Source organism: Macaca nemestrina, chromosome 10 (assembly GCF_043159975.1).
Source record: "Macaca nemestrina isolate mMacNem1 chromosome 10, mMacNem.hap1, whole genome shotgun sequence".
NCBI classification, from domain to species: domain Eukaryota; kingdom Metazoa; phylum Chordata; class Mammalia; order Primates; family Cercopithecidae; genus Macaca; species Macaca nemestrina.
Genome location: NC_092134.1, coordinates 87,027,023 through 87,171,201, shown reverse-complemented (window position 1 = coordinate 87,171,201; position 144,179 = coordinate 87,027,023). Strand labels below are relative to the sequence as shown.

At 38.9% G+C, this 144,179-nt stretch overlaps 2 long non-coding RNA genes across 2 annotated transcripts; both read left to right on the top strand.

The window, feature by feature from the left end:
- Positions 1-57,700: 57,700 nt before the first annotated feature.
- LOC139356787 (uncharacterized) lies at positions 57,701-72,846 on the top strand. Its single transcript, XR_011609215.1, has 3 exons — positions 57,701-58,274; positions 68,709-68,818; positions 69,611-72,846. It is a non-coding gene; the product is annotated as an uncharacterized lncRNA (long non-coding RNA).
- Positions 72,847-89,574: 16,728 nt separating this feature from the next.
- LOC139356788 (uncharacterized) lies at positions 89,575-138,334 on the top strand. Its single transcript, XR_011609216.1, has 3 exons — positions 89,575-90,455; positions 93,012-93,135; positions 137,734-138,334. It is a non-coding gene; the product is annotated as an uncharacterized lncRNA (long non-coding RNA).
- The last annotated feature ends 5,845 nt before the right edge of the window (positions 138,335-144,179 follow it).

Below are 144,179 nucleotides of genomic sequence, written 5' to 3'. Positions count from 1 at the left end.
AGCAACTTCAGCAAAGTCTCAGGATACAAAATCAATGTGCAAAAATCACAAGCATTCCTATATACCACTAACAGACAAACAGAGAGCCAAATCATGAGTGAACTGCCATTCACAAGTGCTACAAAGAGAATAAAATATCTAGGAATCCAACTTACAAGGGATGTGAAGGACCTCTTCAAGGAGCATTACAAACTGCTGCTCAATTAAATAAAAGAGGATACAAACAAATGGAAGAACATTCCATGCTCATGGATAGGGAGAATCAATATCACTAAAATGACCATACTGCCCAAGGTAATTTATAGATTCAATGCCATTCCCATTAAGCTACCAATGACTTCCTTCACAGAATTGGAAAAAATTACTTTTAGGTTCACATGGAACCAAAAAAGAGCTCACATTGCCAAGACAATCCTAAGCCAAAAGAACAAAGCTGGAGGCATCACACTACCTGACTTCAAACTATACTACAAGGCTACAGTAACCAAAACAGCATGGTACTGGTACCAAAACAGAGATACAGACCAATGGAACAGAACAGAGGCCTCAGAAATAACACCACACATCTACAACCATCTGATCTTTGACAAACCTGACAAAAACAAGAAATGGGGAAAGTATTCCCTATTTAATAAATGGTGCTGGGAAAACTGACTAGCCATATGTAGAAAGCTGAAACTGGATCCCTTCCTTACACCTTATATATTCAAGATGGATTAAAACTTAAATGTTAGACCTAAAACCATAAAAACTCTAGAGGAAAACCTAGGGAATACCCTTCAGGACATACGCATGGGCAAGAACTACATGACTAAAACACCAAAAGCAATGGCAACAAAAGCCAAAATAGACAAATGGGATCTAATTAAACTAAAGAGTTTCTGTGCAGTGAAAGAAACTACCATCAGAGTGAACAGGCAACCTACAGAATGGGAGAAAATTTTTGCAATCTATCTGACAAAAGGCTCATTTCCAGGCTCTACAAAGAACTTAAACAAATTTATAAGAAAAAAATCAAACAACCCCATCAAAAAGTGGGCAAAGGATATGAACAGACACTTCTCAAGAACACATTTATGCAGCCAACAGACACATGAAAAAATGCTCATCATCACTGGCCATCAGAGAAATGCAAATCAAAACCACAATGAAATACCATCTCACACCAGTTAGAATGGCTATCATTAAAAAGTCAGGAAACAACAGGTGCTGGAGAGGATGTGGAGAAATAGGAACACTTTTTCACTGTTGGTGGGACTGTAAACTAGTTCAACCATTGTGGAAGACAGTGTGGCGACTCCTCAAGGATCTAGAACTAGAAATACCATTTCACCCAGCAATCCCATTTCTGGGTGCATACCCAAAGGATTATAAATCATGCTGCTATAAAGGCATATGCACACATATGTTTATTGTGGCACTATTCACAATAGCAGAGACTTGGAACCAACCCAAATGTCCATCAATGATAGACTGGATTAAGAAAATGTGGCACATATACACAATGGAATACTATGCAGCCATAAAAAAGGATGAGTTCATATCCTTTTTAGGGACATGGATGAAGCTGGAAACCATCATTCTGAGCACACTGTCACAAAGACAGAAAACCAAACACCGCATGTTCTCACTCATAAGTGGGAATTGAACAATGAGAGCACTTGGACACAGGGTAGGGAACATCACACACCAGGGCCTGTCGTGGGGTGGGGGTGGGGGGAGGGATAGCATTAGGAGATATACCTAATGTCAATGACGGGTTAATGGGTGCAACACACCAACATGGCACATGTATACATATGTAACAAACCTGTACGTTGTGCACATGTACCCTAGAACTTAAAGTATAATAAAAAATAAAAAAAAAAAAGAAAGAAAATGCAGTGAGCCATGAGCATACCATTGCTCTGCAGCCTGGGCAACAGAGCAAGACCCTGTCTCTATTTTTTTTTTTAAAGGAAGAAAGTTAAAAAAAAAAAAAAAAAAGAGGGTGTGATCAAGTGTGCCAGGTACTGCTGACAAGGTGAGGGAGAGGAGGCCTGAGAACTGACTATTGGATGTAGCAACAGGGAGGTCATTGATGACTTTGACAAGAACTATTTTGATGAAGTAATGAGGACGAAAGCTATTTGGAATGAATTCCAGAAGGAATGGGAGTAGTTGGACTGGAGGCAGAATAGAGACTACACTTTAGAGGAGTTTTACTCTAAAAGGGAAGAGAAATAGGGTGGTATCTGGAGGAGGATGTGGAGCCAGGAGAATTTTAAAAAATCTTTTGGCTGGGCGCGGTGGCTCAAGCCTGTAATCCCAGCACTTTGGGAGGCCGAGATGGGCAGATCACGAAGTCAGGAGATGGAGATCATCCTGGCTAACATGGTGAAACCCCGTCTCTACTAAAAATACAAAAAACTAGGTGGGCGTGGTGGCGGCGCCTGTAGTCCCAGCTACTCGGGAGACTGAGGCAGGAGAATGGCGTGAACCCGGGAGGCGGAGCTTGCGGTGAGCCGAGATCGCGCCACTGCACTCCAGCCTGGGCGACAGAGCAAGACTCCGTCTCAAAAAGAAAAAAAAAAAAAAAAAAAAAAAGAACAACAACAAAACTTTGAAGCGGAAGAAATTATGACGGCACATTCGTATGCTGGGAACGATCCAGTAGAGAGTAACAACTTGATGATACAAGAGCAGGTGGACAATTGCTGGAGCAATGTCTTTAAGTAGGTAAGAAGGATGGGCTCCAGTGCATAAGGGGCAGGATGGGTCTTAGCTAGGAGCCTGAGCTATTCAATCATGGCTACAGGAGGAGACACGCTGGGTGTTTGGACATAGAGACATATACGTGGGTTGGAGGACAGATGCCCACTCTGGCTCATCAGTCCTCTTGCCGGCAGTTAGTACATTTGACAGATGAAAGTGTGGTCCGTGGTTCTTGTGCCATGTGCACCAGTGTGCTGCATGAAAGGCCAGCCCTCTCATTCTCCCCTCATGGGTACACACAGACATGGGCTCTTTCCAGGCCTTTCTTCTTGTCCTCACCACTTTCTTTTGGTAACATAGCATTACATTTATGTCCATTCTGCAGTTTAAGAAATCTTGAGCTGAGACAGGCATAGCCATTGACATAAGGTCACACACTGATAAGTGTTAGATCAGAGAAATGAATAGACATTTTGACTGTTTCTGGGTTCTTTCACATCGTTATCAGGTGTAGCCAAGGAAACAGGGAAGTTTTTCTTCTGAAGAGTCTGAGATTTGATGCCCATTCAGGTGCACAGGGGCGCCTTTACCAGATGGAGAGGAGCTCCAGGTAAGTACAATGTGCAGATGGCCTTTGCCCCATTTGCTGAGAAGAGGCTTGGAGCATTGGGGAGCTTCTCTCCTCATCATAGCCTTTCAGGGACTGCACTCTGACCACATTTTCCTGTCTGCCCGTCCTCCTCCATCAAAGTGGAGTCAGCACTCCAGTTTTCCCTTTTGCTCCTTATATTTGGGGAGAAGCAGGGTTTATGTGCACATTCAGTTGGCCCAATCAGAGACTTTTTGAACCTGGAAAAAGCCATTGTAGGACTTCTGGTCGAATCCTCTCCTTATCTACTCCACCTTCTTCATTTGCCTATGTTGGCATCTCAGGCACTATCTACTATCTACTTCTAGTACTTTCTACCCTCAAAACAGGAAAATATACACACACATGCGTAGGAGCGTACACACACACACACACACACACACACTCTCAGAGCTGCTTTGTTCCCTTTTGGAAGGAGCTGTAAGAAAAATTGTGAGGGTTTAGCCTGAAAACTCTCCCTGCTGTTCCCAGGGCTGTCATTGCAATCATTATTTGGACCACTGGAGGCGGGGCTTTGGCATGCATCTGGCAGTCACTGTAAAATGCATTCCCCTCAAAATCTGTTACTTTGTATTAGGCAAGCTGTACACTCCAAGTAGTAGGTGTTTTCTGTTACACATACATAGCGTATTAAGTCTCAGTAGATGATTGTCATGCTATGGCTAACCAGTCTGAACTCTTAATTATAATGAGGCATTATTAAAAAGGTTCAGAGGTATAGATGGATGAAAAGGGTGTTTCACGTATAACAATAGGAATCACTTAAATAATATATTTAGATGAATCTTAAACTTGCCTTACAAACAGAAGTTAAGGTTAAAAAGAATTTAGAAAAAATAAAGTTTTAGAGTGTTTGAGAATGTGTATATAAAATGTTTTCAAAGCCATAATATGGATGCTCTTATGGCTCAGAAGCATGCCTACTAGAACACATCTCAGAATGAGAGATGTTTAATTCTATCGCCTCCCAGAAAGTTTTGCAGGGTTTCTCACTTGAATTTGCTTCCCTTTGCAACCTCTTGTCCTGAAGGCCCCCTTCCTACCTGGAAATACTGAGGCATGGGTGTGATGAGAATTAATCATTTTGAAGAGAATGAGATGATGACTTTATTAACATTTCCATATATGCTGATTGTGTGTGTGGCGGGGTGGGGGCTGGGGTGGAGGCTTAAGGCAAAAGCTAGAATTAGTCATATGAATTATGGGCTTGTTTGGAGACTGGGCCGCTCATGCTCCCAATCAGTGCCAGTAAATCCTGCAGACGGCTTCAACACCACTACTCTGTTTCTATCCCACTCATATAAAATTCCATGCCAAGGTACAAACCACAATCCTCCCTTTCTTGGTTTTTCATGCAAAAACTATTTTAGAATAAATTTAAATGTCAAACCTTGAAGAACTTTGAATAGTGGAGGCTTCAGCTCATTTAGTTCACAGCATAGCTAAAAAATTTTTAAAAAATTAGGATGAAAGTATTAACATTTTAGAGGCCTATATTTTTCACTGAATTTCAGTTCCAGAGGAAGACAAAATTGCTATGTTGGAAGACAGGATAAAAGAAGAAATACTGAGAAAAGCATGAATGTCAACAGCAGCACTTTCATGCTCAGGAGAAGCCCAGAGGCCCCGTGTGTGAATAACATCGCAATGGCTGCTTTATGCAGTATGTAAATAAACACAGTCCCCACACCGTTTAAAATATTCAACACTGACCTACACAGGCCTAGACATAAAATGCCAGTCCAGACAGACGTTTGTGAATATACACACATAACACATTGCAGGAAGAACTTGGTGCCTTTTTCCAAATATTTTGTTATGTACACATTTCAGATTAGAAACACTTTTAGTGTTCACAGTCTGAGCAATGGAAAACATTTTTAATCAGTCCTAGACAGCAGGAAAACTTCCTGCAGGAGTTCTACAAGATTTATTCTTCATTTAACAGATGTTTATTTGAAATTGAAGGCAGGAAGCTATATGGTATGTCTCTAGCTTCAAAGAGCTTAAAATGTGGCAGAGACCTTTAGGGGAGTTTGGTCATCAAGGAATTAAAGATAACTTTCATACAGCTATGTGAGAAAAGTACAAAATCATAAAAAACAAAGAAGAGGCCACAGTTATGATTCCAAAATGACAAACTAAAAAAGAACATCCAGGCAAGAACCAAGAACCAACAATACCATGCATTAATTATTCGAGTGTTTCCTATGTTACAGAATGTGTTCCAATGAACTTTGAGAATCTAATGCAAGTTATGGGCCCAGAATATCCATATATCCTCAAACATTTGCCCAAAATGTCAGAGATTTTATGTCCTTGACAATGTCTGAGTCCTTGGGCGTTGTATTTTAAATCTTTTATAGTTACATTTGCCATAGTTAATGTGTTATAACTATTTATACTCCTGTCTCCTCCATTAGAGTACAAGCACTTCTAGCACAGGAGTACATTATGTTGTATATTTTATCCACACCCCTTTCTGTTTTGCATTGTGCCTGATGTGTAGAAGGTAGTAAAAATGCTGACCACCCACTTGCCTACCTACCTCAGTGTTCAGGTGTTAGGTGAATGCAGCATCTTCCAAATATTAGTCATTTGAGTAACACCCTCACAATTTTTGCAGTAGTTGCTTACCACCTGTATTATTTTACAAGATTATGGTTTTTGGTGATAGACAGCATTAAATACTATAAAATTTCAGAGTTGAGTATGTTATTTTCATTCCATTTCCTTTTAGCTTAACTCACACCAAGGAGGCAGTCCTAATTTAGTTTTGGTGTATCTTTAATATCTCTCTGACATTTGGGGATCTTCCTTTGGAAGGAACACAGAGACTTTTGAAGGCAGGATTATCTGGCTAGAAGTGAATAACATTACTTTGTTTCTTCTTTCATTGTGGTTAGTTTTATGGAAAGTGATAGTAATTTTCTATTTATAGAAGTGAGAAAAATTTTTTTAACAGACTTAAGTTTTAAAAAAAGAGTTTTAAAGAAAAGCATCACATCAGCTATCTATTGCTGTGTGGACTACTTCCAAAACATACTGGTTTAAAAAACAATGACTTATTTGGATTCTATGAGTTGGCTGGGCTCTGCTAGGCAATTCTTCTCTCCATGAGGTCTGCTGGGGTCCTGTGGCTTGAGAGTTTGGTTGAGGCTGGAAGGACCAAAATAGCTTTATTCATTGCTATGGTCTGAATGTTGGTGTCCTCTCAAAATTCAAAGGTTGGAACTCAAGACTCAATGTGAGAGGTGAGACCTTTAGGAGGCTCTGCCCTCATGAATGGAATTAGTGCCCTTATAAGAGAGGCTTGAGGGAGCCTGTTTGCCCCTTCTGCTATGTGAAGATGCAGCAGGAAGGCTCCATTTAGGAAGCAGAGCAAGCCCTCACCAGACACTAAATCTGCTGGTGCCATGATCTTGAACTTCCCTGCCTTCAGAACTGTGAACAGTGATGAGAGACCACATGGAGCTTTTTAACATCATGGCTGGATCTAAAGACAGTAAAAAAGAAAAGTACAAAGTCTCTTAAGGTCCAGATCTAGAAGTCGCAATGTGTTACTCCTGCTACATTTTATTGGTCAAATCAAGTGACAAGACAAGTCCGGATTCAAGGGGAGGAGAAATAGACTCCACACCTTTTTGGGGGTTTAATGACACATATGTTCAGAAATGGAAATAATCTTTGGTAAAGATTTTACAAACAATCTACACAAATTGTTAAGTACATAGTAGGATAGGTTGAGCAGATATGGCAAAAATTGTGAGGGTGATATTCAAATGACTATTTGGAAGATGCTCTCTTAACATAACATCTAAATATTGCAGTAGACAGTAATTTGATGATTTTTAGTACCTTATACATACTAAGCACAGCAATATAAACAAAGGAGTTTTATGAAAAAGATAACATGATATAAACTTGTCCTAGAACTTCTTACATTCTAGTGAAGAAGACAGATACATAAATAAATATAACACAGTTACCATGATGCATGTTTCAGTAAAGGGTTTGAAATATAGAGTGCTGTCATTTTATGTAAAAGTCTGAGTGCAAATGGATTTTCTTGGGCCCATGATTTGTAGCAGGTCTCAAAATTTTTAACTGTGAAACCCTAAAAGGACCTAAAAACACTGAAGAGACACGATGGTGTGAAGCACAGAGATCAAAGCTACTAACAGTAGTGGTAAGGAAAAGGTTTCACAGAAGTGGTAACATTTAAAGATAGGAAAGAGGGAGGATGGAGGAGGAAGAATTGGCATGAGTTGGATGCCAGTTAGATGTGGGGAGATGAGATGGATGTAGAGGAAGGAGAAGAATTAGGAATGTGGGGGAATTGAAGAAAGGGAAAGGGGAGCAGGCAATTAAAGGATGACAATTTTCTAGCTGGGGAAAGTGGTAGATGGTAGAAAATATAGGAGGAAGAATGGGTTTTCTAAGTACGCTTTCCAGAATTCAGTTTTGTCCAAGTTGTGATTGAGATGCCCATGTGATAAACCAATAGACAATTGGGCATGCAGGTCTGAAACTTGCCTATCTTGTGCCAGGCACCTTTATAGGAATTGCATATAGAGCCGTGAATATCCTAAAGATATTCACATTCTAGTGAAAGTGAATACAAAATACAAATGTTATCAGAATTCTTAGATTCTAATGTGGTTGGCAGGGAGTGGGGAGGGGGGGCAGAGACAATTAGTGTGTAAAAAAGTCAATATAAATTTTACCCACTGTTAAATACTAAGAATAAAGTAAATTTAATTAATGGGATAGAGAGGTCTGGGGAAGCTACTTTATCTAGAGTAGTATGGAAATTGAAGGCAGCTTTTTGAACTACAACTTAAAGCTGGGAAGGAGGCTGAGCCTCTTTAGTTTGATAAGGTAGGACAATTGTACCAGCAAGAGATTAACCATTGTGATTTAAGCTGGTGTCCCTCAGATACCACATCATTGTGAGGAACTCTTCCCCCAGCACCTCTACCCACAGACATCTTAATCTTCCCCGTCTAGCAACAGAACCATGTGGAGCAGATAATGAGTATAAATAAAAATCCATTCGTGTGTCCAGGACACCAGAGGAATGGAAACTTCAGGGAGAGAGGAACTATGAGAGTTAGGAAGAGAATGTAAAGAAGAAAATGGCAGGGGGAAGTCACTCACTGACCACTGGTGGGATGGACATACATATGGGGCTCCCAAAAGTCTGAGATTGAGCCCCACTCCCACAGTTAGTATCGAGGAATGAGTTAGTCTAGAGATGACACTCCCAACTCCTCACCACACTTTGGATGTTGTACAAGATGGATTACATCACTGTCTGAGATGAGTTACCTCACTTGAACTTGAGTGAAGAGACTTGAGTAAACTTAGATTGTACAATATTCTGGGTTTGGGGTATACTGACTTGAGGTAGTGATGGGACACCATCTTCCCTCCCCACCCACTTGCACATGGCTGGACCCTCCAGTGGGGAAGATAGAGTGAGAAGAGAGTTGTCTCTGGACCAATATACCACCAGGAAGACTTTGTCTCCTGACATCTCCACTTCACCCATACTAAGGTAAAGGTATTCAATATTTAAATAAGTAGTTTATTATAATATTCTGATTTTCCAGTTATTTATGAACATACCTGCCCCCACCCCATGAGGAATGTGCACAGTGTTAAGTAAATCATTCTATTTCAGTGATTCTGACCACATCTACCTTGACTGGTACCACGATGTCTCTCTAGATTTAAAGTGAACAAGGATAAATTAGTTCATGATATGTATTGAAATTATAGAATCTCATAAAATAAAACCTTCAGTGATTGGAACATATCATTTTAGAGCTTGTAAAGGTGTCAAATGTTGGGCAAAAAATAATTTAAATGATTGGATCTATTATCCTTTTTTTTTTTTTAACCTTAGGTAGAATATTAGTTCAACACCACAGCCTTTGAGTATTACTGGATATTGTGACCACAAGTGAGCGATGTGGTAGCTTACTTGTCACAGCTCTACACCTCTTTCTGAGAGAAGAGGTTTGGGTTTGGGAATATTTTAGACCATTATTTTTCTGCCATTTCCTGTTGTCGCCAGGATTCAATCTGTAACTGGGGTGTTATTCAAAATACATATGTTATCAGAGAGGAATTAATTCCTCAAACACAGGCACTCTATAGGACTCTAAAATGCTAAAAAGTACATATTAGAGAAAAGTTGGAGAAAATTCAGGATTGGTGGTATGGTGCTGCTGTTTTCCTTTAGCCCATTATTTGTGACCTTGACTATTTCAATTATGATGTAAATCCATGGAATCAAATCACTGACATGTTTATGATTCGTAGTCACATTTGATAGTTATTTATACTATAGAGGTGGCAAGGACACTTTCCACACACAGTGTGCCTCCTGTCAAGAGAAAATGAAAACCTTCCGGTAAAGTCTCAGAGCACTGGCAGGAGGCTTTGTGAAGTCCAATGGGGCTTTTAAAATGGGAATCTGAACCATCCATTCCAAACTTAGTGGAGTGAAAAGATAAGGGAAAGGTAGTAGTGTTGGCATCCCTTGTGTTGGTGAGCTACTACTACCAGCAGTAATAACAATACACCTGGTGGTTAGCAATTACCTGGTGTTTCGTGTATTCCAGGGACTGTTCTAACACATTCCACACATTAACCAATTCAATTCTTGCAACAACAATTGATGTCATTAGTGCCTTCTTTTTACAGGTGAGGAAACTGAGGCCCAAGAGGTCACACATCTACTAAGTGGAGAAGCTGGGATAGGAATGAGTCCTGACAGGTGAATAATGCTGATTATAAAAGTGAGAAAGATAGGATTTTTCTGTAAGTGAGAAAAATCACTTGACAGAAAGTTGCTCCCCTGCTGAAGCCAATGTTAGCTCTGAGGAGGACAGATGCCAACCTCCTAGCCCCAGGCCTCACAGCTGCCGGGACTGGGCCCCCAAATCTGAGAGGCGGCTCCTGACTAGGATAGAGGCTGCAGGGGCCGCTCCTGAGACTCCACTCATCTCCAGCCTCACACATCCCAGAATCAGAAAATGTTTGAGCTGGAAGGATGCCTAGGGATACACTGAACTCCCTATGTTGCAGAAAGGGCCCCAAAGCAGCACATAACTTTACAGGGATTATTTTTATTCCTTTGGTTCTGGGAAAGGAGACTTTTTCAGGGGGAGTTGCAATGAATTGAGCAAGAATCTGGAGCTCCCATTTTATTTGTACCTCTTGTCCTTGACCGACAGGAATCACAAGGATAAAAGTTAAGATAAAAGGAAAGAGATACTACCAAGCTTTATGGAGAAACATGTGAACAGGAAGGAGACTTTCAGGCAGGATTTATTTATAGTTCTGTGGGGACTGTATGGATCTGTGTTTATGGGTATGGAGCATCAGGAGCTGTGAAGTTTCAATTTCTTTAATGTTCTTAGTTGGTGCCCAGGAGGATTCATTATTTTAGTTTTCATAATGATGCAATTAGGAAAAGTCAGAAACATCAGAATATCTCATTTGCTCCCAGAAATTCTTGTTGCCACCTCTTCATGAGTGTGACTGTCCTGGGCATTCCTTGATGTTCCACATTTTGGACGTGGGAGCATGACTATGCCCTGGACCCTTGGTGTGGACTGGGGCTCCACTCGGGCATGTTGGAGAGAAGGCAGCTTCCATTGCTGCTGTGTTTCATCTCAGCCCTGTTATTACTGTGCCCAGGAAATCGTTCCCTTTGCCACTTCCTAATTATGCCTCTGGATACTTTATGGTAAGGGTGACATTTTTCTCTTGACAGGCAGTATTATAGTATAGAACTGTGCTTGTCACTCTTTACTGCTTTTAATAACCACAAAATCTCTTACAAGATGTCTGGAGCTTCGTAAACATATGTTTATGGTACCATTTTATCTGTCCTGAAATGGTCAAGGTCATAGATAATGTGCCAGAGGAAGGAAGACAGTGAACACACTATTATAAATAGACGTGTAGCTTGAAAATGACCCTTTCAGACATGGGGACATTAGTTGGCAATAAGAAAGGAAGTGATGAAATGTAATAACAATTTTATTTTATTTAGGAAAGTCTCCAGGGGTATGCCAAATGCTTCCTATTGTGTTTAATCTGATTGGCATTTTGGCATGTTAGAGGTTTAAACATGTATTGTAGTTATTTCATTACAATGAAAAGTGAATTAAAAGATAAGAATGAAGCAGAAACGCAGTTTGAATAGTCAAAAATTAGCATATGATACATAATTTTATCTTAAGAAATCTAAGTGACACATGTAAGAACAGTGTACCTTTCATTTGTCATTCTGAATTTTTAGAAACGTAGGCATGGGGGATCATTTTAGGTAGTACTGAATCCCATTTCTTTTTCTCTTTCTCTCATTCATGCTCAACAGAAACATTTTAATAATGAAAGATCTAAAAGGTATATTAGCTTTGTTATTTGGTGCTCAAAAATGTTCCCATGACATTGGTTTACACTTGCCAGTATATGGGTGGATGGTTTGTGCTTATTAGATATTAGAACTGCTAGTATCTGGGGAGAGAGAAAAGCAACAAAAACAGTATCACGCTCAACAACAGCAACATCAAAAGCGATGACAATAGCATTAGTTGGTGTGTCCATACATGTTAATGTTAACCCTTTCAATACCTTGTTTAGGCAGTATTATTATAGTAGTAGAAAGGGTCAAGAGTTAAGGCATTGAGGTTAAACCTTGGGAAAATTAACGCCTCTCGGAATTTCAATTTCTTCCTTTGTAAAGGAGGACTACAATTGCAGTAGTAATAATCATGAATACTGCCCATTACATAAATAATGCATATAAAGCGCTTTGCACAGTGCCTGTTTTGTGATTACTAGCTGTTACCATCATCATCCTCATCCCCATTTTTCAGATGAAGAAGCTCGGTGCAGCGATTAACAAAGCTCTGAAATGAAAAGCAGGAGTTGAGCAAGGAGTTTACCTGACTCCTAAACTCTTGCTGTTGTTGAAATCCCACCACCTTATTGCATTAGGGAATATTGCTTTGTGAGAAAGGAGGGTGTGGGAGTGAGGTTTAGCTTTCAGGCCAGGAAGCTAATTCTAATTTTAGGAAGAGGTGACAAGGATGTGAGGAAAAGCAATTACTTATAGTCAGGCCACAAGGGCCTCGGATTTTGCCTCTGATTGGCACTTGTCTCCTTTTGCATTCCTGCCTTCTCCCACTGGTGATGTCCTTTCCATGCATCATGATTTCCCAATGCTAGGAAAATGTTTAATTGGGTAATTACCCAGGTTCAGTTCTCTGAACTTGCTTAATTCCCTGGATAACAAAAAGAAGGAAAGAGGGGTAACTTACCAGTCAGATATCTACCCCCTTTCTTTATGTTATATAGACCTGGATGCTTAGCTTGTTTGTGCAACCCTAGTCAATTTGCACAGCTTCATTTGTACCATTTTTTTGGAAGAGGCAAAATAAGTTCTGTTCTCAAAATAGAGTCACCACAGGTGGAAACATAACACTTATAAGTAGTTCCTCTGGTTTTCTATCTATTCAGTTACTTTTGTGCTAAAGAGTGGGCATTTGAGTTAACTATAACTTATTGTATATTTCAAAATCAGATCGGAATTGAAATGTTCCTAACACAAAGAAATATTAAATGCTTGAACTGATGAATATACCAATTACCCTGATTTGATCATTATGCATTGTAAGTTATCAAAACTTTATGTGTGCCCCATAAATATGTACAATTATTATGTATCTATAAAAATTAAATAAAAACATACTGAGCCAAAAAATAAAGAATAAGCATTTGTACTGTACAACTCCCCACCCTGTGCAAAAACTTGAAAGGAGACATGCTCTTTGAGCTTGAGGATTCCTTTGCATGACATCCAGTGAAACTTAATTTACACTTTTGTCTTTCTAAGTGTTCTTAGAAAAAAATATCTCTGTAGTATAATTTCCTGGTAGGGATTAGTGAAACCGTCTCCTCATTGGCATTTAGTTGCTTTTCCCTCTGTGTTCTTATCTCTTGCATTAGATTTAGTTGTTTGCATGCTTGTTTCCCCCCTTAGGAGTGTAGACTTCTTGCAGACAAGGATGAAGGCTTCCTCCTCTTCGCTTTCACTGTATCTAGTACAGAGCACGACTCAGTAAATATCAGAGCACTTAGATAAGTTGATTATACTGACTTGGATTAAACCTTTTTTGCTGCCATTACCTGATGAATGAAAAGGAGAAGGGAACAGAAATAACTTTACCAATTCCGGTATCTTTGGCAGTCATTGACACAAGCATAGGGTGTGGAAGGGGTGGAAAGGGAGAAAAAAGGGCAAAAGAGCAGAAAAATACAGAAAGAAACTGAAGATTAAAAAAAGGGTGGGCTAGCATAGGGAACATATTTTACATCACCAATTATTTTTGGTACAACCCATCTTGAGCCAGTATGCCCCGCTATTACCCCAGCCACAGGTGTCTTCATTTTTTTTTTTTTTTTGCTTAACCAAGATAATGAATTTCAGTGGACTCTCAAATCAGAAAGAAATGGGACTGAAACATTTAGGCAGTGAAAAGTGTCACTATTTTTCCTTCCTGTAACCAGGTCAAGAGTTCGGGTAGGAACATGGAGCCTGAGCTAGTAAATTTGAATATCTGATCTTCCAGGCTGGGACCAATGAATAGTGGTTACTGGGAAAGGAATTGCAGGAGGTAGGATCAATTATGTAATGAGGGATAATTATGCAACAGGCCATACATTAGTTTGGGAGAGTTGACACATTTTATCCAGAGCAAGACTGGGTAGACATACTACTGTATAGGTAAATGTAAATTACCCGGTTGACTTCAGTGGGTAGAGTTCTTGTCTGAGCACTGCTGTGAAAGAAATGATTTTCCATTTTTGGTTCTCATAAACCTTTCTTACTTCTTTCATTCTCCTCTGATGTCTTCCTGGATTAACAGAAAGCAAGAAAGAGAACAGGATAAAGTGAATACTCGGTCTTTAAAAGAATAAGCAATTTTCTATAGGCAGGCAACAAAAGTGTTAAACTTTGTTGTTAAGCATCATCACACTTATAAAACAAATAATAATTCCATAATATCATCTAATACAGAATCCAGATTTGGATTTCTCTTATTGTTTCAAATATATCTTTTATAGTTTTTTTCCCTCCCCAATTCATGATTTGACCAATATTCTTTTATCCTAGAAAGAAAGAAGTCCTCAGACTTTTGCCATTCATGATGCTTTTAGCAATACTTTTATTTAAGTTCAACTCAGTTTCTAAATTATCCTCACTTTAATAAAGAGTCTGCACTGGGGTGCTTAAGCTTTACCGTAAATGGAGTAACTTTGTATCATAGAGTTTACAGAATTTAAGTGTCAATTGGATGAGTTCCATGTATTTCCATTCTAGAGACATCTCCAAAGAGAAAAGAAGGTACATGAAAGGAAAGAGGAAAACATAATGAGCAATAATGACTCAAGTTAAGGGGAAACATTTTAAAAAAGTGAAACACTAATGGCAATTGATAGATTTGATTTTTATTTTAGTGGAAAGTCCCTGAGCTGCTTCTTAATCTCAAAGAATAGTACAATTCATTCGGATTGTCTTGCATACACAGTGATGGTCCACTCTGGTCTACTGCCAGCATTTTGGTGCCAACTTCATTCCTGGATGGTGGAGATGATGAGCAATGCGGCATTCCACTCCTGTTCCCAGTGTGGTCCATCTGTGGCACTTTCTGTCATTCAATTTCCAATTTGCTTTAAATAGTTTTATTTACTCTAAATGAGGATGGTGCTGAGTTGCCAGTGACAGGCTCTTCACCTCCATCATCACAGAAAATGTTGTCAGTGTAGAATTAGAGAATAAAAAAACTAACAGGTAGAAGTCAGATAAGGCCAGTGGCGTGCACAAATGGCAGTGTGAAATAAATTTTTTTTTTTTTTTTTTTTTTTTTTTTGAGACGGAGCCTCGCTCTGTCGCCCAGGCTGGAGTGCAGTGGCCGGATCTCAGCTCACTGCAAGCTCCGCCTCCCGGGTTTACGCCATTCTCCTGCCTCAGCCTCCCGAGTAGCTGGGACTACAGGCGCCCGCCATCTCGCCCGGCTAGTTTTTTTGTATTTTTAGTAGAGACGGGGTTTCACCATGTTAGCCAGGATGGTCTCGATCTCCTGACCTTGTGATCCGCCCGTCTCGGCCTCCCAAAGTGCTGGGATTACAGGCTTGAGCCACCGCGCCCGGCCTGGCAGTGTGAAAATTTTAACTTTATTAACTTTGAGTGTGTTTTGTATTTCCAGACTTTTGCTAATGTGGTACAAAGCTACTTATAAGCAAGGCTCATTTTCTCGATACTCAAGGAAGAAGCAGCTCTAGTATTTTATTTTAGTGATTTAGTTTCAGCATTTTAAAAATCCTTCCATATTATCTGTTACCCAGTTCGCTAAAGAATAGCACAATAGGTACTAAAGTTCAGTGAACTGGTCCAAAGTTTCAGTTCACCTCATGTTTATTGACTCTTCTTATTGTGTTCTGACACTGGGGTTATAAAGACGACAAAAGTGTAGTTCCTGACCTCCCTCACCAAGCTCATAGTTTAACCAAGAGAGACAGACAAAAAAAGAGACAGTCCAAGTTGAGACATTGTTTATGCTTCATAATAATTTTGGAAGAAACAAATCAAGTGCTAGATTTCCTGAATAGTACAATCCATTTTGGCAAGAAAGAAGGAGATGGAAAGCCAGAAGAATAAGTGGAAGAGGGGAAAATTTGGTGGTGGGTGCTGTGTTAGAATTATAGGAGAGTGAAGTTTTATAGGAGAGTGAAGTATTTTAACAGTTTTTTTTTTTTGCCTTCAACTTTGTGTATAGAAAAATTTCAGGTTTACAGAAAAGTTAGAAAAATAGTACAGCAGGTACCCATATGCCCTTTATGTAGCTTCAACAGTTGTTAACCTTTAGTCACATTCATTTGCACTATCCCTGGGTATACTATTTTGAACCATAAAAATAAGTTGCAGACATCATGACTTTTCACCCCTCAGTTGTTTAACAGGCATCATAACACCTATAAAACAAAAAATAATTCCATAATATCATCTAATACAGAATCCAGATTTGGATTTCTCTTATTGTTTCAAATATATATTTTATAGGTTTTTTTCCCTCCCCAATTCATGATTTGACCAATATTCTTACATTGTATTTAGTTGTTGTGTCTCTTAGTCTTTTTGGATTTATGTTTTTAGTTTCCTTTGTTTTATGACATGGAATTTTTGGAGTCTAAGCTGTTTATATTGAAGAATGCCCCGTATGTTTGATTCATCAGATTATATCTTCATGAATAGATTCAGGTTAAACATTTTTGGCAAGAATCCCACAGATAAATGTTGTAGCACAACAGCTGTAAATTTAATGTTTATGGACTTCATGGTTATATGTGTGTATATCTACATGTCTTCTACTGGGGAAAAGGTCGTAATTCTTACCAAATTTCCAAAGATTCTATAAGACCCACAAAGGTTAAGAATTACAGATGGAGTAAGTTGTTATTAGTGGGAGGTAAGTAGGTATTTAGTCTACACTTATATCTTAAATCATTAGATTTTATGTATTTTTAAACATGGTATTTTTACTGGTAGGTTTTTTAAAAAAAGTAATTCATATACATGATAAAATTCAAATCATACAAAAATATTAGAGTGTAAAATGTCCTCTGACTCCAGTTCTCCAGATTCCTTGTCGCTCTTGGCAAAAATAACCTGTATTTCCAGTTTCTTGAGTGCACCTCTAGAAAAATCTGTGTATAGGTGAGTATATTTGTGGATACGTGTTCTTTTATTTATTTTACACAAATAAGAGAATTTTACAGTGGAGATGTTCTGTAGGTGAATTGACTTACATTATTGTAATGCATGTATGTGATAAAACAAAATTAGTAAAAAATAAACCAAACCAAAGCAGGAAAGAATCAGTGCTGGTGATCTACATGACATTCTACTTGATGACTAAGCAGGAGACTTTACACCAGCGTGTTGCTCCTTTAGCTGGACTCACTCTTAGCATGCACAGCCCTGAGCCTGGGGTGAGGCTAGCTTTTTAAAAAAAAATTTAATTTAATTTAATTTAATTTAATTGTGGTAAAAACATTTTTTAAATCTTTCCTTTTTTTTTTTTTTTTTTTTTTTTAGAGACAAGGTCTTGCTACATTGCCCACACTGGACTCAAACACCTGGGCTCAAGCTCTCCTTTTGCCTCAACCTCCTGAGTAGCTGGGACTATAGGCATGTGCCATTGTGCCTGTAGATCTCACATTTAATGTGAGATTTACCCTCTTAACAGATTTTTAAGTATACAATACAATATAGGCACAGTGTTGTACAGCAGATTTCTAGAATCATTTATCTTATATAACTGAAGGTTTATACCTATTGAGTAGCAACTCCCAATTTCCCCCTTCCCCCAGCCCCTGGAAACCCTTCCGCTCTCTGTTTCCATGAGTTTGACTGGATACTTCATATAAGTGGAATTATACAGTATTTGGCCTTCTGTGTCTGGGTTAATTCACTTAGGATAATGTCCTCCTGGTTCATCCATGTTGTTGCAAATGGTTAGATTTCCTTCCTTTTTAGGGCTGGATAAAGGCTAACTTTTAAAGACTGTATTTATCACAAACATGGTCCCTGTGGGAGCCAGCTTCATCTGGTGTGCAACTGAAGAACCAGAAGAGCCTTTTAGTGCCAAAGGAAACACTAGCTCTGTACAACATTTACCGAGGGAGTGTTCATAATGCCTGCAAACTGGCATTATCATGGGGGATCTTTGAGGGACATTAGGACTATATTAAATTTCAGCCTTACACACTGACTCGAGAGCCCTGGGTAAGGTGCATTCCATGGCTCCTTGTTCAGCTCCATGCTTTTTGAAAATTAACAAGATATCTTGGTTCTTCCACATCAGCACACAGAGATCTACTTTATTTTTTAAAATAACTACATGGTATTCCATTGCATAAATGTACCAGGATTTGTTCAGAATCTGTCCTCCATTGATGGATATTTAGGGTTTTTTTTTTTTTTTTTGTTTTTTGTTTTTTGTTTTTTTTTTAGAGTTTTGCTACTATAATTATAATGCTACAATGAATGATGTGACTTTTTATAATACATTTTGGGGATCTTGCATGACCAAGTGATCACAGGAGAGCAATTAGAATACTTTTGCTATGTTTACTTAAAAATATAAAATGTATTTCCTTTTTTGGTTACTTTTGAATTGAAACTGTTTTGGTTCTGATTCCTATAATTTCAGCTTTTCAAAATTGAGTTTAAAAAATAATACTAATTAATTACTTTTTAAAAAACCCCATATATTAGCATAGTGTCTAAATCCATTCAATGGCATTAGGACTCCAAAAGACAATTTATCAAATGTCTCTACTATTTATTATTTATTCAGCAAGTATTTCTTGAGTGCATGCCTCTATGTGCCAGGGATTGTATTAAGGATTTTAGTAGATTTTATATTTTCTAGTTGAATTAAAATTGTACTGAAATTTAAGACTAAAAACTATTTGCTAGTTGCTCATTTATTCCATTTAGAATTGCTCATTTATTTCATTAAGTTAACGAGGTATTTGTATATCAGTGAGGTGGAGAGGAGGGGAAAGGTAATATATTTGTATTAAAAATTGCACTTAATGTATTTCCTACATAGCAGTTATAAAAGGTAGGGTTTCTTTTTTCTCTTCTCCCTCCTTCCCTCACTCTCTTTGTTCCTTCTCTTTCTGTCTCTCCAATTTTAATAATTGGTATTATCAGTCCTTCTTTATTCCTCTTCTTATTTTTCCCTAGATGCTTTTCCCTGGCTCTTATTGCTTATTTAGCTTTACATAGGAACTTTAAAATCAACTTGTCTAATTTGAAAATCCTACTAATAATTTTGGGGGTGTGATTCACAATATAGTATTTATAAATTAGCTCTGAAAGCATCAACCTTTTTTTTTTTTTTTTTTTTTGTGGTGGAGTCTTGCTCTGTTACCCAGACTGGAGTGCAGTGACTCCATCTAGACTCCTTGCAAACTCTGCTTCCCAGGTTCAAGCAATTCTCCTGCCTCAGCCTCCCAAGTAGCTGGGACCACCACTCCTGGCTAATTTTTGTGTTTTTAGTAGAGACTGGGTTTCACCATGTTGGCCAGGCTGGTCTTGGACTCCTGACCTTAAGGGATCTGCCCGCCTTGGCCTTCCAAAGTGCTGGGATTACAGGCATTAGCCACCACACCTGGCCTAGAATTGACACTTTAAGATGCCGTGTCTTTAAAATGAAAAACGTAATATTGCTTTCGATTTGCTTCAGTATTTTTAAAAATTATCATTAAGTTTGTCTCTTGGAATATTTATCTTTTTGCCCTCTTTGTGAATAGAATGGGACCTTTTATTTTGTCTTCTGGTTGTGGTTCAAATGTAAGAATACTATTGATTTTTCCATATTATATTTCTTTTCCAGGCCCCATACTGGATTCTTTCACTATTTGTAATAGCTTTTCAGCTGACTCTCTTGAGTTTTCCAGCTAAGAAATCATTTTATCTGCACATATCTCTAAACAATATTAAATAATGGTGATGCTAAGTTGTATGGCTAGGTTAACTTTTTTTTCTTTAGAAAGAGTTTCACTCTTGTTGCCCAGGCTGGAGTGCAATGACGTGATCTCAGCTCACTGCAACCTCCGCCTCCCGGGTTCGAGCGATTCTCCTGCCTCAGCCTCCCGAGTGGCTGGAATTATAGGTGCCCACCACCACAGCTGGCTAATTTTTAGTAGACAGATTTCACCATGTTGGCCAGGCTGGTCCTGACCTCAGGTGATCCACCTGCCTTGGCCTCCCAAAGTGCTGGGATTACAGGCATAAGCCACCGCACCTGGCTGGCTAGGTTAACTTCTTTATGTGCACATTCTCTAACAAAGTCTCCCTGGCTAATTGCTTGACCGAAAACAGATATAAACTGTTAAACATAAACACAACCAAACATGTCACTACAACAAAACAGAACAAAACAAAACATGCAAACAAAAAAAAAACCCTGTTCTCCAAAGGCTTTGAGAAATATGGGATTATGTAAAGCAACCAAATCTGTAACTTATTAGCATTTCTGAGAGAGAAGATAAGGTAAGCAACTTGGAAAACATGTTTGAGGATATAATTGAGGAAAATTTCCCCAATCTCGCTAGAGAGATCAACACGCAGATACAAGAAATCCATAGAACCCCTCCAAGATACTATATAAGATGACCATCCCCAACACACATAGTTATAAGACTACGCAGCATCACAGAAAAGAAAAAAGAAAAATCTAGGCAGCTAGACAAAAGGGTCATATTACCTATAAAGAGAAATCCATCAGACTAACAGTGGACCTCTCAGCAGAAACTTTACAAATCAGAAGGGATTACGGGCCCATTTTTAGCATTCTTGAAGAAAATAAATGCCAGCTAAGAATTTCATATCCCACCAAACTAAGCTTCACAAATGAAGGAGAAATAAAGTCTTTCCCTGACCTTCAATTGCTAAGGGAATTCATCACCACCAGACTGGCCCTACGAGAGATCCTTAAAGGAATTCTAAACAAGGAAACGAAAGAACGATACTTGCTATTACAAAACCAGATGCAAGCACATAACTCATGCATCCTATAAAGCAACTACACAATTGTGATTACAGAGCAACTAGTTGACACCAATATGACAGGAACAAAACCTCACCTATCAATATTAACCTTGAACATAAATGGCGTAAATCCTCCATTTAAAAGATATAGAGTGGCAAATTGGATAAAAAAAAAAAAGACCCATCTTTCTAGTGTTTTTAAGAGATTCATTTGACATATAATGGCGCCCATAGGCTCAAAGTAAAGGAATGGAGAAAGATCTGTCACACAAATGGAAAGAAAAGAGCAACTATTCTTGTATCAGATAGAATAGACTTTAAGCCAACAAGAGTAAAGAAGGACAAAGGAGGACATTACATAACGATAAAGGCTTGAATTCAACAAGAAGGCTTAAGTACTCTAAATAAATAGGCACCCAACATTAGAGCACCCAGATTTATAAAACAGTTACTTCCGGACCTAAGAAAAGACTTTGACAGCCATGTAATAATAGTGGTGGACTTCAACACCCCACTGACAGCATTAGACACATCATTGGGACAGAAAACTAACAAATTCTGGACTTAAATTCAACACTTGACCAGTTGGACCTGATACACATCTACAGAACACTCTACTCAACAACCACAGAATGCATTCTTCTAATCTGCGCACAGAACATACTCTAAGATTAACCACATGCTTGGTCATAAAGCAAGTCTCAATAAATTTTAAAAAAGTGTGAAAATCAAGCCAAGTATCTTCTTAGACCACAGTGGAATAAAAATAGAAATCAATACCAAGAGGAACACTCAAAACTACAGAAATACATGGAAATTAAATAACTTACTCCTGAATGACCTCAATGAAGTTAAGGCAGAAATAAAAAAATTCTTTGAGACAATAAAAATAGAGACACAACCTACCAAAACCTCTGGCATATGGCAAAAGCAGTGGTAAGAGGAAAGTTTATAACACTAAATGACTACATCAAGGAGATAGAAAGATCCCAGTTAACAACCTAAACTTGCACCTAAAGGAATTAGAAAAACAAGAACTAATCTCAAAGCTTAGCAGAAGAAAAGAAATAACTAAAACTAAAACAGAACTAAACAAAATTGAAACCCATGAAAAAATACAAAGGATCAATGAAATGAAAAATTGGTTTTTTGAAAGGATAAACAAGATTGATAGACTGCTAACTAGTCTCAAAAGAGAGAGAAGATCCAAATAAGCACAATTAGAAATGAGAAAGGTGACATCACCACTGAATCCACAGAAATACAAAAGATCCTCGGAGACTACTATGAACATCTCTATGCACATAAACTAGAAAATCTAGAGGAAATGGAGAAATTCCTGGAAACATACAACCTCCCAAGATGGAACCAAGAAGAAATAGAAATCCTAAACAGACCAATAACGAGGAATGAAATTGAATAAATAATAAAAAACCTACCATGCAAAAAAGCCCTGGACCAGATGGATTCACAGTTGAATTCTACCAGAAGTACAAAGAAGAGCTGGTTCCAATTCTTCTGAAACTATTCCAAAAAATCAAGGAGTAGAGGCTTCTCCATAACTTATTCTATAAACTCATTATCATCCTGATACCAAAATCTGGCAAAGACATGACAAAAAAGAAAACTACAGGCCAATATCCTTGGTGAACATAGATGCAAAATCCTCAATAAAATGCTAGCAGACCAAATCCAGCAGCATATCAAAAAGTGAATTCCCTGCAATCAGGTGGGCTTTATTCTGGGGATGTATGGATGGTTCAACACATGCAGAATTAAAAACACATAAACAATTAAAAACCAAAACCATATGATCATCTCAATAGATGCAGAAAAAGCATTTGATAAAATACAACAACATCTCTTTATGGTAAAAGCCCTCAACAATCTAGGCATTGAAGGAACATACCTCAAAATAATGAGTCATCTATGACAGACTCACAGCCAACATCATACTCAATGGGAAGATGGAAGCATTCCCCCTTAGGAACTGGAATAAAACAAGGATGTCCACTCTCACCATTCTTACTCAACATAGTACTGGAAGTCCTAGCCAGAGTAATCAGACTAGACAAAGAAATAAAGGTATCCAAATAGGAAAAAAAAATAAGTCAAATTATCTTTCTTTGCTGACGATAAGATTCTATACCTAGAAAACCCTAAAGATTCTCCCAAAAGACTCCTAGACCAGATAAACAACCTCAGCAAAGTCTCAGGATACAAAATCAATGTACACATATCAGTAGCATTTCCATACCCAATTACATTCAGCTGAGAACCAAATTAAAAATGCAATACCATTTACAGTAGCCACACACACAAAAAATAAAATATGCAGGAATACATCCAACCAAGGAGGTTAAAGATCTCTATAAGGAGAACTGCAAAACACTACTGAAAGAAATCATAGATGACACAAACAAATGGAAAAACATTCTATGCTTATGGATCAGAAGAATCAGTATCGTTGAAATGTTTATACTGCCCAAACAAATCTATAGATTCAATGGTATTCCTGTCAAATTGTGAGTCAATGTTTACAGAATTAGAAATAACTATTCTAAAATTCATATGGAACCAAAAAAGAGCCCAAATAATCAAGACAGTTCTAAGCAAAAAGAATAAAGCTGGAGGAATCACATTAGCTGACTTCAAACTATACTACAAGGATGCAGTAACCTAAACAGCATGGTATTGGTACAAAAACAGACACGTAGACCAATGAATAGAATAGAGACCCAGAAATAAAGCTGCACACCTACAACTAACTAATATTTGACAAAGTCAGCAAAAACAATGTGGAAAGGACACTCTATTCAATAAATGGCTAGCTATACACAGAAGAATGAAACTGGACACCTACCTCTCACCATATACAAAAATTAACTCAAGATGAGTTGAAGTCTTAAATATAAGACCTCAAATTAGAAAAATCCTAGAAGAAAAACTAGAAAATCCTTTTCTAGACATTGATCGAAGCAAAGAATTTTTGACTAAGTTCTTGAAAGCTAACGTGACAAAACCAAAAATGGACAATTAGGTCCTAATTAAACTAAAGAGCTTTTGCACAGCAAAAGAAACTATCAACAGAATAAACAGACGACCCACAAAATGGGAGTAAATGTTTGCAAACTATGCATCTGACAAAGGACTAATATCCACAATCTATAAGTAACTTAAACAAATCAACAAGAAAAAACAAATAGCCCCATTCAAAAGTAGGCAAAGGACATGAACTGACGCTCCTCAAAAGACATACAAGTGGCCAACAAATAAAAAAATGTTCAGTACCACTAATCATAAGAGAGACACAGGCCAGGTGCAGTGGCCCACGCCTGTAATCCCAGCACTTTCGGAGGCCGAGGCAGATCATCTGACGTCAGGAGTTTGAGATCAGCCTGGCCAACATGGCAAAACCCTGTCTCTACTAAATATATAAAAATTAGCCGAGTGTGGTGTGGTGGTGCACACCTGTGGTCCAAGCTTCTCGGGAGGCTAAGGTAGGAGAATCGCTTGAACCTGGGGGTTGGAGATTGCAGTGAGCTGAGATTGTGCCATTGCACTCCAGCCTGCATTACAGACAGAGCAAGACTCTGTCTCAAAAAAAAAAAAAAAAAAAAAAAAAAAGTATACCATAATGAGATACTATCCCACACCAGTCAGATTGGCTATTATCAGAAATTCAGAAAACAACAGATACTGGCAAGACTGAAGAGAAAAGAGAATGTTTATACACTGTTGGTGGTGGGAATGCAAATGAATTCACCCCCTGTGGAAAGCAGTTCGAAGATTTCTTAAAGGACTAATAATAGAACTACTATTCAACCCAGCAATCCCATTACTGGGTATATACCCAAAGGAAAACAAATCGTTCTACCAAAAAGACACCTGCACTCCTATGCTTATCACGGCACTATTCCCAATAGCAAAGACATGGAATCAACCTAGGTGCCCATCAGCGGTGGACTGGACTAAAAAAATGTGGTAAATATCCACCGGGTTTACAGTGCAGCCACAGAGAAGAATGTATTCATGCCCTTTGCAGTAAGGTGGATGCATCTGGAGGCCATTATCCTAAGTAAATTAATGCAGAAACAGAAAACCAAATACCACATGTTCTTATAAGTGGGAGCTAAACACTGGGTACACACAGACACAAAGATGGGAAAAATAGACACTGGGGATTCCAAAAGGAGGGAAAGAGGGAGGGGGCAAGGGCTGAAACCTATCGAGTACTATGTTCACTACTTGGTTTGTGGGATCATTAGAAGCTCAAACTTTAGCATCAGGTATTATACCCATGTAACAAAACTGCACATATACCTCCTGAATTTAAAAATTAAAAGTAAATAAATAAATAAATGAAAGAATTGGGCATAACCTTCAAAAAAATCCAGAATGTGGGGCACTACTCTGGTCTCTTCAGGTCAGTGGGATGGGAAAAAGAGCAGGTGATGGAGCACAGGGGGAGCCATATTAAGATAAACAAAACTTGAGAGATGTAAACATGAAAACAATGTGTAATTCTGTATTGGATCCTGTTGAGAGAACAAATTTGAGGCACAATTGGGGTTCTGAATAAGGACTGGGTATTAGAAATATTATTATATTATAGGACTCCCTAAATTTTTAGGAGTGATAATGGTATTGTGGCTATGTAAGAAAACTCCCTAATTTTTAAAAGATGCATGCCAAGAGGTTTAGGAGGGAGGCATGCTGTTATCTATAATTTACTTTGAAATGGTTCAGTAAACAAATGAAAAATAGAAGGATGAATGGATGGTTTGATGAACAAATGGAGTAAATGTGGCAAAATATTAAGAAACTGTTCTCATATGCAATTGCTTATGAATCAGACTTAGTTTAGTAAAAACTAAACAGCAAGATAAAACAAATTGAATACTGAGGTTATTTTTAGATTTGTTATTACTATCACGAATAATCTTCAATTTCAAATTTATGTTCCTTAAAACATTGTTACTATTGATTAATCTTCTAATAAATATGTTACGAAGTTGAACTGATTAAATATTCTAATAAAATATTTATTTTGCTGTCTGTTTCTTATGTTGTAGATCCACATAAGGTATTCTTTGAAAACCCAGTTTAGTCAACAAGAAAAATGGAAAACAGATTAGGTCTTCTTGCCTCTTACATTGCAGACGTAGAACTCGTCATTGTAAACCCAGTGTCAGTAGATCAATGACCCAAAAGTCCCTGTTCTTTGTGCTGGAAAATATCTGCAGAGAGGGAATCTTAGATTTCTGTAAGTGAAATTCTGAACAATACTAATTGTTTGCTTACCTGCAATGTATGGGTTGTTAAGATAAAACAGGGTGGGAACCTGATCTCCCCAGGCGTATCTTTCATGTGAATGTGAAGGAAATGATTCATTGACAACCCCAAAGGCCTTGCTGGGAAAACACAGCTCAGTATTGCATCATCAAGCATTTGAAAACAAAGTGTCAGGAAACAGTTTAGAAATCAGTCTCTATCACTTTCTTTTATTAACTATTTGTTTGTATTAATAAGAGTAACCACCACTTGTGTTTTGTAGTTTATTAAGTGTATTTGTGATAACTTTTGGGAGTGGTAAGGTAGGTCTCATTACTCATTTTTCAGGTGAGGAAAATGAGGCTCACAGATTTTCAGTGACTTGCCCAGGATTACACAGGCTGAAAGTGGAAGAGCCATGTATTACTACATCTGGGTCTACCTAGGAAATGGGAGGACATCAATTGTGTAATTTAATCTCATAGAAACTCGGTTTTCTGAGTTGTAAGGAGGGCATAATGCTTATTTTACAGTATTGTTATAAAAATAATGGAAAATTATATAAAGAAGACATGTAGGCCAGTATTTTCATATACATGGAGTTTGATATACATATTTAGTCCATTTCCTTTTTTTTTTTTTTTGAGATGGAGCCTCACTCTGTTGCCCAGGCTGGAGTGCAATGGCGAAATCTCAGTGCACTGCAACCTCCACGTCCCAGGTTCAAGCAATTTTCCTGCCTCAGCCTCCTGAGTAGCTGGGATTACAGGTGCCCACCACCACGCCCGGCTAATTTTTGTATTTTTGGTAGAGATGGGGTTTCGCCATATTGGCCAGTCTGGTCTCGAACTCCTGACCTCAGGTGATCCACCTGCTTTGGCCTCCCAAAGTGCTGGGATTACAGGCGTGAGCCACTGCGCCCGGCCTTTTTTTTTTTTTTTTTTTTTTTGAGACAGGGTCTTACTCTGTTGCTGAGGCTGGAGTGCAGTGGTGTGATCTCGGCTCACAGCAGCCTTGACCTCCTGAGCATAAGTGATGCTCCCACCTCAGCCTCCCAAGTAAATGGCACTACAGGCACATGCCACCACACCCAGCTAAATGAGGCACCTGGCTTCATTTACTTTTTAGTGCCATGTTTATAGTCCTGTAGCTGTAACCTTAATCTGTACCTTAAATTTTCCACTGTCTAATTCCTTCTATACCATATTTGTAAGTTACAGTATTGCTATATTGAATCTTCGGTGTAGTACTTTTCCAGGATACTAACTGACAGCAAGCTTCTCTTGCTATTTTAGTTACTAATTCCTTCCCTCACTTTTGGGCACAAGGCCAAGAGTATTTTGTGGAGATTAAGATGAACCTACAATTTATTGAATCATAACATTAAATAGAGTTAGAGTGAAGTTATAATACATTTGCAAGGTGACATGCCTAAAAGGGCAGTAAGCAGCGGACGTAAGCAAAGTCATAGAAATCCATTCATCTGCCAACACATTTATGTAAGAAATTACACTACTGGTCAGGAATTTCCTGCTGTATGCCATTTTTTTTTCCTATGGAACTTTTCAATAGCTTGTAATGAGCTGTTATGCCTCCTCTTCAGGCTTGGCTGTTATCAGTGCCACTCAGATATCCCTTCCTATTCAGTGTGGAGTGCTTTGTGACACTTATGAATGGGTGCACCTATTTTTTAACTACTAGAATGTTGATTTATATCATAGAAGACTCATCGTTTCTGCTTCTCTACACATACGCCTGTTTTAAGAATTTACTGGTTTCAAACATGTATTAATTATTTGAACTTGCAGGAAAAGAATGCCATAAAATTGAAAGCTACATGTGAGTTTTATAAGAGATAATTTTGTACTAAAATAATATGCAAAGGTAATAATTGGGGAAATTTTCCAGGCAGATGGGGAAAGAGATTCGAGTGTTTCTAATTATGTAGATAATGCTGAGTGAAAGGAAGAGCACTGTAGAAGGAATACTTGATGTGTGGCAGAAAACCAGAGTTTGAGTCTAGGCTCCGCCGTCTGCTAGGTGAGCATAGGCAAGAAACCTAGGGCTTCAGTGTCATGTTCTTCATATGTAGAAATGGCCACTGAATCATATGTCTTAACCTCTGTTTTATTTTATTAGGAAAAATGTAACACCCGAGGAAATTTTAGTTTGCAGACGTGGTGTAAAACTTTACTTATGCAGCCTTATTTCAGTACGCTTGCGTATGCAAGTTAAGTATTTAGCACTTCAATGTTTGCACAGATAATTGGCAAATAGAAAGTAATATAAAATAAATAAGTAGATTTAATGTTTTCTGATTTTCAATGGAGAAATATGGTTATATATATTTTTAAATTAGATTCAGCAGTAACAGATTCAATGAATTACATAGCCTCCTAAACATAAATAAGCTTTATCCTTCTCTTCCTTTTTGTTTCAATTTTATATCAACAAACTGCCAGGGATGAGAACAAAATTAATATTTCCTGAGAATGACTTTTGTATCAGTTACATACAACTGATGTAAATTGTATCCTATCAGATATTTTGATTCACCTAACTTAAAACTTCTGATATATTATATGGGCCTGAAGATTTAAAAAAAGTTTCTGACTTTCTTTCAGACCTTAAAAATGGATTTAGTTTCCAGAAATGCAAGTGTGGTAAATACAGAGATTACAATGCAATACTTCATTGTGCTAACGGATAAAAGGAGAAAATCAGCTAGAGATATGTACCTTTGGAAAGGAAAGGACAAAATTATCACTCTCAGTAGGTGATACAATTGTCTATTTAGTAAAACTAGAAAATCAATTGTAATACTTTTAGAAACAATAAAAAATTTAGTAAAAAGACAAGTTAAAAGTTAAAATATATGAAACTCAATAGCTTTCTTATATACCAAACATTACCATTAATAAAATGTAAGGGAAAAAGAAATTTATTCTCACTAGAACATACACTGCATGAGGACAGAAACCATTTTTGTTCACAGCTGCATCCCCAGCTCCTAGAACAGGGTCTGACACATGGTAGACACCATAAACATTTGTTATGTAAATGAATTCATGGTAACAAAATATCACAAAATTATTAAGAATATTCTTAATATGAAATTCATAGGATCTTTAATCCTATATTTCATGGAAAACTGGTATGTGAATTGAGTTGGTGAATTCTCACAAAGAAGGATAGTGGTTATACGTAGAATGTTTTTCTCCACCAGACATTGATTCATTCAACAAATATATTTGGGGATCTACTCTGTGCTTAGTGGTGTTCTAGGCACTGTTCTAGGCACCAGATAGACAAAAAGACAAAAATCTCTGTTCTCATGGAACTTATTATCTCATTTGGAGATATAAATAATATGCAAATAAATAAGTAAAATAGATAGGATGTCAGATGGTGCAAAATGTTAAGGAGGAGAATAAAGCAAAGAAGAGGCTGCAGAGTTCCAGGGTTCAGACAGGGGATGGAAGTGGACAGAAGTGGCAACTGTGAATAGGGTGAATAGGTGAATAGATCAGGCAAGATCTCACAGACAAGGTGGTATTTGAGTAAAGACCTGGAGAAGGTGAGTCATGTGGCTATCGATATTAAAAGCTACAGTAATTAAAACAGTGTGGTCTTAACTTCAAAGACACACAGAAAAATAGAACAAAATATTGAGTTCAGAAATTGGCTCAAATATATGTGACGATTTAGCATGTGATGAAGTGGCCAAGAAAATGGACCATTTTTAAAGAGTGCTGGAACAACTTGCTAGTCATTTTGGGGGAAAAAGGTAAGTTGGGATCTCACCATATCCAGACAAAAATTTCAAATGGATAAAAAGTTTTCATGTTAAACCACGCACATTAAACAGCTGAAGAATATTTCAGTATATATTTTTATACAGCCTTTGACTAGAGAAGTCCTCTTAAAGCCTAATAAAGCCAGAAAATGAACAGAATGGTCCACAGATTAGACCACATAAAAGTTTGAGGTGGCAAAAATAAAACAAAATAAATAAAAAAATAAAATCACCACCCATAAAAGTTAAAAAAAATACATCTTACAGAAATACTGTATTTCCTTATTCTAGTCCCCACTCTCTTTCAGAAAATGAACAGAATGGTCCACAGATTTGACCATATAAAAGTTTGAGGTGGCAAAAATAAAACGAATTAAAAAATTAAAATCACCACCCATAAAAGTTAAATTAAAAAAATACATATCACAGAAATACTGTATTTCCTTATTCTAGTCCCTGCCCTCCTTCTGACGTTAGTGTATACATTTAATGTGGTAATGTCTCTTTCTCCTTGCTCTTAGGAACTATTAAATTGATATGATATATTCTAATAAACTGCCTGTTAGAGAGCAGACTAAGGTATATAGAGAGATTTAAAAAGCAACATTTTTTTTTTGCATACTCAATAGCAAAAGTAAAAAGAGTATGAACACAGTTCACAAGGAAAGAAATGCAAATAACTAACAAAAGGGAAAAGATGTTAAACCTTTTGAGTAAAAAGGAAAGGTCAGCTGAAATTGCATTGAGGTGCAACGTTTTACCCATTGGATTGGTAAGCCCTAAGAGGATTGTTATGAGAGGCAATGGGAACATACAGCATTCTCTTTTTCTGCTAATGGGAGTGTGAACTTGTACAACCTTTCATTAAAACTAAATATATTGGTGCCTTTTAAATTTCCTTGGATTATTTTCCCTAAAAGGATGTAATTGAACAAGTGTTCAAAGATAAGAATGTATGTACAAAATTGTTTATCTCAGCATTGTTTGCAATAGTAAATAACTGGAAATGATCTTGATGTCTATTAATAGAGAAATGGTTAAATAAGCTACAGTGGAATGCTATGCAATGTGGAATGCTATGGAATGCTATGCAGTTATTATTTATTTATATGGGAAGATGCCCACAATAAATTGTTTATTAAAAGGCAGACTACTACAGCCATTTTGGAAGACAGTTTGACACTTTCTTATCAAACTAAGCATCCTCTTATCATTATGATCCAGCAATTGTACTCCTAGGTATTTACTCAAACTTAACTCCACACAAAAACCTGCGCATAAATGTTTGCAGTAGCTTTATTCATAATTGTCAAAAATTGGAAGCAACCAAGATGTCTTCAAGTAAATGAGGATAAAACAAACTGGTATATCCAGACAATGGAATATTATTCAGTTATAAAAATAAATGAGCTATCAAGCCATGAAAAAACACTGAAGAATCCTTCATGCATCTTGCTAGGTGAAAAAATAGCATTTGGCAGTCTAAAAAGCTACATACTCTATGACTCCAAGTATATGACATTCTGGGAGGAGCAAAACCATGGAGATAGTAAAAAGATCTGTGGTTGCCAGGGATTGGAGGGAAGTCAGGGAGGGATAGATAAGTGGAGTGTAGAGAATTTTTAGGGTGATGAAACTATTCTGCATGATGCTGTAATGGTGGATACCTGACATCATACATTTGGTAAAACCCATAGACAAATGAATCTTAATATACATTTTAGGTAGTAATGTATCAGTATTAGTTTATCAATTGTAGTAAACGTACCACACCAAAGCAAGTTGTTAATAATAGGGAAAATTGGTGTGAACAGAATGGGAATATATAGGAACTCTCTATACCTTCTGGTTAATGTCTCTGTAGTCCTAAAACTGGTCTAAGAAATAAAGTCTGTCAAAAACAGTGCACATATGATCCTCTTTTTATTTTGTGTGTGTGTGTGTGTGTGTGTGTGTGTGTGTGTAGCAGGATGTGTAGAAATAAGTTTGGAAGGATAGCATCAAAATGTTAACAGTGGTATCTTCCAGGGGTGAGATTGTGAGTGATTTTCACTTTTTAATTTATGTCTTTTTATACTGTCTACAATGTTTTATATTCTTATGATCAGAAATAATACAATTTCATTTCAAAAGCAAAAACATAAGACAACAGCACCAACTAAAAAAGAGAAAACCAACAAGAATAAAAATAAAGTAAAATGAAAAATAACCCATAATTATACCATCTAAAGATAACTACTATTAACATTTTGGTATATATTTCAGGCTATTTACAATAAATTATGTGATATGTGAAATGTATATGTATATGTAGATAGATACAATGAAATGTATATGTAGATAGATACACACATTAAATACAATTTTGCAACACAATCATAGTTTATACATGTTCCACGGTGAGCAGGTCTATGCAGACCTATCCCAAAGGCTTAAAAGTTATCCAACTGAAAGTTGACTTATACATTTTTCGTTTACAAAATACAAGGCTCCTAAGTTGTCTAACTTAAGTTGTCTAACTCTAAGTTGTCTAACTGTGATCACTAGTGGCTGCCAGTATTATGCAAATATTTTTGGAAAAACAAATATGTTTAATATGTCTCTTCAAGGTAAAAATGACATTTTAATAGTGAATGCGAAAGTAACTGCTTTTCTAACTTAATTTGCTGTTTTGAAAATGGGTGTGGTAGCAGCCTCTGAGGTTGCCCCAACTGATCCCCTCTTCCTGGCATCCATGTCCTTGTGTAATCCCCTCCCCTTGAATATGGCCTGGACCTAGTGACTCTAACAAACGTTTGAATGTGACACAGGACTTCAGTTCGTTTCAGCATTTCAAACAAAACAACTTTGTATTCATATAATGTTTCATAAAATTCTTTCTTATGCATAATTCCATTCAAGCATCCTAACCTCTTGAAATAAAGAAGATATACAATATTTATTTCCATTTTAATAGTGAGAAAATTAAAGACTCAGAGAGATATTAAATGATTTGTTCAAGGCCTGTCTGACCAGAGGGCTTGTACCAGAATTCAAATCCTGCTCCGCTGACTTTAATTCTCAGTCTCCTTCACTCTAAAGGACCATTCTACTCTTCAGTCTTTAGAATCTCCAGAGTGGAGTTAAAAAGTGGCTGGCTGGGTTTTTGCGGTCTCAGATTCTGGTACCTGTGTCACTGTAGCACAATATTCTAGTCTATATAGAATGATTCCTCAACTGATGTTTGTTGCTAATATGGAAATTTCATTCATAGCAAATTGTGGTGTTGTTAAATATTATCATTACTTTACTTATTCACATAATTCTATGTGAGATTAAGATTTTGGTAACCATCTGGCTATTTTGATCAAGGCAGGTACCTGGTAATTGATGTGTTAAGGCATTTTTCTCCCTGAGTTATTGGATGATGAAATCATAGAAAATTAAACCTAGTAGCAAACATTAGATGTGCATATTTGAAGACAGATTTTTTTATAGCTTTACTATGAGTTTTTTTTCTGTCAAATATTATTTATGAGGAATGTTGGGGTAACTGGAGAGGAAAAATGTCATAGAAAACAGTTTTCTTTGGATGATCTAAGAGGTTCATGTTATATATAATGTACCTCTTATCAGAAAGTTATTAGTGATATCATTTCTTTTCTGGTAAAGCAAAGCAAATCTTCATTTTTACATATTTGATATCTCTGAGTTACTTACTGATGTCAGAGAGGGCATCCTTGATGTATGTTTATTCATATATTTTCAAAAAACAGTACACAAAATTTTCCATTACTGAAGAAATAACTCCACAAAAACCAAAGGGTTGAGAATATTCCTTTAAAAAGATATTTTATTGACTGCTGTGCATTGGGGATTAACCAAACCTATAATTAGAGATTAATCTGGAGAAGGGGGAGAGAGGAATAGAACATGAATGGGACAGAGGCAGAGGAGGGAATGCGTGGGAATTAGGGCATTAGTGTTGCTGAAAGGGTGTGAATATGACTCCTTCAGGCTTTCTGAGTTTGCCAGGCTCTGTGCTAAGTACTCTGCATATATATCTTCTTCTTAATCTCTGTAACAGACCTGTGAGGTGGTAGACATTATTATCCACAGTTTTCAAATGAGGAAACTGGATCAGAGAGGTTTCAGCAAATGACCCGAGATCACACAGCCAGTAAATAGCAGTCAGGAGTTGAACTCACAGATGTTTGCACTTCACGTCTGTGTGCTTTACCGTATTGCATACGTCTATCTACAGAGCGCTGATTTTACAGACATTTCCCCCAACTTGGCTATTGGTTAACTGTCCAGATTTGTTTCAACATAAGTAACACATGCTCCATTTTATTTTTATTCAAAGATAAGTGTATATAAAGAAATGTAGATCCTTTTATGGTTTGCCGAAGTTTATTTTGTACTTAGTTCTTGTGCATCAGAAATACTTTATTAGTTGAAAATAGACCCATTAATTACTGTGTGGAATGTGAAAAAATGCATTCTTTGTAAATTTCTAGTTTTTCCTTTGGACTATGGTAATTTGCAATTGTCCCTATAGTCCTATGCTTTTGGCAGTAGCCACAGATTTCAAGTGTTAAACATAAATGAAATACAGTATATGATTTTCTGTGTTGTATGGGAGGAAAAAAGTCAATCTGCAGGACAGATCCAAGTGATGTGAGACTCCAGCTGAAGGCTCAGGTCCCTCTAGGGAAAGTCACAGCAGAAAATGGCACTCTGCTGCTCTCAGTTTACTTGGCAGTGCCTGGCAAAGAGCACAGGAAAAACACCAGAGCAGCAATGAGCAGTTTTTCAGCTGCCAGAGAAAAAGTTTCACAAACTGGAAATTTTACAAAGGTACACTAACGTCTGATTGTCTGATACTCATTTATTCATCAAATATTTGTTGCATAGTAGATGCTGAAAATACAATGCTGAATTAGTCATTGTTCCTGCTTTCAAGGAACACACAGACCAGACGGGAAGACAGTATACCAATTTCAGTAAAGGGCGTCAAGGTCCATCATCACAGGGCCTTATGTGAGCACCTAGGAGAGGTGCCTGGTTTCACCGGAAGTGTTGGGAAATGTTCCAGGAGAGGGAATATCTATTCTAAGCCAGACTGGCTATATAATCTGAGGAGTCCAGTGCAAAATGAAAATGTGGATCATTTGTTCAAAAACTATGAAGAATTTCAAGATGGTGACACCTGAGCATTAGATAAAGCACAAACACTTCTAATTGAATTTCCTTCTACTTAGACTGTAATACCCACAATGGTAAAATTGTAAACCATTGTTTAACAAAATGAACCCACTCTGGGCATTTATGCCATTTGTGTCCTTTGAAGTATTATTACTATGTAGCAAAAATCTAAGGGTCTACAATAATGTATTCAAATCACCCTGGTGTGGCCATGACAATTTTGGAAGAACTATATTAGAATGAGTCATGAATGTTTAATATTTAGTAAATGTTTTACATTTCCCCCAGAAAAGGACAGTTTCTGGGAACTTCAGGGAATATTTAAATACTTTCTCCAGCAGCCTGTTGCCTCTGAAAGAAATAATTTACGGAAACGATAAAAAGCAAGTGTTAGTATGTTTGTTGGAAAAGAAAACAGAAACCCTACCTGTTGATTACAAAAGCAGAGAACATGGTATCCATGGAATATTGTATTACCGTATTTTTCACAACTACTCACTGTACCCTTTAAGAGTTGTATAATGCCTGCTGGTAGCAAGGTGGCCATACAATTTATAGTAATTCCCTGAGGAAGGACTCTATCTAGCCTTCCCAAGTGGCCATGTGACTTACTTTGGCCAATGGAGTGAAAGGATGTGATGTAAGCCATGTCTGAGTGGAAGTTCCAGGCAAATACTCTAAGGGCCATGGCAGTTGGCACTCTGTTTTCCCCCTGCCACAAGTTCAACATGTTCCCCAGAGGAGTTCCTTCTTCAAGCCTGGATCCTGAATGAAAAAGCCACGTGGCGCATAGTCATGGCCAACACATGAAATGTGAATGTGAAGTAAATCTTGGTTGTTAAAAAGCCACTGAGAATTTTGGGGGCTATTAATGACCAAAACTGGGTGAAAGCTGGCTAACACAGTGCTTTTATTTATAATAGGGCAATGATTCACAAATACAGTATTTGCCTAAAGGACATTCAGTTATCTCACTCTTCTGGGGAATGACACTGCTCTAATAATGATGATTATATAGGTTTTTCCAGAGGCAGATACACTGGGAATTTTGTTAATGGTAATCTGATCTGCTGGGAAATCAAACTGAGTCCTCCAGGCATGAGTTGGGTCTAAATGGCTAAAGCCCTGTCCTCACTTCCCCACCTGGTCCAGCTGCTTGCTGCCTACTTGATCTTGGACAAATTGCTAAGCCTCAATTTCCCAATTTGTAAACTTAGAATAGGACTATTTACTTCATAAATTTGTTAGGACAGGGTCACTTTCTATTTCTTCTACATCAATGCCTGTTTCCCAAACTCAGTTTCTACCCCTCTGATTAAATTAGCTCTTGTTTGACTTTGTCTATCATTTTTAATATAAAAGAAATAAGACATTTGTAGATTAATATTGAGCTTCTCTTTGTTTCTCCCCAAGTATCTATTCTTTCTTCAGTGACAACAACTACCTCATAAAGGGTATACACTTTATTTTGATATCAACATATAGATGATTAAATATGTAAGTTACTATATTTGCATATACTGTATTGGATATATATGTGTATACATACATAAGTTAAAATATGCATAAAACGATGTTCTGCACATAGAAAAAATTTAGTATAAAAGAATTCGTGAGATGTTCTTTTCTTAAAAGGATTATGGTAGGGGGAAGTGGGTTCACTTCTCCCTATGAAGCTGTTAATTCTTTTATGTCACTTGGCAAAACTTGCTTTCTTTCTCATTCTTGTCTTTCTTTCTTTTCTTTCTTTCTTTCTTTCTTTCTTTCTTTCTTTCTTTCTTTCTTTCTTTCTTTCTTTCTTTCTTTCTTTCTTTCTCTTTCTTTCTTCTCTTTTCTTTCTCCTTCCTTCCTTTCTTCTCTTTTTTCTTTCCTTTCTCTCTCTCTCTCTTTCTTTCTTTCTCTTTCTTTCTTTCTTTCTTTCTTTCTTTCTTTCTTTCTTTCTTTCTTTCTTTCTTTCTTTCTTTCTTTCTTTCTTTCTGTCTCTCTCTCTCTCTCTTTCTTTCTTTTTTTTGAAGCAGGGTCTAGCTCTGTCATTCAGGCTGAAGTACAGTGGTGTGATCTTGGCTCACTGCAACTTCCACTTCCCAGGCTCAAGTGATCCTCCTGCCTCAACCTCCCAAGTAGCTGGGACTACAGGCATGTGCCACCAAGCCCAGCTAATTTTTGTATTTTTTGTAGAGACAGGGTTTTACCATGTTACCCAGGCTGGTCTTGAACTCCTGAGCTTAAGCAATATGCCAAGTGTGGAGATTATAGGCATGAGCCACCGTGCCTGGCCTGGCAAATTTTTCTAATTGTCACTATCAGTCAAGTCCTGTCCTATGAACTGAAAATAAAGAGTGGAACTGGATAGAAAAAGGCCTGTTATCTTTTAGCTTACCTTCTAGTAGGAGGAAGCAAACAATAAACAATTAAGCAAATAAGTAGACCCAATAAAAGGTCAAAAAACATGAAGTAAGAGTCCTTGGGAGAGCTCTCTACTGGATGGATAAGAATAATGTGTTAATGTATAGTTGTTTCAAGGAAGGGTAGTAACATTTATTGAGCACCTGCTAAGTTTCAGCTAGTTTATCTGTACTGTTTCATTTAATTATCGTGATAACCCTGAGAGTAGGTCCATTTTGTAGGTCAAAAACTGGACATTCACAACTAGAAAGTCAACTAACTTCCCCACAATTAGCTAGCTGGCAAATTCAAGAGTGGACCTCTAATTCTTACCTCCTACTTCTTCCTCAAGCCCAGTAATCTCTTTTAAGTAGGAAAAACATGTCTCTTTCTGTTTACCCTCACCTTTATCCTCAGTTATGCATTTTTAGATTATAAATGATATTTTCTTAGAATAAAGTTAAATTTCAGCTTTCCCTGCATTTACAGGAAATATTCTTAAAAAACAGAGTACTGGACTTAAATTCTGGAGAACTACCTTCAAACTGCTGTCCTGCTACTCAATACCCATGTGGTTTCTGGCAAGTCATTCAACTTCTATGAGCCTGTTTACTCATCTAACAGGAGAGAGTGCCAGGTATAAGGTTTTATGATCCCTAGTTTTGAACTAGTGGAGTCTGGCTTCACAAATTTTACTATACTTTGCACACGAATATTGCACACTGACATAGAGTTTCTCTCTGGTGATGTGTAGAAGGGTTTATATAACTCAGGTCACTTCCTCAGCACAGTGACTCAGAGCCCCTGGAGTATGAAAGACTGAATCCCTAAGTCTGACTCATGAGCAGTAAGGTCTCCTTTTCCTCTGCATTTTACCTCAGTGTTTTTTTTTTTTTTTTTTTTTTTTTTTTTTCAGGCTGGAAGAGTTCGCCTCTGGCATGCCTCTGCTCTTGAGGGTAAAATGGGCTCAGAGTGACTTTTAAGGCTGCTCAACAAAGGCAGGAACACCAGAGAATTATCATTTTCTTTTTCTTCAGCTGACTGGATAAGTGTAGCTATAATAGAGTATGGTTCAGGAGGGCAAAACCACTTTGGAAGAAACCTTGAAAGTGATTCAATTTCAAGTCACAAGATCAATTATGTGACGTTCTAGAACTACTGATACTGAGTTTTACAGCAGATCCATGGCACAGGTTCAGAAGGTGATTCAGGATGTCTCCTTTCTTGGACGTTAAAGCTCATTACCTGAAAATTACTCAGCCTTGGCCCTTAGGGAAATTTTAAGTGCCCAGCCCAAACAGCATAATCCTATTTAAAATACCAAGATCGCATAATAATGAACAACATCAAAAGAAAACACTTGTCTGGGTCAGATCTCATCAATTAGACAATTTCCAGCAGAGAACACATCTCTAGATAACTACATGTCTGTCATGTAAGAGATAGATGGACTTCTAGCTGTGTGCTTACAGTAAATTATCTCAAGAAAACTAGGCAGCAGGTAGAAATAGAGCAATGCAATCCCACTTTTTTAATGCTCCTGCCTACAGTCTTTGATGGAATGATCTTCATTTGATGACCATTTCTATTCTTGCCTGCAATTTGGGAATGTTAAATCCTACCTCATAGGAGTGTGTACGGGTAGCATGAACTAAGGTAGATAAAGGCTTCATGTGGTGTTTGGCATGGCGTAGGCGTAGATTGGACGTCAGTTTTCTGCTCATGCTTTGCTCATCACATACCTATCCGGTATCTGTACGTGCTAAGTTCTGAGCCTTACAAACCATAGGGAGAGATGTGCAAACTTGCCCTCAATGAGCATATTGTTTAAACAAGGAAGATGAAATGCATAGATAGACAACTAGAGGTGGAGTCTGAGGGAGCCCAAGAAATAAGCACGCTTTTCCTGGCCCAGTTGGTGACAAGGAGATTGAGAGAGGGTCCCAGAGGTCAGTAGATTCTGGAGAATGTGGCATGGATGTGTTAGTTCAGGGGACTTGCCAGTCCTTCAGTCAGGCAGTAAGAGGACATCCCCAGTTACCAGCCATTGGCAACCTAAAGAACTGCAGTCTTCCTGGGGTAGGGGGACAGAATGGGTGCAGCAGGCTGGTATGTAGAGGGCAGGGAGAGGTGCTGAGCAATCGCACTAGGAGGGAGAGGGGAGTATTGCTATTGTGGAACCTTCTCCACATGGATGCATGAGACAGCAGAAAGGGAGAAGGAAAAACCCCTAATAAATTTAGCTTGCAATTTAAATTGAAGGGCTAAGAATAACTGACATTAATACTCATGCCTCATTACTGGTTGATTTATTTGGTTCTCAAACCATGGCTCTATGTCAGAATCACTTGTGGAGATTTAAAAAATTACAAATACCTGGCTCCACCTGTTGGGGATTCTAAATCAGAGGATTTGGGAAGAGGTTTAGATATCTACATTTTAAAATCCCACTACAGGTCATTCTGATGGGCATCCAGGGTTTTGACCCACAACATTAATTAAGCAATGATGGACTTGGTTAATCTTTAAAAATGCAATAGTCTTTACAAAGGACCAGTGCTAATTGCATTACGCTTCTGTGTAAAAAAAGATAAGAGAAGATCAAGGGAGTAGACAGATAAAAAGGTAAGTCCTGTGTCTTCTGTCTTAGGTTTTCATAGAAATAACCAGAAGATATATATTTTTTTGCTTATCTTTTTTCTGTAGTTAGTATGATCAAAGCTAACATTTCAAAAGCCGATCTTCCCTGGAAACATGAATAGGAACATAATACATTCAGTTGCAGTTTTACCTAACTTTTAGTGAGGGCCTACTGTGTGCTAAAACTATGCTTGGCAATTTCCTGTGTCTTCCCAGGTGAGGAAGTCAGGCCGTAAATGTAGTAGGATTAATGACGGCATTCTGAGCTAGTGAGAATGTTTAGGAACCATGACTTAAGAAACGTTTATCTGCGTATGATTCTCACTGCTGATAAAGACACGGTGATGCTGCAGCATGTATGTATTGTGGAGACACTGAAATTTAATACAACTTTTTGAATAAAAATTTGATAATGTATCCGAAGAACCAGATCTATATAAATGTTCTTAACATTGCACCCATTATTTCCATTTCTGAGAATTATCTTAAGGAGATACTTTTTTAAAGAAACATGTTTCAGGTTAGAGGAGTATAATTATAATATCTTTTAAATGTAGCTATATCTGGAAATTACATAAATTTTAATCATTAAGGAAATGATAGGTGAATTATTGCATAATGACTTTTAGACACTTAAATCTGGTCATTATAAAGTCTTTGGAAGAACAGGTAAAAGGCTTAAGACAAAAAGCCAAAAGAAAAAATATGTACCAGGATAGTAATTAAAAGGTATTCATTAATGTTGGAAGGAAGTGTGAAGATGGGATGTAGTTTGTGTGTGGTAGTAGAATTCTGAGCGTGTTTTCCTTTTTGGGTGTGGTGAATGGACGTTGTCCGGTCTCCCCAGCATCCCTTCCCACCCTATATGCAGCTAAGAGGAAAGGAAACCTTTCACCTCTGGCCAGTGAGCTGGGATGCTGTTTGCCTGCAGTCATTGGCAGCCTTGCCTCCCTGTTTTTTTCCACTGCCGAAGGGAGGAAACTTGCCTCTAGTAAGAGACAAAAAACTAAAAATCTAGAGAGAGGCTGGAGTCAGAGGGATGAACAGATATATGGAGAAAGGGGTACAGAGATGGACGGGCTCACCTGAATTAAGTTGGCGAGACAGTCTTCTAAATTTGGCACTTATGTGACCCCACACAATTTCTTTCTTATACTAGTTAATCTTGTTCTAGTCTGCTGACAATCAAAAGAATTCAGACAATAGAATTGGTTTAATTTTTAAAAGTTTTTATTCTGTGTTAGAGTCTGCCAAGGTTGTTGTTTGTTTTTAAATGAACCTTCTTTACTTTCTGAAGTACTAGAACATTTTGTACTTGTGTATAAATACTGAATTTATGAATCATTTCCGATTATTTTACTGATAGAATGTTGGTCTCCTCTCAGGTCTTCTTCTCAGGTTTTCCTGCAACATAGTCACATTAACTGTTTTTCCACATCCTGATTCTGACAATAGTCATCCTGAGAATGCTTTTGGAAAGGATGGTCTGAAACTACAATGCGGATTCAAATCTGTATAAGGCAGAAATGTATGGGGAATTCTGAAATCAATCAACAGACAGTAATTGTGCACCTACTATGTGCCAGGTACCGGGGCTACAATGAAAATAAAAGTAGACAGAACTCCTGTCCTTAACATGCTTATCTCTGTGTGTGCTGTGTGCATTCACTGGAGGTCCAGGGAGGCTTAATCTGGGAGTATATTTAGCACTTAATGTTTATTTAATACCTCTGCAAAAGGTCAACAGGATAACAAGCAACATTTATGGACCTTTAATAAGATAAGGTCTGTGCCGTATCTTATTTTCCCCATTTTACCAGATGAGGAAATGGAGATGCAATGAGGATATTTAATGTGTCCAAGATTACAGAGTTAACAGGTGCCAAAGGTGGATTTAACCTGACACAGTCTGGCTCCTTACCATAGAATAATGCTGCTTACACGGTTGAAAGAAATCTGCTCAGAAATGCTGAAATTAATTTTTAAATTTTTTTGGAAAAATATTTATTAAGTTAAATGTTGGTGGTGAGATATACAGGTATCTGAGTAGAATAAAATGATAGGAGATTCCCTTTCCAACTTGCTATACTTTGAACCACAGGAAAAAAGTTCTGAAAAAATTAGTTCATCCATTTATTCATGTATTCAACAGCATTTTCAGCATACCACCTGCTACTAAGCAAATTATGTAGAAAGCCCTCGGTTTGTTAAGAGTAAATGGAACAGAAACAAATCCTTAGCCGGGCGCGGTGGCTCACGCCTGTAATCCCAGCACTTTGGAAGTCCGAGGCGGGCGGATCACAAGGTCAGGAGATCGAGACCACGGTGAAACCCCGTCTCTACTAAAAATACAAAAAATTAGCCGGGCGCGGTTGTGGGCGCCTGTAGTCCCAGCTACTCGGGAGGCTGAGGCAGGAGAATGGCGTGAACCCGGGAGGCGGAGCTTGCAGTGAGCCAAGATCGCGCCACTGCACTCCAGCCTGGGCGACAGAGCGAGACTCCGTCTCAAAAAAAAAAAAAAAAAAAAAAAAAAAAGAAACAAATCCTTAAAATATAGCATAGGATGGTAAGTTCTGTAATAAAAGGGTTAAAAGGGAACTTTGAGAGCATTAAGAGGTGAAAGGAGGAGAAAGAGGGAGGAAATGTCATGAATTGTTTGACAAGTAAGCGAGGCATTGAAATATGAGGCGGAATTCTTCCATGGACTTGGGGGTGAGTATAGGAGTGGTGGTGTAGAAAGGGACTTGTGCGGCAGGATCGACTTCTAAGCTCAGTCAACGGTGTCCTGAGAATTGCAAGTGGCTCTAAGAGCCTGACTAAAAAGATAGGTTGTACAAACTGAGCGAAAGCATTTGGAATTGTCTTTGAGGTCAGGGCTACATAAACTCTTTTAATTGCGTACACCTACCAGTAAAAATAACTTGAGCATATACTCTTCAAATATGTGTTTATTTGGATATATTTATTTATATATATGGACTATCAGATTAGTTTCTTATATCCCTTCAGAAATACACACAGATGTCATTAAATAGGAAATATTTAAAGATACATGTTAGTTTTTGCGCCTATAAAATTTTCTTAAACATTAGAAAGACCAATGTGTATGAAAATGCAGATACGTTTTTGAAAATTTTGATTTAACACTTTGTGATGGGGTAATTTAAAGGACTGGTTCTAAGTTCAGTTTATTTCGATTTCTAGTTTTAGTTAAATCAAGACACTTCATAAAGAAATACAGTTCTGATTGAAGGAGTATTTATTGGCAGGACTAACTAAGTCATAATGCAGTTTTTGCAGTTTTTTTTCAGTCTTAAACACTGTACTTAGGTTTTTCTTGAAATGTAATCAATAACTTTTTGTTTTTCCTGATATCATTTAGTCATTCTTGTAAACTCTTTGGAAGGTGTTGCATTTTAGTATTTTTAGTAGTTGGTTGAAATTCATACTCTTCATCTGGATTATTTAGACACAGGCTAGAAAATTCTGTTTCTACAGAGCCCTTAGAAATAATACCACACATCTACAACCATCTGATCTTGACAAACCTGACAAAAACAAGAAATGGGGAAAGGATTCCCTATTTAATAAATGGTACTGGGAAAACTAGTTAGCCATATGTAGAAAGCTGAAATTGGATCCCTTCCTAACACCTTATATGAAAATTAATTCCAGATGGATTAAAGACTTAAATATTAGACCTAAAACCATAAAAACCCTAGAAGAAAACCTAGGCAATACCATTCAGAACCTAGGCATGGGCAAAGACTTCATGTCCAAAACACCAAAAACAATGCCAACGAAAGCCAAAATAGACAAATGGGAACTAATTAAACTAAAGAGCTTCTGCACAGCAAAAGAAACTACCTTCAGAGTGAACAGGCAGCCTACAGAATGGGAGAAAATTTTTGCAATCTACTCATCTGACAAAGTGCTAATATCCAGAATCTACATAGAACTTAAACAAATTTACCAAAAAAAATCAAACAACCCCACCAAAAAGTGGGCAAAGGATATGAACAGACAATTCTCAAAAGAAGACATTTATGCAGCCAACAGACACATGAAAAAATGCTCATCATCACTGGCCATCAGAGAAATGCAAATCAAAACCACAATGCGATACCATCTCACACCAGTTAGAATGGCGATCATTAAAAAGTCAGGAAACAACAGGTGCTGGAGAGGATGTGGAGAAATAGGAACACTTTTTCACTGTTGGTGGGATTGTAAACTAGTTCAACCATTGTGGAAGACAGTGTGGCAATTCCTCAAGGATCGAGAACTAGAAATACCATTTGACCCAGCCATCTCATTACTGGATATATACCCAAAGGATTATAAATCGTGCTGCTATAAAGATATATGCACACGTATGTTTATTGTGGCACTATTCACAATAGCAAAGACTTGGAACCAACCCAAATGTCCATCAATGACAGACTGGATTAAGAAAATGTGGCACATATAAACCATGGAATACTATGCAGCCATAAAAAAGGATGAGTTTATGTCCTTTGTAGGGACATGGATGAAGCTGGAAACCATCATTCTGAGCAAACTATCACAAGGACAGAAAACCAAACACTGCCTTTTCTGACTCATAGGTGGTTACTGAACAATGAGAACACTTGGACACAGGGTGGGGAACATCACACACTGGGGCCTGTCATGGGGTGGAGGAAGGGGGGAGGGGGAAGGGATAGCATTAGGAGATATACTTAATGTAAATGACGAGTTAATGGGTGCAGCACACCAACATGGCACATGGATACATATGTAACAAACCTGCACATTGTGCACATGTACCCTATATAATATAAGTATAATAATAAAAAATAAAGAAAAAAAACCTTAAAAGCAGAATTATAGAAGATGCCAGAAAAAGAGTTAGTAAAGAATGCTTGCAAGGGAAAGAATAAACACCAAGAGTTTTTCAATAAAATATTTAAAAATAGCCAGGTGTGGTGGCTCATGCCTGTAATCCCAGCATTTTGGGAGGCCAAGGCAGGAGGATCACTTGAGCCCAGGAGTTCGAAACCAGCCTGGGCAACATAGTAGGACCCCATCTCTGAAGGGCAGTCACTCAACAACATGTGTAAGTTAACAGACAATAAGAAACAAGAAGGGACAAAACACCAAAACCTCACTCCTATACTTGTAATCTTCCCTAATGTTGTTACCTGGTGTTAATACTTAGTATCCAGTAAAATTACTGAAAGGAAAATCATAGTATATTTACCAACAGCTTACTTGCATTATTAAAATTATTATAGTACATACCAATTGATATTTTAATTACTGGTTTCTATTCTCTTCATCCTACACATTTTCCAGGCAAACATTTTTCATTCTATATCAAGGTAATTTCTACCTAAGTCCTCCCCTGAGAAAAAAAACCAAGTAATAAATAATACAACCCTTAAAAGTTTGTAAATTAAGAAGTCCACTTTACCTGCTTTGACTCCCACGGTTGCTCTGAGAAACTGGCTGAACAGGATGGTTTTTGTTGATAGTTTGTTCATAATGAACTAGGAAGGGAGGCAAAAAAAAAAAAAAAGAAAAGAAAGAAAGAAAGAAAAATCTGTTTCTAATCTTTTTTTAATGGTCAGATAGGAAAGGTATCTTTTTGTTTTTTAATAAGACACAGTCACATTACTTTTAGCCATTAAATCAATGATGAGGAAACATTCCCCCAATTGTATGAGTTATCTCTTGCTGCTTAACAAATCATCCCCACAATTAGTATTGTAAAACAACAGACATTTCTTATCTCATAGTTTCTGTGGGTCACAGATCTCAGGAGTGGCTCAGCTGCATTATTTTGGGTCAAAATCTCCCACAACACTGTGGCTGAGGGGTTGGCCGGGCTTCCAGTCAGCTCAAGGCGAAATTGACTGAGGCTCTGCTTCCAAGTTCCCTCACGTGCCTGTTGACATACCTCAGGTCCTCGTCAGCTGTTGGCTAGAGGTGGTAGTTCCTTGCCAAGGGCTTCTCCATAGAGAGTGAGAGAGGGTGAATAAGATATAAGTCAGCCTTTCTGTAACATAATTTCCAAAGTAACTTTTTCCATAATCCTATTTATTAGAGTTACTAAGTCCAGTCCATATTCTAGGGGAGGGGTTACACAAGGATATAGATACCAGGAAAAGAAGATCAGCAGGGGCAACTTCAGAAGCTGCTACCGCCGGGCGCGGTGGCTCACGCCTGTAATCCCAGCACTTTGGGAGGCCGAGGCGGGCGGATCACAAGGTCAGGAGATCGAGACCACGGTGAAACCCCGTCTCTACTAAAAATACAAAAAAATTAGCCGGGTGCGGTTGTGGGCGCCTGTAGTCCCAGCTACTCGGGAGGCTGAGGCAGGAGAATGGCGTGAACCCGGGAGGCGGAGCTTGCAGTGAGCCGAGATCGCGCCACTGCACTCCAGCCTGGGCGACAGAGTGAGACTCCGTCTCAAAAAAAAAAAAAAAAAAAAAAAAAAAAGAAGCTGCTACCACACCCGTTTTCAAAGCAACAAATTAATTTAGAAAAGCAATTACTTTCTTATTCACTATTAAAATGTTATCTTTACCTTGAAAAGACATACTAAGCATATCTGTTTTTCTGAAAATATCGGCATAATCCTGGTAGCCACTAGTCATCACAGGAAAGGTTAGACAACTTGGGAGCCTTGTCTTTGGAAAAGAAAAATGTGCAAGTCCACTTTTAGTTGGATAACTGTTAAGTATTTGGATACAAAATAACTAACCAAGTAGGAAGGACAGTTAATTTGATAAAATTAAGCCCTTCATAAAGTAGGTTCTTGGCAAGTCTTTTAAGTTCGATAAACTTTTTCATCGAACTTAGAAGACTTGCCAAGAAACTTCTTTATATATAAAGGGCTTAATTTTATCAAATTAACTATTGATAACATCCTCTAGCATGTAGAATGCAATCCGTTCCAATATTCTGAGAGTGAAGAAATGAATGTGGATTCCCCCCATCACCTCTCACTTGTGGGACCCTGTAAGAGTTCTTCCTTCAGGGAAACTCAGCTGGGTTAGGTGAGGGCATCAGTATCATTCCATACACTCAACATGCATACATTTCAATTACTTTCTAATTACTTTCTTTTTAGTTTTGCTGAAGAGTAGGAATATGGAAAAATCGGAATGCTAATATTGTTTTTCTGTACCATATGTATCATCTGGTGCTTACCCCTTTGGAGACCTCTGCTCTAGGCCAAGGGTTCTTAACTCAGGATTTATTGCTTATGGGTGATTTGTTTTCAAGGGATAAAAAATAGTGACCAAAGCTGTAATCAGATCTCCAAGAAACCATTAAGAACCACTGCTATAGGCAATGAATAGATAATGAAGAATTTTACAAAGGAGAACATGAAGGGATTTAAAGTTTAGGATGCTACTTGGTGGCAGAGTAGAGGGTGGCTTGGAGAGACCGAGCCTGGAGGTAGGGCAGTGGAGGGTTCGCTCTCTCAGTGAGGCAAAAGGTGACAAGGGATTGAACCCAGGCATTGTGAGTGGGATGGAAAGGGGAAACTTGTGGCATATGAAAGTCGGCATGTGCCACAGTGAAAGGCTGCAGGATCTTGAAACCACTAAGCAGGTGTTCATAAAGGCAGTTTATAAAGAAAACATGCCCGCAAGAGGAAGTCCGATCTCAGATCTAAGACACTTCAGGTCCTCTGTCCCCACTTTTTTTTTTTTTTTTAAACACTGTTCTTTCTTTTATTTTTTATTCTTTTGTTATTTTTTTCCCCTGGAGATTCAAGCTGGGAGAGAAAGGAGAGATTCAGTGACAAGTTATCAATATTTTCTAAAAGAAACCTAGCCATTTAGTAATAGAAGAAGGGTGTTTGGAAAGAGGGGCCGTGGAATAATACTGGCACCCCAAATAAATCCGTGATCTGCTAAACATCTTCTGGGTTAGAAAATAGAATTGATCTGAATTCCATAGCTGTGGCTTCTTTAAGAAGGGTAAGATGTTTTAAAGTCCACCCCCGCCCTCTCCCCCGACCCCACCCCTACCCGGCTTTCTTCTGGAATTTTGATTTCTTTCCTTCTATTGTGATGAACATTGCTTTGGTTTTGTCTAGGCTGAGCTCTGTCTCCTGATCAGTCTCCTATTTCTGCTTATATCATAAAGGCACGTTTCTGTAGTGCTTCATACCTTACCTAGGCTCTTCACATGGGCTTTCTTACTTAACCAGCTCCTTGGGCATTGCTCTGAGTGTCCAATTCAGCTGAAAATATCATCTGCATGGCATTGCTGTCACAGTAGATTCTCAAAGTTGTAGTTGTCATCTCTTGGAGGTTCAGATAAGAAGATGAGTGGGGCACAGGAGCAGTGCACTTCCCCCTTGAAGTAATGTGGGGACAGAAAAGAGGCAGCTGTGTTTCAACAAGAGCCTCTTTCAGTCCTTGCATGGCCTCATGTTTCTTGACATGCTAACCAGTCCAGAAACAACAATGTCAGTGCAACTGGCCTTTCCCCACTGCTTCTGTAGAGGCTGATGTTATTCCTGTGGCCCAGCCAGGGCACCATCCTGAAGAACACAGAGCCAGTGTGCTGTGGGAGTTGAGGCTGCTGTCAAACTTGGCCAGTTCCTTTCCAGACACGGTCACTTCCCACTGGAAGTGAGCCAAGCTGGAGGATGGGCAGGGAGAGGATGGGATGCTCCATACAACATCTACCTTTCTAAGTTCAAGAGGCATTGTGGATTGTTCCTATGAGATTTTGTGGACTGTTAAGATTTCTTCTATCAGTGACAATAAAGTGAGACCTTATGCTGCAATTATTTCCAAACTGGCTGATTTTATCTCTGTAGCAGAACTCCTGGCACATGGCTACAGGTGTGTAGGTAACCTGAAGATATCTGACTCAGTGATCACTGTTTTTTGGTAAATGGAGAAAAAGGGCTCTTAGCTGGCTTCAGATCTTGTCTGGTTTCAATCTTGTGTGGTGACTGTTGGGAATTATTTCCTGGATATTTAATTTTTCATTTGAAAAACTATGGTAGAGGTCTACAAAGATAGTCCCTCCCTCCCCCCTCCTCCCTTCCCTCCTTCCCTCCCTCCCCCCTCCCCCCTTCCCTCCTTCCCTCCCTCCCTCTCTTCCCTCCTTCCCTCCCTCCCTCCCTCTCTCCCTCCCTTCCTTGCTGGGAAAGAAGGGAGAGATTCATTGATGAGTTACCAATATTTTCTAAAAATATCCAGTAATATATAGTAATAGAAGAAAAAGGGTGTTTGGAAAGAGGTGCTGTGGAATAATGTTGGAGCCCTAAAAAATCTGTGGTTTACTAAACATTTTCTGGGTTGGGAAATAGAATTGATTTGAATCCTCCAGCTGTGCCTTGTTTAAGAAGGGTGAGTTGTTTTTATAATTTTTTTCTCCCTTTTTCTAGATCTATCTATTTTTCTCTGTTTGTCTCTTTCAAAATTTGAGGTATAGTTCTCTTTTCCCTCCCTCCTTGCCTTTTTCTTTTCTTTTCTCTCTCTTTCTTTTCTTTCTTTCTTTCTTTCTTTCTTTCTTTCTTTCTTTCTTTCTTTCTTTCTTTCTTTCTTTCTTTCTTTCTTTCTCTTTCTTTCTTTCTTTCTCTCTTTCTTTCTCTCTTTCTCTCTCTCACTTTCTCTCTCTCTCTTTCTTTCTTTCTTTCTCTCTTTCTTTCTTTCTCTCTCTCTTTCTTTCTTTCTTTCTTTCTTTCTTTCTTTCTTTCTTTCTTTCTTTCTTTCTTTCTTTCTTTCTTTCTTTCTTCTCTTCTTTTCTTTCTTTCCTTCTTCTCTCTTTCACATTAGGCTGAGCTGGGCTGTAGTTTCCTCTCAGTGACCTATTAATTGTGTGCCTTGAGGAAATTGATTCTCTTCTCTAAGCCCTTGTTTTCTCATCTGTAATGACATCTGCTTTATCACAGAGTGATATTCATTAATCATCAAGGATTGGAAATGATAAGTAAAGCACTAGAATAGTTCCTGTCACATCAAACAAACTTGCTAAATGAGAATTATCATTTTCCTGTATAAATTTCACCCATGTGGCCTGCAGTGACTTTGTAGAGGAGCGAATCAAGGTTTCTTGATGTGTGAGTCTCATGACTGTAGTAAGAAGCACAGCCAAGTTAGTCAACAAATGTTTATAAAAGTATCCATTGACAACATGGTGCTGTTGTAGTAAACGTTGTACAAAAAGCAAAAATATAAACTTTCTAGTTATTAAAAACTTGCCATCATATGTGGCAAGACATGGTAAAACATTCAGAATTAAAAAAATAAGTATTTCTGTAATTTTCTAGATCCTCTTCTTATAATTTTTAATAATTTTTAAAAATTCCTGTCATTATTCCTAGATGTCTCTAACCTTTCAGAGATCTCTATAAGGCCAGTGATTCACTTCTGGACCTTTGAAGTTATATGCTGGGGTTTGGCTTTAGGACATTCTCATTCCCAGTTGTGATAACCGTGAGCAGAAAGCTGACTCATTACCTGATTAATACAGATAAACAAGTAATAGGAGGAGAGTGCAATATAATTCACATCTGCCTTAATAAATCAGATTTATTTAACTCTTGTTTAGTTAGCTTTGACTGGATGAGTCCTGCAGTGTTCTGGAGGAATTTGCAAGTCCCCTCACCTTTGCTGTCTGCTCTTAGAGGGTTACTTTCCCTGTTATCTCCTGATATCCCTGCTTTGTTGTTTCTTTTCAAACCTGAAGCCACCTCACCGTTCATCACCCACTGCCCTTCAGAACTCTTCCCTTGAAGTCTTTCCAAACAGGTGCTGTCCTGCTTCATTTCTGATTGACATTCTGCTAACTCTTGTTTCTTATAGATGTTCTCCCTCCTGAATACTGACGTGCCTCTCTTTATATAGCCCTAACTGCCTTTGTGTTTCCATGTTCACTACTTGATGTTTACCAGTATTTCTTCTGCCTCCTCCAGGAGAGCTTGTGAGGATAGGGATACCATGTTGCTTTTTTATGTAATGCCCTACATTGTTATAAGTTAAATGAATTATAAAGACAATGGATAAAGGGCATATCTGGGAAAGCTCTCAATATACTTTTTTGTTTTTTAGTGTAGCAATTTTCATCTTAGTCTGATCATCTTACTATTAATAAAAACTTATTAGGCAAAGGTTCCAAATTATATCTTGCAGGAACGTGCACAAGTTTGGACTGGTGGATGACTCATTGACTCTGAAGAATTAAATAGTGGTGGTTTACTGAGAAAGTCAGCCTGAAAAATTGAGAGAGAAAGAGATTATACTAAGTCCCGCTGCAGGCAGAACCCATTAAGTGAGGCATTTCGGGGCCCCTTGTAACTTACCAATAACTCTCCCCATTTGTGTGGTACAGATGGCAGGAAGATGAGGACTTTAGGCTATCTGATGGGAGAATGAAGAAAAGGGGCCACAAGTACTCCTCCCTCTGTCAGCCTCATGTCAACCAGTAGTAGTGGTAATTACCACCATTGCTGAGCCCCTTACTAGAGTAATAGCAGTATAGTCATAGTATATCCAGATACTATGCTATTTTAAGAAAATAAATGCTATCACATTTAATCCTCACAAACCACCTCTGAAAAATTTTCACAATTTTATACAAGAGAACACAGAAGCTCAAGGTCACACCGTTAGTAAAGCATAGAGTCAGGCTATGTGTCCAGGTCTGTCCAATCTTAAAGCCTGTGCTAAGTCTTGTCCTCACCTATTTACCTGTTTATTTTGACTATTTTGTTGGGTTTTTTCTTCCTTTGGGAAGGGGGAGGATGGAATCTTACATTTTTTGCCTTATATCCAGGACTTAGCATGTTAGGTGTGTTCTCAGTACATTTTTGCTGAGTGAATGGGCCAGTCCAGTCCAGTCCAGTTGCTCTATGATGGAATGTGGAACTGAGCAGTGTAGTGTCTTGGAAAGGGCCATGTTGAGGAGGTAGGAGGGAGACCTAGGTCCTAGTTCATTCTCTCTTACTAACACATGATCTTGGGCAAGTCACATACATTCTGTGGGTTTCAGAGTATTACCTGTGAAACATAAGGGGATTGAAGAACAATGTAATTTCTCCAATGCCTGATTCTTGTGAGGCATGGAGAAAAGGCCACTGGACTAGATCGATTTGAACATGTGTTACAGTAAAAGAGAGCGATTTCATGCTTGGGGTCAGTAATTCTGTTCTCTCTTTTTATCTCAGAAACCTATATTTGTGATTTATGATAAACTCTTGCATTTTCCAGTGCCATTCCTCCCATTTGCTGATGAAGATATAGCGATCCCTGCATCCTTCCTGGCTGTTTCATGATCTCAAAGTTTTATAGAAGATAAAAATTTAGTAACAATGTAGTAATAATATGATTAAGCACAATGATCATAAAAAAGACCACAAATATCATCTAATGAAAACTCAGCCTCCTCTTCCTTCAACTTCCTCTTCCTCAACTAGAGAAATGCTGAATTGGGATGGCATTTAATGTTCTGGTTTAAATACAGGTATTTTAATATCATGTAAATATCACTGCTTATTGCAGTTGAAGAAAAGTATCAAGAAAATAACAGATTATTCAGACATAGACTGACATGCTACACAATTACCCCAAGTCTACATTTTAAATGATTTTGCTGATGATTCCTACAATGAAATAATTTTCAATCACAAAATTACTCTTGTCCCTTAAAGTGAATTATTTCGCGAGAGGCTAGATTTCAGATATATACATACACACACACGCACGTCTATATATATGCATGTGTGTATATACATATATATACATATGTTTATACATATACAGATATACATAGATACATTTGTTTAAAGTCCATCCTTTATAAGTCAGCCAACATAATGTTAATAACATATACACACACACATATATATGAATATTATTAACATTATGTCGGCTGACTTATAAAGGGTTGACTTTAAGCAAATTGAGTGTTGAACTTGATGGCCTTGACCATCTCTTGGATTTTTCCTGGGCTCACAATGATCAGAATATACATATTCTAGAAATAAAAATGTCATTGGGGAATGACATGAAACCTTTAACTCGAGTGACTCATGGAAATGTTGATTATTGATGCCTTCCAGGTGTAGGAGGAAGAAAGACAATCTGCCAAGTGCCACATTCTGACATTAGCAGGTTTTGATGAGGGAGAAAGCAGGTAGAGGGCTGTCGAGTTACTAACACAAAGCCACACAAATGGCAAGTGGCAAGGATGAAATGAAAGCCCAGGTCCTTTGAGCTTCTTCTTCTTTTTTTTCTTTTAGAGACAGAGTTTCATTCTGTTACCCAGGCTGGAGTGCAGATGCAGTGGTGTGATCATAGTGCACTACAACTTGGAACTCCTGGGCTCAAGCCATTCTCCCTCCACTGCCTCCCAGTAGCTGGGGACTACAGGTGCACACCATCCTGCCTGGCTTTGAGCTTCTCTTTAACTACTTGCTCTCTCTACCACACCCTGACATGGTTTCCTGCTTCTATAAGAGCTGACAACCCTTTCTTGGATTTGCAAGGTTAAGATAGAGCATAACTGAGAACTTTGCCCACTGCTTAAATCATTATTAAGTGGGACTATCACTTCATCCACTGATGGGATGGGTAGGAAAGGGGTGATGCTCTTGAGAAGCTAAGTAGGGTGAAAAGCTGTGCTGGAAGAAATTGGTTTCTGGCATTATATTCAGGAATATAGCAATTTATTTGCAAAACAATTGTTAGCAGGGTGTCATGGAGGGCAAGGATGAAATAACTTAAGGGTTGGATTTTCTCTTAAAGGTGCTTCATTTGGCTGAAGCCTGTTTCCTCCCAGAGAATTTTAGTATTGAACAGGCTCGTGATGGATATTATTTCCAGGTGTCTACTTTAGAGATCTATGTAGAGATCTACTCTTTTTCCTCCAACATGGTCTGAAGTTCTCCAGTCTATCAGACCAGCATTCTTTCTGCTGCAATTTAAGCTTACTTCCTCTCCTACTTCCGTTTAAACTGATACCTTGCCCAACACTGGTTAATCCCAAGAAAGATCTTGGGACAAATGTGTCTATTAGAACACTCTCTTTTTGGCTTAGTTGTCTTCATAATTCCTCTTGTAGGTGACTGGTTATCTTGATCTCTCCCACAATTGGTTTGGAAGCCTGCTCAGCAGCCCCTGTCACTCAACTCTCAAGGATCACTTTTGTTATCAAGCAAATATTAAAACAGGTGGAATCTGCCAACAGTAATATGACCCACTGAGGAGAGAAGGTGACTGAGTCTTGGCAGCTCAAGTCAGGCTTGAGAGAGGTGACTATGGGAATCCAAATGAACAGCTTATTTCCAAAGAATGTGCAAAATTCCAGTGTCAAAAATGTGAACAATTCAGTGCAACTGGACACACCTGACACACCTCTGCAGTCTCCTCACACAAGCCACCTGCTCTAAGTCAACTTCAGGAGAACCTTGTTTTCTAGCACCCACAGGAGCAGTTCCTACAACTCAAAGGAGAGTTCAAATGGAAGGAGGGTTTGCTCCAAGGCTCGGATATACAGCTCAGGGTTAACAAGAGTTTCCGGTGAAGCCCATGATGAAAGTTTATTATGAAACACTGACGTTTCTCACCTTTTTTTACACTTTCATTTTGCTGACCTGTTATCAGTAATTTACGTGTTACTCACTGTCAAAAAACATGAATAGTTCTTATAGCCTGGCTTCCCTTTCTTCCAAGTCTCAGAGCTTCTGCTGGGTCAGGTTAGTCCAACCTCAAAAAAACCTTGGAGTTTTTCCAGGTAGTCAGTTCTTTCTGCTCAGCTGCCACCGTGACTTCATAAATTTATGTAAAGGAAGAATAATCTAGTGGGGAAAAACTTGGCTGTATTAAGAGAAGATATGAGTTTGAAGCCAAGTTTCATTAAGTTGATAATTACGTGACTTTATCTCCTTTGAAAAAGCAGCTTTGTCTCCTAGTACATCTGGTTTTAATTTTGTATGATACAGATAAGATACTAGTCACATGGTGATATACAAGGATGCTCTGAAAATGAACTAAGGCATACTAAGCTCCAAGACTCCTTTGATATAAATCCTACATAAAGTCAGCAAATTGAGGTTATCATTATAATGATGTAAGTGGATGTAAATGCTCACCAAGGCTTAACTACATAAACACAAGGAAGAGGAAGAGAGATTTTTTTTTGAGTTAAAAAAAATAAGTGGCCAACATCCCCCCTTTTTTATTTTTACGGTGTGTGTACATTAACATTTCTAAATTACTCAATTCCTTCTTGTGAAGGTTTTGCTAAAACCTGTAAGTTTAGACTATCTGGTGAAAAATCATATCCTTTTGTTATTGATGTTTTAAAACATTTAAGTATTTTGACCTGAATGCTGAAGAACAAAGACAATTGTTCAACTAAAAAGGCAGAATGTAAATATTTATTTAGCTTAGGTATTCTCAGAGCATCTATTTTCACAATCAAAATACTTCCTCGCAAATATTTGAGAAGGAGTTATAATACGGCTCTTTGAAAAGCGTGGGAAATTAAGGATGAAATAAAAACGTGACTATAGACTTCCTTCCTCAATTTTGAGTAAGATTTCAGTGAGGTTCTCTTATAATTGGATGTTGATTTTATTAGCTTTTTGTGTGACTTCATACTGCTTACTTTTGAAAATGTTAATTGCATTTAATAGATACATGGTTTACAGTGAATTATGTGAAATATTGAAAAACAATTCTTAGAAAATAAAAAAAAATGTTGCTTTCCATTTTATTCCTTTTTGATTTATTTATTCCCAGGTTCTGCAGATTAATTTAACTTTCATAATTTTCTTTGCTACATATTCTTTTTTTTTTTGGAGACGGAGTCTCACTCTGTTGCCCAGGCTGGAGTGCAGTGGCGCTATCTCTGCTCACTGCAACATCTGTCTCTCTGGTTGAAGCAATTCTCCTGCCTCAACCCCCCGAGTAGCTGGGATTGCAGGCACATGATGCCATGCCCAGCTAATTTTTTGTATTTTAGTAGAGATGGGGTTTCACCATGTTGCCCAGGCTGGTCTTGAACTCCTGAGCTTAGGCAGTCCACCTGCCTCGGCCTCCCAAAGTGCTAGGATTACAGTTGTGAGCCACCGCGCCCAGCCACTAGTTATTCACTTTCTTGTTTGAACTTTTGATCATTTATTCCTTTATTTGGCTGCCCATTCATTTGTTAATACACTTATGAAATATTCAATGACCTAATAATTTGTGCCAGTCACCATTCTAGGTACAATTACATTTCATTAGTATAAAGGCATACATTTCATTTGGGCATATTTCTTTTATATTTGGCAAATTAATTTGTTTTGAAGCACATTGTAAACACTAGAAAGAAATTGATGTGACTTAGTATGGTAATAAGGGAATGTCTGCAATTCAGGTTTTTGACCAGGTCAGCAGTAATGATAACGGCTTACACCAACAGAACCCTGCCATGTACCAGGTGCTATTCCAAGTGCTTTTCATGAATAAATGAGTTGAATCCTTAAAATAACTGAAGATTAAAATAAGAGAGGAGGAAACTGAAGCAGATACCTCACTTTAAGTGATGCTGTTAAAGTTACAGAGCCTAATAAATGCTGGTGCCAAAAGGACAATATTACAAATGTCAAAGTGTTTTTGTGAGGATTAAAATAAGAAAGTCGTGCAAAGTGTTTATAACTCAATAATCAGTAGGGAAAAAAACCCAGATCATAGAATAATTGTTTTTGTGATTGCACCAAGTGACTCATTTAAAATGCAGTCTCTAGGGTGGACTTAACTCTGTCACCTACTAGCTGTGTGACCCTTCAAAAATTGTTTTACTTCTCTGTGCCTCAGTTTCCCATCTGTAAAATGAGCATAATTCCTGCACGATCTAAGTAGGTAACTATGAGGCTGTAGTCTAGGAGATACGGACTTGACAGTGTGTCGCAGGCCATGAAGAACTCTGGGAGCGTAGGAATTTTGCAGCAGTGTCTTTTTAAATGGTCCTACCTGCTGGTAGGACACCCGCCTTTTAAAAGATGGATAGCCTAAATAGTACACAAATCAACTTTTACCTCACTAGCATTTTTTTTTCCCACTAAACACTTCTGGGTTCTTGGTAATTCTTTTGTAAACCACTTCCTCTTGTTGAAATCTTGAACTAGTTTTGATATAGAAACTAGCTGTTGGGGTGATAGCACATGACCCAGTTTATTAAAATCATCACTTGGTCTTTGGAGAATGGTGGTCTCTTCTGATTCTTTGTCCTGGATTACAACTCCATCTTGCCACCCACTCCCATCATAGAAACTCATCCTTAAATACTCTTAATTGACCACATCTCTCTGCTCTGTAATTCTAGCTTGCAAAATAAGCTCTCCTAAATATATCATCTGATGACTATTCCAGTTTGCTGTGCTTTCTATTTTTTACATCTTGTGTTATTTGAAGACGTTTATATTTACCTAATCACCCTAGAAGCCCCAGGGGAAAGCAGGATGCCATGAGGCTCCAAGCACGCTGACTGTCTGCATTCATTGGCCAGAAGGAACAGTATTCACTCCTCTTTGTTTTTCACACAAGTCACTACTTTCTTGACTCAACCACACATCCCTTCCTTTGTTATGCTTGTATCTGAGTCATTGCTGCTGCTGATAACCAAATGCTCTTTTGCTATGTTCTTTTCTTTTTTCTACTATTTGGAAAGTCTAATGACTTGCTCCTTTTCTGTCCCCTACAGAGAGTGCAGTGGCTCATGCCTGTAATCTCAACACGTTGGGAGGCTGAGGTGGGCAGATCACATAAGGCCACGAGATCGAGACCAGCCTGGCAAAACTCCATCTCTATTAAAAATACAAAAATTAACTGGACATGGTGGCATGCACCTGTGGTTCTGGCTACTTGGGAGGCTGAGGCAGGAGAATCGCTTGAACCTGGCAAGTGGAGGTTACAGTGAGCTGGGATCACACTACAGTACTTCAGCTGGGGTGACAGAACAAGACTGTGTCTTAAAAAAATAAATAAAAACTAATAGTAAGTTGACTTTCTATTACTGTGGATTTAATTAGTACAGTTAGTGTGTTTTCTATGCGGAAGGGGGATGGAGGAGGGAGGAAAGAAGCTGTTATTATAAAACTGTAGTATATGTTTAAAAAAGTTATAATTTTTATCTTTTTTTATTCTTAGAAGCAATATATCTCACACTTCAGGGCTAAAATGTACTTCTCTTCCTCTTCTAAAATCCTGGATACAAATCCTTGGTTTTAAGTTCTCTTTTCCATTCCAGGACACTTTGCAGCCAAAAGTGGAGGTTGAGCTGATCAGGACGGGTTAGGCAACCCTTGTTGTTGAAGGAAGATTTTGGTGGAAGGATCCCATCCCAGTCCCTCCCCTCCCCTCTTCTTCCTCTTCCTCCCCCTTATGATTTTCTGAGCTCTTCAAACACTTTGTCCCTGGGATCACCGTCGCCTCGGGGATGGAGCGCTCCAATGTGGCACCCTTATACCTTGCAAGTGCCTTCAGCAGTGCTTCTGTCAGCCTTGGATGGTGTAATCCGGAGCTGGAGGTCTCTAAGCAGTCAGGCTGCTGCGAGCATGATATTTTGGTGTGTTTGCACCAGCTTCCTGTTGCAGAATTTGGGAAGTGAATCTGGTAACTGCCTGAACAGAAACACTTCCCCTTACTTTCTATATCAAAAAGAAGTTATGAAGTTACCTGCCATTGGTGTCTCTTTTTAGGAGTAAGTACAAAGCATTGTGTTTTAAGGAGACTACATAAATAGGGAAAGAACCTCAGCTTCAGCTAAAACAGGTCACACAATTTCTTTTAGCCTCAGTTTCCTCTTCTGTAAGATGAAGCGATACTATGCCCCTTGCATTGGTTGCTATGAGAAGGCAATGAGATGACTTAAATGAAGTGCTAGGTACCTTGGCGGGGGGCACTCAATAAGTGGTAGCCATTTCTCTTTTGGAGAATAGGTTCTGTTTTGTATAAATGTTGTGGACTCTGTCTTCTGAAGTTTGTTTTGTGAGTTGCAGTCATGTGCTTCATATTTCCACGGTAACCCTTGTACTCTGTGTCGGTGTTTATACCCACTTTTGCCAGTGGAGTGAGAGCTCCTGCAGGAAAGAGAGGCATAGTGTGTTTGCTGATCTATGTGCTGGGGTAGAGCGGCATGGAAGGAAGGGCCAAAGAGCTCAGGCTGGAGCCAGGCTGTCTGAGTTTAAATGCTGCTGCTAAGTTGGTAGCTGTGTAAACTCAGGCAAGTTACTCAGCTTCTCTGTGTTTCAGTTTCATCATCTGTAGAATAGAGACACTACTGTATACTACCTCATAGAGAGGTTGTAAGAATTAAATGAAAAAATTCACAGATATATGTAAAATGCTTAAAACAGCATCTGGCTCAGGGTATGTATACTGTTACTATTTACAGCATACATCAGACTCACCATATGGTGAGTGCTCCCTAAATGCAAGCTTGCAAATGAGTGGGAAGTAGAGCATCCCTCTTTCTCTGTGTTCTATAGGGATCCCAAATGGAAGTGTGAACTACACGTGCTTATAAGAGATAGAATATCAAGAATATCAAGTAGAATTTAGATTCCTGTATATGGGAGAATATTCCTCTTCTGCTGGACTCTCTATTTCTGTTTCTGCTGCACCCTTGATTTCCCTCCCATTTGGTATTCCCAGGGCTCCTGTTCGTATCTCTTTGGTCATATCTCCCGGTCATATGGTGGTCAGTTCTGTGGGGACAGCACTATGTCCAATTTGTTTAATGTTGTATCCGTAGCTCCTAGCCTCTGGCATGATAGCTTCTAAAAGCATGTTTAACAAATGATACGTGGAACACTAGAAAGTGCTATTGAACGTAAGCAGTTTCCAAGAGACACTATTTGTGCACTTAGTAAGGTCAGTACACTGGGCCAGGGCGGGGGCAGGAATACGTGAGAACACAAGTGTAGTGGGAACATATTGTTAATTTACAACCGCAGGAAAAAACAAATATGCATGGTCATAAAGCTTGATTTAGAAAACAGTCTCATTATTAGTGTTAACCCCAAACCTTGGTATTTAGTTTAGGGTAGAATCTGGGAAGAGAAATCAAATGGGAGATTCAGCCCAGAAGAATCACATGATAAAGACTGACTAAATACTGTAAATTTTTCTCAGAGCAAACTTTTATAATACATGTTTCTCAAATATTAATTGATGGTCTAGTGTCTAAAAGAAATAAGCCCAGGAAGGCTATACCATTGTATTTTAAGTGACCTCTAGCCACTCTAACAACTCCTTGAGAGTTATGGCAATGTCCAGGATGTTTTGTGCCTTTGTCAGGCATATGATATATTACTGCTTGCCTGGCCCAGTGTCTTTTAAGGAATTCTGTGGATCAAGTGTCAGGCCATGGCAGGAGACTTGTTCTAAAACAATCATCAGCCTGGTTGAAACAACATAAAAAATGTTTCTAAGTTTGCTATGAGTGTTGTTCATGGCACCTCACCGCAAAGCTATTTTCCTTTGCATCTTGCAGTTGTTTTCATGGTGGCAACTTCTGCAAAGCATATATGATACCTGGCAAAGGATGTCATGGCAGGTTGAGAGGTCTATCTGTAAGTCTTTCTAATTTGGCAGTAAAATTTTAAAGCAAATCCCAGAAAATCCTTGTTGATCTTTGACTCTATGCCCATTAAAGTTTTTCATATCCCCAAAGAATTAAGATCTTCAGATAAAATGTGAAGTGCGGCACAAACGAAGACACATTTGTCAAGTATTAAAACGTGCCAGGACTTGGAGGTGTCACAAGACCTTTTACAAACTGTGTATAGTTTTGTAAATTTAACAAATGACATGAAATTTTATCTTTATAAATGAAACTCCCAATTCTTGTTTTTCTTTCTCAACTGGAGGCAACTAGAAAAAGAAAGACTTTTTGCTTTAAGATTGGATTTATTTTAGGCCTATTTGTTGATTTTTGGATGTATTACAAGCCCCGGTGGGAGAGGGAAGTTCTGGAGCCAGAAGGACCTTGATCCTGCCTTTGGCACCAATCAGGCGCATACACTGGGGCAAGTCTCTTAACTTTCTGGTGGTCAGTTCCTCATCTGAAAAAAGGAATCACTACCTACCTCACATGGTAGTGTCCAGCACATACTGGGCAACATTAATTTTAAAATCTGAATTTAGGTTACTTTTTAAACATACATATGGGTAGAAAGAAAGCTGGGCTTAAGCCAGAAAACCAGTCTTGGTCCTGCTACTTCTTAGTTTTCAACAAATTAACTCAGAAACAGAAATTTAGAACTGAAGGGATTTGGAGGGAGCCCAGCCCTCTTGACTTTCAAATAACAAAACTGAGGACCACAAAAATGATAAGCCTTGCTTAAGGCCAGGCAAGCTAGTGACAGGGCTTTGAACATAAACCAGCAGTCAGGGTGCTGGGTCCCAGCCTTTTTCAGTCCTACAGCCCTGCCTTTTGGTAAAAAGCTACACAGATTTTGTTATGATTTAATCACATTTGTTTCAAGTGTCAACCTAATTTGATATTCTTAGTGCCAAAAAGACTTCTTTAGAATAGAAGAACAAAATGACAACCATGACTATTTGACCAGAAGAGAAGTATAGAGCAGAGAATCTTAAGAGTTCTGACATAACTCAGAAAGTTGAAGATCAGGGCGGTGACTCTCGGCCTGGATTGATGCATGGACATGCAGTGCCAGAACTTCTCAAAGATTCTCAATCTTTCCCCCCACATCACAGCTGCCTTATTCTGATGGGAAAATAGAAAGGTACCTCTCTGAGGGAAGAGCACATATATTACATATTGTTTGAAACCTCCACGGTGGCTTGTACAGTGCTTAGCACCCCATTGATTTCTTTAAATGCCTTCTAAATAGTATGGACAATGAAAAACTACTACTAGAATTTTCAGTATAGGGTATTGATGGGATTTACAAGCTGAATGCACCTGTGCAATCAGCACCCTGATGTATACACAGAGAACATTATCAGCATTCCAGAAGCCTCCTCCATGCCCCCAGCGGGGTGCCTCGATCCTCGCTTCTAACAGCGTACAGCATAGATGAGCTTTCTCCTGTTTGTCTACATTTTGTACAAACGGACTGACACAATAGGTACTCGTTGCGTTTGGATTCTTATGGGAAATATTCATATGTTGCTTTGGATACACAGGAAGTAGGATTCCAAATTGGGGGCCCTCAGTGGAGGACAAAAGCAATTTGCATATTGCAGTTTCATTTTAATGATGGAAACTGGTATCAATATAGCACATGATTAGTAAGAGTGTGTAGGTGTAATTAGGTTGAAACTTGTTCTTATTGCCAAGATTTTTGTACCTTAAATGATTCACTACATTTTACAGCAAAGTATAATTTTAGTTAGCCCAATTGATGTAAATAATACAAAATTGAGGACAGTGAAAAATAAAACCCTTTCCCTTGTGTGCTTTCCTTTGAAATTGTTTTTAAGCAAATTTTTATTTTTTATGTAATGTTCAGAAAAGAATGACAAATTTTCTAAATAAATAATCCAAATAAAAAGAAATTCTGAATGATGAACCCAGATCATTCTGTCTTCATTATCTTTATATTCCTATTATACAACTAAATGGCTGACACATAGTATGCATTCAATAAATGATGACTGCTAGAATAAGTGAATGATTAAGTTAAAACATCATGACAAACCAGGACATCACAACTTATTCTAGAGAATATGTACCAGCAGAGTAAACAGCAATTCCGGGAGACTTAACACTCTGTACATAAATGAAGACTATTTGGAAGCAGTTTTGCTTTTCAGATTTGGAGTCATGCAATTGTAATCCTCCAGTTCTCGTGGTGGAAGAGATTGCTAATTATGTCTCGGTATCCCTTTTCTTCTTCTTTTAGTAATAGAATTCCTGAGTATTAGCAAAGCATATGGCTACTTGACTAGATATAATATTTCACAGCATCCTTTGGAGCTACAAGACTAAGTCCTTGTCAATGGAAAGTGACCAGAAGTAATGCAGGCATCTTGTGGATTTCACTTTTAAAAAACAATTTGTGCTGACTGGGAAATGATAACAATAGAACAGCTGAAGAGAGTCCGTAAGTGAGTCCCATATCTGTAGTAGAATCTCTGCTCACCTGTGGATTGTTAAGTAAGAGAGAAACAAATTTCTATGTTATGAAGACACTATACTTTGGATGGGGTCTTTTTTTTAAAGAATACCTTAGCATATACCCTAATTAATATAGAAATTTGAACCAGAAGTGGGGTGTTACCATAACAAAAAGCTAAATTTTGTGTCATTGAATAGCAACAGGCAGAGGGTGACATGGGCACGAAATTTGATCTAGAAACATTGGTAACACTTGTTATTCTGTGATATGTAATTTGCTAAAACAGTTACCTGTCATAACTTGAAATACAGCTATGCACCTACTGACCTTTAGCTCAATGGGAAAAACTTTGCATATAGATATGTATTGGCTAGTCCTCACTACTTTTAACAATGTATTATAAGAATAAATGGAAGTTATGGAATTATTAGCCAGCAAGAAAAGACAGAAGAGAATATAGCTCTGATAAGGGAGGTTCTTATTACTTATGGCTTGTAATCTAATGTGCTTGAAAGATTCAGTCATGCAGAGTTGGAAAATCTGTTTGTATCCCAAACAGCAGTAGATAAGTTTGATGATGGAGGCCTTTTTCACGTGCCTTCTGTTAAATATTCAATTTCCAACTGTTAAGTGCCTTCAGTTGGCTGGACAATTGAAGCCAGTCCAGAGCAAAGATTGCATTGAAGATGCTGCCTTCCAGTTTCACATGGTTGCCACTAAAGTTAGCCAACGTTAAATGAAAGGAAAGAGAGACAAGCTGAGCACAGAGACCAGGAGATAAAAGAGAAGACTTGGCTTAAAAACTGTGACCAGGGACAAACTTTGGCTATTCTGACTTTCACATAGAATCTAATAGATTAGAATCCTAGTAAAAAATAGGGGTGACTGTGGTGTCTATTTGCAAAAAGAAGTGTGTGCATAGATATTGGGAGGAGGGGTAGACATGGCAGAAACTGATAATTTACCCTAGTAACTAACCACTCTTCCTTTCTTTAGCAAAATGCACCCCAAACCACCCTAGTTTTAGGGCACACGGTTGCCTACCTAGTGACTATATTCTCTTAGCCTTCTTTGTGATTAGGGATTGCTATGTGACTCAGTTACAGCCCGTAGTACACGAATGGGAGTTTTTTAAGTGTTTGAACATCATTGAGTATTTATTCCACTTCCCTTTCTGCAACTGGCTGAGAAATAGCAAACAACTGGAGATGCCTTGGGCCAAAGAGAGATGTTGCATATTGACAACAATAGAGCCACTCCACTTCTGTGATACCACCCACTTCTGTATTGTTACATAAAGAAGCATAAATTTCTCTTATTTAAGCCACTCTATTTTTTGAGTGTCTTTGTTTCAGCAGCTTAACTGTGGTCTAATGAACATATAGGCTTCTGCACAGTGTCAGGTTCAATATAAGAAAAGAGAAACAACTTTAAGTATTTGAAATGGAAAGATATTTTACAAAACTGACTGACCAGGGGAGCTACCAACTCTGAGACCAGCAATGGAGCTATGTCAGGGTCAAGAACCTAATGCTGCTACTATTGCTGCCATGGCTTCCGAACACTAGGTCCTGGAACGTGGTGCTAGGAGCCTTACCCTGGTTGTCAGCAGAAATAGCCAAGAAGGGATAGGCCTTACCCTGGTTGTCAGCAGAAATAGCCAAGAAGGGATAGGCCTTACCCTGGTTGTCAGCAGAAATAGCCAAGAAGGGATAGGAAGGTGGTGTCTGCCTTCTATATCTTCATGCCACACTTGTGTGTATCCACCTTTTGGGACCCAATTTCCTTCCAGGACTCTAGCTGCAGGGAGATCTTGAAAATGTTGTTTTTGTCTTTGCAACCTCTCCAGTGAGAATGAATGGAAATTGAGTGAACAAATCCATAGTTCCAGCCCTCAGTTATCTCATAGTTAAATGGAGATGGTATGTTACCCACCTCAAAGGGCTACTGGGAGAATTAGTTGAGATTTAATAAATGGGAAGTACATATGTATGTTTGGTACATATTACAAATTCAAAAATATAGATACTACATTAGATACTATATTATAATATCATTTAGTTACTTAAAATATTACGCCTATTTGCCACATGCTTGTCTCTTTCACAAAAATGATTGGCTGGCTAGGGACTGATAAGTTTGATAAGAATCCCTCTTTCTGTATTATAATATAAAAGTAGCAACATCTCTATTATTACAAAAGCTACCACTTGAAGGTAATTTTTTTTTTTTTTTTTTTTTTTTTTTGTGAATGCTAAAGGAAGTGAGAACCCTCCCTGGTTTAACAATAGAGGAGTAAGACCAGAGAAAGCAGCAGGGGTGCAATCATTTTTACCGTCTTCAAGAATCAGCCTTCTGTTTTGGAACAATGGAAATCTATGGAAGGGTATTAAGTTGGGGAGAGGCATTATCAGATTTGCCTTTCGGGAAGCTGTCTCTGGTGAAATGGAGAATACGTTAGGGGAGGGATGGTTAGTGGGCAGTTGCAGTAATTTAGGCAAGCAATGGTAGTAGCTTAGACCACAAGAGCAGTGGCTCTGGGAGGGGAGACGAGCAGTTTGGGAGGTGTTCTCAGCAGAACTGGGTGATTGCTACCTCTGAATCCTGTCAAGGAAACTTTGGAGTAATAGAAAAATTTCTGTTTCTCAATTAATATGTACACAACGTCTGTAGGTGCCTTTGGATACTTGTTACCTGGTATGAATTAAAAGCCTGATTCTGACTCATACAATTAAATGAGAGTAAAGGAAGATGATGTCGTCATCTTTTGTTGGTTTACAACTATGAAGGAAGGAAATATTTTATAAAGTTTTCTATGAACTAGGTTCAAAGTTATTTAATGGCTGAGTGTGAAAGGCTTTCAAAGCATAATTATGCTGCACTGTTAAGTGTTAGTGACCAAAATGTTGATAAATTGCTTCATGTTAAATGACCAGACATTTTAATGATTTAGACATTTTATTCAGGCTACCCTCACAAGATACCTTGCACAGGGAGGCCCCATGTTAAAGTATAGAGAACGGTCTGGCTGCATATGCTGCAGATAATCTTGCTAGAGCCTTATTTCACTAATCTGTTTGGATCTTCAGTCAAGGATAACACCATTATGATAGTATTCTTATGGTTCCTTTTTTTTTTTGAGGTGGAGTCTTGTTCTGTCACCAGGCTGGAGTGCAGTGGTGTGATCTCGGCTCACTGCAACCTCCACCTCCCGGGTTCAAGCAATTCTCCTGCCTTGGCCTCCTGAGTAGCTGGGACTACAGGCGTGTGCCACTATGCTCAGCTAATTTTTGTATTTTTAGTAGAGACAGGGTTTCACCATGTTGGCCAGGATGGTCTTGATCTTTTGACCTTGTGATCAGCCCGCCTTGGCCTCCCAAAGTGCTGGAATTATAGGCATGAACCACTGTGCCTGGCCTCTTATGGTTTCTTTTAAGTGGAGTAGATTATAAAGTGTGGCATACCCTGTTTTAAAATCAGTGATGTCTAAAGTAATTATAGGGCATTGCAAAACTACAGGAATAGATATCAACTCAAGTGAAAAGAAGCCGTTCAGTTCCGTAGCAAAGCGTTCCTGTCAGCTCTGTCCCCACATCACTGGTGGCGAATGTTGGCATTGCTGGTATCATTACAGGTAAAAGGTCAGTCACATTCCAACTTCCTTAGTCTTTAGTATTTCCTGTGCAGTCTAAAAATATACCGGGAGAAAGTTGGCTGAGTTCAAAGGGTAGGAGAAATCTATTTCATCCTGAGGAGCAGTGGCTGCACTTTGTTCAGTGTTTACTAGTGGAACATTAAGAGAAGTGAAATTATTTGAACAACTCCAAACTGTTTGATTCAATTAAAAAGCATTTACTGGATTTGGTGCTTATGAAGATGTTCCTGATTCTTTTCTGCCTGCTTTTATGGTCTAAGAGTTGATTTCCATCCTCCCAATCCTTCTTGAATCTAGCAAAAAATGTACAATTCAGAATAAACCTAGTTCTTAGAAAGAGTATCTTTTTAGCTGTTACAATTTTTAGAAGGTTAATTGTTAAATATGTCATTTGTCTATAAGTGTGGCTAGTAATTTTACCAATTTTATTTCTTTACTATATATTTATTGAATGCCTACTATGTATAGGACTCTCTTGAGCAGTCAAAGTTTTTCAAGGACGTACTCTACTAAGGACAAATTTTCCTAAATTCTCACAGTCCCTATGTTACCTATACGGAAACCGACTGCTCTCTAGTCAGGAAAAAATGAGTTACCCTTGGTGACAGAGGGATCACCTGATCAGAGTTCCACAGATGAGCCAGATGAGTTGTTTCCCAACCTACCCCTCTTCATTAGTCATTTTCATGTCATGTGTGACTATATGACTTAGAATAATGTAAAATAGCCACAACACATAAAATATTATTTTAAATAGATATTCTTAAATAATTTGACAATAATCTTATGCTTTGACAAGTCTTTAAAAAAATAGAAGTTTAGATTAGATCTTTAAAATAATACACAAAGAAATGAGAGATGTAATTTAAAAAGGCAAGCTTATTTCTAAAGATTTTCAACTTTTTGTTTATTAACAATTAATAATTTATTAAAGTTCTTAAGGAATCTATTTCCAGCTTAAAATCATAGAAAAAACAAGTAGGAGAATTCAGGAGTGTGATTCAGAGTTGCCTAAAGAGTATGCTAAAAGTCAACTTTTTTATTCCTTAGGCTTGATATTCACAACACATTTCCTTAAATGTCAGCATTTTGGTTCAATTTATTTTTTCCATTTACAGTTTATTTTTCTTTTCAATTGCAAAGTAATACATGTCCATTCTCATGATATAAAAATGGATAATATAAAGTATGTAGAATAGAAAACACCATAGTACCAACCCTCCATCTCCCCTATCTTTCTACCAATTCCACCTGGGAACTCTTTATTGTTTATAGTTTGGGGAGTACATTTCCATTGCTTTTCTCTGCATTTGCAAGTAATTCTATTTCTAAAATGCGACCACATTTTGCGAAGAGAATACTGCATACCCTCCTCCCACTTTCATGAGAAAGACCCTGCAGGTGAAAGAAAGAGTGGAAGGTAAGAGCAAATTAATATTGGATTAAATAAAATCTCCTCAGGTTACTTTTGTTTCTGGGACTAGCTTTAGAGTATTCTCATTGTCTGCATTGTCTGCTATGGGCTGAATTGTGTCTCTCCAAAATTCATATGTTGAACCCCTAACCCACAATGAAACTGAATTTGGAGATAGAGCCTATAAAGTAATGATTAAGGTTAAATGAGGTTGTAAAGGTGGGGCCCAGATATGAGTGTCTGAGCTCTCTCTCACTTTCTCTTACACAAAGGTCATGTGAGCACACATTATAAAGGCAGCTGCCCACAAGCCAGGAAGAGAGGCATCATCAGAAACCGACCATACTGGCTTCCTCATCTCAGACTTTCAGCCTCCAGAATGGTGAGAAATAAATGTCTGTTGGTTAAGCCACCCAGTCTATATTTTGTTATGGCAGCCCAAGCTAACAAATATTGTTTCTCCTTGATGGCTGTGCATTTGGAGGGAGCCTCTGTGAACCCTGACTTTCCTCTAGGAGCAGGTTGGGTAGGAAAGTAACACCCATCAGCTGAGTGTAGTTCATACAGATGTGGACCAGACAGGGCGTGAAAGGCGGAAGGAGAGGACTGGTCTCAAAGGACAAACACCAAGACTGAAAGGCAAACTTAGGAGAAATCGACACTATTAGGAGGAATTGACAAAGTAAATCTTATGACAAATTTCAAAATTAAAAAATTAAAAAACCCTAACAGAAATAAAATGTCTCATTTGGATAATGTTTTAAATCTTCTAAGTGCTTTTCTATCTGTCTTCTCATTCGATCCTCAGATTAATGTTTGAAGTTAGAGTTTATAATTATTATTTATCTCAGCTTGTCAGCTGAAGAAACCAAGAACCTAATAATTTAATTAAATGACTTGTGTAAGTTTTAACAGTTAATTTGCAACAGAGTAAATCTTATAAAAATTTCAAAATTAAAATACTGTAATAATGCAGAAAGTCTATTTTGGGAAGGCTGGCCAAAATTATAATGGAAATATTTTTTGATCTAAAGGGGCCCTTATTAATTTGCAAGGCTCTGCTATGGTTACCCACATGCTAAAAACTCCCACATGTCCATCCCCCTCTGACTTCTGTGAGCGCCAGGCTCATATATCCAGTGCTTATTTGAAGCTCCTCTTGTAATCCTCACAGGCATCATAAATGGAATGCAGAGTCACCAAGGACTGAAGAACCCTCAGAAAAGGCTGTGGAAGAGTCCCCTTGCTGTTGCATTTCCCCTAATTCTTCTGACCCCAACCCTGGACATGGTCACCATGGCTCATAGACATGAGTCGCTGAGTGTATAGGTGTGGATCTGAGGGATTTGGGGTTGTGTTCCCAGCTTGTTTATAGATTTGACTTCATAATGGTGATTTGTGTTTATTTCAGTGCTTGAGTCAGGAGGTTTGCCTGACATCCTGAAGACCAAGGTCTTCTCTGTGGAGAACTATCTAGCACTTGTGACAGCTCTGGGAGTGTTTTTAAGAACAGGTTGATGTGTATGCTCTGTATTAATTTTTTTATAGATTTGAGGGTGGGTAGTCAGCCATGCTCTGTTCACCTTTGGATCTTTTGCTGAATTCTTAGTTAAGATTGTAATCTACATTAATGGCAACAGAAGGGTAAACTGACTAGGAGGTTTATTACATACTGTTTTGTGTTGCCGGAGGCAGCACAATCCATTTTCCGGATGGTTTTGGCACGATTCTTCCTGGCACCTCAGAGATGGGCACTGTGATGTTATATACACTCTTGTGCCTGGTTATTAATCTGTGTGTTTTGGATGAACATAAAGTAAAACATGCAGGGAACCGCTAATGCATTGTAAGGTGGTAAATCATATCTCAGCTTCTCATCCATAGTGATTCATTGGGAACATTTTTCCCCAGTGTTTTGGTTCCATAAGCAAATAAATCAAATTTCAGTCTCACAAAGATTTCCACCCATCAGCAAAAACTTACTAATTTTTTGCCTGTTCCAAATTACAAATTAGCTGTATTATTCTTGTTACTATTCAAATAGAACACCATACAATACATTCAGTTTCTCTACTTGATCCAGTTTCTGTGAAAATTTAACAAATATAATCAAATAGACTAAGCGTAAGAACTTTTATGAAATTCCACATGGTATTTATTTGGACTGGTGTGTGATCTTTGGTAGGTCTCTATTTACCTATTTTGAAGGAAGCCATTATTTCTTCCCTTTATTTTTATATATGCAAGGTACAACTTCAGAGTCTCATTTGCCTGTGAATTGAGAGAGTTCAGTGGACTCACGGGAGACTTGAGTTCTGGCTTTCGACTGCTTCGTTGCTTCCATGAATCTCTGATATTCTTACTCCTAGTAAAGACAACCTCTCACTAACAGTCACCAAGCAATCAGCAGCAAAGATTGAGTTTCTCCCTTTCCAAAGCCAGTTAGTCAGTCAACAAACAATTCCTAAGTGCCCGCCAAGCATTGAGCTCACCCTGGAGGCACAGAGGCAGACAATCGTGATTGTGCAGAATCAGTTGGAACAAGGTTATCTGGATGGTGGCAAGGGAGACAGAATGAGAGGAAACAGAGGATTTGCACATAATTGATACTTTCAGTTAGATTAAAAAATACATTTGAAGTTTGGGATTCAGCATCCCAAATCTAGAATATGGGACCAGGAAGGCCTGTGCCTGCTTTATAAAGATCATTGATAGATTGTTACCGTGGGGCCCATGGGAGGATCAGCAGGAGGGGAAGCCACACAAAAATAGAAAAGAGAAAAAAATGGCCCCAAAGTATGTATATAATTGCAGTTTTACACTTAAAAATTTTTTCTATATATGCAAAGAAGGTATATTTTAAAAAGGATTAGTGATTGTTAGAGCCAGAAGTGACTTTAGGAATACTTGGATTTAGAAATTTTCTAACTTTGGCGTACATCAGAATCTCTTGGGGGTTTGTTAAAATAAATACCAATGCACAGATCCTAACCTGATGGCCAAGACCTGCTTTCCTAGGTAACCCTAAAATATACTGAGGTTTGAAAACCACTTATTAGTCCAGTTTTTATTTTACAAAGAATAAAACTGGCATCCAGAGGGTTTAATATACTCACCCACGAACATATCAATTCCCTTCCTAGTTTAATCTCTATTGGCTGTGTGCCCAGACAGGAAAAAAAAAAATGCATCCACTTTGGGAGGTGTCCAGAGATAATTTTTTTTTTCTGTCTTTTGATAGCAAAGAAAGGAAATGTACAAGCAAATTGGGAAAAAATTACTACATATGTACTTGTGAGTATAGCTGCTAGACATCAGGGAGCATAGATTCAAGTTGCCCTGGATATACACTCCCCATAGATGTCTTTTATGGCTATAAAATTTTGTGATAGATGAAACTATTAATAGATATTTTCTACTTTCTCATTTTTGCTTACAATTAAGAAAAAGATATTTATTTTTCAAACTATCCACACCAGGGATTATAGGGTGTTAGGCATAGTTAACTGAATTTCATCATCACCCCTAATATAGTTAAGTAGGCCAGGTTTATTGCTTTAGATGAGGAAGCGAAGAGAAGTGTCATACTCACCACATTAAGATATTAATACATTTATTAGAATTATATTGGAAATAGAAAGTTCCTGACACTCTCGTTAGTGCTGGGCCTACAGCCTCAGTTTTCACAAAAGATCTAGAGTTCAAGGTACCAAATTTTATCAAAATAAGTTTGGGTTTAAGTTCACCAACTCGCCTGTAGCCTACTCGTCCTTTCTGGCAATGATTAACACTAGTGTTTAATGCATGTTCTAAAGTGTGTTCTTTAAACTCTCTTACCAAACAGAACTTCCTTTTTATGTAATGAGTCAGCTCTATGGGTATTTGTAGCCAGGGGAATTGCCTCTCCACTGGTGGAGATATGGAGCCCAGCTGCCAGGGTAAACAGCCACTTCCTAATGTAATTGCTCAGAAATGCTGGAGGAGAAAATGTAAGAAAAGAAATTGCTCTGTCTTATAAACAGTCAACTGTGTTTTACAATAGTGTACCAGCACTCCAAACCATTCATCAACTTGAGTAATGATGGCTGGATTTCACTGTTAGGTTTACTTGGTAGTCACATTAATCCTTCTCTTCTGCATGATGTGCCAGATTTCTTTGATGACAAACAGTCCACCAAGGGCCTAAATATGGTTTTAGGAGCAAGCTTTTAATCAGACTCAAACTTATCCGAGGCCATTTCGGCTTTCTCTCTTCTTGAGTGAGGCCAGAGGAAATACTTCTCAAGTTTGAGTCAGGACCATTTAGGGACTTCTTTCTTTATTTTAATTTTTCTAATGATATCATTACAAATTATTTTTTTAAATAGCAGTTAATTAAGATGGAAAATAAGCCAGAATCACATAATCATAGCCTGCAAAGCACCTCCTGGGTTCATACATCAGTGACTTGAATTGTTCCGTTCCTCTCTGCAGGAGCAATGGTGCTGTTGCCACTGCATGTGTGCTTTCTGTGCCCACAAGAATGTTAAGCGTTCATCCATAATTCATATTTATTTATTTTTTCTTTTTTGAGACAGAGTCTGGCTCTGTCGCCCAGGCTGGAGTGCGATGGCTTGGTGGAGGTTGGCTCATTGCAACCTCCACCTGCTGGGTTCCAGCAATCTTCCTGCCTCAAACACCTGAGTAGCTGGGACTATAGGCATGAGGCACCACGCTGAGCTAAGTTTTGTGTTTTTAGTAGAGACGGGGCTTCACCATGTTGGCCAGGCTTGTCTTGAACTCCTGACCTCAGGGGACCTGCCTGCCTTGGCCTTTCAAAGTGCTGAGATTACAGAGGGGAGCCACCGTGCCCAGCCCAGAATTAATATTTAGAGAAAAACTTTCGGAGGTGATTTCACCTGATCATTGATCAGCCTTCCCACAGTTTTATAGTGTTAAGTGAGCTTTATCTGTATGTGAGTTGGCGGTATCTTCATTTAGTTTGCTGTATATTGATATTTTTAACTTGTTAGCATCTGTTAAAAAATTCACAATGTGCACATACAATATGTTGAATACAAATATCCTTCTTTCTTTTATTTTCCAGCCATCTTATTCCTTTCCCAATTACTGTTAATGGTTTCTCATATATACTTATGGGAGTATGTTGAATATTTACAATCATATGCATATATAAGGATATGTGCATATATTTTTTAGTACAGGTGATCGCATTCTCTATATACTGTTCTGAACCACACTATTTTCCCCTTAACCATATCTTGGAGATCTTCCCATCTCAATATTTATTAATATTGTCTTAATCTTCCACCATGGGACATTTAGGTTATTTTCAATCTTTTGCTACTACAAAGATGCATTTTCATCTGTGGGAATATATTTATGTGATAAATACCCAGAAGTCAATTTCTGGTTCTAACAATATGTGTACTTTAAATTTTAGTGATTATTGTCAAATTGCAAAAGGTTATGACAATTCATATTCCCACCAGCAAAGCAAGAATGTGCCTTTTTCTATAAATACTTGCCAATACAATGTGTTAAATATTTCGATCTGCTTAAATTTACATCTTTTTTATTATGAATAGTATAGTACCTATTCATAATCTAAGTCATTTGTTTTTTCGTTTTCTGTGGAGTATTCCAATCCTTCTCCTTTAATTTTTTTTATTGATTTATAGTAGCTCTTTATTTGGGGAATAAATTAGTCCTTGGTTTGTCATGTAAAGTACAATTTCTTTTGATCTTATCTATGGTATTTTGAGGTATACAGAAACTTTTATTTTTTATGTAGTCAGACGCATTTAATATTTGATATTATAGCTTCTGAATTTTATGGAAAAATTTAGAAAGGCCTTTTCCATTTTTTTGAGGTTATGAAAAAATTCTTCAATTATTTCCCCTCCTGGTACTCTTATGGCTTTATTTTTCCATTTTAAATCTTGGTGTTACAGGAAAGGTATCCCGATCCAGACTCCAAGAGAGGGTTCTTGAATCTCACCCAAAAAATAATTCGGGACGAGTCCACAGTGCAAAGCAAAAGCAAGTTTATTAAGAAAGTAAAGGAATAAAAGAATGGCTACTCCATAGACAGAGCAGCCCTGAGGGTGCTGGTTGTTCTTTTTTTTTTTTTTTTGGTTATTTCTTGATCATATGCTAAACAATGGGTGGGTTATTCATGTCTTCCCTTTTTAGACCATATAGGGTAACTTTCTGACATTGGCATGGCATTTGTGAACTGTCAAGGCACTGGTGGGAGTGTAAGCAGTGAGGATGACCAGAGGTCACTCTTATGGCCGTCTTGGTTTTGATGAGTTTTGGCCAGCTTCTTTATTGCAACCTGTTTTATCAGCAAGATCTTTATGATCTATATCTTGTGCTGACCTCTTAGCTCATCCTATGACTTAGAAAGCCTTAACTTGAATGCAGCCCAGTAGGTTTCAGTCTTATTTTACCCAGCTCCTATTCAAGATGGAGTTGCTCTGGCTCACATGTCTCTGACATTGGTGTATCTGGAATGTTGGGGGTATGTGGAGTGAGGTAGGGATCCAACATTTCCCACCAGATGGTTGTGAGGTCCTTCAGCATGTCTACTGAGCTCTATATTTAGGTCAGCCCTGGGTTAGGCAGGGTGTGACTGGAGAGCAGATGTAACCCTGCCTTGTAGAGCTACACTGGATTCTGGAGGGCATATTCCATTGCCAGTGTGTCTGCAATAAAGGCACTGGGGGGCTCTGCAGAAATGTTAGGAGCCTTATGGGAAGAGGAGAATATTGACTCATTGGAACAGAGTGGGGGTGAGTGGCTATGAGCATGGTGGTATAAATGGAGCAGTCAAGCATTTCAGATAAAGAAAAATAAGAACTTGCTTTTACCATTGGGAATGAAATTAATTTCAATATTTTGTATCCTTGTTACCTCACTACACAGTGATAGAGGGCATTTAAAAATTTGATTTAGGACAACTCCAAACAGGTTTTTGAGGGCTTATGTTTATCTAACTTCAAATAAATCAAGTAATACTAACATCATCTTATGCACTATAAATACAAGATTGGGAACTTCCAACAAATGCATAAGGCTCAAATGAGGGTGGTGCCAAAAGGCTACAACTTTGCTTTAGATTTTATACACTTGAGGGTCCAATAAGTCCCATAAAATGGCTATGTTTTTATATTTTTCTTTTAGTCTGTGCTGGATGTTTGTTTCTTTCAGCTTTAAGTGTTCACAGGAGGGATGAAGTAAGATTCTCATTACTGAAGTCCTGATGTGTTAAAGAGCTCAATTAGAGTAAGATATTTTCCAGTCATTTCCAGGACATTTGCTGACTGGTGTCACTAAAAGTTCATGGGCTCCACCTTCAACCGGATCCTCTGTGCTGCCTCATAATCCGGCTTTCCTGGTCTGCCCTCTCCTCTGTTCTCAACTGACTGGAGTACATGTCTATCAACATTTTGTATTTCCATTCCTACAGTGCCCTGTGATGGAGAGAAGTTTTGGCTTTCTGATTTTTGGAAAACTAGGAACAGGCTTCTGAGGGTTTATGCTCATTCAAATGAAAATACAACCTTGTTTATTTTTTTTTTAAATGGGGGCAATTCCACACATTCCCTGCCTTCTCTTCATTCACAGCACAAGCTCTCGTTCTGTGGCTTAGAGAAAAAAGAGGCCATCAGAGAGGAGCTCCGGCAACATCTTGCAATAGAGCCTTGCAGTTTGTCTCTGTGCATTTACCTTTTCTCCCTTTCCCTCTCATTAAACAAGAGAGCATTCCTTCCTTTATCCAAGGCCAATCACCCCACCTCTTACCTGGATTTTGTCACCTCTCATTTTCTCAAGAACCCTGCTCCTTTAACTATCCTCTCTCAGTATATCAACCTTTACATCAATATATAGTCACCCTCAGAATGTTCTGTCTTACAAGTAAATAAATATGCAGAAACCCTGCCTTGACTGTATCTTCTTCTCTTTGATTCATAGCCAAACTTCCTGAGTTGTCCATATTTACCTCTCCTTTACTCTCACTCTTCAGCATTCTATAAGTTCACTGAAATGATTCTTGCCAACATCTTTAACAAATGCTCAGTCTTAATATTCTTGAAGTTTGGGCCGTTTCACAACTGGGACCTCTCCCTCCTTCCTGGTGCGCTCCTCTTCCTTCCCAAGACTCCTCTCTGGCTGCTCCTCTGATGTCTCTGAGACTCTTCCTCCTTTGTCCATCTTCCAACACCGGGCTTCTTCGGGGTTCCCTCCGAGCTTCTCATTTCTCCTGACATTATGTGAGCCAGCCCATGTCCAGTGCTTCAAGAACAACCTATCTGTGGTTAAGATCCTTGAATTTAGAGCCAGCCACATTTGAATTTTACTCTCAATTCCTACTCTTACATGTTTTGTTATCTGGACAAGTCACTTATCCCTTATAGTCTTAGTTTTCTCATCTTTAAAATGGGCACAACAATTCTTACCTCACAAGGCTGTAGTTGGGAGTAGATTTTATTAAATCAAATATATTTTATAAAATCACTTCATTTATGCATTCAACAAACACATTGGAGCCTATATTATATTACAGGTACAGGTACTTTTTTTTTTTTTTTTTAACTGTGACATACAATAAATAATACAATTTATAATGCCACCTGGGACACATATACACAAGCAAATTTTCATTAAGAAATTCCTGGCCGGGTGCGGTGGCTCACACCTGTAAACCCAGCACTTTGGGAGGCTGAGGTGGATGAATCACCTGAGGTCAGGAGTTTGAGACTAGCCTGGCCAACTTGGCGAAACCCCGTCTCTACCAAAAATACAAAAATTAGCCGGGCACGGTGGTGGGTACCTGTAATCCCAGCTACTCGGGTGACTGAGGCAGGAGAATCACTTGAACCTGGAAGCCGGAGGTTGCAGTGAGCATCATGCCACTGCACTCTCCAGCCTGGGTGACAGAGTGAGACTCTGTCTTTTAAAAAAAAGTGCTGAGCAAAGAGGGAAAAGCCCCTTATAAAACCATCAGGTCTCACGCAACTCACTCACTATCATGAGAACAGCAGCATAGGGGTAACTGCCCCCATGATTCAATTACCTCTCACTGAGTCCCTCCATGACACGTGGGGACTAGGGGAACTATAATTCAAGATGGAGTTTGGGTGGAGACGCAGCTGAACCATATCACTGGGCCTGATTAATCACCTTATTGCTGAATATTCCAACTGAGAGCTCTGTGGGCATTCCAAACTCAGCTTATCCTATACTGAACATTCAAAAGTTGTTCCCCTTCTGTGCTTCCTATTTCAGTGAGTGGCACTACCATTTAACCTGATGTTCATTTTTCACCCCATTCTCTCCCTCTTTCTACCTTCCTATCAATTGCAAAGTCCTGTCATTGTCATTGTCATTGTCCCTTCAAGATATCTGTAGAATATGTCCACTGGTCTACATCCTCGTAGGATATCTCTTTAATTCATAGACTCATAGTGGTTTCTTTGCCTAGTCTATTTTTTTATACTGCAGCCAGAGTTATCATTCTAAAACATAAATACAACCAAGTCACTCTTCGGCTTAAATCTAACCATGTTTCAGATGGTTCTCAGATTAAAGTAAAAACTTTTTTAACAAGAATTTACAAAGCCCTTTTTTACCATACGCAAACCTATTTTCTGCAACTTGAGAATGCCTTGCTCTCTATTCTTCAGGTATCTGCAAATAGCATTTCTTCTGCATAGGATTTTCTTTACTCCATCGTCCCCAACCTTTTGGATGACATCCTTGATCCATAGCTTAAGTATCACTTCTTCCAAGAAGACTTCCTGACTCCCTGGGCCACGTTTGATGTCCCATCCGGATGCTCTCAGTACACTCTGAACTCTTCCCATGGTAACACTTATGATGCCACACCATAATTACCTATTTACAAATATGTTGACTGCACAAAAATAGGGATCAGTTTACCATGTTCATTTTTGCGTCACCAGCTTCTAACACAAATCCTTGCATCAAGCAGATGCCCAATTCATATTTGCTGGATGAATTAAAGAGAAATAATTTGGATTCAGGTATTAATGATAATTGATTATTATTAGCCATTGGTTCATATGAATAGTTGGTGTTCATTGATCATGCTTAATGTTTTATTCTATCTCTTTCATCCTTAAAACAATCAACTAAAGACAGGCACTATGATCCTCACATTACAAATTAAAATCTGAAGCCCCTGCAAGTTTAGAATAACTTGCCCAAAGTTATGCAACTCCTAAGCAACAAAATTAAAATAACTTGGGGCCACCTAAGTGAAACACTAATTCTTTTAATTTCTATACCAGGTATGATGAGCTTTCTGGATCTCTTTGTTCTTATAGAGCCTTCACAGAAGGTGAGTAACTAGAGAGGGATGTTGCTTAAGTCAGAGTCATCCTGAGCTGAACCATTATCTGTTCACCTATAAGGCCAGCTTCCATTTCCTGGGCCTGAAATGGAGCTCAAGGCTTCGATATTTTCTTCAGTTTGTTTGGTTGTATGTCAAAAAGCTTTTCTAAGAGTAAGCATCCTAGTAGGTGCTGACTGAATGCTCCAGCACTGGGCTCCTGTGATTGATGGTGTCCACAGAGAGAGGGAATCCGGGAGTCTGGAAATTGAGGTGTTGATCATGCTCTGTCAGGAGGCATTTTGCATTCTCTTTGTGATTACTAATACATCTGGGGAGTGGCCTTGTTTCTCATAATATTTCAGGAACTACCACAGTGAATTGTGATCCTGGGATTTACATTATCATTGTAGCTCAGTGGAAATTCTGATAGACTATTGTTTCAGGACCTTTTGGGGAATCATAGTCTAGTGATTTGATGTGACTGCAGGAATTTTGATTATGCCATTTTGGCCTGTGCCAGTCATCTTTATGATGGGTTGAACAGTTAAATAGAATGTCTTCCTCTTGTAAAACTCCAGACATAGGCCAGATTTCATCTCACTTATTCTTCACTGCATCCGTCTTGGGCAAGGGAGTGGCAATTGTTCATTCTTTTACAGTGAGGACAATGGGGGCCAGAGAGGTTAATTGGCTTACCTCATTGGGACATCCAGATTACAGTAGCTCAACATCATGGGCTTATGTTTCTGAGTCAGACTGTTTCATCTTACTGGAGTTGGAATGCACACTTTATATTTAAGGGTCCACAATTCTTCCATATATTTTCATTCATTCATTCATTCATTCATTCATTCATTCATTCATGACTATGGAGAGACTACTTTATGCCAGGTACTGGGGATAGAGTGGGAAATAAGACAGATAAGCTGTTAAGGAACTGATATTCTTATTGAACAGAGGGAACAGACAACAGCCTGTAAACATGTTTAAATTTTTCATTTCAAATAGTAATGTTCTATAGATAAAATAAAAACAGAGTAACAGGATAGGTGGTACCTGGGATAGATGAAAAAACAATCACCAAAAAGCTTCCATGAGTTGGTGTCATATGATCTAATAGCAAAAGGATGCTAATAGCGAAAGGTCAAAGGCCAAGGAATAGAAATGCCATATCTTATAGACCATGGGTCAGAGGGATACCTTAGAGGATTTTAAGCAAAGAAGTGAAAGAGATTTCATCTTTGTTATGACAAGATCTCTTCCATTGCCATGCAGAGGTGGACTGAAGGAGGCAAAGTATGAAACAGTGAGAATAGAAAGAGATTATTGCAGCAGTTCAATGGGAGATCTTTTTTTTTTTGAGTACTTACTATGTGTCAGACATTGTAAGTGCTTTCCACACATTTCTTATTTAGTGCTCACAAAATTCTATAACGTAATTATCTTCATTTTTTTAGATAAAGAAATAGAAGGTTCAGAAGTTTAAATATCTCATACAAGGCCACTTAATCTAAGTGGCAGAACCAGAATTTAATTTCAAAGTCTGTACTGTTAAATGTTCTTTTCTAGCCCTGGCATATCTTAATGGTCTGCTGGGCCATTCCCCATCGATGTCCTTTCAGACACTTTCAACCTATTATATCCAAAATCAAACTCATCGTCTTCCCTAAACCAATTTTTCCCCTTGGTTCCTCAGTTATATTAATGGCATCACTCAGACTCAGTAATCCAGGCTAGAAACTCTAATGTCTTCTTAACTGTCTTTATACTATGCTTTTCTTCATTAATCTGCATCAAATTTGTTGCATCATTTTATCCATTTAAACTCTATTATCTATCCCATTTCTATTCCTACCATCATTGCCTTGGTTTGGGTCAGTTCAACAATTCCAATTCCAACTGACCCAACTGGGGAACTTTATTAGATCAAAGTCATTCCCCATTGGTCCCCATTGCTCTTAGAATGGAGTTCACTCTTTTTAGCATGGCAGTCAATTTACTAATACTGTGTAGTTCATTTGTTGCTCAGAAGTTTGCTTATATTGTAGCTTTGACTTACTTGTTTTTGCCACTGATAACTCTCACCACATGTAACCAGTCATGCAAAGAGGAAGGTTAGGAACATGCAGCCCAGTAATTCCTGATTGAACTGTTCAGATGTCTAGCATGAACTGTGCTAACCAATGGATGAGACACAGTGTTCAAGGGCCAATAGGTGTTTCCATTGCCTCCTGGTAGAGCTTGTTGACCTAACAGCTCTGGGAAGCCACTCAACTGGATACATTTTTGTTGGATTGAATTGCATGGAAGGTATACAAAGAAAGACCTGAGTTTTAATGACACACCAGAAGGAAAAGGCACCCAAATCTTATGGATAGGAGTCCTTTGATTTAAAAAAATAAATGGAAATTTCTGGACAGCAGGAAATGCCGATTCTGGGTGAGATTTATCCTAATTCTATATTCAGTTTTGTTTATAGGCAACAGGTCCCTGTGGGTTTAAGTACTGAATAGAGGGCTAAGAAACAGGGGAACTGTATGGTTATTTTCTGAGTTGAATTTGTAGACCTATAATTTAGGGATTTAATTCTGGTTGTTAGAAACCAGCCAGCATTCTCTGTTTTTAAGCACTAGTAGTCACCAGGCAAATATAAGGTGAAGTCTTTTCTGGTCTAGCCCCAGTAAAGATTCCTCAAATGTATGGTGGTTTTTTTTCAGAGATGTTCTCTGGCCTACTAGATAATGAGAAAGAAAATTTAATAACAAGTTATTTTGTTCTACCATTTCTCATTAAAGAAATAAAACTTTTTAGGCTGTGATGGCAAAGAAGATAAATTGTTTTCTGCTAGTTTTAAGAATTGTGCTAGCAGTTGTTCTCTTTTTTTTTTTTTTTTTTTTTTTTTTTTTGAGACGGAGTCTCGCTCTGTCCCCCAGGCTGGAGTGCAGTGGCCGGATCTCAGCTCACTACAAGCTCCGCCTCCCGGGTTCATGCCATTCTCCTGCCTCAGCGTCCCGAGTAGCTGGGGCTATAGGTGCCCGCCACCTCGCCCAGCTAGTTTTTTTGTATTTTTTAGTAGAGGCGGGGTTTCACCGTGTTAGCCAGGATAGTCTCGATCTCCTGACCCAGTGATCCGCCCGTCTCGGCCTCCCAAAGTGCTGGGATTACAGGCTTGAGCCACCGCGCCCGGCAGTTGTTCTCTTTTTAATGTCACAGAATAAATAATAGTTTTTAAATAATAGTTTTTAAAGATAAGGTAGAAAAGTTCCATATTTTCTACATTCAATTTTAAGGTGGAGTATAATTTTTTAATGTCTGTAGTATAAGTGAATTATAATTTTAAGCATAGTATACATGTTTAGTTGACAATCTTGTATTGTACAAACAATACTGTAACAACAGAAATCAATCAAGAAAAAAAGAAAAGAAAAAGAAGTCTCTTATCTTACCATTCTAAAATCAGCTGTTTTAATGTTTCCTTCCAGTTACTGTCAATATGTATCTAATTTTCATATAGTTACAATCTTAGCATAGACATATCTTTATAATCATTTTTTGCATCTAATGTTACATAAGCCTTTTTTTTTTCCACACCAACTTCACATTTTTAAACCCCAATGTGCTTTTGTAATAAAATTACTAGACAATAATGGATTTCTTCAAAAAGGGTCACTAAGTTCTGGAAACGAAAGGTTTTCCTTGCTGTTCCCAACATTACCATATTGTGGTTAATCACACTTTACTGTTTTAGCTAAAGACAACAGTCTGCCAGGGGTCAAACAGAGCTCCTAAGATAAACAGTCCTAGGACCCAAAGGGCCATATCATCATCTGTGAATGCTGAGACCTCAATTCTCCTTACCTGTTCTAAAAAGAGTACAAAGCTCATTCGTTTTTACCCTTATGGCATTGAAGCTACTGCCTAATTTAATGGCAAGTAAAGTAAATGCATCTCGGGCCTTTGGTTTTCTACATTTACTAGGTACTCAATAAAAGAAAGACCATTGATAATGTTAGCATCGATTCTAATGACAATGCAGAACCTACTGTGCATTCAGTCTTCCCAAAGCTCCTAAGCTATTCCACCAAAGGAAAGACCGTTTTGTCATTAGATACAAAGGGAGAGTTTTTTCTTTTTTTCTTTTTTAAGAGACAGGGTCATGCTCTGTCACCCAGGGTGGAGTGCAGTGGCGTGATCATGGCTCACTGCAGCCTTGAACTCCTGGGCTCCAGGGATGCTCCCACCTCAGCCTCCTGAATAGCTAGGACTACAAGTGCGTGCTAGTAGTCTTAGCTATTAGTACATGCCTGGCTAATTTTTAATTTTGTTTTGTAGAGATGGGGGTGTGAAAGGAAATTAAATCTTGGGACCCTAAACTCATTAAGCCAAAGAGAACAGCCAAGCTGAGAACTGGATGATGCATACCTGCTTCTGCCTTTTTGCTTCCTAAATAAGATGGCTACAAGATGAAAATCTACACACCTCTGCCATATTTTACCCACAAGGAAATTCCTAGTGAGCTTCAAGATCTTTTAAGGTGTTTCTGTTAAAATGTCACAATTTCACCATGGCAATGTAAATTTATAGCTTATCCTTATAGGTGCGATCATCCGCCTGCCCACCACACACAAAGGCATATCTGATTGTTCTCCTGCCCCATTTTGTCTATGTTATCTTACGTAAAATGCAGATTCCCTGCATTTTTCCTCTGCCCCATTTGTCTATATCACCTTACATTAAAAAATGCAGATTCACTGAGCCGGAGAAAGTCATGAATGACTATTTTTCCCTACCCGCCCCGCTTACATGAAAATTGTGTACTTCTCAATATCCCACCCTTTCCCCTTTAAATTTGGAGACCTCAAAATCATCTTCAGAGAAAGGCATAAACCTGTTTCCTGGACACACATACTTAACTGTGGCAAATAAACCTCCTAAAATGATTGAGACTTGTCTCGTCATTTTTCTTGATTGATATTGGTCTCACTATGCTGCTCAAGCTGGTCTCAAACTCCTGGGCTCCTCAGAAATAATACCACACATCTACAACCATCTGATCTTTGACAAACCTGACAAAAACAAAAAGTGGGGAAAGGATTCCCTATTTAATAAATGGTGCTGGGAAAACTGGCTAGCCATAAGTAGAAAGCTAAAACTGGATCCCTTCCTTACACCTTATACAAAAGTTAATTCAAGATGGATTAGAGACTAAAATGTTAGACCTAAAACCATAAAAACCATACAAGAAAACCTAGGCAATACCATTCAGGACATAGGCATGGGCAAGGACTTCATGTCTAAAACACCAAAAGCAATGGCAACAAAAGCCAAAATAGACACATGGAATCTAATTAAACTAAAGAGCTTCTGCACAGCAAAAGAAACTACCATCAGAGTGAACAGGCAACCTACAGAATGGGAGAAAATTTTTGCAATCTACTCATCTGACAAAGGGCTAATATCCAGAACGTACAAACAACTCAAACAAATTTACAAGATAAAAACAAACAACCCCATCAAAAAGTGGGCAAAGGGTATGAACAGACACTTCTCAAAAGAAAACATTTATGCAGCCAACAGACATGTAAAAAAATGCTCATCATCACTGGCCATCAGAGAAATGCAAATCAAAACCACAATGAGATACCATCTCACACCAGTTAGAATGGCGATCATTAAAAAGTCAGGAAACAACAGGTGCTGGAGAGGATGTGGAGAAATAGGAACACTTTTACACTGTTGGTGGGACTGGAAACTAGTTCAACCATTGTGGAAGACAGTGTGGCAATTCCTCAAGGATCGAGAACTAGAAATACCATTTGACCCAGCCATCCCATTACTGGGTATATACCCAAAGGATTATAAGTCATGCTGCTATAAAGGCACATGCACATGCATGTTTATTGCAGTACTATTCACAATAGCAAAGACTTGGAACCAACCCAAATGTCCACCAGTGACAGACTGGATTAAGAAAATGTGGCACATATACACCACGGAATACTATGCAGCCATGAAAAAGGATGAATTAATGTCCTTTGTAGGGACATGGATGCAGCTGGAAACCATCATTCTCAGCAAACTATCATAAGAACAGAAAACCAAACACCACATGTTCTCTCTCATAGGTGGGAATTGAACAATGACAACACTTGGTCACAGGAAGGGGAACATCACACACCGGGGCCTATTGTGTGGTGGGGGTAGTGGGGAGGGAAAGCATCAGGAGATATACCTAATGTAAATGACGAGTTAATGGGTGCAGCACACCAACTTGGCACATGTATTCATATGCAACAAACCTGCACGTTGTGCACATGTACCCTAGAACATAAAGTATAATTAAAACAAAACAAAACAAAACAAACAAAACAAAACAATTCCTGGGCTCAAGTGATCCTCCCACTTCAGCCTTTCAAAGTGCTGTGATTACAGGTGTGAGCCACTGCTCACAGCCAGGATATGTTAATCAAAGGGTTTACATGCTATAAAGGCAATGTATAAAGAGTTATAGAGACCTTTCATTTGCTTTTCCTAAAATTTGTTGAGAACTGTGTAGGAATTTCCCAAAACATTCCCTAAAATAAAGTGTGAGCGGACTCGGTGGTCTTCTTTGGAAAAGACCTGAGGGGAGAGAGGGTCACGTAGTGAGAAGCAGGGATGCAGACTATGGGGTCTGACCCATGAATTTCAAATGTCACAGTTAATAGTCAGAAGACCATGGAAGGTCACATCCAGGCACAGGGACCTGGTGAGGCATGTGTGTATGTATCTACAACACAGAAAATTAAGATGGACCAAAGAGAGCAAGTGACAGGGCTCTCTCACTATTTCTCACTTGGCATGTGAGATGACCTTCAGGAGCTTCTGTTCTGTATGTTCCATTTACTAGACCAAAGTGTTCTAGGGTTTAATGTGCTAATATTCATAAGCCTTGTTAATTACAACATTATCATCCCTGCTGTCATCATCTTCATCAGCCTCAACCAGGGAAGATCAAATGTCCTTGGCCAATGAGACCTGCATAAATATGAATTTTACCTCAGGCTCACCTAGTTTTTAAAATTTTTTTAAAATTTTTATTATACTTTAGGTTCTAAGGTACATGTGCACAATGTGCAGGTTTGTTAATATGTATACATGTGCCATGTTGGTGTGCTGCACCCATTAACTTGTCATTTACATTAGGTATATCTCCTAATGCTATCCCTCCCCCCTCCCCCACCACACAACAGGCCCTGGTGTGTGATGTTCCCCTTCCTATGTCCTAGTTTTCTCAATGTTCAACTCCCACCTATGAGTGAGAACATGCGGTGAGGCTCACCTAGTTTTCAAAAAATAAATATTGCTAATAATGATTTACTGGCATTCATAGATGAGATGACAAACTGCTAATGCAAAGATGCAATGGCCAAATGACCAAATACTGGGCTGTTGCTTACAGGACAAGCTGGATATACTGATTCCCGCTCTAACCACAGCTGGGCTACCGTGGTTTGCTCATTCATTCATTCGTTTGTTGAGGAAGTACTGGTAGGGTGTCTACTCTGTGTCAGGTATTGTGTTAGAGGCTGGGCTCTCTGCATGAGCAAAGTAGGCAAATCCTGCTCTCGATGAGCCTTCTGGTGGAGAAGACAGGTGTATTCTAAAAATCTTATACATAAGTGCAGAATTAAATCTGTGTTGGGTACAACAAAGGAGACTGTGGGTGCAGATGAAGGGATGGTGACCTGGGCACAGGCTTCTCTAAGAAGTGATGATTGACCCATGGCTGGAAAAAAGATTAACAAAAAATTGCAGACATTCACAAACTGGGCATTATGTACCAGTCTCAGATTTTAGTGCTTTCTCTGAATAATCTCTGTGAAGTACGGACTCATGTTAACATATAGGTGAGAAACTTAGGCTTAGATACAGTATATAACTTGTTTAGGATCAGCCAGTGGGTGAGTGGAGGAGTGGGTTTTGGAACAGCTTGATTCCAAAGCCTGGAGTCCTAATCAGCATGATATACTACTGTTGCCTATTCTCCCTGAAATAGAAGTTAACCAGGTGGAAAGGATGGTAGGAAGGAAGTACCAGGCAGGTGGAAGAGCATGTGCAGAGCCCAGTGGTGGAAGAGAACTGGAATTATGTGAGGAAGCACAGGGAAGACAGAGTAACCAGGGCATGTGGGTGGGGGAGAATGTGGGCTGAGGCAGGGAGGTGGGCAGAGCCAGGCCACATAGGGCCTGAACAGTCACGTCAGACTGTGGCCCTTCCCAAGAGGAAGTCACTGCAGGGATCCAAGCAGGAGTGAACATGATCAGAGTTGGTTTTGAAAAGGTCACTCTAGCTGCAGTGCAGACCTTAAAAGGGGGCAAAAGCAGATTTGAGGAGATAAGTTAAAAGCCTTTTGGTTGAGGGTGGAGTTGAGAACAATAGAGGTGTAGAAGCAAGTCCTAACTTTTGGACGTTGGCAGTTTTGATGGATAATGATATCATTTATCGGGCAGGGAACAGTACAGGATGACACTGTTTGGAAGAAAAGGTCATGAATTTGATTTGGGCAGGTTCAAGTTGAGGTGCCTTGAAGATATCCAGGTGTTTTCTAATAGGCAGTTTTATATATAGCTGAGGAGCTCATGAGGAGGGTTAGGGCAGCCAATAGACAGACATTTGTGAGTCATTCCAGGAGAAGTTGTAATTGTGCCCATAGGCGTGGGCGACAAGGTCTAGGGAGAGAATCTTTGTATTTTCACTGCCCCTTCCTATGCTTTCTTCCTACTAATTTGCTTCTGAGGAGTATGTGTCATTTTTCTTTGTCAGATTAGCCCCTCTGACTGCCAGCCTGATTCCCTTGACCTTTCCCTAACAACCCTTCCCTCATCAGTTCCATCTTCATTCTATAATCCTCTGTCAAACTTCCTGAAGTCCACTTCCTTGCTGTATACTCACTCATTTTTCACTATCTTGAGTGCTGACTTTTCTATTCTCAGCCCTATTGACGTGTCTTTTTCAAAGGCAACTGTTGACCTATGCACTGGATCCAAGTGCTCATCTCAGGCTATGCTTCTCTGGCTTCTCCTTAGCATTTGATTGTTGCTTCTCTTGTTTAAGCATCCCCCTCTCTGCTTCCCTGGCATTCTCTTCTCAGTTCTCCTTTCTCTTTACATGCTTCTCTTTCTACTTCTCTATACGTGTACGTGTCCCCTGGAATATTTTCTTCTTCCTGCATCTAGACCTACACTTGCTACCTCAGGTATCTTGTTCAATCCTGTGGCCTTAACCATCACTCCCATGAGGACAGTGCCCACAGGTATCTTTCTTGCCAGGACCGAGTACCTCAGACCCGAATGTCCAGCTGATGGCTAGACACCAATAGCATCTCAAACTCAGCATGGCCCGTATCAAATGTTTTCCTTTCCTCTGAAACAAGTCAATGTTCTACACTGTTAATTTTAGTTGAGTTCCTCTTTTTTTCATTAATTCCCTTGAGTGCTACCATACTTACTCTCACTTCTTACCATATTTCCTCTTACCTCCTGCTTGGGTACTTTGCAGTTGTCTCTAAATTAGTCTTTTTTCCTTATTCCATCTTGCTCTGAATGAATTCTCTCTCTCTCTCTCCATATATATATGTATGTATGTATGTATGTATATGTGTGTGTGTGTGTGTATGTGTGTATGTGTATGTGTGTGTGTATATATATATATATATATATATATATATATTTTTTTTTTTTTTTTTGAGATGGAGTCTCACTCTATCACCCAGGCTGGAGTGCAGTGGCATGATCTCGGCTCACTGCAACCTCTGCCTCCTGGGTTCAAGCAATTCTTCTACCTCAGCCTCCTGAGTAGCTGGGACTACAGGCATGCACCACTGTGCCTGGCTAATTTTTGTATTTTTAGTAGAGACGGGGTTTCACCATATTGGCCAGACTGGTCTTGAACTCCTGACCTCGTGATCCACCTGCCTTGGCCTCCCAAAGTGCTGGGATTACAGGCGTGAGCCACCACGCCCTGCCTAATTCTATATTTTTACTGTAAATAAACTGTATACTCAACCCAGATGATATTGCTCCTTAGCCTAACATCTTTAATGATCCTCTATTGTCACTGAATTAAATACTAACCCTTAGCCTGTTTTTAAGGACCCTCTTAGCATGATGCTGGCATAGCCTCCCACCTTTATCTCCTAATACCATCTGACATATATGAGCCACATATGGCAGCCTTTCCTACAGACTGTGTTACACTTGAAGGCAGACATCTGTGCCTCAAAATCCTTGTATCACCTATACTTCACACTTAGACCATAGTAGTTACTCACTAAAGTTTTGTTGTGTGCATGGAAAATTATATACTAGTTCCTATGACTGTCTGATAATTCCTAGTCCTTGTGTTACCTTGGGGTGCTTCTGACACTGAGGAACCTCATCTTTTTGTATGCAAAAGTGGATGATGTAGACAAAAGTGTCATTTAAAATTGTGAATTTATATCTGTATCTATAGCTGTATTACCAGTTTATTAAACTACTCAACCTTCCAGGCTCTATTCAATGCCACTTCCTTCATGAAACCAATTCTTATCTCTTTGACTTAAGAGCCATTCCATTTTGGAAACTTCAAAGTGCCTCTCTTTCTTACCTTAAAAATATTATTTTAAGTAATATAGAGCAAGAAAATTTCACGTGGTCCCTAACCTTACATCTATGTTGTATTTGATCATGAGGTTTACTTCTGTTAGACCTCTGATTCTAAACAGTAATTTGAAGACTTGCCATCCCCTCTGGTTCCCCACAATCTCCTTCTGATCCCTAGTTTCCCACAGTATTTCCCAGCAATTGCCCACTTCATTGAGCGTTTTGTGAACTGGGGTTGTGTCTTGCTCAGATTTAGGTCCCTGAAGCACTTAACATGATGGCTTATCCATAGAAGTTTCTCAATATTTGTGGATCTGAATTAAGTGAAATGATATATTGACGGCCAATATCTTCCATTCTAAGTGAAAAATGAGTCAAAGATTCAGACCTATGTTTATTTTGTTTTCAATAGCCAGAGAAAAGTGACAATGATTTTCTCGTGGAATTGGCAAAAGGAGCAATGTAACCATGTGTACCACAATGAGTAGCTGTCTCTGCTATTCAGTTTGGAGAATAAATGAAATGAAGCCATTATGAGGGCGGAAACATAAATATTATGCAAACACAGGCATGTTTTGGTGTAGCTAATCTCTGTGTAATCCTTTCCTTCCAAGCCCACCAGCTCTGCTGGATTTCAGTTACCAACCAAGCCCTGGGCAGGCCCTTTAAATGCATCATGGTCTTGTTTCTATCCCCAGGCCGGTAAGTCAGTTACATAAAATTACATGTTGTTTTAAGGAACCTGTATTTGTGATTTGAAGTTGATCACTCCTTAATTGGCTAACAGGTATAATTCTAGAATTTTCCTAATTATTCCCATGAATGTAAAATGTTTTTAACCTTGTAGGATTTTTTTTTTCTTTCTCTAGGATGTGATTTACTCCTGGCTGCTCTTTTTAAAAAAATAAACTGGATGACGACCAAAATCATAGGATGAATAAATAGCCCTGATGAAAGTGTTCTGGAAAACTCTCCCACAGCAGCCACTGGATTATGGGAAAAGCATTTATAGGGAGAAAGCACAGAGCATGGTAAGCAGGTTCAGATCTGGCCATCAATAAGTCTATTGTTCTTATCTGGAAACATTTTTGTTCATGGAAGTCCTTCAAAAAGGCTGCACCCTTTCAGTTCTGTAGAGGTTCCCAGACAGTGACTTGGGGTGGAAAGTAGGAGGAGGACTTTTTGTTTCTGATAGGGAGCTGAGCCAGGCCTTACTAGGGACTGATCTTGCTCACAGTGATGCGGCAGGCACATGGTCGACGTGCATGTGAGCTGGAGTGCAGAGGTCACTCCTCAGCTGGGTCAGGTGTCATCTGAGTTAGGAGATCCAAATGTGAGGACCAGCAGCTCCAAGTGGGAAGCAAGTTATTTTATTTCGTCCCCAGGATATTTATTTGTAATATGGGTACAATAATTCCTGGGTCTAGCCTCTTTCACAAAGTTGTTACATTGATCAAATCAGAAGTGAGAGAAATTTAAAAAAGGTAACATTGCTATTACAGCATTGTAAGATGCTGAGAATGTTATAGAAATATAGCACGTTCTTATACTTTCATTTCATTTTGAAAGAGGCAATACCCTTTTATCTTTATTAAGTGCCCTCAGAGATTAATGAGAGATGTTTAAATGAGTGTGAATATGTGAATTCCCAGCCTTTCTCCACTGCAGAATGATGAAACAATTCCAAGATGTTCTTCTGGGTTTGAAGTCTTTGCCTGAACACAATTATGCAATGTTTTGAAAGTCAGTTCCAAGATCTCTTGAATTGCTTATAAGACATTTTGTTTATTAAATAATTTTCTGAAATTGATTAGGTTTTAGTGACTCATGGATTCATGCAAACATATGCATGACATTTAGAATTGTAGAATTAGAGGGTAAGAGATTAGCTAATGCACCCTGTGTTTTCCAGAAAAGGAAATGGTGCCAAGAAGTCTAAATGACTTGCCCAGAGCTATATGAAGGTGTCCATGAGAAAACTGGGGCTAAAACCCAGACCTCCAATTCCCAGCTCGGAGTTCTTTCTTTTAAACAGATTCTCCATGAATATTCTGATAACATATGCTAATTCCATGGTCAATGCTAAGTACTTGGAAAAAACCAAAAATGACATTTTGCCCCCCAGTGATCTCAAGGTAAGATAAATATTTTATAATTGTAATGCATAAGTGCATTTAAAGAATGTACAATTCTCTATAAAATTTATAACCCAGAAATGCTTTCAAGTACATTTAATCTTTACAATTCAGGTAAAGATTGTTATTTATTTATTTTATGTAATTTAATTTTTTTTTTTTTTTTTTGTTTTTGAGACAGGGTCTCACTCTGTTGCCCAGGTTGGAGTGCAGTGGCATGATCACGGCTCACTGCAAACTTGACCTCTCAGGCCCAATTGATCCTCCCACCTCAACCTCCCAACTAGCTGGGACTACAGGCATGAGACACCACACCTAGTTAAGTTTGTTATTTACACCATATATGGAAACCACCAAGTAAGAGAGAGTGGCTTGGTCAAGGCTTCTAAAAATTGAAACAGACTTTAAAAAGGTTGGGTTTTCAATTCCATTCTTGGGGTTTTTAAAAATGCAACATAAAAATTGATATTTAAGTATTTTTAAAAATGAGTATTAGTCACGGAGTTAAGACTGTCTCTACTTCCCTCATTTGTTTGGCGTTAAGCTGATGCTGGACTCTGCCCTAGTGTATCCTTAAAAGCTGATGTTCATGTCACAGCAACATTCCAATCTACAATGGATTGAATTTTCCAGTTTATCAACAAAATCTCACTTACTTGAGAAAGGCTTGTCTGAAATCAGTAGCAGTGGTGGTAATAATAATAATAAACACTTGATGTTTATCAAACACTTATTGTTTCCAGGTTCTGTTCTAGACACTTTACAGGTATTAACTGATTTAATTTTTCCAGCAAGCTTATGAATAGACACCATTATTATCTCAATTTTGCAGATGTTGAGACTGAGGCACAGAAAGCTTAAGTAACTTGCTCCACGTAGCACAGTTAGCAAATGGCCAATGAGTTACTTACATTTAGATTTTTGTTGTTCTTATTAAAAATGTTTACAATGATCATTTTTATATAATAACTCTAGTTGTTCAGTTATTTGTTTTGGGGCAAAGATCTTCCTTCTTTGAACCTCAGTTTTCAACTCTAAAACAATTAGGTTGAAGTGGCTGACCTTGAGGGTTTGCTCTAGTTCTACATGGTTACCAATTTATCACATCCTCTCACATCCTTCTTATGCTCTGTGGACCTAGGCTGTCCTATCACATTCAATTCCCTTCCTTCCCTGCCTTGCTTGATTTCCAGGGATAAACAAAAGTCACACATTTTTATCAGCTTTATTTGTATATAAACATAAGATGAGCTAGACCTTCAAGACTTTTTAACTTGGAGAAAAACAAGGAAACTAAATAACCACTCCTGCTCTCCCCCTTTCTCTCTCCCACTTCTTAAAATACTTGTTTTAGCAAACCTGTTTGTCAAAGGTAATACAAAGTCCTCTACTAAGGAATATGAGGTTCAAAAATCCTACAGTTCTTTCCTTTATCTCATTGTGTTTATACAGACAAAACCAGGTTAAAATCGACACAAGGTCAACTTGAAATGGGGAAAGAGGAAGGTGACGTCACAAAATAAACATCAAGTCTTGTGTACAAGCATCTGCAGAAGAGTTCAGCCTCACCACTTGGGTAATGCTGTTGGAATGTGGTCTGGGTTCACTGTGTTTGAATGGAGGGCCATTTAATATCGGCTAATTCAGGACCACCCTTCTCACCCTCCATAAAGCGTGAGTCCCAGAAATTCTCCCCATTTGTGAGATGGGGAGATGCCCATTTGAGATGCGGGCTGTGAGTTTAATGGTAGGTTTGGGTATGGTTTGAAATGGAATCATCACAAATTGTAACTTCCTTGACTCGGAATCAATGAGCTTTTCAAACAGTTACAGACGTTGGAGTTTGTAACTTTTCATATATAAAAGTATCTTATGAGGTGCATTTACCAAGCCTTGAAACAAACCCAAGTACTGAGATAAAAGTTCAAACTATATAGAGTGCTTTGATGCCGAAAGGAACAGAAGTAATTGTTTATATGTGTATTTGATATTCCACCCAGAAGGGGTTAAATCCCTGCTTTAGTTGATGTATTTTCTTCCTTATGAATTAAACACTAAAGTATGTCCATTTCGTCACTTTCTTTACACACCTAGCTCTCCCTTTATTGTGCCTTGTCTCCACTTGTCTGCAGAAAGATCTCTCCATATTTTGCTTCTGACGCCAAATAACCGTGATCACTTACGATGAAAGAGTATTGGTTAATGAGATTGTTGAGAAAGTTCTGTTTTGTTTATAAAGTCATTCCTATCTTTTTCATAATGTATCTTTTATCTTTGGACCAAGAGCATTGATCCCACATCTGTTTTTTTGCTGAATGTTTTCATTTGAGGTTGATGGGACCTATTTAAGGACATATGGTAACTATTTAAGGGCTTAATTATTCAATCCTAGAGAGCTGGGTGGAACATGGGGACACAGAGGTTGGTTGGGAGACAGATGAAGGTTTCGCCTTACTACCTATGTGTCTCCCAGAATCCTTTTACAGAGGGGGTGTGGTGAACTGTCTCCTGGAAAAGAGAAAGATTTATCCTTACATAATTTACCTATGTTTGTGCACTGAGCTGACGTGTACCCCAGTGTCAATGCTAACATCATTTCTCCCTTCCTTTTAGATAGGACTTTTATGAATCAGAGCTGGATTCTGTCAGTTAGAAAGGTGTGTGTGTGTTGAGCTTGGCACACCCTCTTTTCATTAGTGATAGAAGCGCCTGCTAAGGGCCAGGGGTGGGGGCGGGAGTGGGGGTCATGATGACCTTCACCTGGGTTCTAGTTCAATCTGTAACCCAGAGGCAAAGGTAATGACTTATGTATAATCACTGCTTGAATTTTCTGCTCCACTATATTTACATCAGAGGGAAACAAATCCTGTAATACGTACATGCTTTCTATCAAGGATGCAGCACAAATGTCAACAGTGTCCTTCTAAGTCAATATTTGCTAGGAAAAGCACGGGATGTTCTTGGTATCATCATGGTACCAAGGCTTCACAAACTAATAAAAACACTGAAATTGTTACATATTCATTCACAAGTACTATGAAGCATAACAGGAAAAAACAGGTCTATATTTTCATAAAGTTAAATTCACACATGCTCTGATAGGCAAAAAGTTTTGTACTTACATAGATCATGGATGGAATTTCTGCTCTGTCTCTTGTGGGGTAAAGCAGCTTTAATATTTTATTGGAAAATAAAATTTCTTCTTTGTTGGATTCCCTTCAGATGAAACTGAATAGATGAATAATGTATCTGTTTTATGACAATTAAAAAAAAGCCCTGTAATTTGTACAACTGTGAGTGAGAGGAGTCAATTGACATTTGAAGCAAAAAAGATAGATAATGAGAGGATAAATGGGTGGAAAATTCCACAGCTCAAAATCCCAATGGTTTCTTAAGGACAAAATTGTTACTTGAGAAGGCTCTGCTGAATTTTTGGCATTCCTGCATTATCTCACTTTGAAGATGGAATGTAAACTATGGTTTTCATCCAGTATCACTGTTCTCTGAAGCAGATTCAATTTTATTTGCTGAAAGTTTTTGGTAATGCCGATTTCTCTAAATTTAAGTAAATAGTTAATGTTTCAAAGGCCATTATTAGTCTCTCTTAGTGGAAAAGAGCAGTCTCATTTTTGGGAAGTCCATGGCAAATTTCCTTTCATTGGGACTCTTGCCATTAACCCAGAAAGAGACTCACTCTTATCTACAAAGGCTTTGTTGAAAATTTTTGCTACTTGTATATTCTATTGCAAATCTTATGGGATATTGTTAAAAATTCATTTGCTGTAGAAATCAGGAGGATTGCCAACAGGTATGCTCAGTGGAGGCTGGGGAAGAGTCTAGTGCTGATGGTGAGGATGAGTTCTTTTGTCCATCATCCTGAGCAGAGCAGTTTCATGGATACATTTGGTGCCACTGATAACACACAAGACTTGCAAGTTTAAGTTACTTTTACTATTTTCTGCTGCAGAGTACGATTCGATAATTTTCTAAGCATCTTAAGCATTTTCCAATCGAAACCAAAATTACCAAAGGAAAAATCTAATAAAACTTTAATGTCTTTTTACTTGCATATTTATTAAAAATAAATAGAGGAAAGATTATCATGGGTTATTATTTATTATTTTACTTTATTTTATTTAATTTTAATTTAATTTTATTTTATTGAGACAGAGTCTCCCTCTGTCGCCCAAGCAGGAATGCAGTGGTGTGATCTTGGCTCACTGCAGCCTCTGCCTCCTCTGCCTCCCAGGATCAAGTGATTCTCTTGCCTCAGCCTCCCCAGCAGCTGGAATTACAGACACACACCACCAGGACTGGCTAATTTTTGTATTTTTGGTAGAGACGGGGTTTCACCATGTTGGCCAGGCTGGTCTCGAATGCCTGACCTCAGGTGATCCACCTGCCTCAGCCTCCCGAAGTGCTGGGATTTACAGGTGTTTAATGGGGCTTTTAAAAAATAAAATATTAACTCATACATGCAGAATTAAAATTTCTCTTCTTGTGTTTGTATCACTAAATACTAGATACTGAAAGTTTTCCTTAAACATTGGTTGTTAGTAAGATTATTTCAACTAACTAGGGATTTTGATATATGATGCAAAAAGGTCAGTTTTAAGGACACTTAAAAGATCCTTTAGCATCAATGACATAAAAGTATATATATATATATATATATATTTGAGAGAGAGAGAGAGAGAGTCATGTGCTACACAAAAATGTTTCAGTTAAAGACAGTCTGCATATTATATGATGGTGGTCTCCTAAGATTATAATGGGGCTAAAAAATTCCTATGGACTAGTGGTGGTAACATCATAATGTAATGCATTACTCACGTGTTTGTGGTGATGCTGGTATAAACAAACCTACTGTGCTACAGTTGTATAAAAGTATAGCAATGTGATTATATAGTACATAATATGTGATAATGATAATCAACGATGTTACTGGATTATATATTTAACAGACTACACTTTTTACTGTTATTCTTATTTAACAAAAGTTAGCTGTAAAACAGTCTCAGGCAGGTCATCAGGAGGTACTCCAGAAGACGGCATTGTTATCGTAGAAGATGACAACTCCATGTGTGTTGTTGCCCTAAAGACTCTCCAGGGGGACAAGATGTGGAGGTAGAAGACAGGGATATTGATGATCCTGTCCCTGTCCCTGGGCTAATGTGCGTGTTTGTAGTTAGTTTTTAACAAAAAAGTTTAATAAGTTAAAAAATTTAAAATAGAAAAAAGCTTATAGAATGAGAATGTAAAGAAAAAATATTTTTATGTAGGTATGTAATATGTTTGTGTTTTAAGCTAAGTGCTATTACGAGTCAAAAAGTTAAAACAATTAAAAAGTAAAAATATTACAGTTAACTAAAGTTAACTTCTTATTGCAAAATGAAAACTATTGTTTAATATATTTAGTGCAGCCTAGGTGTACAGTGTTTATGAAGGTCTACAGTAGTGTGTAGTAATGTCCTAGGCCTTCATGATCACTCGCTGACTCACCCAGAGTAACTTCTAGTCTGCAAGTGCCATTCATGGTAAATGCCCTATACAGGTGTACCATTTTTCATCTTTATTTATTTTATTAATTTATTTATTTTATTGATTGATTGATTGATCTGTTTTTGAGACGGAGTCTTGCTGTGTCTCCCAGGCTGGGGTGCAGTGGCACTATCTCGGCTCACTGCAACCTCCGCCTCCCGGGTTCACGCCATTCTCCTGCCTCAGCCTCCCGAGTAGCTGGGACTACAGGCACCTGCCACCGTGCCCATCTACTTTTTTTGTGTGTTTTTAGTAGAGACGGGGTTTTACCGTGTTAGCCAGGATAGTCTTGATCTCCTGACCTCGTGATCTGTCCGCCTTGGCCGCCCAAAGTGCTGGGATTACAGGTGTGATCCACTGCCCCCGGCCTCCATTTTTAATCTTTTAGATTTCTTTTACTGTACTTTTTCTATGTTTATATCTGTTTAGATACACAAATAATTAGCACTGTGTTACAATTGCCTACAGTATTCAATACAGTAACATGCTGTACAGATTTGAAACCTAGAAGCGATAGGCCATACCATATAGCATAGGTGTGTAGTAGGCCATACCATCTATATTTGTGTAAGTACACTCTATGATGTTCTTACAATGACAAGATTGCCTAACAAAACACTTATTAGAATATATCCCCGTCATTAAGGGACACATGACAGTGTATATCGTTTCGCAATCTAGAAAGGATTCTGAGAAAACGGTTGGTATTCAAAGCACGGCTGGCCACTGCTGGAAGAACCTGATGAACTGCATCACAGGCTTTTTCACTTAGGACTAGGTTATATGTTACGGATATATATGTATAGAGAGAGAATTGCTCTATTGGCATGAAAGATCCTGTAGCTCCTTCAGTCCACTTTCTTCTTCTAGAGTTTTGTTAGATCCAACAGCATGGTACCTAAGAAAATCATTAAAGTGGGACCTCAGGGTGTATTGTCTTTTCCTTTACCTTTGAGAAATTTGAACCAATAAGGAAAGTATAATACTGATAGTTTTCTATAACACCACTGCTGTATTAGTTAAGGAGGTTCTTTTGGTGAGAAATCACAGAAAGTGACTTTAAAAATAGGGAATGTGTTAAAATGATCTGGAAGACTCTCACAGGATCTAAGAAAGAGTTGAATAGATAGGTCTTGGGAACGTGAGATGCCATGGAAATGTACAGACCGTGTCAAATGATTCAGTTCTAGGGGTGCTGGGTCTTTTAGCAGCAGATTCCCAATTCTTCTAGGAGAAAGTCTGAATGAGCCAATGTGGGTCACTTTGGATCAAAGAGTTATGGCGCGAGAGGCACTAAATATCACGTAGCACGTAGCACTTCAGGCTTGGCCCCAAGAAGAAGGCATATAATTTACTATAGCTGGGCAGCCACCATATTAGTGAATTTAGAAATTATAGCTTCCAATTTCTACATGAAATGTTTATACACATGCACACATACATGGTAAAAAAAACCCACATGGTTTCTTATACATTCAGGAGCTATAGTTAGCATGTTTGTAGGGAGAAATTATTGCAATATCAAGTAAGTACTTTCAAGGAATATTATCTTCACTAGCATAGCCACGCCATTTCGTCAGATGCTTACCATGAAGTCATTGGAATAGAAATGTAGGAAATGGGAAATAACATATGCCGTAACACACACTGAGTAGGTAAACACATATACAAGTCAAAATGCCCCGTGACAACAAAACCCCAATCTATATATGTCCTTGGCTTCACCCATGGGGACTCAAGAGTACTTGTTAATTTATTCACTGAATTGATTTATCTTTCTTTCATTTTCAATTTTATTTTATCGTGGTAAGAACACTTAATGTGAGAACTACTCTCTTAAAACATTTTTAAGTGTGTGCAATACATTACTGTTGACTACAAGTAAAATATTGTACAGCAGATTTCTAGAGCTTATTCACCATGCTTGACTGATACTTCATGCCCATTGATTAGTAACTCCCTATTTCCCACAACCCCCAGTCCCTGGCACCACAATTCTGCTCTCTGATTCTATGAATTTGACTATTTTTAGATACCTCATATAAGTGGAATCATGCCGTGTTTGTTTTTCTGTGGCTGGCTTATTTCACTAAGTATAATATCTTTAAGGCTTACCCATGTCATTGCACATTGTTGAATTTCCTTTAGTTATAGACGGAATAGTTTTCCATTGTGTATATGTACCACATTTGCTTTATCCATTAATCTGTCAATAAACATTTAGGCTGTTTCCACATCATGGGTATTGGGAATAGTGCTGCAGTGAACATAGGCATGCTAATATATCTTTGAGATCCTAATTTCATTTCTTTTGGCAAAAATACTCAACCAAAAGAAGTAAAATTAGGATCTCAAAGGTGTATTGCCCAGGCTTGGTTGCTCACACCTATAATCCCAGCACTTTGGGAGGCTGAGGTGGGTGGATCCCCTGAGGTCAGGAGTTTGAGACCAGTCTGACCAACATGGAGAAACTCCGTCTCTACTAAAAATACAAAATTAGCTGGGCATAGTGGCACGTGCCTATAATCCCAGTTACTCAGGAGGCTGAGGCATGAGAACTGCTTGAACCCAGGAGACAGAGGTTGCAGTGAGCCAGGACTGCACCATTGCACTCCAGCCTGGACAACAAGAGTGAAACTCCATCTCAAAAACAAACAAACAATATATTAGCACTCCTAAATGTTTCAAAGGTAAAATATCCAGAAGTGGGATTTCTGGATCACATGGTAGCTCTATTTTTATTTATTTTTATTTTTTTGAGCAACTTCCATATGGTTTTCTACAGCAGCTGCATCACCTTGCACTCCCACCAGTGGTGTGCAAGAGTTTCAGTTTCTCCACAACCTCACCAATACTTGTAGTCTTGTTTCCTCATAATAACCACTCTAACAGGTGTGAGGTGATAGTCGTTGTTTTGATTTGTATTTCCCTGATGTTTAGAGACATTGAAAACTTTTTATATACCTAATGGCCATTTTTAAATCTTCTGTAGAGAAATATCTATTCAAGTCCTCAGCCCATTTAAAAAATTGGGTTATTAGTTGGGATTTTTGTTTGTTTGTTTTTGTTTTACTATTGAATTTTGAGTTGTAGGAGTTCCTTATGTATTTTGGATATTAACCACTTATCAGATATATGGTTTGCAAATACCATTCTGTAGGTTGGTTTTTCTGTAGGTTTCCTTTTTTCTCTGTTGATTGTTTCCTCAGATATGCAGAAGCTTATTAGTTTGGTGTACTGTTTATTTTTGTTTTTGTTGCCTGCAGTTTTGGTGTTATATCCATGAAATTATTGCCAAGACTAATGTCTAGGGACTTTTCCTCCTATGTTTTCTTCCGAGAGTTTTACAGTTTGGGGTTTTACCTTTAATGTATTTTGGGTTGATTTTTGTGTATAGTATAAAATAGGGGTCTCATTTTCTTCTCTTGGATGTGGATATCCAGTTTTCCCACACCATTGAAGAGACTGTCTTTTCCCTGTTGTGTATCTTGGCACTCTTGTTGAAGATCATTTCACTGTATACGCATAGATTTATTTCTGGATTCCCCATTGTGTTCCATTGCTTTATATGTCTTTTTAAAAATTCCAGTCCCATACTGTTTTGATTACTGTAGCATTGTAACATATTTTGAAGTCAAAAACTATGATGCCTCCAGCTTTATTTTTCTTTCTCAAGAATGATTTAGCTATTTATGGTCTTTTGTAGTTCCACATTAATTAAAAAAATTTTTTTTTCTATTGCTGTAAAAATGCCATTGGGATTTTAATAGGGAGTGCATTGAATCTGTAGTTTGCCTTGGGTAGTATGAATATTTTAACAATATTAACTCTTCTAATCCATAAACATAGAGTGCTTTCCAGTTGTTTGCATCTTATTTAGTTTTCTTTCATCAATGTTTTGTAGTTTTCAGTATAAGTTTTCCACCTTTGTAGTTAAGTTTATCTTTATGTATTTTATTCTTTTTGGCACTATTGTAAGTGAAATTGTTTTCTTAAATTTGTTTTCAGATATTTGTTGTTAGTGTATAGGAATGCTATTAAGTTTTGTATATTGACTACAACTTTACTGAATTTATTACTGTTAACTCTTTATTCGAACAGTGTTTTTTGTTGTTAGAATATAGGAATAGTACTAAGTTTTGTATGTTAACTGCAACTTAACTGAATTTGTTTGTTATTAATAACTTCTTATTCTAACAGTTTTTTTTAATTGAGTCTTTATAGTTTTCTCTATATAACATAATGTCATCTGCAAGTAGGAAAAATTTTACTTCTTCCTTTCCAGTTTGAATCTTTGTGTTTATTTTTTCTTGTCTAATTTATCTGGCTAGGACTCCTAGTGCTTTGTTGAATAGAAGTGGCAAGAGTGTGCATCTTTGCCATGCTCCTGATCTTAGAGGAAAAGCTTTCAGTTTTTCACCATTGAATATAATGTGAGCTATGGACTTCTTATATATGACCTTTATAATGATAAAGTAGATTCCTCCTATACCTAGTATGTTGACAGTTTTTATCATGAAACAATGCCACATTTTGTCAAATGTCTTTTCCTGCATCTATTAAAATGATGATGTGATTTTATTTTTTATTATGTTAATGTAGTATATAAAATTACTTGCTTTTTGGACATTAAGCCATCCTTACATCTCGGGGATAAGTCTCCTATGGTCGTGGTGTATAATTCCTTTAATGTGCTGTTGAATTCAGTTTGCTAGTATTTTGTTGAGGCTTTTTTGCATCTATATTCATCGAGAATATTGGCCTGTAGGTTTTCTTTCTTGTGTTGTCTTTGTCTGGGTTTGGAATGAAGGTAATGCTAGCCTCATAAAATAATTTGGAAGTGTTCCCTCGTCTTTAATTTTTTGGAAGAGTTTGAGAAGGACTGGCATTAGTTCTTCTTTAGATGTTTGGTAGAGTTTACCAGTGACTTTATCAGGTATCGAGCTTTATTTTGGAGGAGGTTTTTGAGTACTGATTCAATCTCTGTACTAGTTACGTGTCAGTTCTGACTTTATATTTCCTTATAGTTTAGTATTGGTAGGGTATATGTTTCTAGGAATTTAACATTTCTTCTAGGTTATCCAATTTGTTGGATATTGTTCATAGCAGTCTTTTAGGATCCTTTTTATTTCTGTGGCAAGAGTTGTAATGTTTCCTCTTTCCAGTTCCGATTTTATTTATTTGAGTGTTTTTTCTTAGTCTAGCTACAAGTATGTCACTTTTATTTATCTGTTAAAAAACCAACTCCGAGTGTCATTGATTTTTTTCTATTGCTTTTATGTTTTCTCTCTCATCTATTTCTGTGTAATGATCTGTTATTTCCTACCTTCTGCTAACTTTGGAACTAATTTATTGTTTTTTCCTAGTTCCTTGAGGTATAAAGTTAGATTGTTTATTTGAGATATTTTGTCTTTTGTAATGTAGAAGTTCATCACTATAAACTTCTCTCTTACTACTGCTTTTACTACACCCTATAGGCAGTGGTATGTTGTATTTTCATTTTTATTTATATTGAGATATTTTCTAATTTCCTTTTGACTTCTTCTTGACTCAATTATTGTTTATGAGTATAAGTGTGTTGTTTAGTTTCCATATATGTGTGAATTGTTCAGTTTTCCTTCTGCTACTGATTTCTCGTTTCATTCTATTGTGGTCAGAAAAGGTTGACCATAATGATCAATCCTTGGTAAGATTTCAATCTTTTCAAATTTGTTGACTTATTTTGTGACCTAACATGTGAGCTGTTCTGGAGAAAGAATCATGTGTACTTGAAAATAATGTGTATTATGCTGCTGCTGGATGGAATGTTCTGTATGTGTCTGTTAGGCCCATTTGTTTTATAATGCTATTGAAGCCCTCTGTTTCTTTATTGATCTTCTGTGTGTATATTCCATTCATTATTGAAAGTGGGGTACTGAGTTCTACTATAATTGTATTGCTGTCTATTTTCCCTTTCAGTTTTGTCAATATTTTATATATTTAAGTGCTCTTATATTGGTATTACAGCCTATGGAATGACCTTTTTCATCATATAATATCCTTCTTTGTGTCTTTTGACAATTTTTGACTCAAAGTCTATTTTTCTGATAGAAGTACAGCCACCTCTTGCTCTCTTTTGATTACCATATGCATGGAATACTTTTTTTTTTTTTTTTTTTGAGACAGAGTCTCGCTCTGTCGCCCAGGCTGGAGTGCAGTGGTGCGATCTCGGCTCACTGTAAGCTCCGCCTCCCGGGTTCACGCCATTCTCCTGCCTCAGCCTCCCGAGTAGCTGGGACTACAGGTGCCCACAACCGCGCCCGGCTAATTTTTTGTATTTTTAGTAGAGACGGGGTTTCACCGTGGTCTCGATCTCCTGACCTTGTGATCCGCCCGCCTCGGCCTCCCAAAGTGCTGGGATTACAGGCGTGAGCCACCGCGCCCGGCCGGAATACTTTTTTCTTGCTTTCATTTCATCCTGTGTGTGTTTTTATATCTAAAGTGAATTTCTTGTAGGCAGCACGTAGTTGGGTCTTTAAAAAAAGTCCATTAGTCACTGTTTGTCTTTTGATTGGGGGAATTTAATCAATTTACATTTAAAGTAATATTGATGGGAAAGGATTTACTATAGCCATTTTGCTAGTTGTTTTCTCTCAGTCTTGTAGTTCCTTTTTCTTTTTCTCTCTTGCTGTCTTTCTTTGTGTTTTGTAAAGTTTTGTATTAATATGTGCTATGATCTGAATATCTGTTTCCCTCCAAAATTTATACATTGAAACCTAATACCCAATTCAATAATATTAAAATATGGAACCTTTGGGAGATGATTGGATAATGAGGGCTCCACCCTAATGAATGGATTAGTGCCTTTATAAAAGAGGCCTAACGGAGCTTATTCACCCCTTCTACTATGTGAGGGTGCAGTGAGCAAGCATCGTCTGTGAAGCAGAGACTGACACATCACCAGACACTGAATCTGCTGATGCCTTGATCTTGGACTTTCTAGTCCCCAGAACTGTAAGCAATAAATTTCTGTTATTTATACATTACCCAGTCTAAGGTATTTTGTTATGGCAGCCCAAATAAACTAAGATAATATGTTTTGATTTTGTTCTCTATTTTCTTTGTGTAATTTATATAGCTAATTTGTTGTGGTTACATAAAAAATTATCTTCTTTGTGGTTACATACATACTTTGGGACTTACATAAAATATGGTTATAACAGTCTATTTTAAGCTGATAGCAACTTAAGTTCAATCACATACTCTACACTTTAATCCCTCATATATTATTCTTGTCACAATTTACGTGTACTCATATTGCATATCTTTTAACATGTTTTTAATTATATTTATTTTTCATACTTTGTCTTTTAGTGCTTATGTTAGAATTAATGGGATGATTTTCCACCCCATTACAGTAATGCAGTATTCTGTATTTGTCTACATATTTACCTTTACAAATTAGTTTTATACTTTTTCTTATGCTATCATGTAACTGTTTAGTGTCCTTTTGTTTCAACTCTAAGGACTCTATCATTTCTTGTAAGGCAGGTTTACTGAAGATGAACTCTTAACTTTTGTGTGTCTGGGGAAATCTTTATCTCTACTTTAAGTTTTTCCATTTTTTACTGTATTAAAATCCATGTAACATAAAATTTACCTTCTTAACCATTTTTAGTATACATTCAGTGGTATTAGGTACACTCATATTGTTGTACATCTATCACCATCCATTCATTTCCAGAACACTTTTAATCTTGCAAAACTGAAACTCTGTACCCATTAAAAAATAACTCCCCATTCCCTTCACCCCCTAGTCCCTGGCAACCACCATTCTACTTTATGTCTCCATGATTTTGACTACTGTAAATACTCCATATAAATTGAAACCTACAATATTTGTCTTTTTGTGACAGGTTTATTTCACTTAGCATAATGTTTTTCAGGTTCATTTATTTTGTAGCACACATCAGAATTTCTTTTCTTTTAAAAAATACTTTAATTAATAAGTAAAAGTTGTAAATATTTATGGTGTACAACACTATGTTTTGATATATGTATTCATTAGGGAACGGCTAAATCAAGCTATTGAACATATGCATTACCTCTCATACTTATATATATATATTTTTTGCGATGAGAACACTTTAATCTCTTAGCAATTTTCAAGTATACAATATATTTTTATTAACTGTAGTCTCTGTGATGTATGATAAATATCTTGAACTTATTCCTGCTGTCTCACTGAAATTTTGTGTGTTTTGGCTAACATCTTCCTAATCTTCTCCACCCCTCAGCCTCTGGAAACCACCATTTTACTCTCTGTTTCTATGAGTCTGACTTTCTTACACTCTAGATATAAGTAATATCATGCAGTGTTTGTCTTTCTGTGACTGCCTCATTTCACTTGATGTAATGTCTTCCAGCTTCCTCCATGTTATTACAAATGACATAATTTTATTCTTTTTAAGGCTGAATAATATTCCATTGTGTATATACACCACATTTTCATTATCCATTCATCTGCTGATGAACACTTAGGTAAATTTTATACTTTGGCTATTGTGAATAGTGCAGCAATGAGCATGGGACTGCAGATACTCCTTTGACTACTGATTTTCTTTCCTTTGGACATGTACTCAGTAGTGGGATTGCTAAAACATATGATCGTTCTGTTTTTAATTTTTTGCGGTCTCCATACTGTTTTCATAATGCCTGTATTAACTTATATTTCCACCAACCATGTAAAATGTTTCCAATTTTTCCACATCATCACCAACACACACACACACACACACACACACACACACACACATATATACACACATACAAAAATTACCCTGGAATAATCTGTCTAATGTAATTATTTTGAAACTCCAAAGTTCATTGAAGGCTTGCAATTTCCAGGGGAAGGTTTGGATGATAAATATGGTTAATGTCCATCAATTTCAGCTCTTAACACAATAACAGCTACCCATCTCCACCCACACTGTCTCACCATGGGAAGTAGCCATGCACATGATCCTGGAGTAACTTTCACAAAGCTTTTGAGAGTCATGGTACCAAATATCTGGTATCTGTGCTGTGATTTCTGATTGCTGCTTCTGATCACAGCAGTGTAGACAAGGAGGTAGTGGCCATTGTTGGACCTCCCTCCATTGTTCCAAGCCCCTTCCTTTCTGGATAAAGTGACTTCCAGGGTATGTCACTAATCATCTTGGAAATGCATACTAAACCACATTCAGATGTTACCTCACACCTGTTAGAATGACTATTATCCAAAATATATATGTATTTATATATATATATAAAATTACATTAGACAGATTATTCCAGGGCAATTTTTGTGTAGGTGGGGAGACAGATTCCTATTCCTAGTGCTTCCTACTCTACCACCTTTCCAGAATTCTCCTACTCTCTGTCAGTTTTATAGAAGTTGTTTTTGAGTATAGTATTCTTGATTGACAGTTTTTTTTTTCAGCATGTTGAATATATGATCCCACTCCCTTCTATCCTGAAAACTTTCTGCTTAAAGACCCACTGGTAGTCTTATAATGTTCCCTTGTATGTGACAAGGCACTTTTCTCTTGCTGTTTTTAAAGTTCTCTTTGTCTTTGACTTTTGACAACTTGATTACAAATTTGTGTGTATTTCTTTGAGTTTATCTTATTTGGTGGCTTTTGAGTTTCTTAGATCTGAATGTCCATTTTCTTTCCAAGATTTGGTAGGTTTTCAGCCATTATTTCTTTGAACAATCTTTCTGGTCCTTTCTCTCTCCTCCTTCTAAAATATCCCTAACGTGTATGTTGGCCCACTTGATGGTGATCCATAAGTCCCTTAAGTTTCTTCATTTTTTCTTTTAATTCTTATTGCTTGTTTGACTGAATTATTTCTAGTGACCTGTGCTTGGGTTCACTGATCCTTTCTGCTGCATGATCTAGTCTGCTGTTGAACCCCTCCAGTGAATTTTTTTGGCTCACCTATTTTGCATTTCTATTTCTATTTAGCACTTTAAAACATGTTCTATCTCTCTGTTGAAATCCTCACTTTTTAAATGCATGTTATACTCACTCAGTCACATCTTTATGAAGTTGTAACTCCAGTTCATTAGGGTTAGTCTTTGGAAGTGTATCTTATTCCCTTTTTAAAAATATCTTTACCCAATTCTTTAATTTCCTTGACTCTCTGTATTGATATCAGAGGGTTATTAGACAAAACAGGCAGCTATCATAGTCTTCATGAACTGACTTCACACAGGAAAAGACACCCCCATCCCCCATCAACCCAGCCAGTGATACTTGTGGACATCTACTAACTCTTTACTTCCCCAGGGAAAAGCAGGAACTATGGTTTTGTTCACTCTTTCTGTGCTGAGCTGGAGGGGGGGGGGGTGGGGTTGTGAAGCTATAGCATCTACCAACCCAAATTGCCATATTTGTTCTCTCCTGTGTAGTTAGACTGTACTGCACACATCAGAGCTTCAAGATTGGTGAAACTGATGCCAATAGTTTGAGCAGTCCTGGAGAAGTTGGAGCTCTGGTTGCACAGATCAACTCTTTTCCTCCCTGGGGGAAGTTAAGGACTGAAAGTTTTCATCTGCTCACTTTGTGCCAACTAGAGTTGGAGGGGAAGGAAATCAATGTTGTCTACCAACCCAAGCAACCACCTCCATTATCCCCTGGCCAGCTAGACTATACCAGACCTATTAGAGCTCCAGGTCTAACAAAAAGAAGGCAAACCTCTGGGGACCCCCTTGGAAATGTTGGGGTGCTGAATGTGCAAACCAGCCCCTTACCTCCACATCACGAAGCTGGAAGCTACAGGGTTTCTTCCTGAATGTATGGCCCTGCACTGTGGGCAAGGGTCTCCGACAAGACAGTATCCTGAATCTGTCCACAGGCTTTGCTGTATCTGTTTTTATGCTGTTCCAGGGTCCAAGAGATTTTTAACTAGTTTTTTATTTCTCACAAAGGGAATTTGTCCATAAATTGTTGCTGAATTTGTGTTTGTAGGTAGAAGGAGGGTCCTGGGGTTCCTACTCTGCCATCTTACTGATGTCATTCTCCTTTGATTCATCTTTCTTGATGTCTGATTCTGTGCCATCCTCTATGTTAGTCATCAGGAACTTAACAACAGACATATCATGGTTCTGCCTTCCAAAGCATTTACAGTCAGTTCAATGGGTTTGAGCTACAATATTGGGTACGTCAAGCACCCCATAGGAGTAAATTTCAGAGACACCAACACAGATGTAGTCCTCTAGGTGTCAGGGAATTATTTTTTTTTTGGAAGAGTAAAAAAAAAATTTTTTTTTTTTAGGAAAAAAGGAAAGTGGAACTGGGAGAGAGCACAGACAAAAAAGACAAAGAATAAATATTTTGGCCAGCATGTGAAAAATTCCAGAGACAATAGAATTTTTTTTTTCAGTGGGAGAACTACAATTGGAACAGTGTGGATTATGGACAATAAGGTGGGGAGTGTCATTATGTGAAGCTGGAGAGATAAACAGGTCATATAATGAAAGCATGGTGATTTATGTGAAGGATTTTATTTGAAGATAAAGAGAGTCTTATTAAAGTGCTTCAAATACTCAGATTTTTAAATGATAAAAATGACTTTGGAGACTGGACTAGAGCAGGTAAGACTAGAGGTGGAGACACTAATTGGGAGAATAACAATAATCCCAAAGAGGGCGGTGGACTGAACCAAAGCAGTGCTAGTGGTGATTGAAAGAAGTGGATAAATACAAGAAGTCAGTAGGGCGTTATGGGGTTATTTTATAGGAAATGAAGAGTACTGAGTAAAGAGTGAAGAAGACGATGGAACCAGTGAACAATGTGGCTAGTCACCGAGAATAGAAAGATCAAGGTGGGGTAGAAACAGTGAGTTCAGTCTATGGAGTGGTGAACTTTAAGCAGGCACATGACAGTCAAATAGAGGTGTCTAGCAGTCATTACATGTCTGGTGATCAGGAGAAGGATCTGGGGTAGAGCTGTATATCTGGGAGTCAATGAGAGTAGAGAAGAGTTCTCTTAGTTAAAGAAAACTATTATTTCTCTCAGTTTTGTTGGGATGCATAAGTGGTCATGTCATAAAGATACAAGGTTATCATAGTTTCTTTAGGGGAAAGATGTTGAGAGGTTCTGATATCGGGACCTTTGAGAACAATCACTGGTGAAACTGAAGCAAACCTAAACTACGGAGGAAACCCTTCCTCCTGCAAAGCAAATTTCTGGTGATGCAAAGGCAGAGAAGAGATTTCTTTTTTCTTTCCAGGTACTATGTGTGCTCAAATGAGTGACTAAGAGTAAAAAAAATCCCTAGTGGTACTGTTTCCTTCCACACATGTAAACATTTGATTTATTATCCAGACACTCTCTCATTTAAAGGCCAGAGCAGACATAGCTGGAAGGCAGATAAAGTGGCAGATATTGGCTTAGTGTCCTGTGCTACCTAATGAAATCACCGATGTCAGAGATTACATTTTATATTCATCTCTGTACACTCAGTTCCTTGACCAGAGCCTGACAAGAGGCAGGTGCTCAGGAAGTATTCACTGATTATATTGAGGTTTATTGTCAGAAACCCCTCATATTTTAGCACTTCCTTCTTATTTCTTAGAATGGATGGGGATACACAGTAGGGTAAAGTCCAGATCTTAAAGCTCATACTTCTGTGAATGTGAAGTATTTGGAAGTTTTCTGGCATTTGTGGTCCCAGAATTGCAGAAGAGACCTCTAAATTGTTTTTCAAAATATTTGAGGTTTGGAGGTACATATGAAGGTTTGCTATGTGAAAGGAAAACAGATCTTTGGGCCCCCAAATCACTAAGCTAAAGGGAAAAGTCAAGCTGGGAACTGCTTAGGGCCAACCTGCCTCCCATTCTATTCAAAGTCACGCCCCCGCTCACTGAGATAAATGCGTGTCTGATTGCCTCCTTTGGAGAGGCTAATCAGAAACTCAAAAGAATGCAACCATTTGTCTCTTAGCTACTTATGACTTGGAAGCCCCCTCCCTGATTTGAGTCTTCCTGACTTTGCGTTGTCGCATCTTTCCAGATGGAATCAATGTCCAGCTTGAATATGTTGATTGTTGTTTCATGTCTCCCTGGAATGTATAAAACTAAATTGTGCTCTGACCACCTTGGGCGCATGGCATCAGGACCTCCTGAGGCTGTGTCACAGGTGTGTGGCCTCAACCTTGGCAAAATAAACTTTTTAAATTAAGTGAGACCTGTCTCAGATTTTTGGGGTTCACAGTTACATAGATAAACACATGTCACAGGGGTTTGTTTGTTGTTGTTACATCACTCAGATATTATATTATGCCCAGCACCCAATAGTTCTCTTTTCTGCTCTTCTCCCTCCTCAAGTAGACCCCAGTGTCTGTTGTTTCCTTCTTTGTGTTCATAAGTTCTTATCATTTAGCTCCTACTTATAAGTGAGAACATGCAGTATTTGGTTTTCTCTTGCTGCATTAGTTTGCTAATGATGATAGCTTCCAGCTCCATCCATGTTCCCTCAAAGGACATAATCTCATTCTTTTTTATGGCTGCATGATATTCCATGGTGTATATGTACCACACTTTCTTTATCCAATCTGTCATTGATGAACATTTAAGTTAATTCCACATCTTTGCTCTTGTGAACAGTGCAGCAATGAACATTTGCATGCATGTGTCTTTATGGTGGAATGCTTTATATTCCTCTGGGTATGTACCCCATAATGGGACTGCTGGGTTAAATGGCAGTTCTGCTTTTAGCTCTTTGAGGAATTGCCATACTTCTTTCCACAATGGTTGAACCAATTTACACTCCCATCAAGAGTGTGTAAACATTCCCTTTTCTCCACAACCTCACCAGCATCTGTTATGTTTTGACTTTTTAAAAATAGCCATTCTGACTGTTGTGATATGGTAGTTCATTGTGGTTTTTATGTGCATTTCTCTAATGATGAGTGGCACTGAGCTTTTTTTCATATGCTTGTTGTTTGCATGTATGTCTTATTTTGAGAAGTGTCTGTTCATGTTCTTTGCTCACTTTTTAATGGGGTTGTTTGTTTTTCTCTTTATAAACATCATTAGGTTCTTTAAAGATGCTGGATATTAGACCTTTGTCAGATGTATAGTTTGCAAATATTTTCTCCCATTCTGTAGGTTGTCTGTTTACTCTGCTGAGAGTTTCTTTCACTATGCAGAAGCTCTTAAGTTTAATTAGATCCCATTTGTCAAGTTTTGCTTTTGTTGTGATTTCTTTTGGTGTCTTTGTCATGAAATCTTTGCCTATTCCTGGGTCCAGTATGCCAATTACCTAGGTTGTCTTTCAGGGATTTTATGGTTTGGGGTTTTACATTTAAGTCTTTAATCCATCTTGAGGTGACTTTTGTATATGGCACAAGGAATGGGTCCATCTTCAATCTTCTGCATATGGCTAGGTAGTTATCCCAGCACCATCTATTGAATAGGGTCTTTTCTCCATTGCTTGTTTTTGTCATCTTTGTTAAAGATCAGATTGTTGTAGATGTTCAGCCTTATTTCTGGGCTCTCTATTCTGTTCCATTGGTCCGTGTGTCTGTTTTTGTACCAGTAACATGCTGTTTTGGTCACTGTAGCTTTGTGGTATAGCTTGAAGTTGGGTGATGTGATTCCTCCTCTGCTTAGGATTGCCTTGGCTATTCAGGCTCATTTTGGTTCCATATAAATTTTAAAGTATTTTTACTAGTTCTATGAAGAATGTCATTGGTATTTTTATAGGAATAGCATTGAATCTATAAATTGCTTTGGGCAGTATAGCCATTTTAATACTATTCATTCTTTCTATCCATGAGCAGGGGATGTTTTTACATTTGTTTGTGTCTTCTCTGATTTATTTGAGGAGTGTTTTGTAATTTTCATTGTACAGATCTTTCATTTCCCTGGTTAGCTGTATTCCTAGTTATTTTATTTTGTGTGTGTGTGTGTGGCAATTGTGAATGGGATTGCCATTCTGATTTGGTTCTGTTTGGTTGTTGTAGTTGTATAGGAATAATAGTAATTTTTGTACATTGATTTTGTATCCTGCAAGTTTGCTGAAGTTTATCAGTTGAAGGAGATTTTTGGGCTGAGACTATGGGGCTTTTTAGACATAGAATAATGTCATCTGCAAACACACATAGTTTCACTTCCTCTCTTCTCTATTTGGATGTCCTTTATTTCTTTCTCTGGCCTGATTGCTTTGACTAGGACTTCCAATACTACGTTGAATAGAAGTGGTGAGAGAAGGCATCCTTGTCTTGTGCCAGTTTTCAAGGGGAATCCTTCCAGCTTGCGTTTATTCTGTATGATGTTGGCTGTGGGTTTGTCATAGATGGCTTTTATTATTTTGAGGTATAGTCCTTCAATACCTAGTTTGTTGAGAGTTTTTTTAACATGAAGGGATGTTAAATTTTATCAGAAGCCTTTTCTGCATATACTGAGATAATCACATGGTCTTTGTCTTTAGTTCTGTTTATGGGATGAATCATATTTATTGATTTGTGTATGTCAAACCCACCTTCCATCCTGGGGATTAAGCCTACTTGATTGTGGTGAATTAGCTTTTTGATGTGCTGCTGGATTTGGTTTGCAAGTGTTTTGTTGAGAATTTTTGCATTGGTGTTCATCAAGGGTACTGACCTGAAGTTTTCTTTGTTTGTTGTGTTCTGCTGGGTTTTGGTATCAAGATGATGCTGGTCTCATAGAAATAGTTGCAGAGAAGTTCCTCTTCCTCAATTTTTTGGAATGATTTCTATAGGAGTAGTACCAGCTCTTCCTTGTACACCTGGTAGAAATGACTGTGAATTTATCAGGTCCTGGGCTTTGTTAGGTTGGTAGGCTATTTATTACTGATTCAATTTCAGAGCTCATTATCGGTTCAGGGAATCAATTGCTTCCTGACTCAGTCTTGAGAGGGTTTATGTGTCCAGGAATTTATCCATCTCTTCTAGGTTTTCTAGTTTGTATGTTCAGAAATGTTCATAGTAGTTTCTGATGATTGTATTTCTGTGGGGTCAGTTGTAACATTTGCTTCATTATTTCTAATTGTGTTTATTTGAATCTTCTCTCTTTTCTTCTTAATTAGTCTAGCTAGTGGACTATTTTTATTGATTTTTTTTTTTCAAAAAAACAACTCCTGGATTTGTTGATCTTTTGAATGTTTTTCTGTGTCTTGATTTCCTCCAGTTCAACTCTGATTTTTGTTATTTCTCATCTTCTGCTAGCTTTGGGATTAATTTGTTCTTGTTTCTCTAATTCTTTCAGTTGTTAAATTAGGTTGTTAATTTGAGATTTTTTTTTATTACCTTTTTGATGTGGACATTTAGTGCTGTAAATTTGCCTCTTAACACTGCCTTAGCTGTGTCCCAGAGATTCTGATATGCTGTATCTTTGTTCTCATTATTTTAAAAGAACTTATTGATTTCTGCCTTAACTTCATTATTTACCCAAAAGTCATTCAGTAGCATGTTGTTTAATTTCCATGTAATTTTATGATTTTGAGCAATTTTCAGTGTGTTGACTTGTATTTTTATTGCACTGTGGTCTGAGAATGTGTTTGGTATGATTTTGGTTCTTTTACATTTGTTGAGGATTGTTTTATGTACAATTATGTGGTTGATTTTAAAGTATGTGTCATGTAGTGATGAGACAAATGTATATTCCGTTGTTTTGGGTAGAACCTTCTGTAAAGGTCTGTTGGATCCATTTGGTCCAATGCTGAGTTACCATCCTGAATATCTTTGTTAATTTTCTGCCTGGATGTTCCATCTAAACTGTCAGTGGACTGTTGTAGTCTCCCACTGTTATTGTGTGGGAGCCTATGTCTCTTTGTATGTCTCTAAGAGCTTGCTTTATAAAACTGGGTGTTCCTGTGTTGGATGCATATATATTTAGGATGGTTAGGCCTTCTCGTCAAGTTGAAACCTTTATCATTATGTAATGCCCTTCCTTGTCTTTTTTTATCTTTGTGATTTGAAATGAGTTTTGTTTGAAAATAATATTGCAACCCCTGCTTTTTTCTGTTTTTCATTTGCTTGGTAGATTTTTCTCCATCTCTTTATTTTAAGCCTATGATTGTCATTACGTGTGAGATGGGTCTCTTGAAGACAGCATACACACCATAGAGTCTTTCTTTTTTATCCGGTTTCTCACTCTGTGCCTGTTATGTGGGGCATTTAGCTTGTTTACATTCCAGGTTAGTATTAATATGTGTGGATTTGATCCTGTCATTGTGCTGTTAGCTGGTTATTATGTTGGCTTGATTGTGTGGCTGCTTTACAGTGACACTGGTCTGTATGTTTACATGTGTTTTTGGATTAGCTGATAGTGGTCTTTCCTTTCTATATTTAGTGCTTCTTTCAAGATATCTTGTAAGACACATCTGGTAGTAATGAAGTCCTTCAACATTTGCTCATCTGAAAAGGAGTTTTATTTCTCCATCACTTAGGGAGCTTAGTTTGGCTGGATATGAAGTTCTTGGTTGAAGATATTTTTCTTTAAGAATGTTGAATATAGGCCCTCTATCTCTTCTGGCTTGTAGGATTTCAGCTGAGAGGTCCACTGTTAGCCTGATGGGATCCTTTGTAGGTAACTTGCCTTTTCTGTCTAGCTGCCTTTAACAATCTTTCATTTTGACCTTTGAAAATCTAACAATTATGTGTCTTGGGAATGATCTTGGGTAGAATCTTGCAGGAGTTCTCTGTATTTCCTGAGTTTGACTGTTGGCCTCTCTAGCAAGGTTGGGGAAATTTTCATGGATGATATCCTGAAATACGTTTTCCAAGTCGTTTGCTTTCTCCTCCTCCCTTTCAAGGATGCCATTGATTTGTAGATTTTGCCTCTTTACCTAATCTCATACTTTTTTGGAAGTTTTGTTCATTCCTTTTTAGCTTTTTTTCCCCCCCTTATTTTTGACTGTCTTGTTTCAGAGAACCTGTCTTCAAGTTCTGAGATTCTTTCCTCAGCTTGGTTTATTCTGCTGTTAATACTTGTGATTGAATTGAGAATTTCTTGTATTGTGTTATTTAGCTCTTTCAGCTCATTAGGTTCTTTTTTTATACTGGCTGTTTTATCCTTCAGCTTCTGTATCACTGTATTGTGATCTTATTTTCCTTGGATTGGGTTTTGCCATCCTCCTGAATCTTGCTGATCTTTATTCCTATCCATATTCTGAATCTACTGCTGTCATTCCAGCAAGTTCGAGCTTGCTTGGTTAAGAGCTCTTGTTGGACAACTGGTGCTGTTATTTGGAGGCTGTAGGATGCTCTGGTCATTTGAGTTACTAGAGTTCTTGCATTGATTCTTTCTCATCTCTGCATGTGGGTGTCCCTTTAACTGCAGTGTACGCTGAGTACAGTCAAATAGACTTCTTTTCTGGATGTTTGCATTAGGCCAAGGCTTTGTGAGCGTCTATTTGAAGCTGACTTCTTGTCTCTGGTTTCAGAGGGGGTTATGTTAGTGAGATATTTTTGGTGTTGAAGCTTTGGAGTGTGATCCAGAAGGTGACACTTAGGCCTATTGGTCAGTTGGTAGACTCTTGCTTGGTTGTGTGGTTCCCCTATGTTTCCTCACAGTTGGAGCTGTGTTCCCTCTTAGTGATCTGAAAGTGTGGATACCTCTCCACCCTTTAGTTCTGGCTGTAGTTTGTGACTTGGCACTTCTGGGCCAAGTTCTGGGGTAATCTCAGTGTTTATATTCCTTCCTCAGCTTAGAGGCCATAGAGGAAGAGATCTTAGTGGTGGTGTGCCCAAGGGTCATTTGCTTGACTCCTGGGAGCTCCACCCCAGAGAGAAGTAGGTTAGCAATCACTCAGTACAGTCAGTCCAAGATGGAGGGTCTGTGCTGTGAGCCCAAGCCAGAGATTCCCTGTCTGGTGACTAGCCATGGAAGGAGGATATTGTAGGACCTATGGGAGACAGTCTGGCCTCCTCTCTTTGGATTAACTGCAGCTTGATGGAGTTGTGGATAAGGCACTTAGGGTCTTTCCTCCTTTATTAGTCTAAGGGTAGCAAGGGTAGTTCTCTGCTGAGGGGTTTTCAGTTGCTCCTGGAGGCTCTGTCCAGGGAGTTGCTGAGTTGGTGCTGGCTTGATTAGCTCTGACAGGAGATGGCTGGAGGCCCAGGCCTGGAAGACCTGCCTGGTGAAGAGATACGGGAACAGGCACCCAAGTAACAGTCTGGCCACTTTTCTATAGGGCTGCTATGGTATGCTTGAGGCCTGCTCCAGTTCCCAGTCGCCTTGGATTTCCCAAAACCTAGAGGTGTCACCAATGAAGGCTGTGAAACAACAAATATAGTAGCCTGTCCCTTCCCCTGGGAGCTTTATCTCAGGGAGGTATGAACCTGTTGTCAGCCCAAAGACACTTGTAGGAAGTGGCTGGAGACCCTGGTTGAGAGGTCTCACCTTGTGAAGAGGAACAGGATTGGGACCCACTTAAAAAAGCAGTCTGGCCACGTTTTGATAGAATAGCTGTTTTGTGCTGGGGGTTCACTTCATCCCCCAGTCACCTCAGGTACTCTGAAGCCCAAAGGCTGGAACAGTTAAGTTGCCCAAACAGCAAAGATAGCAGCCTGCCCCTCCCTCTGGGAGCACTATTCCAGGGGGAATTCAAAGTTCTGTTGGCTGGAGATCTCAGGTGGGAGTGGTTGGAGGCCCTGGTTGGGAGGCTCCACTCAGTGAGGCCCCTCTCAGGTGGGAGTGGTTGGGAGGAACAGGATCGGGCACCTGCTTAAAGCAGCAGACTGGCCGTGTTTCGGTAGAGCAGCTGTTCTGTGCTAGGGGATCTCTTCTGCCCTGGATTGCCTCAGACTTTCCAAAACCTGAAGGCTGGAACGACTGAGGCACTCAAACAGCAAAGATGGCCACCCACTCCTCCCCAAGAAGCTCCTTAGGGAGGTGCAATGCTGCTACTGGTAGCTGGCTGGAATTTCAAGCCAGTGGGTCTTAGCTTGTGAGGTGGTGAGGATGTGGGGCCTGTGGACTGTTCCTGCTCAGCCCCCTGGATCCAGCCTCTTTCCTAAGGGTAGGTACTGGAGTCTAACCTCCGATTTTGCCAGAGCTGCAGCTACTTTTGCCAGAAAGCCCAAGTACCTAAACCTCCACGTTCTCCACACATGCCTGAGTGGCCGTTCTGGTGAGACTCCAGATGGCTCTATCTATCAGACTGAAGACTGAAGGCCCTGGTGGAGTGGGTTCACAAGGAGATCTCCTGATCCAAGAGTTGCAAAGATCTGTTGGAGAAGCAATCCCAGGGTTGCTCATTCACTCACTGCTTTCTAGGACTGGGGAGGATCTCCTGGCTCTGTGCTGTTCCCCAGTGGGCTGTTGTTCAGTGTCCTGCTTTTCTTTGTTTTCTGTGTGTCCGAGAAAACAAAGTACTCACACTGATTAATCCCAATGTGAGTACTTGCATGTTTCAGTTGAAGGCATTGTTTTAACTCGCCCCTCTATTTCTCTCCTGAGAGCCACACATGCTGGCTGCTTCTAGTCGGCCATCTTGGCCACTCCACCCCCACTACATTTCTATGTAGCTTAAGCCTAGTTTTCAATAGGGATTAATGATGTGCCTTGGAGAGTTCCTCTCATCAATTTTGTTTCCACTACCTCTGGGTTGCTTTCATTTTCAGATGATCTTTCTCTTACGGTTGCAATATAGTTACTAGAAACCACAAAAGCCTCCCAAGCTGAAATGCTGCAGAAAAAAATTGAGAGTCTTTGGTGTGGCATCCCCCACTAAAGTCTTACTGCCTCTAACTGGATTATTTGAGTATCCATAAAACTATCGTTATGATCAAGAAAATGTGAAATATTAATTAGATTAGACCTGGTTTTATTCTCTAAGGTTAAAGTATGAACTAGTTTGGAGGAGTGATTGCTTCAAGGGGGACCAGGAGAGGGGGCAATGTATGTCAAGTGATAAAAACAGTTGATGGCATGTGATTATTTTTCCCTCTGCATGCATGGCAAACATTGAGAATCAATTATAATACTTTTTTTCTCATTGTTCCTGGACATGGCTTCAGCAACTTTGTCAACATGGGCGTTAGTCAGCCACTAACAATCCATAGGAGTTGGCAACCAAGATAAACATTTTATACCATCACTAGCCTAAAAGCAGAAAATACATGGAAATCCTTAAGGAAAGGCATGCTTTTACTCACCAGTAAATCAAGGAAAATGCGACTAAAATGATTCTGTAGTAAGACCAAAACTGATCATTGATGAATGGAGCATTTTTAGTTACTCCTTCCTTTGTGGTGTGTGTGTGTATGTGTGTGTGTGTGTGTGAGAGAGAGAGTTTATTATGAAATATTTTGTTTATAGGTTCTGAAAAACTCTCTGAAGTTGTGAGAGAGTGATAAATTTGTTCTTTTCAGGATGGCCATTAAAAGCATTGGGAAATGTTCTGTGATTTCAGTGGCATAATGTGACCAAAATAACTCCTTATTTTTCGACAAGAAAAATGCAAAACATAAGCAAATGAAATCAGATACAAGCAGACTGGCTTCCTTTGAGGGCCTAGTGGTCAGAATTTCAGAAATTCTTCGCCTGAACCCTGACTTTGTGTTACTGGCACCCAGGACTAGCATGTAAATAGCCACCCTTGTGACCAGGGGAGTCCCAGGAGACCCATTCCTTCCTGTGCCGTTCTCCCAAATGCTCCCAGCATTTGCTCACTTAGGCCAGAAATTCCAGAATTAAATATTTATTTTTGTGACTTGAAAACTTTGCTTCTTTGTTCTCCTTTTAAAATGACCCTTAGAAGGACCCTGTGAAGAATGGACCATTAAGTTCTACTGGTCGTTTACAACACTATCAGGAGTGTCAAATCGTCTTTTGAAAGCAGATTTTATTATACGAGAGGTGGAAAAAATGTTGGGGTGTGGGGTACCAAAAAGGGACAAAAGTGTCCAGAAAGAGGAGGCAGAGAAAGCCAAAGACAGATGTGTTTCCTCACTTTGTTGTAATGCCTTAGCTGCAGCCTTGGGGATGTGATTCGAGAACCCCCAAATTTCACTGTGTTTATTCTATCCATCTATTCTATGTTAATTTCACAATATTGTTTACTTGCTATGCTGAAGGCACTTACAGCAGTACAAGGACATAGTTTCTGACTGAAGAATCCTAATTAATCACCTATGTGGAAAAAGAGTAATATCGCTGATTTTGTGTAGTGTTTCAAAAGTTTTCAAGTTAATGATCCTAAAATTACTATATGATTATTTGTACCCTCCAGTCTAGAAAAGTATGTTATTTTCTCAATCACAAATGTATTTTCTCAGTATTCTTTTGGGGTTTAGCTAGTAAGTCAACATGATAATACTGAAACATCTCACTTTGTTGATTCTGTAGTATATTTATACACTGTTCTCAGTCATCTTTACTTTTCTTTCTCTTCTTTCCTCTTTTCTTCTTTTCTTCCCTCTCCTCTTCTCTCTCGAAAAGAACACCACTTTTTGAATATCCATATATAAGTTAATTCAATTAGCTGGCTTGAGTTATATCTACTTTACTGGGTCAGTCATGTAGGCCGGGAGGATGAGTACCATGATGGAGCCCATCCTGGTTGTGGGCCCATCCTGGCCAACCATAGTTACTGTGATTGGCAGTTCCACTAGAACTAACTGGGGATAGGGAGTGTAGTCTCTGCCCAAAGTGGGAGTGTTATTATGAGAAGAAATTGGAAAAGAGACACTGAACACAAAAAAGAAAAACAAAACAAAAACAAAATAAAGGGCATTATCTGTCTCCCCACCCCCATGCCCAGAATGCAATTTATACATCATAGGAACTAACAGCGTCACAGGTAATTTTGTCTTTAAAAAATTCATGAAATACAAGCTAAAGGCTATGAATATTTATTTTTCTGCTGTCCTAAGCCATTCTCTCCTATTCAATGTGGTAGCTAACATGTTCTTTAACACCTAGTGACATTCACTCTGATATAGAGAATAGGCTGTTACCATATTAAAAAGCAGCTTGTGAAAGCTATCACAAAGCATTTAAAGACCACTAGAATAAATAATTAAGGGATCAATTCAGTTCAGCCCAAATATTTGTTGAGTGTATATTTTGTCCTAGCATCACCAGATTAAATTATAAATATATCAGGAAGAAAATAATAAAATGAATAAATGATACACATTTGAAAAGGAATAGATTTGCTAAATGTATCTACAGCATAAGTCTGTAGACTTTGGGTCCAATGCTCAGGAGTGGGGGAGTGGACATCCTCAGAAGGGATGAGCTCTGCACACCCTCACTTGGTGTCTGAAGGAGGTGGTGGTGGTGCCCCTTGGCCACCATCATATATTCTTCCTCCCAGCCCTTCATATGTGGCATGGTAACAAGACCTTACCCTGTCGTAGTTATCACAGGGCTGTTCAGCCAATAAAATGCTTTTCTGTCACTGTCTCACTTGGTTCCACATCACTGCCCTCTGAGGGGGGCAGGAGAACCAACATCAGACCTAGTGAAAGAAGGACATCCAGGAAAGTAAAGTGGGCTGTCTAATGTCACACAGATTATCAGTGAAAGAGCTAGGACTCCAATTGAAGTTTTCTCAGTGCAAGGTATGAATTTCCCCCATGATATCACTATAAAGCTCTCTTTCTCAGGAGAGGAATGGAGGAGAGCCACCTCCTCCTTCCTCGAGTGCCCTTCCTCCCTAACCTACACCGGAGTGGTCTTATTGGAACTCTCTTTCACTCGTTCCTGATCTTCCCTGGCCTTCCAAGTGCAGGTATCATTTAAGGCAGTGGGGCTCAAAGCTCATTAATTGTCACAATTCCCCTGGCGAACTGTAATACCTCTCCTGACTCCTCTTCATCTCTGATAATGGCAGAGTCCTGGTCCCGTCCCAACCCTTTCTTGACTTTGGCTAATATTTTGACCCTGTTTCAGCTTAGGATCTCCAGAAAGCAGACTCTGAGACATAGTTAGGACTGCAAAAGATTTATTGAGAAGTGTTTGTGGTGAAAGAAAAAGAGCAGGATTGGGCACAGGAACCATCAAATGGCATGCAGACCTGATAAAGTTCCTGCCAGCCCAATGGAGAGTCCTGTAGCAGATAACTTGTTAGAGGAGCACTCACTGGGTGTAAATGGCCAGGTCCTGTAGTACTGCCTTGCTCAGTTACTGTCTGGGTGCCTCCTGAGAAGAGTGTGACCTTGGCTTGCAAGCTGAAGAGGCTAACAGCTGGAAGTTGTCTGTTCCCCACAGTCCTGACAGATGAGCAGTGACTCTTCTCTTAAGAGCAGGTCTGAGCTGTACCTCTCCATCCATGCCACAGACATCTTTTAGTACATTGATTAGTGTTGGTTAATTGTTTTATGTTTTTAGGTCTTATTCAATAACTGCAGTAAAACTTTAAGAGTCAAGACTATAAAAAAAAAATCATTCTGCAAAGCAGCCCAGTAGATTTCCTATTAGGTTATTGGTTGAATAGGGGAAGAAAATAATTGAGTGCCTCTGGAATAAAAAGGATGTTGATCTTCAAAACATCCACAGAAGAGAGATAAATATTACCTCTCTTGGTAACTTGACATGTTGCAACTAAGAACAAATGATACACATGAGCTTTATTTAAAATTTAGTTAAGCTGCAAGCTTTTTGGTCTGTTAGATGGCAAATATTTAATGTACTGGTGGAAACAAATTCTTGAGGTTTCTGCTTTGGAAGATGAATAGGTCTAAGCCAGTCACAACTCTCAGATTTAGATTTGATTGACTAATAGGTACAACGTTGCAAAAGGAGCTGGCTGTGTTCTTGGGTGATGGGCTGGTTGTGATGTAGGTTACCAGCCCTTAGACTTCTCTTTGTTTCCATGAGGGCTGCCACAGAACTGGCCCTAAACACTTCTGCAGAACTTTCAAGCTCAGGAAATGAATTCAGGGTCTGATGAGTACCATCAGAAATACATCTTGCAGGAACAGATAGGAATTGGAATAGTTGTGAATCTAGCCAGATATTTTGTATCATCCTTGTGCAGTATTACCACATGTTAAGTCTTCCTGTCATTATTTAGAAGTAACAGCTAAAGCAATCATTCCTACACACTTCATTTTGACAGTGCAAAAGCTTTAAAATATGTTTCCCTGATGGCAAAATATGTTTGATAACCAGAGAGAACTATCCTTTAAAAAGCAGTTTTTAGTGCACAAACAGCTGTCTTCCATTTTTGGCATACAAAGAGAACAACTAAAATGGCTAATCTCACTAAGTATTACAATAAAAGTGCTGACGAAACCTTAACTATATACTTCACATCTTTAGTAGCCCCGTAATTACAGCTCTAGTTAAACACACACACACACACGCACAAAACCATGACAACTTCTAGAGCACATTTAATTGCTATTTGCACTTATCATTGTCATTCTTACCATAGGAGTGTTATACACTGACCCCAATGTCAGTCATTCATCTGTCCTGGAAAGGTAAATGAGTTATTGAATGAAACATCTTTATTTAATGTCATTCCTATTATCCTAGCAGATACTCTGGAGGATAACTAATAGTGCTTGATCATAATTGGGGCTTGGACAACTTAGTAAATATCATGCTGCCATCTATACTTCATTAACTGTCAACCTGCATTGATTTTTATCTTTTCCTGTACAAATAAATGTGTTTCGTGAATTGTGTATCAGTGAAGCAGAAGCCTAAAAATAATCTCCAGGACATTATATTTAGAAAATGTTCATTTAGAAATATGTTTAGGGTTACCAAGGGACAAATAAAGGATTTTTTTTTAAAAATCAAGTTTACCTCTGTATTACTTAATATATTTAGGAATTATTCCTCAAAAAATCATCAGGGCTGTAGGTAAGTTTGCAGTCACATCTGCCTTTCCTAACATGTTTTCTTTTCTTTCTTTCTTTCTTTTTTTTTTTTTTTTTGAGTTTGTTGCCCAGGCTGGAGTCTGTTGCCCAGGCTGGAGTACAGTGGCGCGATCTCTGCTCACTGCAACCTCTGCCTCCCAGGTTCAAGCAGTTATCGTGCCTCAGCCTCCTGAGTAGCTGAGATTACAGGAGCAAGCCACAGTGTTCGGGTAATTTTTGTATTTTTAGTAGAGATGGGGTTTCACCATGTTGGCCAGGCTGGTCTTGAACTCCTGACCTCAGGTGATCCGCATGCCTCCGCCTCCCAAAGTGTTGGGATTACAGGCTTGAACCACCGCGTCTGGCTTCCTATTTTCATTTTTGCGTTTCCTCTTAGAATCCTGTAATGAGCTGGAGATGGGAAAAGGAATTTAAGCTTCTGATCTTTTTTGAGACCCACTGGTGGGACAGTAGGTGTTGTGACCAGTGTCTGTGGTGGCCTCTATAATTCTTAGTCCCACCTCGGACATCCTTGTTGGTTTGTAGCATTAGGATGTTGGCCCTTCCCAGGAGAGCCTGTGGAGCCTACAGCCACATTCCTGCAGGTTGCAGCTGCAGTGCTTAATCCTGTCAGTCTGACTGTACTGAAGACAACATCCTAGGGATAGTTAGGAGCGTAGAGTCAGATGCTGGGTCTCCCACTTAGAAAGTGCATGACCTTGGGCAATTTTGCTTAGCTTTTCTAATTCTTAGTTATAACAAGAATACTACTACTACATCGCTATGAGAAAAAATGAGATAATGTGCATGAAGCTCTTAGCACACTGCCTGGAACAAAGTAAGCATTCAGAAAGTGATGGCTATGTTTATTATTTAGACAAACTAACAGGAGACTCAGACTACAATGCAGCACGTCCGGAAGAATGTTTAGACACAGGAATCTATTCTGGAGAAACTGCTTACATCAAGATTCTTTTAGCTGTAAAGAAACGAAACCTTGTTTGAAACTAGCTTCCACCAGAAGGGGACTGAATGAAAGTCATAGGACAAAGATGAAAGGTAGAGTCAGCCTCACAGGGTGGGGCTGGGAGCTAGAAGACACAGCTGGGGCTCTTCTGTCTCTTCATATCATCATGGCCTTCCCATCTCTGCCTCGGTCTTTGCTTCTGCTCCCTCCTGCCCCATCTTGACCAAATTCCTCTGCTTATTCATCTTGCGTATGACTCCAGTGGCCTTCCCGACAGCACTGATAGCAACTGGCTTGTGTGTGTCTTGATACACAATTTGTGAGGGTCTGATTGGCCCAGCTCATCTGTTTAAGCTGGACCATATGAGTCATAAGCCACTGTCTAGCTAAAGGATTGAGTTCTTTTTGGTCAGTTGTTCATCATGATTCAGTCATGGCCCATGCAGTTAGAGTTATATGGGAGCACAGAGCTGCTTCTTTCAGACCAGTGGACAGAGCGGGTTTTCTTGAGAAGATTAGGAATATCTAGTACAGTTTTCCTGAGAGACTTGACAACTCTGCTGCTGGCAGTTTCAGTAATTTAGTCCTAATAACAAGGACCCAATTGTAGAGAAGTAGAGAAGTCCTAAAAACTGGTAGTGTCTCCACTTCTCTCCCCAAATGTGACTGGTGTCAAAGTAATTGCTCAGCAAAGAAGTATTTCTCCATCTGTGCCTTTCAGGGCAGAAGGTCAGAATGGGAAGGACTATGCCAGATTTTTCCATTCATAGGAAAGAGCAAGTAAAGAGACTGGGGATGGAAATGGGAGGAGGCTGGGGGTAGGAGATAGTTCAGGTGGGGAAGGATGCTAAATCAGTGTGGCTAGCTTGTTGAGGAACTGTGACTCCTCAGAGAGGTCAGAGAAAAGCAGGCGTGGGAAGTCCTTTAGGCTCAGGGAAGCAGCTGACCCAAGAGGGGGAACACATTCTAAATTCCTCTGGCTCAGAGCCCCATGGGCCTGGTTTTCCTCTCTGTTCTGACAAGGGAGGTGGCTGTTTGCCTGGCGGAGCTGCTCACTGCAAGCTGCAGCTGTGCCTCATTCTCCCATGGGACATTGAGATCTCTAGAGAGCTGGACCAAGGCAACATGTTAGTAAAGACGAGGATTCCCCAGGTTTGCAAATCCTGAACCAAACAAGGAGCTCTCCACGTTCTCCCCAAGGAGGAATGGTTTGGAGTCACTGACTACAGTTAAACTGCAAAAGAAAGTCTGTTGCTGTGAAGATATCTGGAATAGGGCCTAGCCCTTGAAGTAATTGATAAATACCTGAAGTCCTCACTCCTGGTCTTGCCCAAAAGTCTTCACATTTTCACTTTGGTTTGGGGAGGTGGTAGCTTGATTATGACAAGATCTCCTCGTCTCATTTAGTTGCCTTTTAGCAAATAATGTGACCCGTTGTGCCAAGTGGATGGGAAGGGAGCTTTTCTTCTTCCCTGGGCAGTAACCAAATGGTCTTGGACAAGAGAACTAGCAATTCAGGTTTCAGATCACTGCTTTTGTACCCACGACAGTGAAGGGAGAGGGTGATGGACAGCAACATGGTGAGGAGGGGAAGTCCATAGAAAGCGGTCGCCGGCAGATTGAAGCATGATAATTAAAGTAACAACAATAATAGGCACCATTTATTTAGCACCTACCATTAGGCCTTTGCACACATTTATTTCTCCACAAGCCCTGCAAATTAGCTATTAAAATATCTGTTGTATAGATGAAGGAACTGAAGCTCAGAGTGATTAAATAACTTGCCCAAATCGAGACAGTGGATAAATTGGAGTCTGAGCCCCAGACTATCTGATACCAATATTCATGGAAGTTCTGCTACCATTCGCTGATTCTCCAGATTGAGATGCTAAAAATAATAAAGAGGATACAAACAATTAAAAAAAGAAAGAAGTTTCACTTAGAGGTCTGGAAGAGAGAAAGAAAGAAGACGAGACTCTAAGTCAGACAGAATGGGAAGAGAGAGGCATAGGAAGGCAGCCATGTTCCGGGATTTGAGTGTAGCATAGATTCACTGAAAAGTTCAGGTCATCTGGGTTGTCTGGGCATGTGGATTTAGGACCCCTTTGCTAGAGAAAAAAATACAGCTCGGTTGGAGGGTGCCAAGAAAAGGTGGAAAATAAATCCATATATTTTCCCCAAGATTGCCTGAATTCCAGAAGAGTTGAAAAGGAGTGTTTTTTACAGTCCAAGAAGAAAAATGAGCAAGAAGAAAAATGCCTTTGGGCATTTTTTTTTCAAAACTAAAAAGCGATGCATTTGTCTTTGCCAGCATTCAAGTAACTAGCAGTATTCTGGATGGGGCTACATTTCAAAAAGCTCTGAGTAGGTGCACAGGTGCAATGCCAAATGCAACAGCTGAGAGGCCACCTCCCCACCCCCCTGGCCCTGCCCCCTGCTCTATCTGCCCCTAGAGCAGCAATGCTAACAGCTGACCTACTGAAACATGCAAATCTAATGTTACATGACAGGGACTAATCCATGTGTGAACGTCTGAAAAGTGAGCTCTTCTCTTTTGGGCACTTTAGATTTTCATTGGAAAAATCATATTGTATTGAGAAAAATGTCTAGAGACATCTTTGTGTTCTGCTAATTAAGTAGGAAAAGTCACCAATTTCTCTATTTCTCAATCTTTACGAAGGGTTCCCCAGAATATAGGTCTCTCCATTAGGAATACAATAAGTGAGGAGAGCTCAGGGACTGAAGTTTTCGTCATAAAGAGTAATATCTTACTACAAAGAGGGTCAGCAAAATCCTAAAACACTTTGGTTTATTTTTAATGGCAAGACAGTCTCTATATATGATCGTGACCCCTCCAACATATGAATTGCTACAAAATGTGCCATGTTCCTTTGTGACTCCAGGGATGAGCTTATTGAGACATGGAGCAGTGTACAATGTGAGGCACATCATTTTCTAGACTATATTCTGTAAAAACTCCTCCCAAGATAAGTTCTTTGAAAAGAAGGTATCACAGTTAAATCAAATTGAGAATTGCTCCATATAAAAAAGATAATCTCTTGCAGGTTCACGGTGTGCCCTCTTTTCTACAGGGCCTAGACCAGATCTCAGAATTCTTTCAACGTAGTGCTCTAGTAAGCTCTACTAATTGACTGGTTTTGGTAGAGGAATGAAAACTATTTACCGTCCTTTTTTTCTACTCTGGTCTAGTAAGTTTAGAAGCACTTAAAAATTGAATGAGGACAAAATCAGGGGCTGCTCTGTGGCTTAGGACACCAAGGAAGCTATGAAAGAGAGTGCTAGCCCTTTTGTCTAAAGTCTTGTGTGGGAGAGTGTTATTTACCAACTGAATCTATAATAGTAGAACTTTTGTTTTGATAATGGGTTAGATAACAAAATACCTTTGGGTGTTCCTGGGCACAGAGAGAGCTGGGCTTCCTAGCAAAAGCAGTTGGCCAGGAGACAGGTAGACAACCCAGCAGGTAGTACTGCTACAGAATGCAATGTATGAATACAACTTTTCTCCAGGAATTGTATGGAACACTGCCACATCAACACACTAAGGAAGAAAAATTACATAATTATGCCAATAGATTCATAAAAAGCATTCGACCAAATCCAACACCCATTCATGATAAAAACTCTCATAAAACTAGGAATAGAGGGAGAACTTCCTCAACTTGATAAAAAATATCTACAAAAACCCTACAGCTAATACCGTACTTCACGCTGAGAAACTCGAAGCTTTCCCACTGAGATCAAGAACAAGGCAAGGATATTCCTTCTCACCACTGCTTTTCTTAATATCACATTGGAAGTCCTAGCTAATGCAATACAAGAAGAAAATGAAATAAAAGATATATGGATTGATCTAGAAGAAATTAAAGATTGCTCACAGATGATATGATTGTCTACGAAGGAAATCTGAAAGAACCAGCAAAAAGTAAACATAAATAAAAATCCTGGAACTGAGTGATGATAGTAAGGTTGCATGATACAAGGTTAATATTCAAAAGTCAGTTGCTTTCTTATACACTAGCAATAAACAGATGGAATTTAAAATGAAAACACAATACCATTTACATTCGCATGCAAGGAAATGAAATACTTAGGTATAAATCTAACAAAATATGAACAAAAGCTCTATGAAGAAAACTAAAACTCTGGTGAAAGAAATCACAGAAGAACTAAATAAGTGGGGAGATATTCCATGTTCATATATGAGAGCCCAGAAATAGACCCACGTAATACAGTCAACCAGTCTTTGACAAAAGCAAAAGCAATACAGTAGAGCAAAGATAGTCTTTTCAACAAATGATGCTGGAACAATGGATATCAATAAAAAAAAAAAAAAAAGAATCTAGACACAGTTCTTACACCCTTCACAAAACAAACTCAAAAGAGATAACAGACCTAAAAGTAAAATGCAAAACTCTAAAACTCCTAGATTAACATAGGAGGCAATCTACGTGACCTTGGGTTTGGCAATAATTTGTTTTTTTTATATACATCACCAATGGCATGATCCATAAATGAAGGAATTGGTAAGCTGGATTTTAGTAAAATTAAAAACTTCTGCACTGCTAAGAAAATGAGAAGACAAGTCACAGGCTGGTAAAAAATATTTGCAAAATACATCTTTGATAAAGGACTGTTATTCAAAATATACAGATACATTTTAAATTCAGCAATAAAAAACAAACACCTTAGCTAAAAAATTGGCCAAAGAACTTAACAGAGACCTCATCAAAGAAGATATACAGATGGAAAATATGCATGTGAAGTGATACAGCACATCATATGTCGTCAGAGAAATGCAAGTTAAAACAACAACAGATACCACTGCACACTTATTTAAATGTCTGAAATCCAGAACACTGACAACACTAAATGCTGGTAAGGATGTGGAGCAACAGGAACTCTCATTCATTGCTGGTAGGAACACAAAATGGTATAGCCACTTTGGAGGGCAGTTTGGCAGTTTCTTAGTAAACAAAACATACTGCTACTGGACAATCTAGCAATCACTGTCCTTGGTATTTGCCCAAAGTAGCTGAAAATTTATGTTCACACAAAACTCTGCATAGAGATGTTTATAGAAGGTTCATTCATAATTGCCAACAGTTGGAAGCAACCAAGATATCTTTCAGTTGGTGAACAGGTAAATAAAATGTGGTACATCTAGGCAATGCAATATTGTTGAGTGCTAAGATGAAATGAGCTATCAAACCATGAAAAGACATGGAGGAATCTTAGATGCATATTGCCAAGTGAAAGAAGCCAATCTGAAAAGGCTACATGCTGTGTGATTCTAACTATACGGCATTCTGTAAAAGGCAAAACTATGGAGATAGTAATAGGATCAGTGGTTTTGAGGGGTTAGTGGGGAGCATGGGGTTAATAGAGAAGAGAGGATTTTAGGGCAGTGAAACTACTCTGTAAGTTGCTATCATAATTAATTCATATCATACATTTTTGAAAACCCATAGAATGTATAGGACCAAGGATAAACCCTAATATGAACTATGGACCTTGGGTGACAATGTAGGTTCATTGATTGCAACAAATGTACCACTCTGGTGGGGGAAGGTTGATAGTAAGGGAGTGTGTATGTGTGTGTATAGGGGACGAGGGAATATACGGGAAATCTCTGTATTTTCTGCTCAATTTTACTGTGAACCTAAAGCTTTTCTGGAAAATAGTATATTTAATAAAAAATCCTATCTATTTAAAAATATAATTATTATTCTCTCCTATGCATTCTTTGTCCTGTTTTCTCATTTCTTTTTCTAGCAATCCTACTAGTCAGGTATTGAACTTCTTAGCTTAACCTTCTAATTTTATTTCCTTTTCTTTCCATTTCCCATATTTTTTGTCTTTTTGTTTTACTTTCTGGGAAGTAGCTCATTACATTCCAAAGTTCTATTGATTTGTTTGCTGTAGTATTTTAAAATTTCCATAATAAATAAAAAACAAATCTGAGTTTTTTTTCCCCTCACTCCCTGTGTCCCCTGACACAGATTCTGTTTTTTATTTCATGGTTGCAGTATTGTTTCTTATGTATATATGTTGATGTTTATCATGGTTTTATTTTTATGTTTCATCCTTTTTCCTGAAATATCTGGGGTTCTGTTAAGTTCTAGTTTTTAATGTCTATTTATTGTTTACATTTCAAGCTTTCCTCCCATGTCTGGAGTTTTTGTCTCTCCATGTATAGTTAAGAGTGAGGCACCATAAAGCTGGCTGGGAACTAAGTTCAGAGTATTATTGTAGATGATAGTGATGGCAGCTGCAGGCTGCCTGGAGAAGCCACTGCTATCATATCAGTGGCTGCAGGGAGGGTGCAGGGAGGAGGTGGACAGCCCTCCTGCAGCCCATGGCACTGGGGGCTACTGCTATGGGGCTTGGCTGGGTTGCCTGCTGGTGGGGGAGCAGTGTGGCAGGGGAGCAGTGCGGTTGGGCAGACGGGGGCCCTGAGGTGAAGTTGGGCTTGGGGTGGTGCCATATTTGTGCATGGAGTGTGAGAGCTGACCCTAGGGCGTGGAACTGGGCTCATGCTTTGGAGGCCCAGGGTGGGAAGTGGGAGTGGTGCCTGCTTTGGGGACCTGGCCAATGGTGCAACCACTATGCCCACCCCATGAAGGGCACCGGGTTCCTGTACCTCAGGAGGAGGCTGTGTTCAAGGCCATCCAGCTCTGTGTCCCCAAGGTCCATCCCATTTTGGGGTGACTGCCGAGCCTGACACTCCCAATGGCTGGGCCAGGGCCTCAATCCGCTAAGCCCTGGGCCACCCCTGAATGCTGGGGGAATCAGGGAGCTCATGGCAATAGGGCCCCTGCTCCTGATGCTGGCCAGGGCATAGCAAGCACTTGGAGTGCCCACCCAAGGCTGTTAGGGGGTGTAGCTGTGGCTGTGTGCCCACTGAGCTGGAGGGGGCTGGGATCAGGCAGGAGCCGTCCCCCCACTCCCTGCAACTCCCGACCTCTGGGTAGCTGCAGCCTCCCAAGTCCTGGTTGTGGACTGGGCCTCTTGGCACTGTTGGGGGCTCAGGAAGGCCACAACCTTGCCCTTGCAGGTCCTGAAGTGCCTGCTCCCACTGCCTGGCCTCTCCCCACTCCCACTATCCTCTCAGGTCTTGGAGAGGGATTGGGGCTGAGCCTGGGCACTGTCACAGTCTAGCTGGGTGTGCGTGTGCTCAGGGAAGTGCTGACGCAACAGCCCCCTGCTGTCTTGGCTCCCTCCGGACTTTGAGCACTGACAAGCTTGAGGGCAGGGAAACTGAGGGGGTCACTGAAGGCGGCAGGGAGCTGGCTTGCAGTTGCCCGTTGGTGTGAGCAGCCTGGGTGCCATGGACAGTGGCAGGAAGCAGACAGGCTCCTGGGTAAAATGGTGTGAGTCCTCAGTGAGGCCCCACCTTCAGGCCAGGGAAGGCCTGAAGGCTGGGAACTGGGCTGCCAGTCCCACAGACTGGAGTGGGGACTTGTGGTGCCTTTTCCAGGACCTCCCATGGCCACCCATGGACTAATTGGCAGGCACTCCTCTGAGGCCCGTAAAAACCCTGGGCTCAGCCAGAGCAGAACAGATGACAGAGAGACAACAGGACGACCAGCTGCGGAGAGGAGCTACCCTCTCTTCTAGGAGCTGAATACTTGTTGGGAGACCCTGGCTGTGGAAAGGAGCTACCCACTGTGGTTCCCTTCTGAGCTGTTCTGTTGCTCAATAAAGCTCCTCTTCCTCTTGCTCACCTTCTACTTCTTTGTGTAACTCATTCTTCCTGGTTGCAGGACAAGAACTCGTGAGTGGTGAGGTTAAAAGAGCTATAACACAAACAGGGCTGAGACATGCCCCTGGCTTGGCATGTTGCAGGTGAAGAGAAGGAGAGAAGAGCTGTGGCCCTTTGGTGTGCCCAGTCCTGGGAGTTCCCTGAGCCAGGGCTGTGACTCCTTCCTTGGGGCCCTGGTGTCTCCAAGCTTCCAGGTGCCACCATGTTTCCTGGTGCCAGCCGTGGAAGCTGCTGGTGGTTTGTCTGGTCCAGTTGTAGCCTGACAGAGAGCCAGTGCCCATGCTGGCACTTGGAGCTGCCTGTTCTACTGTAGCAGCTGCACAGAGGTTTCCAGCCAGAAAAGTGATGACCCAAAGATCCAGTAACCATAGGACAGAGAGTTAGCTTTTCTGTTAGTTGGGCCGCAAATACTAGTAAAAATGGCTTTGTAAGTATGTGGGTTTATTTAGTTTTGTTTATTCATAGAAGGATTCTCCAATTTGTTACCTTGCAGGTATCAGCTTAGTTGCCAGTGTTCTGATGGGGGTTGATGGTGGTGGGGTCTCTTCTTTTTATTTACAGACTTTCACTCAACCTCCCACTTTTAGTCTCTTGGATCATCTTTAGTCTCTGTCTTGACCTTTTCTGGGCTGGGCAATTCCTTGTCTAGGAGGTTCTCTGGTTTATTTTCTCCAAAGAATGAACCATCTATGTTTTGGTGGGTGAGAAGGAATAGTCAGTGGGGATTGGGCATCTAATCCCATGCAGATTTGAAGCCAGTCCTTTTCTGCTCCATATCTCATCTCCACTTTCTGTGGAACTCTTTGGATAAGATTCTGGAGTGATTTTTTTTTGTATCTAGATAAAATCCCCAGCCGTAGAGACTGAGTTTCAGTTTTTTTCTGTTCTACTAAGGCAATCACCATGCTTTCATCTACTTTTCATCTTGAAAAAAAAAAAAATGGCATTGCCTACTCTAAAATTCTCTTTGTAACTTTTCAATTTTTAATAGGAGACAAAGAAGATGAATGCATGATTTCAGTCCACCGTGTTTAGCCATGGATAACATACTTTCAAATCTATATAGTTTTTAATGTCAAGGGAAAATGCTCAGTATGTGAAAAAATTAAAAGACAAAACTGTGAAAGAAAACATACCAAGGTTTATTTCTAGGCTGTGAAATTATTAGTGATCAGTTACTATTTTGTTTAAAAAATCTTTTCTGCATTTGCTAAATTTTCTGTAATAAGTAGATAGGCACTTTCATAAGAAAATAACTTAAAAATACACTTAAAAATCTATACTGATGCTTACATTAGCTCAACAAGGTCAATTTTAATTGCAGTGACCTGAAGAAGGAAAAAGTGTTTATTTTCTTCATGCCAAATATTGAAAACCTTTTAAAATAATTAAATGTATGTGGTAAACAAGCTATAATTTTTCTGGTAAGAAGTGGTGAATTTTCTTTTCACTTTTAATGTGAATTCAATTTCTATAGACAATGGTTAGCAATATATATTTTAACATTATATAACTGGTAGGTATTAAAGATCTAATGTGAGAATTTACTCCATACAGTATGGTTACTTTGATATTAGAAGGCGCTTTTCAATGCCTGCCTGTAATCTAAGAGTATTCCACAATGGGCTGTAGGAAATACCAGCTCCATCTGATTCTCTGCAAAGAAATGTTTGCAAATTGCTGCATAATATTTTACTTTCCTGGTGAAATAATTCACATTAGGGAACTGAAGCCTTGGAGTATACTGTGGTAAAGAAACGTGGCCAATTTTATCGGTTTAACTACATTTGAATAAGAGTTTTTGAAACTTATTTTGACTGTGGAACCTTTTTTCCCCCAACAATATCCCTCTCTGTAATCCTGGCCATTATCATTATTATTGTTATTATTATTGCCACTTAAATTTAAACGTCAATGTTTGATTTATTTCAGGCAATAATGATGCCCTTTAAGCAGAGAGATTATGAAGCCACACTTAACTTTTCTGGTTTGGTAGATTCAAACCATTCAATTTGTTTAATGACTGAGTAAAGTAAAAGTAACTATGTTGGATAGGTCCTCCATTGCTTTAGGCAGGAAACAGGAAAATATTTTACTGTTCTTGTGTTGGGGGATGGAGTAATTTCCTCATTTTGTTTTCCTTTGTTTTTGGATAAGGCTTAGAAGGTCATTGGTTCCAAGTTGTTTCCCAGCAGCCATGGCATTTTGTAAAGCCTGAAGCATCTTGTGGGAGTGTGTTTGCTGAAATATATCTGTAGGTGCCGTTTTTTGTCAAATTGTATGGCTGGAGCCCTGAGATATGAGGGTTTATTGTCTAATTTTCAAGTAAACACAATTTTAATGAAAGCAATCATTTAGGGATTTTCTTTAGCACATTTGCTTTGTATGTCTGGACTCCTTTTATTAAAGGAAATGGGAAAATAATTTGGGAATCTAAAATAAATCAGACTTTATCTGTTGATACTGTTAGACTGGACTATCTGAGCATAAAAATGGTGGGATTTACAATAAAATAAATTGCTTGGAAATAATTGGCTCTTCTAAAGCAGGTTTTCAAAGCCTCACCCTCTAGGTAGTCCTTTCACAGTGGGAGGCCACTGGGTTTATTGCAAAGGTTGAGCATCTAGACAGACAGGTTCCAGTTCCACTAAACAGCTCTGAGATATTACTGTTGGTACTATTAATAGCAACTTTTACTGAGGGCTTAGTGTATGCTAGTTATTGTGCTACAGGCTCTACATGTATGAGCTCTCTTAATTTTTACTACACTGCATCAGAGAATTGGACTAGAAGACTCCTCATCTTTCTTCCAGCATTAAATATCTCAGGAAATACGTCTCGGCTTCCAGACCTTTGTTTCACTCTGGGGAAATGGGGAAGTCAGGAAGCAAAGGAATCTTATCCTCACTAAAAGGGGTGTGTAGACAAACTCAAGATCCTGAGTTGGAACTCAGAACCATTTTCCATTCCAAACCAATACATAATCTAGTATAACATATATTATAATCAGATGACTTAAGTGGCCTTTTCTGGTGGCCCAAATGTCTGCTAGCTATTAAAATATATAGCATTGTTTTCTTGAATCATAGTCTGTTTGAGTTGGGTAGGGGAAGAGGTGGCTTATATTGGTTTGTCCTGGGTTTGACAATGTAGCAGATCAACTTTATCAGTCAAGGGCATTGTGTACCCCCACATAGTAATGCCACCATCTGATATAAAGTGTTCGGGGTTTTAAAGGTGTCCCCTCACCCATCATATCGTTTGATTTCTAGTCTTCAATATGGTATCATATTGCTATGGTCTGGAAGATAAGAACTTCCAGAACATGATTTTGTACCATCTAAGTGCACGGCTGTACCACCATGAAGCTGACTCAGCCAGAAAAGGTAAAATCTACTGACTTATTGTCAGTTCTGCCTTAGCAGACTGAAAACTTTCATAGCCTAATGGCTAGATGATTCTTTCTCTGTCTCTGCTTGGCAGCAGGGATTCACAGGGCCATTCTGTCATGAGGGTAGCTGGGCAGGCAGAATCCTGTTTATGTATTTTAAACATGAGTTATTTCATCTCCGTGTAAGAAAATTGGGCAGTGTGTGTCACTCCCAAGTGGGTCACTCCCTCTTCTGATGTGCAGGCACCATAGAACTCACCATCTATCCTTCATCTTCCTAAAAAGGTCTCTTACAAAACACTCAGCAGGAGCTTGCAGAATTCCTAGGAAACTGAGCTGGATGTTTATTGAACTCTGTTACTTTTCTGAGATCATCTTTTTTCACTGTCAGCGTTTGACTGGTTATCTCCTGAAAGACTACTGGAAAGAATTCTTTGCTCAGTTCCTATTCGGGTTTTAATGATGTCTTTCTTACTTACCCCGTTAGGAATTGTTAATAACTGCATGTTAAATAGTTAACCAAATAAGAAAGATAAAATCAATCAGTGTTTAAATTACATCTGCTGAGTTTAAATCGTTTAGTAGGTAAAGGCTTCCTTATATGTCAGATGTGAAGCCTTATCAGAAAGATATATTTTTTTCAAGCAGTTTCAATATAAAAGCAAAATACTTTGGCAGTTCTTGGAGATTGGCTGGACCATTCAGTTTGAAGCAGACAGATTTACTAGGAACCCAGATCATACAGACAAGGGTTTATAGAGATTCTGGCACCTCTAATAATCACGAAAAGGCAGCCCTACACAAAATGCCAAAGTGTAAACAGAGGGACTGTGACAGGGCCTCTTACAAGGCTAAAGAAATCCCACAATCAGAGATCTATTATTTTGGCTTATGATTTTGTCAACTAGTAAATTGTAAAAACCCTGTGTGAGAGTCAGCCTTGTGAGTTTATCAAAACCTTTCCTGGGAGCAGCATTTCATGTTGATGATTAGGATAAAACTGGACAGCTAGGGCTGGAGACAGGGAATTAACAGTGGTGGGGTCAATGGGGGGAAGAGGGAGGGAAGGCTGAGAAAAGGCAGCTGATGATGAGCGGAAGCCTACAGATAAATTTTACCTATTTGGTTCATATCTTTATTAGACAAATATTTATTGAGAATCTACTGTGTGTGAAGCACTTTGTTAAGGGCCGGGGAAGAAATAATTGGGCTTCTGGAAGTTCTGACTGTAGGGGAGACTACCCTGTCAACAGGTAGTAACGGCACTATGTAAGAAGTATCACAGATGGAGCAGGCAACGAGAAGGGGAGGATCCCAGAGGAGGATGTGTGTGTGGCAGGGTCACAGGGAGCCATCCCGAGATGGTGATGTCTGAATTTGTTCTTAAAACATAAATAGGAATGTTTACCCAGATGAGAAGCCACTGTAGGCTGAGAGACAGCCTGGGCAAAGGGCATTGACTGAGAGGCAGCCCAGTTGTATTAGTCTGTTCTCACAATGCTATAAAGAAATACCTGAGACTGGGTAATTTATAAAGAAAAGAGATTTAATTGGCTCATGATTCTGCAGGCTGTACAGGAAGCAAGGTAGCATCTGCTGGGCTTCTGAGGAGGTGTTGAGAAACTTACAATCATGGCGGAAGGCAAAGGGGAAGTGAGGCGTCTTACAGGGCAGGAGCAGGACCATGCGCATGGAGAGGGTGCTACATGCTTTTAAGCAACCAGATCTCACTGGAATTCACTATTGTGATGACAGCACCAAGGGGGGATGGTGTTAAACCATGAGAAACCACCCCCATGATCCAATCACCTCCCACTAGGCCCCACCTCCAACACTGGGGATTACAATTGAACATGAGATTTGACTGGAGATACAGAGTCAAACCATATCACTGAGCAGAGGGCGCAGGCATAAGAAAGAGTTTGCATGGGGCTTGAGGCTGAAACTCAGGCTGAAACACTGTGGAAGACCCTCTTCTTTAGGGAGTTAAGACTTGATTCTGTAAGCAATAGGGAGGTCCTAACCAGGGAAGGGACCTGACCACATTTGTATTATTGAGAGATGGCCCTGGTCACCGTGAAGTTTATGGATTGGTGGGAGGGAGTGCATAGAGACTGATCACGGGGCAGCGGTGCACAGTTTTGACCATCTCGTGTTTCTGGGCACGTCCTAGTGCTTGAGAGTACCCTACAAAGAGGACTGTGTAAAACCTGTGTCTCTATAGCTTGCAAGAACCTCATGCAGATATTTTCTTGTGTCTGCATTTCAGATGTTTGTTTTTTAAACTGTAACTCAAAGCCAGGAAGACCTGTTAGCATCAGGGAATGCAATGATCTAAGTCTTGGATAAGTTAGATAGGATTATGCATAAGTGCTCTTGTTTGTATATTCCTATTGAACATATTGAGGATATTATTAACTCATTTGAATAGCCCATCAGCACAAGAACTAATAATAAGGTAAAATTTTGTTAAACTCGAGTCAAAAGTAATTGCTATCCTATTACTGAATCATAATGTTGGTATTTTTAAAGGTCACTTTCAAAGGCACCAAATGATAGGCTTTAACTTTACTAAAACCTTGGTCTCAACATGAAGCCTGTGTTTTAGAGGCAGTTTCACAAAATGGTTTTATGTTTGAACCCAAAAGACACACTGATCTAAGGTCCCCATTGTTTTCAGAAGGAAGACAAATCCTACTGAATCCAAGAGCTCTTGCTGTCCCTTTTGCCCTCACATGAAACGTCTTTGTGGCTCAGACTCAGTAAGCTATGGACCTGTGGACCCTGGTGGCAGTCACACAATGTCAAGGGTAAGGCGCAGTAATGTTTCAGAGGGAACAAACTTGCAAAAATGAAGACAGAAAGGCAAGCCAGATCTTCTTACTTTGATTGTGAGATAAAGTTCCAACAGGTGCTGGGACTTAGGTCAAAATTATTAATAGAATGGAAACTCTAATGAGAATAGCAGAGTGATGCTGGGAGCTAAGACATGGCTAGCAAGGTCTACGCAATCTCAGATGTCATGTTTTTCACAGGGTCTTTCCTGGTTCTCCAGCTGTGATTTTCATTCTTACTTCATTTATATTTCACTTCAGGCAGCAATTTACTGACTTTGAATAATATTTGATGTATAGCCATCAATATGTTATAGGTCTAGAAGTCAAGAACTTCCAGAACATGACTTTTTATCATCTGATTGCAGGACTGTGCCAGCGGACTCAGCAAGGAAAGACTACATCTAGTGACTGACTACTCCGTTACATCTACCCATGTATTTTCTTATCCCCCATCTTGTGCAAGATGGAGTTTATGTTGGAGTTACATGATAAGTCCCTGGAGGATGGGGCACTGTGTTGTTCACATTGGTTTCTGATAGTCCAGGGTCTTCTATATAGTAGCTGCTCAGTACAGGATGGCTGATGAGGAGTTGGCTTCTGACAAGTTTGATTCCTGCTCTGTGCTCACAGCATGTGACCTGCCTGAGGCAAGGAGTTTAAGCCCCTTTAAATCTCAGATTTCTTACTGGGTTTCTTCCATTAAATAAATTAGTGTATTTTTTAAACCCCAGTACCTAACACCTAATATGATTACTACTGTCTACTATTTAATAATTGCCCATTATTATTATAATTGTGCAAATTTTATTCCATTTTGTCACATCTGTATTGGATTACCTTATTTTTGCAAAATGGGATCAAAGTACTCTAAAGAATTAATAACATACTAGATATAGCATGAGTTCAAGAGACTACAAAATCATGATTATAATAGCCAAAGAAATGTTGAAAGAAGGAAATGATTTTTTAGGCAAGCTGACAAGTTCACTGGAGTCACACAGAGTCCCATCTTAGACAGTTAGCAATAAAAATAATACTGCCTATTTGCATCTTTCAAAGCACTTTCACATTTCTCAAAGTCTCATTATTTGATGGCTGGCAAGATCTGAATTCTCTAGGGAATATCTACAATGTAGTTGACACACAGGCGATTTTCTTGGTGTCTTTGACTGCTAGAAACAAGGGCATTCTCAGTCTGAGCCTTAGGCTCCCTGTGCAATTTCAGAGAGAATCTACTTTTCTTCAATCAGTCCCAATGCTTTCTCAGAATATAAGGACCACAGAGTGATTAAGAAAGTGGGTATTATTTTCCTCCTCTTTCTAGGAAGGGAAACTGAGCTCAAATATGTGAAGTAATTTTGGTAACATTACATGGGTCATATGTGAAAAGGCTGGGATTTGAACCCAAGTTGGTCTTACTCCAAAAGCTAGCTCATAACCAACAGGCAACACTGCCTCCCCTAATACCTAATGCCAATCACCAGCTGGATGATGTGGGCAAGTCATTAAATCTCCCTGAGCTTTGCATTTCTCATGGGCAAAACTGAGATAACATCTATGTTACAAGGTAGTTGTGAGAATAAATTTAGATGACATTTATACACAAGTATTTCTACCTAAAGTAGTCAGACTCTGCTCCCAGTTTCCCATGACACCAATATCACAAAACAGCAGGGGACCGTGCACTGATGGCCCATGTGCATCTAACTCCCAGCTCAGTGTACTGCACGGAATGGGTGCTCAGTAAATGTTTGTTGAACAAATTGAATCAGCATTTATGTTAACCACTTGCAATGCAGCCGGGTACAGTTTCTCACTTCAAGAAACTCAGTTCTAAACAGAAGGAGAAGGATAAGTATATAAAAAATGAAACAATGTAGAACATGAATGAGGAGTCAAGAAGATTTCTTGGAAAAGAACTCTGAGAGCTGAGTCTTAGAGAATGAGTGAGAGTCAGTAATGTAAAGAAAGGAAGGAAATTCGCATGTTCAAAGACATGTGGACAAGAGGGCTGTTTTAAGAAGCTCAGATGGCACTGGGAGAAAAAAGTGCATAGTGAATGGAAATGGGGTGCAGGGCCTTGAAAGTTGTGCTGAGGAATTGGGTTTGCAGAAATAAGGTGTGGAGTCCCTGAGCGATCTTAACTGAGTGTTGGGAGCACATTTCTATTTTCAAAAATTCACATTTGGGAAATGTGCAGAATGGTGGAATAGGAAGAGGCTGGATATACCAGTAGAGTTAAAAGGTTATAATGGTAGTTCAGGGAGGGAAATATATGGGCCTGAGCTATTAAGGCAGTGAGAGAGAGGAGGAAACAAGTTCAGCTGTGTTTAGGTGGTAGAATTCACTAGACTTAAGATCGGGTTGGCTACAGGGAAAAAAAGGAGGAATGATGTCTAAGGTAGCTGACAATTTTGAGCAACTAGATATATGGTGGCTCCATTAATAATAATAGGTACCATTTACTGAGTGCTCATTATGTACCTGGCATACTGCTAAGTGCTTTGCATGCATTATTCTATTTCATCCTCATATCAATCTGCAAAATAGTTATTTTCTCCATTTTATAGATGAAGAAGGTGAAGCTCAGAGCAATTAGGAAGCCTGCCTAGTGTCTCATATGGAGTAAGCGGTGGTGTTGAGATTTGTGCAGGCTCCCAAGCCCATGTCAACAATTACTATGACACACACACAGGCACTTCCTGTGTTGAACACCACAGGAAGAGGTTTGGAGAGGGAAGGGAGGAGATGGTGATCACATAGTATTATGTGTTCTAATATCCAACTATTTTGGGTTTTGCTTGCATGAAAATGCATGGGAGTAGCAGTGCTTCCTTCCTTCTTATCTGGAGGAATTGGCGGGGTGGGAGGGGTGGGAGGTGAAGAGGGAGCCGAGAAGGTACCCTTTACAAGCATCCTGTTGACCTCATGGTGTTTCTCTCCTGCCCTTTCCAGAGTAGTTGCTGATAAAGGAGATATAAAGGAGCAGGGTTCTTTAGGTCAGCGTTTCTAGCTTTAGTGGGAATGCCAAGAGAGAAAGGGACCCAGTGTCTGAAGCCACAGACAAGGAAGCTCAGGGTTCCATAGAGGTGGACAGGCAGCTTACATCTCATCTCATGGTTAAGCACATTAACCCCGTAAGCTTCCTGTAACTGCTGAACTCACAGCAAAAAAACACACGCCCACACAACCAGTAAGTATCAGTGGAGCAGATGCAAATAAAATACAAGTGATGAACTGCTGTCAGTTCTTGGGGTATTAGGCACCTGAGTCAATTCCAGAATGAATGTGAACTCTTGGGTAAAGAGGGCATGATTTCAGAGGCACTAGGAAGACCTTTCCCCCAAATTCAGCTTTTTAATTTTTTTTAAACCTGAAATTCTACAATCATAGATTCATTCTGCCCCTTCAAAATGAAGTCCTTTATGCTAAAGAAGAACCCACTTAAAGTCCCATTAATTATTTCTTCCCTGAAGAAGAATCAGTCTTTTGGGTTCTATCTTGTGAACACATTTTGAGAGTAGGGCAGGGAGGGAATGAAATTTCTGTCAGCAGAGAGACGAAGAAGGCTGGCCGGGAAGGCAGGAATATACAAACTAACTGATGAGGGTTAACCAATATGCCGTTTTCATGCACGTCAGTACAGGTTTCTCAGTAACGTACTGACAAATAGAAATTTAATTTATGAATTTTTTCATCATTCTTTGTCATATAGGCCAGTCAGAAAGGGCAAAAAGAAAAACATATTCAGAGATGTGACTTCCTGGTGTCCTTCTGCACTTGACAGAAGCTACCCCTTTGGGAAAAACTGGATAGTTTGTAGATCTGCCACTGAAAATTCAACATCTCTAGAGGCATACTAGTGCTAAATGGACATATTATTACTTTTGCTATCTCACCTTTTGGCATGTGCTCGTGTGTGAGGAGGGATTATGGACAGGATGGGGAATAGGAGAGTGTCAAGAATGAATGGGCATTGCCCAACAAGATGAATCAGCTGCCTGTTCAATCTACCTGGAAGTAAAAATAACTGGGGAGCAGAAAATCTTATGCATATTTTAATTACCTTGTCTAGAACATGAAACGACAAGAATGTGTATTATATTCATTGGGCTGCTGAGTTCTCTATTTCATGCCCCTAGGCACTCCCAGAAGTCTCATTCTATTTCCTGGAAAAAATACCAAGCATTTCTGCTTCAAGAATGATTGAGGGGTTGCCTTATCTGGTTGCTTTACTAACCACCTCCCTCAACCAAACACCCACAGGCAATTTGCCTTTTATTCTCCAATCTAGGCAAAGAGTGAATCTTTTGTTGTTATTGGCAGGAAATGGGACACAGGGAACGAGCCAATCAGATTATCAGCATCAGGCCATTTTTTTTTTCCCTTGTCCCTCTCCCTCAATCTTTTTAATTGGGAAAAGTGCTTGTTTTAAAATCTAGTAAATATGATACAAATCGAACATCCAACTATTAGAAGAATCATCAGAAAAAAAAATCAGGATTTCTGTTCAAAGTTTACAGAGAATTAACAGAACTCCTTTTCTTAATAGTTATTTTTCTTTGAATTAGGCAGTGGTAACTAAAGCTAAAACAACCACCAGCACAGTGGTAATAAAGGTTAAATGACCTTCCACTGCCCTTGTTTATGCTTTTCTCATCAGTTGAGCTTTCCATTTCTTCAAAGTCCCACAGAAAAGGCTGGCAATTTTCAATCATCAAATCAAAGCCCTTTGTTGGAATCGTTTCTTTGGTGTAACGCAAGATATGCTGCCAGTAATTTGATCAGTTCAGTCATTTCCATAATTAGAACAAGAGCACGTCTTCCTGAAGTATGTGTTTATTCCATGGTCTGAAGTCACACAAAAGGGAATGTACAAAGCCCTTATGTTGTGTGATTCTAAAATAGCAGCTTTTTTTTAATATATTTACCTCTTACAGTTTGCCCACCATCCTAGGAAGACAAACTGATAGCTCTGCTTTATCTGCTGATGACTGGTGAAATGCAAGTCAGAGCATTTCACTTTAACTATATTGTTGGTTTAACAGGTGTGGCATGCATGCCCACTCATATAAGACTCATTCGAAATCTTCCTGGGTTCCTCAAGAGCAGAGGGAAGGCAACACTTAAGTACTCTGAGTATTCTCTCTTCATATTATTTGTGTACCTGTAGAGCTTTATGCCTATGACAACCTTGGTGTAATATGGTAACAGCCTCATGGGATTACCAAGGTTGTAGGTTCCCTACCCTCACTTTAAAGAAGGGGAAGTTTTGCCGGGTGCGGTGGCTCATGCCTATAATCCCAGCACTTTGGGAGGCCAAGGTGGGTGGATCACAAGGTCAGGAGTTCCAGATCAGTCTGGCCAACATAGTGAAACCCCATCTCTATTAAAAATATAAAAAGTTAGCTGGGTGTTGTGGTGTGTGCCTGTAATCCCAGTTACTTGGGAGGCTGAGTCAGGAGAATCGCATGAACCCGGGAGGCGGAGGTTGCAGTGAGCTGAGATTGTGCCATTGCACTCCAGCCTGGGTGACAGTGTGAGGCTCTGTCTCAAAAAAAAAAAAAAAAAAAAAAAAAAAAAAAAAAAAAAAAAAAAAAAAGCGGGGGAGAGGGGATGGAAATTTTGAGCAGTGGGTACATTTATCTGAGACTATTTGTGGGGTAGTTGAGATAGCTGTGCTCTGATGCTCAGCTCACACCACATCCAAACGTCTTTCTCATTCTCATTTCACTGTCTTCTCGTGGGCTCCCTGTTCTGTTCTCTCTTTCCTCTCAACCATGCTCCACAGCAGTTAGAATAAAGTTTCTCACATCCTTTCATCATGTTACTCCTCATTTTCTAACTTTTAAAATTCAGACAGCTCAGCTTACCCTTCCTGACAACTATCTTTGTGTTATGGCAGACTTGTTTGACATGAATCTCTCTGGGACCACAAAGATATGTTCCAAGGCCCCCAGTGGATGCCTGAAACTGCAGTTAGTACCGAATCCTATATATGCTGTGCTTTTTCCTGTACATACGTACGGTACAGCATGGGTGCACTGGACAAAGGGATGATTCATTTCCTGAGAGGGATGGAATAGGATGACATAAGATTTCATCACACTACTCAGAATGGCGTGCAATTTAAAACTTATTAATTGTTTATACATTTTCCATTTACTATTTTCACACTGCAGTTGATCCTGGGTGACTGAAACTGAGAATAAGGAGGTAACTATTGTGCATACTTTGAAATGCTGAATTAACTGTCTTGTCACTGCTCTGACGACTTCTTTCTCCTCAT